This window comes from Corvus cornix, chromosome 13 (assembly GCF_000738735.6).
Source record: "Corvus cornix cornix isolate S_Up_H32 chromosome 13, ASM73873v5, whole genome shotgun sequence".
NCBI lineage: Eukaryota > Metazoa > Chordata > Aves > Passeriformes > Corvidae > Corvus > Corvus cornix.
This window is the reverse complement of record NC_046343.1, coordinates 1,195,794-1,312,341: the sequence shown is the minus strand read 5'-3', so window position 1 is coordinate 1,312,341 and position 116,548 is coordinate 1,195,794. Positions and strand designations below refer to the sequence as shown.

General features: G+C 54.3%; 1 protein-coding gene across 5 annotated transcripts; it reads left to right on the top strand.

The window, feature by feature from the left end:
• Nucleotides 1-13,204: 13,204 nt before the first annotated feature.
• On the top strand, nt 13,205-114,709 carry ARHGAP26 (Rho GTPase activating protein 26). 5 transcript variants are annotated; one of them, XM_039559388.1, is made up of 23 exons: nt 13,205-13,358; nt 30,862-30,957; nt 31,890-31,951; nt 32,262-32,333; nt 33,399-33,500; nt 35,126-35,236; nt 36,056-36,160; nt 36,728-36,857; nt 37,145-37,245; nt 39,839-39,933; nt 46,827-46,905; nt 61,568-61,604; nt 67,237-67,302; nt 68,018-68,092; nt 72,207-72,294; nt 73,358-73,416; nt 74,228-74,333; nt 86,410-86,569; nt 87,966-88,104; nt 92,360-92,513; nt 109,216-109,326; nt 111,225-111,316; nt 113,047-114,709. In XM_039559388.1, exons 1-23 carry the CDS (start codon nt 13,205-13,207, stop codon nt 113,133-113,135), a joined length of 2,283 nt encoding a protein of 760 aa, XP_039415322.1. In that variant the 3' UTR covers nt 113,136-114,709. The 5 variants fall into 5 exon arrangements, with proteins under 5 accessions (XP_039415322.1, XP_039415323.1, XP_039415324.1 ...); XM_039559389.1 differs by lacking the exon at nt 109,216-109,326; XM_039559390.1 differs by lacking the exons at nt 111,225-111,316; nt 113,047-114,709 and adding an exon at nt 109,620-110,531.
• The last annotated feature ends 1,839 nt before the right edge of the window (nt 114,710-116,548 follow it).

Genomic DNA, 116,548 nt, shown 5'->3' with positions numbered 1-116,548 from the left:
TCAGAGTCGAGAGGTGCCTCCCAAAGGGCTCTCCTGGATACGCTGACCCAACGAGGCCTCTGCTGTAATTACATTCCAGGGAAAACAGACATCTCCTGATTCATTTAATATGTGCCATGTTGTGTTTAGATACGTAACAGAAGCCCCATTACCTTAAAAGTCCTGCTGTTATCAAGTACTGACTTAATTACAGTTTTATCTAAAAATAGATCAAGTTAGCTTGACAGAACCCATTTGTCCTCCTTCCCTGCTTCCCAGCCATGTTTCCTCCCTGCAGTTCTTGCTCCATCCTGACCAGCATCAATCCACTGCCACAGCCTTTTTCCAAGAGATGCTGAGATCCCACGGGCATGTTTGCTATTCCCTCACCACAGCCTTCCAAAACTTACCAAATACAGAATCACAGACTCATGGAATGGTTTGGATTGAAAGAAACCTTAAAGCCCAACTTGTTCTACCCCCTGCCATGGGCAGGGATGCCTCCCACTGTTCCAGGTTGCTCCAAGCCCATCCAACCTGGCCTTGAACACTTCCAGGGATAGTGCAGCAACAGCTTCTCTGGGCACCCTGTGCCACTTATATAAATACAAATATATAAAAATAAATATACATGTATAAATACCTAAACAAGGAGAGCCCAGGAGGCTCCTCAGGCTCAGGTTATCCAGCTCTGGCTGCTTTTGACCTTCCTGACCTTGGGAGCTGCTGCCACGCAGGGAATTCCTCCGGGCAGGATGTGCTGCATCGCTCGCTGCTCCTTTGCCACAGCTGCTGTTTTTCCCAGCTCCCACCCAAGGTGAGGCCTGGAGCCAGTGTCTGCTCGTCAGCATCACTTTCCTCTTTCCTCTGATTGTTGTGTGGTTTTTTGTAGCTGCCCCACTTCCCTGGAAGCCAAGCCAAGGCAGCTTTCTTCCCACTTGGGAAGGAAAAGGCTCCGAGCGGTGTCTGTCAGCAGCAGTGGTGGCTCTGAAGGAAAGATGGCAAAGTCCTGTCTATGAACGGCCTCTCAGAGCTTTCCCAGCTGCTCCCTGGGCTGTGCTGGGCACTCTCTGGCTTTCATTTTATTTCTCATGTGCTTGACAGCAGACATGGACTTTCCTCTCCTTGTTTTGGCACAAGCAGGACGGGGCCATGCTCCGGCACTGCCGGGGCACTGCGGGTGCTGGTGCTGCAGGGCCACACCTGGCTGGGCCGAGGTCCCATGGATGGATGGACTTGCAGGATCCTGGCTCTCCTTGTGTGCCACTGGTGGATCTTTCTTTGCCTTGCTGCCTCAGAAGATTTTTGCTCCCTTGCTGGGTCAGGGAGGGCAGGGAGGGCAGCCCAGGACCCATCACCCAGGAATGTCAGCTCCGCTCATTGCAGCATTGGATTTTCTGATCTGAACCCATGAGGAAAACAGAACTGGGACTTCTGTGTCTGAAGGCTGCTCCAGGAGATACCTCACTGCCCAAAATCTCCAAGAATTCCTGATTTTGTCTTTGTCAGCTCGGCCGCTTGCGCGAACAGCGTCAGGCCAGGGCTGGGCACACAAAGCAAGGTCGGTTATAAGCTGTTCTCCTGGAACAGAGGCACTTGGAGCTGGCACAAAGGAATCTCTGTCTCTCCCCTGCACTGGCATCCTGGCAATTAACCCGGAAAATTGCAGCTTGGCCTTGTCCTGGGCGCTGAGTGTGGGGCTGTGCAGGGCAGGGGGCGGCTGGCCCGGCCAGGGTCTGGCTGTGCCGTGGCCTCGGCTGCACGAGGAGATGGAGCAGCCAGATGAACGGGAAACTCGCCTGCTTCCAGAAGAAGTGAGGGAAATCATTTGGGTTTCTACACTGGACTGGGTTTAAGGGATATATGTCCAGAAAAGAGCAGAATTAGGAGTCACCTGGATCAGAGCGCCATGGAAGAGCCTGAGCTGGAAGGGACCCACAAGCACCATCGAGTCCAGCCCCTGGCCCTGCACAGGACATCCTCACGAATCACACCATGGATCAAACGTGGGCAACCTGACAGAAACACTGAGCTGGTCCCATCCCCATGGAACAACGTGCCACCCTGCTGGGGACATGGCAGTGCCAGGCGGAAATCCAGCCCTGCCCTGCCAGGCTGCTGCTGGAAACAACAGCCATCAGAGCTAAACACGGCGCCCTGGGAAGTGCTGGTGAGGCAGATAATCTGCAGGCAGAGGCTGTGACAGCCTGCTCGAGTATGTCACAGCACTGTTACCATCTTTACAAACACGGTAATTGGGTGCCCAGGCTGGGCTCATGTACGTGCAGGGGAAGTACTCCTGAGTAATTAAGAAATATTCTGTGTTTGGTTTGCCATGGCACTTCCTACAGATGTGAGAGACAAAGCCAATTTCAAAGCAAATTTTAAAATTTTGGGGTTGTTATTTTGACTTGTTTTTGTTTAATTTTTTACTGTGTAAAGTCCCTGGCAAACCTCCCTGCAGCTGATAAAGGCACAAGGAACGGGGGAATGAAAGGTACAAAAGGGAGGCAATGAGGAAGAGCGTAAGTCATGCTAAAAGGGTATTGTAGAAACTCCAGTTCACCCAAGTCCAACCCACTAGGAAACAAATATTTAATTGTACAGTAAATAACATATTTTTATGGTTCCAAACCATATCTCAGAAGCCACATGAATATAAACAGGCGTGAGATCAGCTCAGGCCCTGGCCCTCCTGCATCTGCTATGGGATGGGGACAGCAAAGGGACAAGAACAGGAGGGGAGTGAATAGGGCCAGACCTGTTAACTGGAAATTGTGACTGGTGTTGGGGGACAGGTTTGTAGGGAAAGGGACCACCGCTCTGAGGAGCAGGATTGGAGAGGAGAGTGTTGTGAGGGGATGGGCATTTTGATGCTGACCCTGGGAAGCTGACACGCAGCTGGGCACAGGCAGAGTGGGCAGCGGTGCCCATGGGGATCCCCTGGGGCTGCTGTGGTGCTTGGGGCAGGCAGTGGACCCCTCGGGACCCCCTGGAACTGCTGCAGTGCCCGGCACAGGGGCAGTGCCCGTGGGACTCCCCGAGGCTCCACGGTGCCCAGCGTGCCCTTGCAGCAGGTATCAGATGCGCAGCTCTCCAGGCGCTGGATGTTTTTAACAGCACATGGAATTGCTCCCCATCATCAGTATCTTATCTGCACGTTTCAAGGGCACGTCCTCTGCCAGCAGCGCTGTGAAAGCAAACACGGAGCCGTGCCTGGGCTGGCTTTGCTCAGCGAGGTGAGTGCGAGGGGCGGCTCTGTGCCCGCCCCGGGGGCTGCGTGTGCGGGACGCAGGACACCTCACACCATAACCTTGAGCAGATGAAATGTGTCCCTGGACAATAATCGAGATGATGAGGATAATTTTGTTCCCCTGCTCCCACAGCTGCCACCTGACGTGCAGCTGCTGTCCCCTTGTCCCGGCACGGCGAGGCCACCGCGCTGGGCTGTGGGGACGGGCAGGTGTCCTGGCTGGGTGCTGCGCTGCGGGGCTGACACGGTGGAAGGGGGTTAGGGAAGGTGCCAGGATCTGGCCATGCCACCACAGCAGCATGGCTGGAGTGGCACCGTCCATCCTCATCCCCCTCGTTGGAGGGCTCTGCGCCATCGAGGGATGTCACACGGCCGAGCACTGCGATCTTCACACCCCCACAACCACCTTTACACCACCTGATGTTTACTGGGGCTGTGTCCCACCCCACGGCGCTCCTCGGGGGCTGCTGTACCCCACAGCCCCCTCGCTTTTCAGGCGAAGCCAGTCATGGGAGGGCGTTTGCATCCCCCCGTGCCTCAGCGAGGTCCCTGTGTCCCCCCCGAGGCTCTGCGGGACGTGGAGCGGGGAAGCCGAGCTCCGGTCTCTGATGATGCTTTCGGCTGGAAGGAGCCGCCTCCCTGGACAGGACAAAACCTCCTTGAATTCAAAGCTACAGCCGCACTTTGCCCGTGGTGTGGGCTGCCGGACACACGGACAGGCTGGCACAGGGACACACAGACAGGCTGGCACAGCGACACACGGACAGGCTGGCACAGGGACACACAGGCAGGCTGGCACAGCGACACACAGACAGGCTGGCACAGGGACACACAGACAGGCTGGCACAGCGACACACGGACAGGCTGGCACAGGGACACACAGACAGGCTGGCACAGCGACACACAGACAGGCTGGCACAGGGACACATGGACAGGCTGGCACAGGGACACACGGACAGGCTGGCACAGCGACACACGGACAGGCTGGCACAGCTCCCTGCAGGGCAGCTCCTCGTTTTCCTTCTTGTAATCATTAACTTAAAAATGCAAATCTGTTTTCTGGTTTTTCTTTCCATTTCTTGTAAGTCAGCCGGGCTGCAGCCTCTCCGTTCCTGCCCTTCCGGCTCCTCCAGGCCGGCTGGCTCAGCCCTCCAGGGGTTTCCCCACTGCACCCAGCCCTTGGGGACCCTCACGGTCACCCGCTCACTCTGCCACCGTTCCCTGTCTTCCCCTGAGAGCTCAGAGCAGGGGACAAACGATGTGCAGAGCCCAGGACAGGCAGAGGCCACACGGGCACAGAGTGTGGTGACACCCGGGGGTGCAGGGACACCGGGGGGGCAGTGACACCGGGGGCTGCAGGGTCAGGCAGGGACCGGCTCCTTGGACCCCAGCCCCAGGAACAAACCCTTTGTCTGGGCTTCCGGGCACGGCTGGGATAGTTAGTGGGGATTTCCACAGGAATTTCGAGAAGCTGTTTGAAGATATTTTTATGCAGGAAAGGCAGTGGCCTTGCTTAATTAGGAGAATTAAAATGATTTGCACTGAAGCTGGCAGTAGGGAGTTGCTGTGAAGCGGCCCATGTGTAGGGCTGGTCACCGAGTGCTGGGGAGAGGAAAATCTCCCTCCAGATTCCAGGAGCAGAGACAGAAAAAGAGGGAACACTGAGGGCTGGGACCACGGAGCAGCACCAGGAGGAAATTACTATTTACACAGGGAGAGGCAGCGCTCACATCCCTCGTACGGGTCGTACCAGGGCTAATGCACAGCAGACATCTCTGGAGCCCCTCCAAAAGGAAACTAGAGTTTGGTTTGGGAACTTCTGGTTCTAATTCCTGGAAACACAGCTTCGGCTCAATTTCACAGTGGCTTGTGACATTTTCCCGGTGGTTATACAAATTTTGGGAAAACATTCCTCTCCTTGGAATTGTCTTATGATAATATAACCCCACTTAAGTGGTTGGAGGTTTCATATGGCTTCACACCCCTGCAGAGGTGCCTGTGAGAAGCAGCCCCCATCTGCCTGGCACGGATCCTGCCCCCTTAGGTGCAGGAATCATGAGGGTGGGTTGCCCTTGAAACTTTTATGATGCAGATCGGGAGGCCCTGGCACAGGGTGCCCAGAGCAGCTGTGGCTGCCCCTGGATCTCTGGAAGTGTCCAAGGCCAGGAGCAGCCTGGGACAGTGGAAGGTGTCCCTGCCCATGGTGAGGGGTTGGAATGAGGTGTTCTTGGATCCCTTTTGTGTCTCTGGGCTTCCAGGGGCTCTCTGGGAAGGGGTCCCCCTCCACAGGTGCTGCTAGGAGAAGGAGGAGTTGCAGGGTGTCAGCGCTGATGGGATCCAGGGTGGAGTGAGCTATAAATGCCCTAAATGCTGCTGCTCTGGCCACCTCCAGCTTTTGGGGGAGCTTTGCAGAACTCCTGGCTGGGGCAGCTGTGCTGGTCACCCAGCCTGGGAGCACTGGTGCCTGTTGGAATTCTCCCTGGAGGCACTGGGACTTGCCCCCAGCTCCTGTGCGGCCGGAGGCAGGGGGTGGTGAGTACTGGAATGGGACATGCGGGTGTTTAATGCAGGTGGTGGCCAAACCTCTCCTGCCCTGGGTTTGGGCTCGGTGCAGGTTACACCTCTGGGTGCTGCTGTTCCATCTCCAAGGGACACATCTGGGATTTTCTGGAACAGGATGAGGCACTCTTACGCCCCCAGCTCCCTGGGGTCCTGCTCCTCTGCCTAGTGCCCCCTCTCCTCCCCACACCCCCCTGTGTCACCCCTGTGGAAGAGTTTCTCCATGGAGCATTACGGGACCAAAGCTCCCATGTAGAACATGGACAGAGGCTGATCTTTTATGTTTGGAGAGGAAATGAGTGGCAGCTGCTTGGCTGGGCCTTTGAGGGGTTTTAGTATTTCCCCAAAAATGAGACTAAGAATAGGCAGACTGTTTAACCTTTCCTGACAATGAAACTTTGTCATCTTTATAATTAACCCTGTTATTTAAATACTTCTTCCATGGATATCATTGAAGATTTCATAGCCCTTGGTTCCTTTACTTTTCCATTTCAGCTTCCTGCACTGCAGTGACTCCCAGGGGCGTGACTAATTTCACTTTTCCATTTAATTGAGAGCTTATTTCTGACTTTGTGTGTTTAACTGTAGCTTGGGCAGCTGCTTGATGCCTTGTTGCTGCCCAAAATGCACCTGTCAGGCCTTTTCTTTTCCTCCCAGGGAATTTAGAGGACATCTATGACCAGCTCTTTCTTCAAAAACATTTCCATCACAGTGATGTGCTGTGGGTTTTCTGTACTGTGTGCTGTGTGTCCACCTCCCCTCTCAAGGAATTCACCCAAAAAATCCTAAGCTTGAAACTCTTCTTACTTATGTATCACTTCTACTTTTCTGACAGTAAGGACTTTCCTGAGGGCCTGTAGTGATGTTTCCTTTGCCACTTCTCTGGCAGCTACAGGGAGTGCATTCCCTTCTTCTCCCCATTTGATAAATATCCACACCCTGCTCTGCAGAATCCCTGTGCAGGTGATGCCTGCATGAGAAAGGAACCCACGAAACTTTTGGACAGCACAGTGAAAGACCATGGATGAAGGGAATGATGATGCTGGAATCCACCCTCCTCTCAGGATGAGATGTAACCTGGACCATAAGCAAGGGGACAGCGATCTTCAGCACCACTGATGCTGTCTTTGCCTGGAAGGTAACTAAATATACTGATACACATGTGAAATCAGGGGGGTGGTGGCTGCCCCATCCCTGGAAGTGCTCAAGGCCAGGTTGGACCAGGCTTGGGGCAACCTGGGATGGTGAAAGGTGTCCATGCCCACGGTTGGAACTGGATGATTTAAAGGTCCCTTCCAACCCACACTGTGCTATGAAGTTCCTTTGCATTCTTCCTGCATCATGTTAAATGTGCTAAATGCCTCCAGACATCCCAGCTCCCTGACCCAGCAGTGTCCCACCCTCATCTTTGTGCCTGAGCAACCATCGCATCTCCAGAAGTTGTGACCTTGCAGCCGCTGCCTGCCTGATGCGTAGCACAGACGGACTGGTGCCGCCCCAGCGGGTGATAATGCAGAGCTTTGTTCTGTCCCACATGTGTGCACAGCCCTGGTAACATTTACAGTGGGAATGCTGCTCCCAAAGGACACAGAGAAGGGTCATTGTGGCTTCAGTCAAATGGGGATTTGTGCTGCCGGGAAACTGAGCCTCTGCAATCTCCCCACGGAGGCATTACTCTTTAAAATGATGTTTCTGGTTCGTAAGTTATTCTGTGTCCTGTTCCTGGCCAGGACAGGGTGAGCACAGACCCAAGCAGGGCAATTCTAAAAGCTGCTTCAACATAAGGCTCTCAGGGTGCCTTTGATCATTGGTCATCAATACCTCACTGAATTATGGGGACACAAAGCAGACACTGAGAGCAGAAGCCTGGCTCCAGCACCCTGAGGATCATCCTGGAAACAAAAGTCAAACTTGACACTGGGCTAGGAAAAGCCACAGGGGTTTATGAGTGTCCCCATGTTCTGAGGAGGATCCTGGCAGGGTTGGGGTCACACATTTGGACAGGAGGAGGGAGGTTTGCAGTTGGACAGGTGTTGGAGTAGAGTTTAAACCTTAATGAAGCAGTAAAAATGTGAGTAAGCTGCCCCTGAAATTGGGGAAGAGAAGCTGCGCTCTGGGGAATTGTGCCAAAAATCGACAGAGTTGGGCAAAGCACCACCCGTGCAGTGTGAGAGGACTGGCCCAGCAAAGATGAGGGCAGCTCAAGGGTCGGGGTGCACACGGCTGCTCAGCATCTCAGCTGAAGAGTACTGAGAAGTTTCCCTCTATTTTTAACAAGGAATCAAAGGAAACCTTCCTCACTGGCTAAAAGCACAAGCACCAGAAACCTCTCTCAAGCCTGAGGAGTGTCCCTGTGCTTCTGCTCTATCTGCTCTGACACCTGCCAGGGAGATGAAAGGGAACAGGGCCTCTTCTGGAGACAGCTCCCCTCGGCTGCACGGCCTGGGGGCTTTGTCCTGGAGATTCCTGCTCTCCATGGTGCTCCCAGGTCTCCGAGAGGCACGTGCCAGGCTTGGCAGAGGCGGCACTGTGAGGAGCTGGGCATGTCCAGGTGGGTGTGAGAGTGGCAGAGCACGAGCAGGAGGTGAAGCCAATTAGCTGAAATAGATGAGAGGCTCCTCAGCCACGGTTGCAGCAACGTGCTCTCTGTGGGGGAGAGGAACTCATGGCCCAAGGCACGAACTGGAAGGAGCTGGAGGTGGAGATCATTGTGGCACCACAGGCTGACTAACAGGAGATGGCATCGATATCTCCCTTCAAAGGGAAACCAGTTCCAAAACCAGTTACGAACCTGTGGTGTCTGGGGAGACCTGGCAGCACAAGTGGCTGATGATGAGTATTGCAAAAAATCATTGGAGGTTAACGAGTGTGAGCTGGGAGCTGAAGAGGGTTTGGGAGCAGAGACCCCAGCCCAGCTTGCTTTTCATTTCAGGGGCCTCTGTCCCCCTACAGAGGCTCGGCTGTGTCCCTGCTGTTCCCATCTTCTGTCTTGTCTCGCCCACCCCTGCAAAGCTGCCTGAGGGCCAGGAGGAGGGACTGCAAGGAGAAAAGTGAGCTGCAGAAGGGAAAAAAGGAATTGAGTAGGTGGAAATTCATGTGTGACTGTGAGAGGTGCGACTCAGTAAGGAAAAGTACTGTTCCACTCTGAAATATATATATATATATATATCTCTGAAATCATGTTGTATGGAAAGCTCATGAGTGCTCGGTGGAGGGAGCACTGTCATGGTGAAGGTGTCACTAAGGCTGTTTGCTGCAGTCACATGGAGAAGCATCAAACGAGAACACAGCCACAGCACACTTCCAGGATAACACGGGAGAAGGGGAAGCCCTTGGTGTCTACCCTAGAGCTGTATTCACAGACAATGAAAGGTCCAAGGTCAAGGATCAGATGCCTTGGAGGGTTGTCAGTGCAACAGGTCAATGCATGCCCTTTGGTTTACAACAGGGAATTCAAGGAGATTCATTATGATGGTCTAATGTATTATCTGGAAAAGGGTTGTTTTATTTTATACAATGCCTCGTCTGTGTCTAGCCTGGTAAAGAGTCCTGGGAGCAAGGAGGATGTGTGTGTGATACACAGGCACATAATAAGTAGACCTTGAACATTGCTGCCTGAGGGCAATTCCAAGAAACCTCTCGTGTAGCTCCTGGATTCTGGCAGTCAGGATGCCTGTTGTCTCCTGGGGTTTGATGAAATGCATTAGTGCCCCAGCCTCTGGTGCTGTGAGACCCGGATAGTGGGTGGTTTTCCGCCATCCCTCACCCTGCAACACAGGTTCTGATTTTCACAGCAGTGGGAATGCTGCTGGGACCAGGTCAGCTGCTGGGGGGAAGCTCCAAGATGCCCGAGGCAGGACAGGCACAGGATGAGGGGTTTAGCTCCCACAGCGAGGCCCGGGGTCCCTGTGTGGGTGCTGGGCTCAGCCCCAGCCTCCCTGCAGGGCTCTGTCGCTCTGAGCCGCCGAGACAGAGCCGTGAGGTGCCGAGAGCTGACACGGGGCCCAGAGCTGCCGTGTGGGGACAGGGCTGGCTCCTCACCTCCCGCTCCTGCTGTCACTCCGGCTTTCCCTAATTGGTAAACTTAACTGGCAGAAAGCCTTCCCAGGGGAGAAGGGGCTCCTTCCGCCGTGTTAGCAATGGATGTGTCATGGGCACCCGGTGACAACTGCAGCCGGTGTGAGGATGGGGCAGGAATGTGGAGGTGGGAAGATGCTGTGCTCAGATGAGGGAGCTGATGCAGCTGAAAGCTCACTCTGGAAAGAATTGCTGTTTTTCTAACAAACCGGTTTAATCCGGCTGGTTGTGTGACCCACCCAGAGATAACGCTGGTGGCAAGAGAGGGCTGGGAAGAGCAGCTGGGGCTGCTCTGAGCTGATGCTGCTGCAGTTTGTGGTTTGTGCTGGAAAGGGCCTTAAAGATCATCCAGTTCTAACCCCCTGCCATGGGCAGGGATACCTTCCACTGTCCCAGGCTGCTCCAAGCCCCATCCAACCTGGCCTTGGCACTGCCAGGGATCCAGGGGCAGCCACAGCTGCTCTGGGCACCCTGTGCCAGGGCCTGCCCACCCTCACAGGGAAGGATTTCTTCCCAATGTCCCATCTAACCCTGCCCTCTGGCAGTCTCCCTCTTCCTTCTGCTTGGCTGTGGCCCCCACCCCTGCACCAGCAGTTATTTGATCCCAGAGTCACCTAATCTGGGTAGAAACTGCTCTTTTCAAAATTTTTATTTTAATGCTAGATTAGTTTCCTGCTGATGTTCCCTGAGTGATTGAGCTGTGGGATGTGGGTTGGTGAGTGAAGGAGAATGTGCTAATGTGTGGTCAAGGACGGCTCAGGGGTGGGAGTGCGGGATTAGGGCAGCCACAGCTTTCATCTGTGGGAAGGATGTGTGAGCACAGCCCTGCAGAGGCTCAGAGGAGGGCTGGCTGTGGCCAGTGGGATGAGCTCTCAGTGGCCAGGGTTGTGTCCAGCTGACCTGGCTCACTTGGGGTGAGACAACCCAGCTGCTTAAAAAAATAAATCAAAGCAGGCAAATGTGGCAGGGATTACAGAGGGAGGCAAGCTGTTGTTATCCACAGGCAGGAGGATGTGGAAGTGTGGGGGGTTTGTTTGCTTATTTTTCCCTTCAGTGATACACGTTCTCAGGAATGTGGTGGGATTCTTGGGGTGTCCCTGTGCAGGGCCATGAGCTGGGCTCGATGATTGCTGTTGGTTCCTTCCAACTCAGGATATTCTGTGATATTCTTTTACAGTTTGGATGCACAGTCCTAGGAAAACAGGGCTGGAAGATGTCCAGGGCTGTTCCTCCCCAGTCCTGCTGCCCTGCTCTGCTCCCAAACTTGGAGCTCAAACACAACAAGTGTCTCCTGATGCATGAAGCCAGAAAAAGGAGAGAAGATTCCTCACTGCCTGCCAGAGGCCTCGATTCCAGTGGTATTGTACGGCCTCAAATCTGTCCTCATCAGAAAATGACAGCCTGAGCATCATCATTTTCTGTGGTTCTGGAAAAGTGCTGAAAAAAATTCAATTTCGAGCCCCAGATATTAGGATCCTCTAAGGCAGTGTCCTATAAATCTAGTTACAGGTTCTTCTCTATTAGCAGTAAGTGCTGGAACACTTTTAAACATGAACAATGATGATGGATAAAACCAAAATAGTGCTCCCGTGGCTTTGTGCAGGGTAGAATTAGGGAGCATAATCCAAATAATAACATCTCGTGCTTTTATGGGGCTGCGTGCATATGGCATAAATGACAGCTCATTAAACTTTATATCCTGCCTACAAGATAAGCGTGTAATTAGTATTACATCCTTTTTTTTTATAATTAGGAGGCCCCATCCAAAAAAATGTGGCTCGCAAACCACGTTTGAAGGCAGTGACTCAGCCTGAATTAGGCTGTGGTGTGAGGATGGAGAGAATCGTGCTTTAGAGGATAAAAAAAACCAGAGACAAAAGGTTGAGCTGGTGTCAGGTTCCTGTGCCCGCCCCCACCCGCTGGAAAACACAGGTGGATGAACTTTTTAACATCAGGCGTGGGCCGGAGCCCGTCCTGTGAGGGCTTTGTGCGGGACCAGCCCCTCCCGCAGCTGGGAGAGCGGTGCTGGCCCGGGCCCCGGTGGCGTTTCACGGCTGAGCTGACAGGAATGCCCGGTGCGGGATGGCTGAGCTGGGGCAAGCGGGGAATTCCAGCCACTCGGGGATTATCCGCAAATGTGTCTGCTTGTCACAGCCTGGGGGGAGAGGTCACCGCCGGCTCGTCCGTGCGCGTCTCTGCCGGGGGCGGCTTGGGGTGCTTCGTTCTTGACTTGGTGCCGGTGTTTGTGTTGGGGTTGGGTTTGCTCAGCTCCGTGGGGCTGGTGCTGATGGTCCCTCTCCCTTTCCTGGTGATCAGCTGCCACCATGCACCTTATGGCAGCCAGACGGAGCCACGAAGAGGAGCAGTGGTTTTGTGTGGCTGCAGTTTGCTCCTGGAAGCTCCCAGCTGAGGCAAGGAGGTGACGAGCCAGCTGCTGCGCCCGGGCCAAATTCCTGGCGTGTTCCTGAAGGAAGCGGGCTGTGGGGAGAAGACACCGGGTCTGCGTGTGCGGCGACAACCATCGTCTGGGGGGAGAAGTGACGACATCCCGCAGCTGTGGAGGGAAGTGGTGACAGCCATCGTCCGTGGGACGATGATCTTTTGGGGACACAGCGCTGGGACGGGGCTCCACAGCTTCTCGTTGGTGCCGGCGTCTCCCTCTGCCCCTCCACATCCAGCCCTTCCAGGAGATTACGGGTTTATTCTCTCAGATCACACCACTAAACCCGGGCAATAATCTCCTGCACAGATGTGCGATGGGAGGAGAAACGTGCGAGTCGCCACCGGGCCGGAGCGGCGCTCCCGCAGGCCGGGCGCGGGTTTGCCGGCAGCAAGGGTGGCGGGGGAAGCGGGGCAGGGCCGGGCAGGGTCGCGGAAGCGGGGCAAGGGTCGCGGGGCAGGCTCGCAGGGCCGGGCCCGGCGCCGCCGCTGCGGAGCCGCCTCTGCCCGGGGCGGGGCCGGCCCAGGTGCGGGAGCGGCGGGGAGGGCGCGGCCCCGCCCCGCCCCACCCCGCGGCTGATTGGCCGAGCGGGCGGAGGGGGCGGGGAGAGGAGGCGGCGGGGCGCTCCCATTGGCTGGCGGCGCGGGGGGGCGCGGCGGCGGCGGTGCGGGCGGGCGGCGCGGGCGGGCCCGGCCCGGGCGGCGGCCCAGAGCGGCGGCAGCTCCGCCCCCGGCGCGGCTCCTCTCCCCCGGCTCGGCTCGGCTCGGCTCGGCCTGGCCCGGCACCGCGCTCCCGCCGCCCGCCCGCACAGGCGGCTGCGCGCCGCGCCCTGAAAGCCCTTCCGCTTTTCGTTTTCTCAGGATTTTTGCGTGCTCTCCCCCGCCGTGCCGGGCAGCATGGGGCTGCCGGCGCTGGAGTTCAGCGAGTGCTGCCTGGACAGTCCGCAGTTCCGGGAGCGGCTGCGCTCCCACGAGGCCGAGCTGGACAAAACCAACAAGTTCATCAAGGAGCTCATCAAGGACGGGAAGTCGCTCGTCGCCGCCCTCAAGAGTAAGTGCGGGGGCTGGGGGCGGCCCTGCGGGACCCCGCGACCCCTGCCCGCCCCCGGCCCCGGCCCGCCCGCTGAGCCCCGCCCGCCCCGCGCCGCCCCCGGGCCGGGGGGCTCCTCCATCCGGGACCACCTGCGCCCACCCGTGTCCCCCCGGCGAGCTGTGGTGCGGCTGGGCCATGGGGACGTACCTGGTCCTGGTTCTGGTTCAGCAGGACGTGCGTGGTCCATCAGGATGTGCCTGGCCGTGGTCCATGGGGACACGTGCGGTCCCGGTTCTGGCCCATCGGCACATGCACGGGCCTTGCCCCAGTCCATCTAAACATGTGTGGTCCATTAGGGTGGATCCATCGGGATGTGCAGGGTTCCGGTCCATCAAGGATGTGTGTGGCCGTGTCCATTGGGACGTGTGGGATTCTGGTCCTGGTCCAGCAGGTCCCGGTCCGTGGCCCTCGGGGGTCGCGTCCTTCGGGAGTGGTTTTCTGGGGTCATGGGTTAGTGCCGTCCCCCCCCCCGTTGTCCTCTCTCCCCTCTCTGCTGAGGGTGGGCGATGCCCGGTGTCCCCGCTGTGGCTCTGCCCGAGCTGACCCCTCCAGTGCCGTCCTCTCCGCCTCAGTGGGGAAGTGGAGGTGGCGCAAAGCTGCAAAAACCAGTGTGGAGGGGTCTGGGTGGAAGGGGGATGCAGCGACGCGGGCTGCGGCTCCAGGGCTGGGGAGACCCTCACCTGTGGCTGGCAGCATCCCGGTCCCCCTTAATGCCCAGGCTGGGCTGGCTCCTGTCCCCACGGCTGGGGCTGGGGACACCTCAGCATGGCCACTCGCTGCCAGGGTTGGGGGGGCTGTGCCCTCGGGGTGCTGTGCTGGGTGGGCTGCTCCCTGAGCTGCGGCTCTGTTCCTGCTGTTCCTTTATGGGGTCATTTGAGTTTTTTCTGTTTTTAAGTTTCTTTGGCCCAAATCACAGGGCGCTTCCCCATCTAGGGGGGTTCCTGTACCCAGCACACCGGCAGCATGTGTGGTCACCGGTCTGTGCCCTGGGGTGACAGGCACGTCGTGAACACGGGTGCCATGGAGCCCCTGCAGCACCGCCTGTCATGAACCAGCCTGGCCAGGGTCATTGTGGGGGCTGTGGGACAGGAAGGTCACCCCAGGGTGCACAGGCAGGTGATGCTCCATCCATTCCCACCATCCTGTCCATTCCCAGAAGGGCTGATTCCTGCTCCCTCCCCTTCTGATCTCACACCGAGCCCCATGGGTGTAGTTCCTCTGTGTTGAAGTAGCAGCTGGTAACATCTGGCTTACAGGGACTCCCATTGTACCAATTCTTGGCATTTGGGGTTAAAAGAATCTCAAACCCGACAGCTGTGGGTGCGTTTATGGTTCTGCAGGTCTGAGCTGTGTTCTGCTGTGGAGCGTTTGCTGAAAGCAGCCAGTGCCTGGCCCTGCCTGGGGCATTCATTTTATCCCAGAACAAATCTGACAGCATTGTTCTTCACAGAAAATAAGAAAATACATTTTGGGAGTGAGCTGGTGGGTCCCGAGGTGTCTCTGGGCTTACTCAGTTAGCTCGTAGCAGTGCTGGCTGAGGTGACTGGCTGTGCCCTCGCCCCTGGGCACGCTGTGTGCAGGTATTTTGGGGTGTGCTGTGAGCCCCTGTGGGCTCGTGGCTGCCAGTGGGCTCCTGTCCCCCAGCCGTGGCTGTGCCGCACGGCCCCACGCCCCAGGCTGCTCTCACCGGGCAGGAAGAACGCTCTCTGGCCTCTGGAGATAAGGATGTTTTTATGGCTGAATTGTTTTGTAGCTTCTATTGAATGTGTTCCTGGATTAGTCCTTAATTCCTGCACAGGGCCGGGGGGGAGTTCCAGTGGTGCCCAGGCTGCAGGGACAGGAATAACGCTGATTCTGCCAGAGCATAAATCAGTGCCCAGGCGCCGCCACTGCCTGCCCTGCCGCCACCTCCCCTGCTCGTGTGGCACTGGGGTGGTCCCCAGGGTACTCTGGGGGAGCGTTTGGGGGTGTGTGGGGCAGGGAGGCTGGGAAGGGGTGTCCCCTCCCTGGCTGGGATGCTCAGCCCTCTGTGCATCCTTCTCCTGCTGTAGGAGTGGCTTCAGTGGCTGTGTGCCTGCTCCAAGCTGTGATCCCTCCGACTGATCCCGCAGAGCCCTGGTGCTGGATGGGATCTGGCCCAGCTCTTCCCATGTGTCACCCTCAGTGCGTGACGGGTCCAAGGTCTGATGTGTTGCATGAGCCCTTACAGACCATTCCAGTGTCCAGCAGCAGGGATGGAGATGCTCAGGGGTGAGGAGCTGCTGTGCTGCCTGTTGCTGGTTGTTGTACCTGTGTCACTGCTGCAGGGGCTGGGATGTCACCCCTGTGAGCCCGTGCAGGTGGTATCTGGGGGCCATTCCTGGCTGTGACTGGGCGCTTGCTTCTCTTAGCTGGCTTTTATTTTTTTCTGATGTTTCCAAGTGGTTTCAGTTTGTCTGCCCATGGCTGGGCATGGTGGCCTTATCTCACTGTCATTGTCTCCATGCTGCTCCTCAGCTGTTGTTGTGGCACGTGGCTGTGGAGCTGGGCAGGCCTGGGGGCAGCAGACCCCTGGCTCAGGACATGCTGCCCATGGAACGAGGGGTTCCGAGGGTGTCTGGGCCCTTGCACAGTGTGACAGCCTGCAGCCGGAGTTACGTGAGGTCTCGGCAATATCCTCTCTCATTTTCCTTCCTCTTGCCTTTTCTGCTGAATGTTTCACATCCTCTTTGTGTGAAGACAGGCGTGGGGGGAATGTGTAACTGTGTGTTGGTGAGGGGCCGCTTGGACGGGGCGGTGGAGGGGAGGAAGATGAAGAGAGAGGAAGAGCCCTCTGCAGAGCTGGGCAGGAGCAGCACCACTGGCATGCAGGCTTGGTGAGACTGGAGTGAGGACACGTAACAAAGTCTCTGCCAGGGTTTGGTGAAGGGGCTGCTCTGCCCTTCTTTTGCCCTCAGTGTAGGTACAGAGAGAAATAGGAATGATTCACAGCATTTTCTCATTCCCTTAGAAGAAAGAATAAATTCAGAAGGTTGAAAATGATCTCCATTTGCTGAAGGGCTGGTCTTGCTAAACATCCTCAGATGCCAGGGGCATCTCTGGAGTGTGTGTGTCTGTGTGTACATAAATGCTGTTGGATCTTTTTCCCCCAGTGAGTTTCTGTGCCCGTTTCCATTGTCTCCCTTCGCTGCTTGGCTGGTATTCAGTGACCTGGTTTTCAGCAAAACGTGTCCCTCTTCCTCCCTGATCCACCATCCATAAATTATTCAGAAAGTTTTGCAGATGCAGAGACTTCAAGTGTGACATAAATAATGAACTCAAAGCCTGGATGCCGTGAAGCTCATTCTCCAGCGCAGCAGCTGTGGTGACCATCAGGACCAGGGATGCTGAAGGATTTTGTCCCTTTGCGTGTCCCTGTGCCCGTGTGAGGGGCAGGCAGGGAGCCAGAGGCTCGTCCCTGTGCTGGCATCGCCTCCAGCCCCTGTGCTCCATGGAGGGGGAGCTGGAGCCCAGGCGCCCAGACTGTCCCACAACTTGCTTTGGGACACAAGCAGCACATGTAGGGATAGAGGATGTGGGGGTGCAGGGGCTGCCAGCCATCGCCTCCCCTGTGCTGTGGCACAGGGCTGAGCCTGGCACCCTCCTTCTCCTCCCTGTGCCCTTCTCCCTGTGCTGCCAGGCACTGTGTCCCGGTGGCTGTGGGGCTGTTGTCCCCTTCAGGCACTGACTGCAGCCCGGTGCCCTGCCACGTTTCTGCTGGGTTGTTTTCCTTCTTCCAACTCCCAGGCACTAATTTGAAGCCACCAAACCCGTCCACGCCCCGGCTGCTGCCGTGCTCCCACGGCACAGACTGCAATTTGTGTGCTGGGGCTGGGCTGGGGTGGCTCTGTGAACCCCCTCCCCACAAGGGGCACAGGGGCTGGGCCCCGTGGTGCTGTGCCTTGCCCCAGGCTCCCACGGGAAAGGCAGAGGTGCCCATGCCCCAAAAGGCACAGCTGGGCTGGTTTGGTGTTTTGGATCACTTTTCCTTTAGCTGTTTTTTTGGCCGGGTCACAGCAGAGCTGCGAGGAGAGACGGGACCGAAGGGGTGCTGCGGGGGTGGACCTGGATCCTGCAGTGCCTGGGAGCTCCTCTGGCCCCGCCGGATTCCCGGGGCGGATGCTGTGGCACTGTCCCACAGGTCTCATGCCAGCTGTGCCCCCCAGCAGCGTGTCCCATGCTGGCTGTGCTGAGCAGCTGGGGCTGCCCCTGCTCCCAGCTGAGGTTCCCAGCCGGTGCGTGCGGCTGTCAGAGAGGTTCGGTCTCTCTTCTGTCTGTGCCTGCAGGGTGTGATTTTAATGAGTTGCCCCCTGGGCTGACCCCAGTGTGCCTGCTGTGGCCTGTGCTGCCACCACAGGTAATGCCAGCAGGGCTTTGGCTGCAGCTGTGGGGTTTTTCCTGCGACACATCCTGCTCCAAAGCTGCTGTGCAGCTTAAAATGTGAACTGGAGTGGTGGAGTGGTTCCTGGTGGTGCTGCTGGTGTTCCAGACTCTGGGATGTGCTTGCACACAGGTTCTGTTCCACATCTCAGGAGCGTCTTGCAGAAACCGAGCCTTTATGAAATGTCCGTGCCCATGGCTGTGGGGCAGCAGTGCCAGTCCCAGATGGAGCTGGCACTGGACCTGCAACAGTCTGGAAGCGAAAGTGAAACTTTTGCCCAGTGTTTACTTATTTCCCTTTTTACACAAACAAGGCTTAGGCAGGTGATAAGGAAACGTGACAGCCAATGCTGCCAACTGCCCGCTTTGTCATTGCCTTTCCCTTCCTGCTCCCCATGACCCCTGGTTCGGCACATTCGGTCCCCCTGGGAGTGGGTCTGGGGGAGCCCTGCCTCGGGTGGGCAAGAGGCAGGTACATAATAGGGTGCTGTGCACTCCAAGTGCCCTTGTGTGCCTCTGCAGGGAGAATGCCCTTGGGTGTGTTGGAGCATGATCCCAGTCTGGGGCTGCTTTGTAACCTGGTGCCATCTGGGGTGACAGGTCCTTGTGTGTCCCAGGTGCCCCAGGTGTCTGCTGGTGCTGGGGAGGAGGAATCCAAAGCCCATCTCAGGTTATTTTCATCCTTTTTGTGCTTCTGGTCCCTGAAGAAAACAGTCACAGCGCAAACCTTCCCACCACCTTTGCACAGAGGAGAGGAGTGATCAAGGTTCAGAGGTTTAGGTCTGGCCTTTCCAGGAACAGTCTCTGCTTGTGCAGGTGCAAACCTGAGTGCTCAGAGCTGTGCTCCTGCCCAGGAGAGCTGGACTTTGCAGGCTCCTGTTTGGAGGGAAAGGAGCGTTGTGCTTTCTTGGAGGGTGCAAAAACAACAGTAACCACCTGGCTGGGTTGCTGTGACCGCTGGCACTCGGTTCTGTGGGGCTGTGCCATGAGAAATGGTGCATGGCCGCTGCCACCGAGCGCTGGGTGCCGGCTGCCCACGGCTGCGAGGGTGCGGGGCAGCCCAGGTGAGCCACCTGCAGCGCTGCACAGCCTGGCTGTGCCTTCCCAGCGCCGGGGAATCGCTGCCTTGCGGCTGGAGAGGATTTCCTGTGGCATCCATGCGTTGCCCAAGGAGGTCCCTCCGTGCTTGGAGGGGCGGGGGGTCCCTGCCTGCCCCCCCAGCAGCGCTGGGGCATGGCCAGGCCCCCCCGGGCTCTCTCTCTGCCTTGCAAACCACAGGGCTGGGCTGGGGAAAGCACGTGGGTTTGGGTTTGGCTGCTAAAATGATTTACTTTGATTTTTTCCGGCTTTGTTCACCCAGCCAAGGTGTAACATGGCTCTTCTGTGTCAGGGTGCATTTTTCCCCTCTTCATTCCTGTAGGAAACTTTTGGTGTAGGGAATACTTTGGGCTGTGGAGGAGGGACATGGTTATGGCTCAGCCAGTCCTGCACCAGCAGAGCCAGAGGCACCGAGGGCCTTCTTTGCATGACCTGTGTGGCTTGTGCAGCCACATCTTTAATAACTTGTCTGGGATTTTATTCAAATGAGGGGTAGGACAGGTGATAATACTGTGTTTCATTTCTAGCACAAGTTGATCCTCCTCTTCCTCCCCAGTGGAAATTAGCAAGAGGAGCGTATTCCTTCCTGGGAGATGCTCTTTGTGGTGGTGGGTCTGCACTGTGAGCCCTGGAGGGATCGTGGTGCCGGCAGGGCTGGCCCCAGAGGGCTGCACACTTATCCCACCTGTCTTTGCCTGGCTGTCAGAGGGAAACTTGCCGTGTGTGGATGCTGCAGCGGTTCCCCCGTGTGCGCTGCCGTTCTTGTGATCCATGCGGGAGGATCCTCACAACATCCCCAGGGAGCATTCGCCCGTCTCCCAGGGGGATCCCACCCCAGCCACGACCCCGCAGTGCTGGCAGGTTTGGGGACTGATGGTGGGAGCCAGGGAGAGCGGGGTGGGCTCCTCGGGTCCTGCAGCAGGCACTGAGCAAGTGCTGTGAGAGGTGGGGCTGGGCTGGAGCCGGGTCTGGCTGTCGGCAGCACTGGCAGGGAAGCTGGTGAGCACGAGGGTTTGGGTGTGCAGAGGAGTCTGTGTCCATGATTACATCTTTTACATTGTGCTGACAGAAGGCTCATGAACAGGGCTGGGAGATCTCAGTAACTGGGAGCGTGCCACAGAGCACCTCTGGGCACATGTCCTGATACGCTGGGGTGGGGACAGAGCCTGGAGGAGCTGCGGGGCCGCACTGAGCACGTGTCCTTTGCCAGGTTAAACCCACCCTTTTGGGATGGCAGGCGATGGACTGGGATAAAGAGCAGCTCTGAGAGGCAGGGGCTGGCACTGCTGGAGCTGGTGGAGACAAGAGTGCACACCTGTGTCCAGGGAGGGACTCTGAGCAGGGGGGGTGGACTGGGGAAGGGGATGCAAAGGGCCAGGTTGGATGTCCCAGTGTTCCTCCAGCACTGGGAGTCTACTACGTGCTGTGTCCTGTTCATGCTTCCAGCATGGAGCAGATTTGCCTGATTTGGGTCAGGAGGCTGTTTTCCCCGGGCTGCAGATGTGCTGGCACAGCTTGAGTCATCTGTCTCCGTTTGTTTCTGCAGTGCTGCCAGACCAAGAGGTGTGTGGCATCACCTGTGTGCCCTGGACATGAGCTGGGGGTGGTGGGCTCGTTTAGGTTTCCTTTTTTTCCTTTCCTTTGCTGGCAGCAGCTCGCAGTGACGTTGGGAATCCGTGTGAGGAGATGCCGTTCCCATGGTTGCTGAGGGGAGGGTGGGAGGCAGCGGCGGTGCCCGCGTGTCCCTGTGCTCTCTGCAGGTTGGCACACGTGGTGCCTCTCCGGCTGATTCAGTAGCAGGGGTGGGATGGGGTGAGTCGCTTCTGCCCTTGCTGTGCTGCCAGACCCCTCCCCGGCTGGCAGAGGGGGACCACCAACCCCTTTGTTTGCATCCTCTCCCCACAGGCACCCTAAAATCGTGGTGTGCTTCTCCCTGAACCCCAGGAGCAATGCCAAAGCCAGGGCAGCATCCCTGCACAACCCGGGCAGGGCTGCTCAGGGGCTGGCATTCCTGCACCCTGGCAGAGGGGCTTCAGTCCCCGCACCGTGTCCGAGGGGCAGCAGCGGTGCCAGTGTGCCCAAGCAAACCCTGCTCACGCTGTGGTTCTGGTTTGGGGCATTCTGGGGCCCTTCTGCAGCATCCAGGAGCAGTACAGCGGCAGGACGCGCTGTGGGGCGGCGGCAGGACGCACTGTGCCAGGGATCCATCGCTGGGCTCGGGTTACTTCATCCCTCACTTCCCAGGAGCGCTGGGATGAGTAGCTGTAGCGTGACCGTGGTGGGTGGGAGGGGAGGCAAAGCGAGGGGGAGCTTGTACGCGAACCTGCACAGTTTGTTCGCTCTGGTGTGAATCATCCCCCTCGTCCTCCCCCGGGCACGCGAGCGGCTTTCACCGCGCCGGCGGGGACAGCGATGTTTTCCCCGTTTTCCTGGTGTGCTCCCCGCACCAAAGGTGCTTCCACCCGGTGTCACCGCGCTGGTGGCCCTGGGCCCGTGGTCTCCTGACAGGGCGGGATCTTTAGGGCATCGCCCCAGCTGTTAATGGCAAGGATGGTCTCAAGTGTGGCGTGGAGGAACCGGGAATTGCGCTCCTCTGCCTCTGCTCCCAGCTGCTGGTGGGAGCTGGGGAGTCACGGCCCTCCTGGGGCGCAGGGGGTGCGCTGGGGATGCTCTGTGGCGTGGGCACCGTGGCGCCGAGGGGGAAGGGGATGTCTGTGCCGCGATGCCAGGCGGGTTTCTAGCTGGAGCTGTGGGAAGCACACCAGCCTCCGGACCATCTGGCTCTGGCACGTGGAGCGGCGGGCGCAGCCGTGCGCCGGAGCCGCCTGTGCCAGCGCGGGGGCGACGGGACAGCCAAGGGCTGGGTGCTGCTTCCTCACCCTTCCCTGCACTTTGGACCTCAGGCAGGGCTTGGAGCAGCTTGGGCTAGTGGAAGGTGTCCCTGCCTGTAGCAGGGGGTGGAATGAGATGAGCTTTAAGGTCCCTTCCGACCCAAACCAGTCTGGGATTCCATGATCCGCAATGAGGGAGGTGTGAAGGGTTCTCTGGGCCGAGTGACCTGTAAAAAGACTTGGCATGTGCCTTTTCCTGACACTGCCTGGTACAGCATCCCTTTGCTGGCTTTTTATTCTTTTTCTCACTGAAGCAGCGTCTGTCCAGAGCGATGCCCTCGTTGAGTGCTGGTTGCTAAGCAATGCTTTACAAAAAGATCCAACCATTGCAGAGCCGAGCATTGGGTGTCTCTCCCATGAATTCTGGGAGAAAGCCCAGGTTAAAGGCAGTGATTTCTTGTTGGAAAGGATGGTCAGACACTGTCACAGTCTGCCCAGGGCAGTGGTGGAGTCACCATCCCTGGAGGGGTTTTACACATGAGGACAATGCTCCGTGTTGGCTTTGGCAGTGCAGGGGGAGCAGTTGGACATGAGAATCTTAGAGGGCTTTTCCCACCTAAACTATTCCATGGTTCTGTGCTGCGCCCTGGGCTGTGCATCCCTGTTCTCACCCTGCGTGCCTCCCTAGGCTCCTCTGGAGATTTTAATTTATATTTCTCTTTTCCTGCTGAAGCAGGAAAAATTGACTCACTTCCACTGATGTTCCTGTGAGCGCAGTGGGATTTTTCCTGTTCTTACAGCTGAGGTGGAGGAGCACCGGCGACAAAAGGATTTCCGCAGCCTCCTTGGGAGGAGACGGAAGGAGGCTGTGCAGAACCTCTTCTGGAGGGGCGGGGAGCTGACCCCGCTTCCCTGCCCTGGCTGTGGGTGAGAGCTGCTGCCTCTGGGATGGGGATGAGAGAGGGGGGACAGGGGAGGCACTGCCCCATGCCATGGCCTGGCTGGGATGTGCCAGGAAGGCCTCCTGTCCTGCCCGCAGGGACAGGGCGCTGGTCCCCTCCCCACCTGGGGCACGGGGGTCTCTGGGCCCATCATCCCCTGGGGGCCCCGATGCTTTGGTGCCTGTCCCTTGAGAAATCAAGTGGGCTCCCTGTGGCCCACCTATTAACTGATGAGATTTAATAACAAACTAATCCAGAAGCGGGGCCAGTGCCTGAAGCAATCTGCTCCCCCCCAGTGGTGTCTGGTGGGGGCTCTACCACAGCCCCCCTGTGCAGGGACCCCCCTCCCTTCCAGACCCCCTTCTGCTCCACTAATGGGCATTGCCTGGGTCAGGAGCAAATTTCTTCTGGATTAGTGTCCTCTAAATCGATTAGCTGTCTCGGGCAGGGCATTCTGTCCTAATGAAATGTGATTCCAGGCTCCAGTCGATGAAATATTGTGGTAACAAGGGTAAAGTCATCTGCAGCCTTCCTGTGGGTCGTGCCAGGGTTTGGAGAGGAATCACAGAATTGCACAATGACTGAGGATGGAAATGACTGCCAAGATTATCAAGTCCAACTTGTGACCCATCACCATCTTGTCCCCAGCCCAGAGCACTGAGTGCCACCTCCAGCCCTTCCTTGGACACCTCCAGGGATGGGGACCCCAAACCTCCCTGGGCAGCTTCTTCCAATGCCTGAGCAGACTTTCCAGGAAGAAATTCCTGCTGATGCCCAACCTCCCCTGGCACTTGGAGGAAAAGGCTGGGCGGAGAAATTGCAATTATCGGAGCAGTGCTAGGCTAATAGGGGCTGACCTGCACTCCCCAGTGAGGCAACTGGGGGAAATGGGGAGCTGTGAGTAAAACATGGCATTTCCATCCTGCCCTTGGAGAATCTTTTCTCGCAGGTGTAAGGCTGGAGGCATTTACATGACCTGCCTGGAGCAGTGGCAGTGGGGCAGTGTGCAGGTGGAGGGGAAATGCGATGTTCAAAATCCTTGTTTTGGGAATAGCGGTCAGGGATTGGGGTTTGAAGGTCAGGCAGCTCCGTGCAGTGGGACAGCTGTGCTCAGCTGGTCTGACATCTCTCTCTCTCTGAGCCAGCACTATGCCCAAATCCCTGGCTTGGTTGGGACACAGGGATTTTCACTGCTGCATCCTCACATTGTTCGCTTGTGCAGTTGGCTGCCTGTGGAAGTGCCAGCCGGGGCAGTAATTTTCCATTTCATTACCATGTCCCTGATGTTTTCCAGGCACTTAAGCTGTTGCCTGTGTTTGCTGTTTGGATGCATCCCTCCTCTGTGCTGGAGTGGTGAATATTTACATTTGGTTTTACTCGGAGACCTTGCCTGCTCCCACCTGAGCTCCCGTTCTCCGACGCCTGGCTGCCTGCCCAGCAAACTCTGTGGCTGCAGGTTGGGACGGGCTGGGGGCTTCTGCCATAAAACAACACCAGGATGTGAACAAAAATAAGCACAGGGAGAAGTGCCAGACATGGGAGCTGGGTGGGGAAGTGGAGAAATCCCGTTTTATTTTGTTTTGCTGCTAAGTGCGTGAAACACTCTGTGTCCAGTGCAGGAGAGTGGGGATGGCATCCGGGGAATGCTGCCTCGTGCTGGGGGGCAGATGGGCTGTGCCCCACCAGGAGCTGTGGGCAGCGATGCTCTGGGGGCTGTGGGAGGACTGGGATGTTGCCATGTTCATGCAGAGCACCAGAAGCCCCCTGGGCAGGGGGCAGCAAGGGCTCTGCTCGGTGCTGCGGGGTTGTGCTGGTTCTCTACATGGTGATGGTCAGCCTGGAAGCTGCCTGCCAGGATGGTGGTACCTGGCTTCGGGCCCTTTATCTTCCAGGACCATCCTGGGGGTACGTAGTGGTGTCCAGCACTGCCAGGAGGGCTCTGGCAGGCCCGTGTTTCCCTGAGCCCCACTGCTCCTTGCTGGGAGTGAGGCCTCCCTGCAGCTGCAGACATCTGTGTCCTCAGCCTCTCCAGGAATGGGAAGCCTTTCCGGGGATCGTTTACATCATTCCTGGGTTTTGTTTCCTCCGTGTCCTGGCTGCAGGCAGGGCGGGCTCGGCTGCCCCGGCACCTGCGGCGGCACTCGCAGGCAGCGCGCGGAGCTCCGGTCACTCCATCTGCCATCGCTGCCCTTCGTCCCCACCCCGCATCATCAGCTCTGTCCACTCTCCCCACAGGTGGTCTGTGAGTCAAGAGCTGCTGCAGCTCATTAAAATAACCTGATTAATGCAGAGCTGGGGCAGGGCCAGGCTGTGCCAGGCACAAGACAGAGCACTTCACTTCCGAATGGTTCCTGCCGAAAAATCCTGTTTGGCCAAGTGGAGAACATCATCCAGGGTTTCCATGTGGGACAGGTGGGAGTCTCCAAAGTCTTCCTTTCCTGGTGGGATAGAGAGGTCATTGTTTAATTGTGCTGAAGTCCCTTCAGGTGGGACCCTTAGTGAGGGACACTTCATTAACTGCATTGTTAACCCATCCCTGCTGCCTGGACCAGTTTCTCTCCTGCCAGAGTCACAACCCTGGTGACACTGTGTGTGGGGAAAGGCAGAGCTCTTCACATGAGCTGGGCTTCTGCAGTGTCTCAGCCACTGTGAGATAAAGATCTGAGTCACAAAAGTGGCTTTATTGCAATATGATTTGATGGGCAAGTGCTAAGGAAAGCTGAACAGGAAGGATGAAGAGAGGCTGTGAGACCTTTGCCACTGTGGCAAAGCAGGCTCGGCGCTGGGCTCAGGGCTCCAGAGCCTGAGGAAGTCCAGGGCTGATGCAAGGTTGAGAAGTGGGGCAGAAGGGCAAGGGTTCCTTCCAATTGACCATCAACTTCTTCAAACCAGGGGAAAACAGGAGAGTGGCTGGAGCAGTGGGAGTCAAAGGAAGTGGCCTCTTGCCTTGGTGTTGCTGCAGGATGTCACACTGGACACGCCAGACTGGCAGCTTGGGCCCTGATGGTCCTTCTGGCTTCATTTCCCTTGGATCCCCAGTGCCTTCCATGGAATCTTGGGAAGCTTTGCAGGAGCGTCCTGGCCTGGCAAAGCTCCCAAGATACCTCCAAGCGTTATTGATTTGGGGGTGGCACGATGACGTGGCCGGGGTGCTGGGCTGGTGGGCAGCCGGGTATAATTTTAGCTGTGCAGCCAGGCAGCCCTTCCAAGGGATAACTTTGTTTTTCACGAAGCGCAGAACCTTTATCTCTTAAAATACCATGGAAATAATTCATGTCTTCAGCGTGTTGCTCCAGTCTGATCTGCTGCGTGAGCCTGGTCAATGGTGCCATTCAGCCCACAAAGGGTTCTCTGTCCCTGTGGCAAGCGCTGCCGTACGGAGCCACGCTGGTGTGTGAATCCAGGCAGGAGGGGATGCCTCGGCTGGCAGCAGTGCCCAGTGCTCCCCTGGCTGCAGGGCAAGGCTGAGCCGGAGCTGTGGCACCTCCTGGACCTGCAGTCTTGGGGCATCTTGGGGTTTTTTGTGCTTTAGCACATCTGAGCAGTTTTGAGTTTTTCGCTTGAAGCGTGGTTTGTAGGGAATGTGTGTTTGTAAACTTTCCATGGTAACAATGAAGTTTTGGGATTTGGTGAGGTGGGATGTGGCCTCCCTGGGTGTGCTGCCGAGACAAGGCTTGGCTGGAGGCTGTGTGTGTGTGGAAGAGGCACCAAAATGGGGTCTGGGATGCTCTCCCTGCCTTGGGGGTCCTGACTGGGGTGACTGCAGGGACTGTGCCCATGGCCCTTGGGGTCACCTCGCTGTCTTTGGCACCCTCTAACCTCCATCTCCAGTGTGTGCCAAGCCGTGGCAGCCTCTCCATGGCTTTTGTGTGGAACATGACGGCAGAAGCTGTGCTGGAGGTGGGGTGGGCTCTGCCCATCTGGTTTTGTGTATTTGCTCATGATGATTCAGAGGGGGAACCTGCCAGCAGCTGCTGTCCCATCCTCAATCACTGATTAACTCCAACCACCTGGTGGAGAAGTTGTTTAATAAACAAATCAGTGCTAATTCTGTATGGAAGTGTCTCTGGGACTGGGCCAGGCCCAGAGCACCGCAGTGCCTCACGGGAGCAGGGCTTTGCTGACCTTGCTGGGAAGCGCAGAGAGGGGATTTAAACCTTCTGGAGCAAATGAAGCGTTTCTTGATGCTTCCCTGACGCTTGATGCTGACCCCAGTGGTGCAAGGGCTGGGGCTGGGCAGGTAAAACTCCATCCTGGCAGCTGCAAACGCTGTTTTCAGGCAAGAGGTTCTTGCTGCTGGATTCCTGCACGAAGTGCGGGGCCAGGTTGGATGAGTGTCCCATGCAGAGTGCTCACATGCATCCATGGGCCAGGTCCAGCTGGCCATTCCCAAAACCTGTCCCAAACCCCCTTCCCGGGGCGTCCCTGAGCTGCAGGGATGTTGTGTGACCCCGCGAAGCGCTGTTGTGCTGCTGGCCGTGGGGACAGACACCATATTGCTGCTTTCTAAGCACCCTTGGCAGGCTGTAATCCGGCTGGTTTGGCCGCTGATTAGAGCGGCTGTTCCCTGGATTACCCATCCCGGCTGGCCCTGTGGGCGCTGGGGCTGTTCCCCGCTGGCTGCGTGGCTGGGGAGGTGCTGCCCGAGAGCTGTGTCCTGGTCCCTGCAGCCAAGTGAGGGCTGTGCAGGGGTGACCCCCCGGATCTGCCTTCTCGGGGCTGTGTCCCAGGGCAGCCCTGCTTGGGGCGCAGGGGCTGCTGGTGGGGACTGGCACTGCCCTCCTGTCCCTGTCCGGGGGCTTGCAGGGGACAGACAGCCCGAGCCTGCTGTTCTTTGCTGCGGGGGAAGGAAGGGGCAGGAGTCTCAGTTCCTGTTGTCCACTTGAACATTAAATACAGGCTGTTAAGCAGTTTTCTCTGCAGGAAGTGTAGAAATCCCGCTCCGTGTGAGCACAGCCTCTGGCAGAGCCCGGAGCTTGCTTTGCAGCAGCATCCTCTGCTCTCCCTTTGTAGCAGCATTAACCCTTCATGGCCAGACTCAGCAGCAGGTTGGTCTTTAACCTGAACCACCCATCCTGCTGCTTCTGCCCCTGCCCTGGGTCCAGCTGAGCCAGAGTGTTTTGCTTTTCCAGCTTATGTAGCAAACTGGCTGCAGAGTCAGCTCTGGGGAGAGCCCCCACCTCTGAGCCAGCAGTTTCCCTTTTCCATGGCTGACCTGACCTTCTGACATCTCACTTTGGTGTGTTGTGGTTCCCCTCAGTGTCCTACCCATTGTTTCTGGGGTGCTGACTGCGGACCTGGCTGGAACGGGGTCACCCCCATGGTGCCCGGGGTGCTGCACTCGTGGAGGAGGCTTGGGAAATCATGACACTTCCTTCTGTAAGTGGCCTTTTTCAGTAGTTCCAAATTCCTTTGGAAGAGGCTTTTTATGTGAAAAGCAACCACTTCCCAGAAAGACTGCACTCTCAGTAGTTGAGGAGGAGGAGGGACACAGGGAGGTGTTCCCTTGCTGCTGACCCTTTGCAGGATTCCTGGCGGCTGGAGAAGTGTCACTTCAGCCAGGTTTGGAGGAAGCCCTGGAGCTGGAGGTGTGTGGCTGGGGTGGAATTCAGCCAGCAGTTGCCTGGCTCCCTGGCTGCAGAGGGAGGAGGAAAGTGGGGTGACCCCTGGGCTGGGTGGGAGGGGTTATCCAGAGGGACTGGCAGAGGGGTTATCCAAGGCTGCTTCCAGGAAAGGCTGCTGCCCTCTGTCCTGCTGGGAGCCGTCTCCCTTCCTGCTGTTCCTGTGCTGGATGTTGAGGATGCAGTGGATGGGGAGGAGGCATCACTTTTAAAAGGGCATTTTATTTAGGTCCTTGGTTGCTGTAGCTGTGCAGGTGGACTTGTGCGTGCTGGTTTTCTGTCAAAGGGACTTTCCTGAAGGGATTGTCCCATCTCCACCAGCCCAGATGGGAATAGGGAGCCATGGGAGGTGATGATGAGGAGGAGGAGAACTGCAGCCTGAGCTGGTTGTGTTGCTCAGGCAGAAGGATTTTTCAGGCTTTTTGTGGTGGTTTTCCCTCATGCTGTGGTTGACTGATCAAGCCAGCAGAGAACTTGGGAGGAAAACTTGCAGGCCCTTGGTGCAGCCCTGGTGTGATTCATGTGCAGTGTCTGGGTGGTTTTGTTCGTGTGTGAGAGGAAGCAGCAGATTCTGTTGAGCCTTTGTAGGATTTTGTGTTTGCTTGTTCACAGCCCTGGGGCAGGAGAATCCTCAGAAGCTGAGCTGGCCCGTGGAGGGGCTGCCCTGCTGTCCCTGTGCCTTCCTGCTTCCACTGCAGGGGTATTGTCCCACAACGTAGTTCAGAGGTTCCAGCTTTTAGGAAAAGGGGATGCTGGGGTGTGGGTGGGTCTGACAGTGAACAGGGAGGACAGTGAGGCCCCACAGGGTGTCCCTCTCTCCTTTTCTGACTGAACCTGCTGCTAATTTTATCCTTTATTGCTGTCACTCCAGGAGTTATCTCCCTCTCCCTTGCCTATTTATAAGCACCGTGGGCCATTGCTGTCAGTGCTGCTGGCTCCAAAGGCTTCTTGGCTTTGCTCTGGCTTGTGCCTGGTCCCAGACCCGCTCCTCACTGGCAGCGGGAGGGATGGCCCTGGAGAGGGTGACCCTGCCCGGGCTGGGGAGCTCAGCTCCCCCCGTGTGTTCACCCCTGGGCTGCAGCAGCCTCCAGCTCTGTGGTGGGCACGAGGGGTGTCACATCAGGCCTGGTTCAGCTGGGGATGTGGCACATGGAATGTGGCCAAGGGCTTGGGGGGCTGGGGGTCAGCAGGGGCTGGGGGACAGGAAATGGCTCCTCATGTCATCAATGTCATCCTCGAGGTTGTTCCAGGGGAGGCAGGAGGGACTGGCTGAGAGTCCCTGAGCCCTGTGGCTGCTCCAGCAAGCTCTGCTGAGGGAAGGAGGCTGCTCCGCTGCTGACACCAGCACGGGCTCGTGGAAGGGAGCAGGGAGAGAGGTGCATGGGGCAGCCCTTCACTCAGCCCTGTGCTGAGCTGGAGCCAAGCCTCCCACCCTCCCGAGTCCATCCGCTCAACCCTGCCCAGGAGCACCTGGGAACTTTCCCCAAAAAACGTGTCTTGCTTCTGTAGGTGCCAGTGGAGACTTCTGGCAGCTCCAGGCAGGGGAAGCGTGTAAAAGCCATGCTCGTTCCATCCTCCAGGGAGCAAAGTGCAAATCCTGTTACATGTGAACCTTCTCCTTGAAGAAGCCCCCTCTGTACTTTTCCACTGGGAAAGCTCCCGGGGATCTGCCTCTCCCTGCCTGCCTTGGCTGGGTGATTTCCTGCTGCCTTAGGAGCAGTTGTGTGAAGGCAGCCGGGACTGAGCTGGGCAGGATTAACCCCAGGGCTGTCAGCAGCGATACTGGGAAAACAGCTTTAATGCTTGGAGAAAGTTGCCAACTCCCTTATCCCATGGGGAAAGCAAAACACTTGGACTCTGGTGTGGTTATCTCTTGGCTGTTGGTGTCTGAGAGGAGGAAATGGTCTTTGCGTGCACACACATTTTCCACCGGTGCTTGGAAAGGGAAAAAAACCATGGGATTTTGGGCTTTGAGTGAAGAAATGCACGGGGGAGTGAACACCGTGTGTTCCTCGCACCGGCAGTGCTGGCAGCCGCACGCTGCCTTCGGAGCCGGTGGCCTCGCGGTGCCCGCGACCCTCTGCATGTGCCAGGCTAACAGGGCTGGTTTGAAAAGCCAATCCTGGATCCCCTCAGGTCACTGTGAGTAAGAACTTAATAGGATCCAGATCTCGGAGAGAATCTGCAGCTTGGGAAGCAATAAACCTCTGTGCTACTGCCTTTCCTCAGCGGGACAGGAGCATGGCAGAGGTGCCACCTCTTGGGGGGGCAGTGTCACTGTGTGTCACCATTTGCTGCTGCCCCGTGGCTCTAGGTCTGAGTTCTGTGTGGCTCTTTTGGTATTTTGAGGTTTCATCTCCTGTAGGGTATCTTGGGGGGTGCACCCCACAGAGCCTTGTCCCTGGGGTGGATGCAGAAGGACAGTGCTCTGGGGCATCCCTGGTGCCAGGGGTCCCTTGCACAGACCCCTCTGTGGGTATTTCCTGGCTGGAATCATGTGTCTGCCTGCATCCTGCTGTTGGGATGTTTCCCACTCGTAACATCCCTGTTTTCCCTGCTCCTGCCCTCCCAGACCTGTCGGCTGCCAAGCGCAAGTTCGCGGATTCCCTCAATGAGTTTAAATTTCGCTGCATCGGTGACGCTGAGACGGATGATGAGATCTGCATAGGTGAGTCCTGGTGCTCCTGGAGCCACAGCCCAGAGCCCTGAGCAGGCCACGGTGGGGAAACACCACAGGGACACCAAGGGGCTCAGGAATGTGTCTGGGTGCTCTCTGGAAGCACCATCAGCAAAGCCTTCCCCAGGGAATCAGCTGTTGCTTCTCGGCCTAAGTCTGTCCTTGCCAGATAGGAAGGGAGAAGATTGCCTGTGTCTGAAAGCACCTCAGTTATCTGGATGTTTTGCACTGGAGAGGAGAATCTGCAGGTGGCTGTGGTTTTGGTACACAGCAAGGGGCTGTGCTCTGAAGCAGAGGAGCAGCAGCCTCGCTGCCAGAGCACAGGATCCTGTGCTAGAGGGAATCAGCAGTGCCGAGCCTGGCAACGCTCCCTGAGCTGAGCCTGGCTCTGCCGCAGAGCTTCTCCTGGCACAGGGCGGCAGCTTCAGCCTCTTCCCTCTCTCATCCTGCTCCTGCCCCAGCTGAACTTTTAGAGCTTATTGTGCACATCGTCTGGAGCCCGGAGAGCAAAGGAGCTTTAGCCCTGATTTAACTTTGCTTGTTTATTTGTGCCCAGTCTCTCAACAGAAATAGCTCCTCACCCAGGTCTCCCTGGTGCTGTGCCCGTGCTGGGGAGCTGCCCCTCGTGGGCTGGGCATAGCTGGAGGCCCGTGCTGCGCTGTGGGGCTGGTTGATGACTGGCTGCTGGGTGGGGCACGTTTGGGCTGAGAATGTTGCTCTCTGGAGGAGGAAGCCTGGTCCTGGGGATGGTCTGCTGCCAGCTGCTTCTGTAGGCAGCCGGAACCTTTCTAGGTAGAGAGCAAAGATAATAAAAAAACCCCAACCCAAACCCCCCCTACCCCAAAACACAGACAGACAAAACCCCTCTGTTCAGTTTCTTTCTTTAAAAATGGAATGTTAAATGCTGACTGCGTCCCTTCCAGCCAAGTCTCTGCAGGAGTTCGCCACGGTGCTGCGGAACCTGGAGGACGAGCGGATGCGCATGGTACGGCCCCATCTGTCCTGGGAGCAGGGGGTGGTGGCACCCCGGGCACCGTGGTGACAGTGGCTGCCAGCCCCAGTGCTCCTTCCCTCGCCTGCAGGGGAGGGCAGAGGGAGGAGAGGGTGGGCTTGGCGGGGAAACCCCTAACAAGCATCAGGAATGGAGTCTTGCTGCTGGAGAGTGGTTGGTGCTGGGGGGGTCACAGGTTTGCAGAGACAAGGGGTGAGGCCTGTGAGTGTCTGGGGGCTGTGGGAGGTTTCTGTGGAAAGGCTGTGCAGCAGCACAGGTGAGCTGTGCCTGTCGTTGCCCCCAGATCGAGAACGCCAGCGAGGTGCTGATCACGCCGCTGGAGAAGTTCCGCAAGGAGCAGATCGGGGCTGCCAAGGTAACCCAGCCACTGTCCCCCCGGAGCTGCCAGGACCTGGCACACTGCAGGATGGGCTCAGGCATGGGAGGAGGCAGTGTGCTGCTGTGGGATGGACATGGGGACGATCCAGCTCCTGGGAAGTGCCTCAGTGTTCTGAGTTCACACACAACCAAGTAACCAATGCCAAGGGCAAAAAACTGCATGCCTGCTGAAGTGAACTTTTTTCCTTGCTCCAAGGAAGAACTTGGATTTTCTTGGAGGGGTTCACGTTTTCCTGAGTCCCCCAGCATGTGCTCCCTACCCCAGAGTCTCGCTGGGGGCTGCACGGGAACTCTGATGCTTCTGCAGGATGGGGAACCGCCGGTGAGGCTGAAGGCGGCTGTGAGACAGCCTGGCCACCCCCCCCTTTCTTTCCTGCTTTTGTTCTGAAATGAAAACCACTGTTTGTGGCTCCCCTGTTGTTATAACAACCTGCTGCTGCCTGCAAGCAGCTCATGCCAGCGCCGGGGGCCGTGTTCGCATGGCAGCAGTGCCCAGCCCGGCAGAGAGGAGCCCTCCGGAACGGACCTGGGTATGAGCGGGTGCCAGCATGGATTTGGTCCTGGCATGTTGGGGTGGCCAGGCTGGGATGAGAGGTGCAAAGGAAAGTGAAGTTGACATCCTTAATGCTCCTGCCACAAACAGCCAAGTGTCTGTGTCATGGTCCTGTGTGACACGGAGGAGAAGCTCTCGCAAGGGGTGGCAGGAGTGGGATGTGGAGTTGTGACCATGTTCTGGTTAGAAAGCACTTTCCTCGCTCTGTTGTTTTTGGACCTGGATCTGGATGTTTTACCAAGCACTGGGCCCCAGGAACAGAGGAGGGGTTCCCTCATGCCTTGGGTTTTGGCAGCGTAAGCTGTTTTCCTGCAGCTGCCTGATGCTGGCAGATAAAAGCAGCCTCACCTGCTTCCAGCTGCTGCCCCAGGTCCTGTCTCATGTTAGCTCCCCCCTGGGACTGCCATCCTGCCCGGTGCCTTAGGGGTGCTGTCACAGCTGCTCTGGGGCCGTTGTGTTCGGTGTCACACTTTCTGTTCTCTTTTGTAGGATGCTAAAAAGAAATACGACAAGGAGACAGAGAAATACTGTGGTGTCCTAGAAAAGCACTTGAACTTGTCTTCCAAGAAGAAAGAATCCCAGCTTCAGGAGGTGAGAGCAACTTCTGAGTTTCCATGTCTGGCTGTGACTGTGGAGAGCTTTTTGAATGCCTCACACAGACTATAACAAAGGTTCTCCTGGTTGTAAACTCATTTTTTCCCTCGGTCTGGGTGCAGGTGCCGGGTTTTCCCCTTTTCCTTGTAGCGAAAGGAGACGGAGCTGTTTTGGAGAGTAAATCAGAGACATCCCAAAATGGATAGCAATCAAAAAGGAGAGAGGGTTTATAATTAAAGAGTGTAAGAGAAAGGAACTGGTTCTGCTGCAGGCTTCCCGTGTGGCAGCACAAATCATGGATGTCTGGTCTCCTCTGCAAGTGGCTGCTCTGCTTTGTGCTCCAGGGGGGGAGGGATCAGGCTTAGTGCCTTAAACTCTTTAAGAGCCATCAGTGACTCGGGGTGTGGTTAGCTGTGGTGACAAGTGCTCCTACTGGATGAGGATGCAGAGTTTTCAATCACTTCTTTCAAGTCTGGAATTCCCTGTGCTGGCCCAGAGCTGGGTTGGTCCTACAGGATGTGTGTCCTTGCCTTTGGGCATGGTGCTGGTGTGCTGCTGATCCCTTACTGGGGGCACTGGTGGGCACGGGGCTCCTGTACCCAGGTGGTGGGACCGTGCCCAGCAGAGATGGGGACTTGAGAGCAGAAATAGCTGTGGCACAGGTGATCATCTTCCAGCACATCAGTGCTGAGGAGCGCTCAGAATCCAGCCTGCAAGCCAGCCTTGTTTGTAAATGACTTCCTGTGTGGAAGCGTCCTGCTGTCCCGGGGGATGGTGGCTTTTCAATGACCCTCTGAGCCCTTGGTTTAGTCTGTGTTTGAGGTGCTGATGTGGGGCACGGGAGTGGAAGGAATTCTGAGTGCGGAGGGAAGGATCTGCTTGTGGCTGTTAGAGGGGTGATCCTGTGCCCCAGACAGAGCACGGCCCTGTGGGGCTGCCTGGAGGTGCCGTGTGGGATACAGGTGGGACGTGTTCGGGATGTGTGCGGGATTCCGTGCGGGATTCCGTGCAGGATTCCGTTCGGGATGTGCCGGGATGCTGATGCTGTGCGGGTGCGTTGGAGCAGCGCTGGCTGCTGGTGCCATCTGGTGGCATCTCCCACCCGGGCCCTGGCTCGGGCCGCTGCCGGCGGGCAGGAGGAGCCTGGAGCCCGCTGGAAGCAGCTCCCAGTTCAGGTGCCGGTTTCTGTTCCCACTGCCACTGGGAAGTGTCCGTGGTTTGTGTGGCTCAGACCCCACCGAGGGAGGGGGTGTCTTTGAAAGAGGATTCAGTGTGGAGCTGTGAATCAGGGTGGATGTGGCACCCCTGGCGAGGGGAGTGCTTTCCAGAGAGGGGAGAGTTGCCTTTTCTTGTCAAGTTCGTAGTGATTTCCATTTTTCTCGCCTCTACTGCATGTTTTCTACCCAGCTGTTGGGGAGGTGAGAACATGAGTCATCAAACCCATTTTTCCCAGCTGAAGGAAGAACGTGCTCATGTGGATCAGGTTTATGTTTATTGCTGTGCCATCTGTGCAGCTGGGGCTGGGGGCTGGAGCTGGGTTTGCTCTGGTGGGGGTGTTCCCATCAGAGCCAGGTGTTCTCTGGTCAGTCCTGAGCTCTGTTTCCTCTCCAACCCCCCTGCAGGCAGACAGCCAGGTGGACCTGGTTCGGCAGCACTTCTACGAGGTCTCCCTGGAATACGTCTTCAAGGTGCAGGAGGTCCAGGAGAGGAAGATGTTTGAGTTTGTGGAACCTGTAAGTGAGCTCTCAATCTGCCTCAGCCTGCACAAAACTGGGGGTGGGTGGTGAAACAGGGGGTCGTGGGGGGCACTGGCAGTGGAGGGGCTGGGGGGTCCAGCCTCACCCCACAGCCCCTCTCACAGAGGGGGTTTGAGAGGGGGAAGCTCTGTGGGAGCCACGGGGCACAGAGCCATTGGCTCAGCGACCCTGTGTGTGCTGGAAACCTTTCAACATGTGATTTTTTATTGTGGGGACTGTCTATCAGGGAGGGTGGGCTGAGGGGCCCGTGCAATTAAAAGAAAACTGCTCTTGATTGGGGGGAACCCCCCAAATTTTAACCAATGTTCACAAAGGAAAGAGAGTGCAGGAGTGACAGAAATAAGGAAAAAAGTTTTTAAGATGTGCCTTTGCTCAGGTGTTAAGTCATTTAAAGCTGTTCTGGGAAGTGCCAGACCTCCCAGCCCTTTGTAAAGGTGATTCCTGCTGAGCCAAGAATAACTCGGAGCTGGGAGAGGCACAGAGTGCTGCCTGCTCTGCCTGACACCTCCTGGCTCTGCTCCTGGTGACCCCGGGCCTGGGGAATGCAGGGAGGGGGACAGAGGTGTGGGGGGTCCTGGGGCTTGCCTTGGCTCCAGGGGAAGGAAACAGCCTTGACTTTGAGATCCATTCAGAGGAGGCTTGGCTGTGAAATGAGGAGCAGGGCATCTTCCCAGGGCCCACGAGGGAGCCCCTCCACCCCTGGGGGCTGCGGAGCCCCTTCCCCTCGGCAGTGGCGGCTCTGGGAGCAGCTCTGGGTCTCTTCTGACCATCTCCATTTGCTTTTTCCCAATGCAGCTGCTGGCCTTTCTGCAGGGGCTGTTCACATTCTACCACCACGGCTACGAGCTCGCTAAGGACTTCAGCGATTTCAAGACAGAGCTGACAATCAGCATCCAGAACGTGAGTGTGCCTGGGGTGTCCCCGTGCCCGAGGTGTCCCCATGCCTGGTGCCTGTCCATGTCAGTGTCTGGCAGAGCCAATTCACCTGGTGGTGTATTTTAATCACAGAAGCACAGTTTGGGTTGGAAGGGACCTTAAAGAGCATCTCATTCCACCCCGTGCCATGGGCAGGGACACCTTCCACTGTCCCAGGCTGATCCAAGCCCCTTCCAACCTGGCCTTGGGCACTGCCAGGGCATCCCCACCTTCACAGGGAAGAATTTCTTCCTAATAGCCAATCTAAATCTCTCCTCTTCTAGTTTAAATCCATTCTCCTTGTCCTATCACTATCTACTCGTGTAAAAAAATCACTCTCCCTCTTTTTGTAAGCCCTTTTAAAGTACTGGAAGGCATTTCCAGTCATTGTAATATTTTTCCTTTAGCTTAAATTCAGGCCCAGGAAGCAAAGGTGCCCTGTGGCTGCCCCTGGGCTCCCCAGCCCCATTTCCCACCCAGCCCCACCCCACGTGCTGCAGAGCCAGGCACAGGTCCCTGCACTGGAGAAGACATTCCTGTTTTAATTTGCAGACAAGAAACCGCTTTGAAGGAACGAGGTCAGAGGTTGAAGCTTTGATGAAGAAGATGAAGGAGAATCCTCACGAGCACAAGAACATCAGCCCTTACACGATGGAGGGGTATCTCTACGTGCAGGAGAAGCGTAGGTGTCGGGGTGGGGAATGCGGGGCGGGGAGCCTGGGGAAGGGCTTTGTCAGGACAGGGACACAAAGGCTGATTCAGCAGGTGCAGAATCCCTGGAAGACAGGGATGGGCCCAGTGAGTGGGGTATTGGGGGGGAATGTGGCAGCCAGGAGAATCACTGCCAGTGCCTCATAAAACTCTTTCAGGTACAGGAGTCTGGCATGTGAAGTGATGGTTACACATAGCGGGCTCTAATGTGAGGGCACTGGAACTGTTCTGGGCGTGAACCCTGTGTTTGCTCTGCAGGTCACTTTGGGACCTCCTGGGTGAAGCATTACTGCACCTACCAGCGGGAATCCAAGCGCATCACGATGGTGCCCTTTGACCAGAAGTCAGGAGGAAAAGGGGTGAGTGCTGGCAGGAGCAGCACTGTGTCCTGCCAGGGAGCACGTGGCACTGCTGGCTGCAGGCTCTCCCGGGGCTCAAACTGTGTCACCTTTTTGGCAAGGTGACACACATGCAGTGAAGTGGGTCACATTCATTCCAGGCTGAGTGGCTGCCACACGGGGAATGAACTTGGCACCTGCTTTGAGAAGAAAAAGACAGGAGACCCCCAGAGCCCGCAGATCTTTGCCAGCCACCTGCCCCCACCACGCTCCAAGTTCCATGGGTGCCTGCTCCCCAGTCCCTTGTTCCTGCTCCAAGGCATGGACAAGAGAACCTGTTCATTATTTTGCTCCTTCCCTAATGTCTGTGACTTGTCCAAGGCAAGGTTGGACAGGGCTTGGAGCAACCTGGTCGAGTGGAAGTGCCCTTGCCCATGGCAGGAGAGTGGAGTAAGACGAGCTCTAAGTGCCCTTTCCACCCAAACCATTCTGTGAGTCTCTGATGATCCTGTGACTTGGCCAATGAAGTTGTTTTGTTTTGGACAGAGCCACAGGAGAGCCTGGAGCTCCCCTTGGCCCTGGGGGGGTGTGAGGAGCCAGCATGGGCTGTGTCCCCAGTGCTCCCAGGGCTGTGTCCAGGGCTGGCTTTGCTCCTCTGTACAGCAGGAACAATAGACCCCTCCAGTGCTCCCAGCTGGGACAGTTTGCAAACACAATCCCCTTGCTGAGGAGTGCCTGGGGCAGCTGGACAGGCTCCCACACGGCTTCCTGCTGGCACAGGGAGCCAGCTGTGGGCAGGGAAGCTTCTAAAATTAATTTCCTCTTGCCTTGGAGCATCTTCATTATAGCTCAGCATTAACATACCCCAGCCCTGTAATCATCAGCAGCTGTGCTGGGTTTCATCTGGTCCCTTCCCATTTCAGGGCTCTCTCCGCATCCAGGAGGGTGGGAGCTGCTGGCAGCATCCTGAGCCCCTCTCCAGGGCTGTGCTTGCACCTGTGGCTTGCACCACCCTGGCATGAAACGCTGCCTGTGCTGGGGCAGCTCTGGCCAGGGTTGGTCAGTGGTGACTGCCATGGACATCTCAGCGTGGAGCAGCCTGGGGGCTTGGGGCTGCACTGCTGGGAATTTTGGGGTCTGGCTGGAGCAGGTGCCAAGGTGCTGCACGAGGAGACCCATCACTTGTGGTGGTATCAGCCCCTCGTGGCCTTGGGCTGTGGCCAGAGCTGGGTATTGGTGGGTTCGGAGCAGGGGCATTCCCTGAATTCTGGACAGGGAGCTGGGCAGAGTGGGAGCAGCCTTGTGCCAGCAGCGGGCCAGGCTGGGGAGCACCAGGGGCAGGTGGCCACTGCCAAACCCTGGGGAGAAACTCTGCAGGGAGCTCTCAGGTCTGTCTTGCTGGGTCTGTGCTGGGCCCCTTGTCTGGGACACGAGGGTTATTGGTGAGTTAGAAACCATGGAAGCACACGAGAACAGTCAGGTAGGAATTGGGGCTTCTCCCCCAAAATGTGGCAGGCTCAGAGACCCAACAGGAGAGCATTTACAGCAGTGCCTGCGATACGGGCAACAAGCAGGAGGGGCTGGAAGCCACCGTGCAGCAGGAAAAACACTGCCATCATGGGGACATGGTGGGATGACCAGGACTGTGTGTTAGGGAGTGCTTTGGTTGTCTGGAGCTGAATGATGGTGGCAGAGGGGAGGAGTTTATGGCTGAGAACCAGTAAATTTAGAATTTACACCTCCCTGTAGGGGTTTAATGGACATGTGGTTGTGGCACGTGAGGACATGGATTAGTGGTGGGCTTGGCTGTTCTGGGGAACTTTTGGACTCTGTGATCTTAGAGGTCTTTTCCAATCTAAGTGATTCTAAATATGTTTCCTGGAAAAATGGTGATGTCAGGGAACAGGGTGGTCAGCCAGGGTGTCATCAGGAACAGCACAGAGAGCCCAGAAAAGCGTCTGTCTCCAGGAACTCCTTCAGAATTCATTTTCTCTTAAGTCATCAGTGGAATTTCACAGTTGCAGGAGAAGTGTCTGTGCTGGCAGGGGCTGAGGCAGGATTTCCTCCAGCAGAGGACAGCAATGCTCACAGATCCTGCTGGATTGCTGCTCAGCCCTGTGGAAATCCAGTACAACTTGGATGCAGAGAGGCATTCTCTGGATGGGAGAACGGTTTTGTCGTTGCTTTGTTATCTAATAAACATTTTAAGACATGTTTGCTCCTGTTAAGAGTCCTTGTGTGCACAGTGCTGCCAAAAACGCAGCGTGGAGTGCAAAGTGCCAGCAGGTCTATGGAGTGTTGTTCAGCAATGGAAAACAAAGCTAACTTTGCCCAAAAGTTGTGGTCCAGCACTCCCTGCCCACATGAAGAATGGGTTGTGTGGTGCTTAATGCACAGATTGAATCATGGGCATCCTGAAGGGAAGGCTCCTCCTCGAAGGTTTTGGCCTAAACAAGGGTGAAAAGACAAGTCCTCATGTCAGAGGTATAAACAGATGTTTTTAGCAGGGTGATGTTGCCAGATCCCCCCAGGTTTGAACCCGCTCATTGCCAGCAGTGGGTGCTGGGGGCAGGTCTCTGTTCTTGGCCTCAGCTGTGATTTTGTCTCTCCTCAGGGGGAAGATGAAGCTGTCACCCTGAAATCCTGCACACGGCGGAAGACAGACTCCATTGAGAAGAGGTTCTGCTTTGATGTGGAGGCTGTGGATCGGTGAGTGCTGACAGGAAGCTCCTGGGGCTGTGGTGACTGTGTTTGGGGAAGGGCTGTGCTCCTGCACTGGCTTTGGGACAGTTCCTGTGCAGTTTCCGTGTTCCTCTCCTTTACTCACACGCTCTGTGAGTGGAAAGCATTAGTCCATGGAATCACACCTCTCCCAGCCAGGTGCTCTCTGCGTACTGAGCTGGTACTTTGGTTTACAAGTCTCTGACTCAAGTTTCTCTGACTTTAAGGGTTCTTTAGCACTTCTGCAGCCTCTGGCCACACAAGGTGAGCAGTCACCAGCCTGGGAAAGGTGCTCTGTGGGTGTTTGGCAGGGATGTGCTGCCTCTTTCCAGCACTGGGTATCTGTTGGAATAGTGTCAGCTTTTCTGCTGGACTGGCAGTTGCTGGTTCACCGTGGATGGGTGATAATGGACCTCTGGCTCGTGCCTCCAGGCGCTTTCACTCATTTTTCCTGCAGAAGTAAAACACTTCTGCTGTGACTTACCACACAGCAGCTGGACCAGAGGTACATGTGGATTCAATCTGTGGCACCCAGGAGTGAGAGCTGTTACCACATCAGTCAGCATCATGCATGGCACACACACATAAACAGGAAAACCAGGCTGGCGTTGCTATTCCAAGAGGAATTAGTCACTGCCTCGGATCTCCCTCGCTGCGGGAAGTTCACATGGTTCAAAAAGCCTGCTCCAAAGGCACTCAGTGTGTTCTCCCAGTTGTGTGCCTGTCCATGGTCCAGCTGTCCTCTCCTCTGCAGGAATTCCCAGGAGGTCTCAGAAGAACCCCAGTCCATTAAAATCTGGGTGTTGAACAATGCTGGAATGACCCGTGGTGCCTCTCCCTGTCCAGCCTGTGCTTCGGCAGCGTTTCAGTGCCAGCCCATGGCAGGGAGGGGTTGGGGTGATGGAACTCTGCCTGTGTTGGCTGAGGGATGAGATAACCTGGGGCTGCCTCCCACTCTCTGGAGCTGTGCTTTTCTCCAGAAAGCTGCAGTATTTCTGCTGACACGGGAATTTTTTTTTGCTGTGCCCTGAGGATATTTTTTTATAATGTGAAAATCAAACTAAGAGTGGGAGAAGGAGAATGGAGCCACAATAATTTTCTTCAGTGTGTTCAGAGGTAGCTGAAGCTTCCCTTGATGTTTGGAGCCTGCCAGGCATGGGATCAAGAGCTGCTCCAGAAATCTGCGTGCTCCATGTAAATCATGGCAGGGGAGTAGCACAGGAAGGGGAAACCTGAGGAATTTCTCCTTTCATGGGCATGTTCCTGCTGCAGGGATTTGCCTCTGTCCAAGAGGGCAGGAGAGCAGGACACACCTGAAGGAAAAGGCTGTTTTCTCCCAATATACAGGCAGCTCTGCATTCTCTTGGTATCAGAATTTGTCATTAGATGTCTAAAATACTGGGTATTCTGAAGATAAACTTAAGAGGAAGAGAAAACAGCAGCTTTTGCCACAGCTGAAAGAGACTGTGATGTGCCCAGCCTGTCTCCCTCTTCCTGGGGAGGATCTGGGCACCGTCAGGGCATCAGGTCCCGCTGTCAGTACTGGCCAGGGTGTGCTGGACATCCCCTTCGCCTTGCCCGGCTCTCAGGGCTTGGGCTGTTCCACAGCTCCCGGGACAGCCTGGAGGTGGCAGCCTCGGCCGGTGCTTCCCAGCGCTGCCATCGCTCAGAAATGGGCTTTTGTCAGCGTTGCGTTTTGGGGGCTCAGACAGCACAGGGTGCAGGGCGGGAGCTCAGCAATAACACCCTAAATAGTGCCAGCTAAGAGCTGTTCCTTCTTAGGTGGGAAAAAAAGTGGGTTTTTCTCCTGTAAGGATGATTCAGAACAACCGAGCTGAAAATCTGGAGCCTGATCTGTTATTACAGCATTGCTTCCTTGTCACAGGATCCCAGAATAGTTTCTGTTGGACCCTAAAGCTCATCTCATTCCGGGCAGGGACACCTTCCACTAGACCAGGTTGCTCTGAGCCCTGTCTAACCTGGCCTTGGCATTTGAAAATAGTTCTGATGTTCAATGTAGCAAGTTAGAACTATTGTATTGCTTTGTTACAGCAAAATTAACCCCAGAATGGTGTTCTAGGGTCTGGCTGAAAATACACCCCAGTGGGATGGATACTGTGTTTTACTGTTAATGCTCTTTTATCATTAGCTAAACTTGTTTGTCGTCTCTGCACGTTAAGTCAGGTTGATAAACAAGGTGAACAGGGATGACAGCCAGTGTCTTACCAAATGAGCCAGAGGAGGAGTATCTCATTTGGCTGATGACAAAGGCTGTGTCATTTAGGACGATGTAGGTCATTGCTCTGGGCCAGAAGCGAAGTGCTGCTAAGTGCCAGCTGGCTTTTAGGGGAGTAGGGGGTTTTCAAATGCAGGGTTCAGCCTCTCGGTGGGTCATGAGGGCAGTGAACTCTGCAGGTACCACCACTGCCCTGGATTCTGCCTGGCTGCCCCCAGGATGACTGGCACACACCTGGTGCACAGTGGGATTGTAGAACCAGAATCCCAGGGGCACTGAGGTGAAAAAAGACCCCCAACACCATCGAGTCCAAGCTGTGCCCCATCTCCACCTTGTCCCCAGCCCGGAGCACTGAGTGCCACCTCCAGCCCTTCCTTGGGCACCTCCAGGGATGGGCACTCCAAACCTCCCTGGGCAGCCCCTTCAATGCCTGAGCACCCTTTCTGTGAAGGAATTCTTCCTGGAAGAGTTGGCACAGTGGCTGGGTGGTCGGCGTGGGGGAGCTGCCAGGCACCTGCCGAGCGCTGCCGTGAGCTGATGGCTTTCCCTAGGAAGGCTGTTGGCCTTGCTCTGGGAATGCTCTTGACAGACCCAGGGCTCTGACTGGGGCAGGACCTGCTCCCCTGTGCCAGGTGACCCCACCTCTGCCCGGCAGCGCCTCTCAGTGCAGTTCAACCTGTACCCGTTCCTCTGCCGGTGTCGCCTTTCCAGCGACCTTTAAAACAAAGCCTCGGGGGTTGTCACAGGGGGGCGAGGGATGGGTTGTCACAGGCAGGGATGAGGAGCCCTGCAGGACATGCTGGTGGCTGTGCTGGTGGTGCTCTGAGCTCTAAGGGGATACCGAGACTTTCTGAGTTCAGGGTCAGTGTCCCCCTTAATTCCATCTTTGCTCATCGACATCTTGGGGCCACATCTGGCTGCTGGTGCCTGGCCCATGGCTGTGGGGTCCTGTCTGGGCTGCACTGCTCTGCTCAGGTTGGGATTGGGAACACCTCTGTGCACTCAGCCCCTGTTATTAACACACTCTGGTTGTTTGCATCAGCAGTTTAGATTGTCTCGCTGTGATAAGCTGCTACAGCAGTTGGAAGTTCTTATCTGTTTCTATTGCTTTCCTTATTTGTTTGTTTTCCTGGAAGAAGGAAAAGCTATTGCAGTTTCTCATTTTCTCAGTGTGCTTAGTCACAGCTCCTTAAGGCCAGGCCATTTGTCACAAAAGCTGAGATATTGAGAAAATTCAAATTTCCTGTGTGGTCTCATATGGAAAAATCTTCCATTTTTAGATTGTAGCACATTGAAAATATTCTTTCTTATTAAGTGTTTGCCATGTTCTGCTCTGATCTCAGCCTCCTACACTCACTCCATTTAGAAATGGATTTCTTCTGATCCCAAAATGTCCCTTTCCCCTCCTTATGTCCCAGAAAAAGGCAAAAGGATTTGGTGCCTGCAGGTGGAAATGTGGGATGCAGCACCCAGGATTGAATCAGCAGGTCCTTGGTCTTGTTTGCCACAGGTTTATGCATCCTGGATGGCAGATCCAGGAGGGTGTCCTGCTGTCCCAATGTCACGGCCGTGGCTGGCTGGGGTGCACTGGTTCCACATGGGTCCAGGTGCATCCCACATTGGGAGGAGGTGGGAGCTGCCCCACAGCCAAATCTGTATTTACTGTACATTGTAAATAATTATCTGTATAAATGACCCCCAGTGTTCGGGGTCATTTGTTGGGTGAGGGGACAAGGACAGATCTGTTTGGTTTATCTTTTGGGAAAGGACGTCAGAGCAGGGTCTTTGCCGGGGCTGGATAATGGAGATAACCCCAGTAAGGAGCACGCTGTGGAAGGGGGTGATCCTGGAGGAGGCTCGGGGGATGGTGCTGTTTGCAGGCAGTGTTTCCAGCAGAGCTGGTGCTGGCAGCGTTGGCAGGAGGCTGTTCCAGTGCCAGCCATCCGACCCGGCTGTGAGCACAGGAGCCCCGTGGGCATCGGCCACATCCATAATGAATGAGGCGTAATGTGTGGGTGCATTTTAAATTTATCACAGCCAGGAAGATGGTTCTGCTCAGGAAAGTGATGCAATGGGTGCCCTGGCAAATAAACACTGGGGGAGGAAACGCAGAGCTATTTGCAATGGAAATTGGGTTTGATTCAGTTTTGCAGCCCCTCCCATCATGCTGTTAAAGAAGTTTGACTTTGAAGTGAAGCCCGAGGAGTTGTTATCTGCCCAGAGGCAGAACAAACATTTGCTGTTATCACCTCTTTGCCCTGTGCTGAGGGAACCTGGCACTCCAGATACCAGCCCTGCCACTCTGGGACCGTGCTTTGCTGGGAGTCCAGTGTTCAACATACCATGAATGGAGGGTTTGAATTTCTCTGTTCTAATGTCTTGGCTAAAGAGACAGAAACCCCAGTATTTCCTTTCCTGTGTGTCCCTAGCTGAGCTAGAGCCCTTCCAGGGCTTTCTGACCGGGCTGTCAGTGCCTTCAGCAGCAGCTTGGCTTAAACTCAGACCTAAGCCCCTGGCTTAAGCAGCCACTGCAGCTCCCCAGGTACCAGGGACTGCTCTCAAGTCACTTTGTACCTGCACAACAAGGAGCTTTGTGCAGTGTTTTGGACATATTTGCTGTTGGATGTGGAGCGTTTTCCCTCTCAGATGGGACGATGGTTAAGTGGTTTCCTCTTCCCTCCTAAGTGAGTAAACTTCCAAACCACTAAGCTGGTGAGTATTGACTGACTCACCAATGGGATTAGCAGAGATCAAGCTCATTATGTCTGGTTTTTGGACCTGGGCACGGCTTCCACTGGTGGGATGGTGCTGAGCTGCTGTGCGTGTGCTGAAAGCTGGGCTGGTTGGATGGGGAGTGGAGTTAGGGAGAAGGGTTAATCCTCAGTTCCTGGCCTGTGCGTGCCACAAAGCAGCAGAAGATGGGCCAAACCCACCTCTTGAGAGCCCCTGCTGAAGTTTACTTTTCTTACAGGCTCTTATCAAGGACCAAAGGGTATCTGCAGTGTTGGTGCAGCTCACGTTTTCCTGCTGAACCACCCTTGGGAAGTTCAAGTTAGAAGTCACCCCTCTCCCAGGCTTTATCAGGTTTTGAGGACCGAGTACCGAGCAGAGCCTACGTGCTCTGTGGAGCACTCTGCGGGCGGTTGGCAGCTCCCGAGGTTTAACCCCCTTCCCACCGCGTGTCCCGGCAGCCCGGTGCTCGGAGCAGTGTTCCTGACTCCTGTGCCGTTCCAGAGCCCTGCGCTGCTGGGCGTGGGAAGAGCAGCATCAGAGGTTCTGTGCTGTCACAGTTCCCGTGTGTGAAACCCCACGGGCAGAGAGCACCAGCAGCCCCCCTGTGTCTCCCGGTTGCCAGGGAATGTGCTGGCCGTGCTCCGGCGGGAATCGCCGCTGTGCTCCGCCGATGAGTCTGGAAACAGCTGGGAGGGAGCAGCAGCACCAGAGCAGACACACGGACAGGTCTCGCTGTCTGACAGCCCGGGGGCTCTGCCTGGCTCCAGGAGCAGCGGTGGGAGGGGATGTGGCCACCCCCTGGGAGCTGCAGAGCCAGCCCAAAGGCACAGGGCTGTGGAGGTGCAGGGTTAGCCAGCTATGTGTGTCGGGATCCAGGCTGCAGGGTGAACCGGGATGTGGAGATGGAAATCGTGGTGCAGTGAGATGCCAGCCCCTGGTGTGGGATCACAGCTCCCACCCGCTGTGTCCCCCCGCACCTGAGGCTGTGCAAACACTCTGTCTTGTCAAATCCATCCTCACCTCGCTGGTCATGCTTAACAGAGCAGGTAATTGAGGTTTGACTCCTTGCATGGCAAGGGTGGTCCAGGAGCGCACGTAGCGTCCACTGAGGAGCACGGAGATGGCGTTGGCCCTTGGGCGAGGGCGGTGCCAGTGCTGTCCCCTGGCTCCTGTGCTGTGTGTGCAGCACCTGGGCCTGTCCTTTCCCCTTCTCATTACAGTAAATTAGCAGTCACAGGGCTGTTGTTGGAGGCTGGATTGACAGGGAGCTCAGGGCTGTTGTGTGTGTGACAGTGCTGGGGGCAGGACCAGCCCCCCGGGACCCTGTGAGGTTGCTGGAGAGGGACACGGACCAGCATCGTGTTACTGCCACTGCTGTTCTTACAGCAGGGCATGGACAGGGCCAGGGGACTCGCACAGCCATGAGGGCACAGACACCTCAGGGATGAACTGCTTCGCACAGCAGAAGGTCTCCTCCATGAGCCAGTGCTTGGGGTAGTGGTGAGACATGGGGGGCTGGGATGTGTGGGGCTCCTGCTTCCTTGGCTACCTTCCTTGGCTACCTTCCTTGGCTACCTTCCTTGGCTACCTTCCTTGCCTTCCCCTGCCGTTGCAGGGACGTGCTTAGCCCAGTGCAGGTGAGCTGGCTGGCTGAGGGCCAGAAGAGGAATTTGGCACCCAGCTCTTGCACAAAACCACCAGAAAGGTGGGGGATTGTTGGAGATGTCCTCTGCTCGCTTGCTGATCCTGGTCAGGACCTGCAGGGATGTCCATGGAGGGGTCAGGCTGGGCTCAGTCCCTTGTGCTGGGGCTTGGCTAGGAAGGAGCTTGTCCTCCTTCCCTCTTCCTCTCATGGAAGATTAATCTTTGCCACCTTTGCAGTTCATTTACGGCGTCCCCTTTCTCTCGGCAGGCCCGGCGTCATCACCATGCAGGCGCTTTCGGAGGAGGACCGGAGGCTGTGGATGGAGGCGATGGACGGCCGGGAGCCGGTGAGCAGGAATATTGGCCAAAAAGCAGAGGAACTCGTGGCGAGCTCTGGTAGCCCCGGGCAGATTGCTGATTGCTCGCTGCGGAGCCACTGTCACGAAGCGCCTGCCAGCCGGCGTGGGAGCTGTATCCGTGGGGCAGCTCCTGCCTCCTGCCAGGAGAATCCTTTAATCCCTTGGTTAAATATTTGAGGTAATACTGTATCTCCTGTGCTTGGATTGCTCGGAGGTGCGGTGGAGAGGAGGAGGGTAGGCTTGGCCAGCACAAACATGCTGCTGTGCTGTGCTGAAAGGAAAACATGGCAAAAAGAGCAGTGGAAGAAAATACGTTGTAGATTTCCAGGGCTGTTGGAGTCCTGCGACTCCTTGGCAGCCACTCCTGGGTCTGGTAGAGAATTGCACGTTTCGTGTGAGCGGAGGAGTGTGGCCCCTGTTCCCCGTGTTTGCTCCTGCTGTGCCAAAGGCTTCCTCACCTCTGGAAGGGATTCTGAGGGTTTGCAGAAAACTCATTGTTGTTAGTTTTTATTTTGGAATGCGCTTGCAAACCTTGCTGCCAGCTTGACGAGAGTTGGCTGGTTCTGAGCAGGTCCCTCGGGGGGTGCTGGGGTCGCAGTGTGGCCCATCCCAGCTCAGCCTGGTGACTCTCCCGTGGCACTCACGGCACCACCAAACAGCCAAGATCAGTCTGTGGCTTCCATGCCTGCACATGGCCAGCAGCGTTTTGGGATATGGAAAGAAGCCATGTGGAGAGGCAGAGCAGCCCAGGCTGTTCCGTGACAGCCCATGTGGTTTTGGAGTGGGTGTCTGCGTGCCGGGGTTAAGCTGGGCCCTGGCAGAGCAGAGTCCGTGCAGGGAGCAGAGTGTCCCATCCCAGCACAGCCTGCTGCCACAGACTGGTCCTGGTTTGAGCAGATCCCCCCAAATCCGTGGAAAGGTGTCTTGTTTGTCAGGAGAGGTGTTCATTGAGGCCAGGTGAGGCGTGGACACACGAGGCTGTTCCGTGAGCGCTGCAAAGCACGTTCTGGACTTGGTCAAGCGCTTGCTTTTGGAGCGTGCAGCAGCTCGGAGATCCAGAGGCTGCGTGTGGGAGGTGCTGCCCTGCATTTCAGGGAAAGGATTGTGTGGTGGATTGCAGCCAGGTCCCAGCCTGGAGTCATAGATCCATCAGGTAATTCAGGTAGGACGGGAGCTCAGGAGGTTTCTGGTCCAACCTCCTGCTCAAAGCAGGTTTCTCAGGGTGTTACTGGTCGGGAGCTGAGAGCGTTGGAGGGAGGAGAGGGCACAGCCTGCCTGGGCTCCAGCCCAGCTGCTTTTCCGGCCTCCTGACCCCAAGGTCGAACCCCTCTTGTTTCAATTTACACCCGCCCAGAGAAACTGTTGCTGCCCCATCCCTGGTCCAGATCCAGGTTGGACGGGGCTTGGAGCAACCTGGTTTAATGGAAGGTGTCCCTGCCTATGGCAGGGGGTGGGACGGGATGAGCTTTAAGATCCCTTCCAATTTAAACCATTCCATGATTCTCTGGTTCTGTGACAGCCTCTGCTCCCTTTTTCTGTCATCTGTTGGAAAGGGGCCCTTATTTGGGAGAACCAGCCTGCTCCTCCACCCTTGGCTCTTGACCCCTGGGGCAGCTGTAGTGGCACAACCCCCTCCAGCTCCAGGTGCCAGCTGTCTTGATCCCACCTAAACGAACCCCTGCCTTGGTTCTGGTGGCACCTGGAGACAGGATAATATTTTCTATTTCTTCAGAAACAAGATGTGCATTGTTGCTCCTAATCTGAGTGGAGTCTTGTGTTCCTCCAGGCTGCTCACCTGCCTCCCACTGCACACCTCTGCTGGGAGCTGCTGTGGCAGGGGTGGCAAAATCAGTCAGCTGCAAAGGGAGCTGCAGGAAGGCAGTCACTCAGTTGTGTGCTGAGCTGCTGATGTTACCAGGAGCAGAGCCAGTCTACAGAGGTGCAGACAGGGATTTTGGGCGCTTGCAAAGCGCTGTGCATGCGAAAGGTGCTGTGGAGCAACCAGGACAGGACTGCCTGGATTATCCTGTTCCAGAATCTGGTTATGAGAACTCCTTCAAAACCACACAGGTCGTGGTGCTGCCTGCGTGCCGCTGTTCTCCCCTATCGTGCCCATCAGCTGAGGTGAGGGCAACTGGCTCATCCAACACGTCAGGGGCTGTGGCTGTGCATTAATGCAATACCTCGTGGCACTTAATTGCTAATGGCTTACACTGCCCTTCCAGGTGTGGAGTGGGAGCGATGGGAATGCAGCCTGCGTGGAAACAGATCCAAGAGGCACTTTGCTGCTGAACGTGGTGTGTGTTGACACATGAGGCAGCTCCTTGTCCTCAGTTATCCTTCTCCATCTATCAGAAATGGAGCTGTGGGCTGTTTTGTTGGGGTTCTTACCTTGTAACGCCAGGGTGCAGCATGTTACCTTCTCCACAGGGATTTCCTTGTGCAAGAGATGAGGATTTAACCTTTGGACTCCTAGAAATATCCATCCTATGCTTTGACTGTGTTTCTGTAACCAAAGAGCCCTACTGGAAAGAATGTCTGGTTTTCCTTTGATTTGACTGTAGAGTGTGGGGAAGGATTGGCACGGTGGGGACGGTAATTCCATGTGCAAATTCAGGCTGTGGAGAGATTAACGCGGACTGGAGCTTGTTTCTTAATTATAATGAAAAAAGTAAACCCAAATGTCAAATTACATCTTAGTGAGATTTAAACATAGAATGTGGCTGCATTAGCCAAGACATTTGTCACAACTCGAGAAGATTTACGCTGTGTCTCACAGTCAGAGCAGCCTCCAGACAGCTCTCATCACGCTGTTAACTCTTACCACTTGTTATTCATTTGGATAAAGCCCCCGTGTTGACTTTGGGTTTTCTTCCATGTTACAGAGGCTGGAAACAGGAGAAACTGCTAACTCCATGACGGAGCAGTGGTGTTTGGTTTTGTTAAGATACTCAGGATCAGTTTCTTATGGATTTTCTCCTCTGCTGGTGCAGTTTGCAAATGTAGATGGTGGAGGCCAGAGCAATTCTGAAACTTCTTTGGAACCTGAGTCAGGAATAAAAGCTGTGTTGGCTGCTGGTGGCTGTGCTGGGCTGTGGGTTTAGGAGAGGCACAAATTAGGCTGTGTCTTGTGGGAAAGAACAAGGTAAGCATTTAGGTAAGGTTGTGGTGAGTGAGTGTAGAGCAAAGGAGGCTAAGGGGGGACCTTGTGGCTCTGCACAAGTCCCTGACAGGAGGGGGCAGCCGGGGGGGTCGGGCTCTGCTGCCAGGGAACAGGGACAGGAGGAGAGGGAACGGCCTCAGGCTGGGCCAGGGCAGGCTCAGGGTGGACAGCAGCAGGAATTTCCCCATGGAAAGGGTGCTCAGGCCTTGGTAGGGGCTGCGCAGGGAGGTTTGGAGTGCCCATCCCTGGAGGTGCCCAAGGAAGGGCTGGAGGTGGCACTCAGTGCTCCGGGCTGGGGACAAGGTGGGAATGGGGCACACTGGACTCGGTGGTGTTGGAGGTCTTTTCCCACCTCAGCGATGGGAGCCGCGGGTGCCCTGTGGCCGCTCCCCACTAGATGGCAGCTGAGACCGGCCACTCACGGCACTTGTGCCCCGCGGGGCTGGCACAGGACCCCCCCCGTCCCCGGGCTCTGCGGGGCCCCCGGGGCTGCCCCCCTGCCCTGGCTCTGGCGGGGCGATGTGAGCCCCGAGCCGCCCCCGCGGCTGTCGGCGCTGCTCGGAGCGGGGACAGCGCTCCCGTCCCGGCTGGTCCCAAACTCGGCGCATCCCCAAATTGGAGCCGCTTCCCTCCCCTGTCTGCATGGCTGCTGCAGCCCTCCGGCCGTGCTCCGAGCCCGCCTGCGATGGCTGGGATGGTGCCTCCGGAGCGCCCTGTGCCGTGGTCCTGTCCCAGTGCTCCTGGTGGGACACCTGGTCAGCGGTCCTGGAGCTCCTTCAGCCCTGCTGCCCGGAGATGCGGCCGCTGTTCGAGTGGCAGTGACAGCAGAGCCCAGCCCCACATTCCTGTCCAGCACGCCTCCCGCCTCCTCCTCAGATACTGCTTCTGGGAATTCTTTCTGAAATTGTTTTTCTTTTTCCTTGTTTAATTATACAAAATGGTGAGAGATTTATTGCCCAGTGGAAACGTTGTCTTTTGAACTCACTCCAGTGCTTTCAACCTCGGCATTCCTGTTATCTTGGCTCATTCAAAAAGTAAATTCACTTGAAGGACTTCAGTCCCAGCGTGGCTGCGGAGGGATGGACAGGCACCCACTGCACCCCTTCCCAACCCCTCACACTGTGTTGGAACTCACTGGAGCTGCAGAGCTGCTTTATCACTTGAATTCGTTCCATCTCAGGTATCAGAGATGGGAGAAAAATCCTCAGCCAGAGCATCTTTGAGTACAGACGGTGTCTGTGGTCTGCTTCTCTCTGCACGGGGAGCCTGTGGGCGAGTGCTGGAGCGATCGCTGTGTTCTCTGCTCTGCTCTCCCCAGGGTCTGCTCTGTGTCTGTCTCTTCAGTGCCTTTCCTCACAGCCTTTTTCATGCTGAGCTTTGATAATGCTCTCAATCCCACAGACGTGTTTTTGTCAGCTTTCTGGAAAAGATGTTTGTTTTGTGTACTCTGTCTTGCAGGTTTTCATGGCCTTCAGCCTGCCTGGGTTTGTTTGCTTGTAGCAGATTGGTTTTTTTTTTGTTGCTCTCTATGACCTGAGTCATTCCTGTTGCTGCTTCTTCATCTCCCTGTCTCTCTCTTTAGTGAACAGAACATTTTTTCCCCACTCTTAATGTCTAAGTTTCTATTGTTTGCTGCTTCTTTTTGCCTCTAATGTGTTCCCCAACCCAGACAACCCAGTGAACTTTCCCTGAACTGGAACTCAGTCTCTCCATGCTCTGGGACCATCCGTGCCACCTCCCAGTGCGGGGAGCCATGGTGGTGGTGAGTCCCAGTGGGCCCCAAACTGGCCCAGGGGAGCTTCTGCTTGGCTTTTTTTTGCATCCCCCAGTTCAGGATTATTGCCCAAAGAAATTCTCTGCCCTTTTTGGGGACAAGGTGGTGGTAGAGGATCCTCAGAGAATCATGTTCCATGTTAGTTCTTGTATCACGTGCTCTTGCTGCTGCTCCCTCCTTCTCCCTCCCTTGTTTGGTAACCCATTTAAGCCTGTAATAGCAGTAACTTTACATGGAGTTTGTAAGCTTTTATTTTGCTTCTAAAGCACTTAAGCCAGTGAGGTCTTAAGCCTTGACTTCAGGCTTTTATTCCTGGTTCCAGCAACTGCCGCTTCAGTGGCTGACGGCTCACCCAGCTGGAGTCACTGCGGCTGCTGGGGTTTGTCCTCTGCTTGAGAAGCTGTTTGAGAGAAAAATACTTAGAGAAGCATTGTAGATAATTTTTAAAAGAGAAAAGAGCTCTCTGGATTGCTTTTACACACCTAGAAGTGCTGTCCCACCCAGTTTTGGCAAGTTTGTGACCTCTCGTTCCAGCTGTGTTGTTGGGGATGTGCAGGAGCAGAGCAGGGGCTCCTGTCTCTGGTGTGAATACCTCACTGTTTCTGTAATGCATTCCTGGCTCTTCCTTGGGGCCTGTGCTGCAGAAGTTGTCTACAAAAGTTTGGCTTTGCCTGGACACTGGCGTGGTTGGTCCCAGGACACCCAGGTAGGTTTTGCTCTCCCTTTGGGAGATGTTGCCTCTGCTGGGGGCCCGGTGGCAGCCCCTTTTCTCCTTCTGTGTTATGTCACTGCTGATACCCCCGAGGGGGACTCACAGGGGGTGAGGGCTGGGGATGCGAGTGTGGGTCCTGATCCACAGGACATGGCACAGGACATGTCTGCTGTGTGGGACACCCAGCAGCTCTGCTGCAGGTGTGTTCTTGGGTTTTGGGTTCAGGCCGGAGGTGAGGTGGTGCTGAGAGGTGGGTGGGGTCTGTGGGGTGCCTGGGGAACGGGGATAATCGAACCTGGATTGCACAGATGTGGAACAGGATGGAGCAGCTGCTTGCAGCAACTTGTTTGTGAGCCTGGGCCCAGAGAGGTGATCCAGCCCCAGGGGAGGGTGCAGGGTGCTTGCATCCAGTGATTTCGTGTCATGGTTTGGTGGGAACTTGCTGTCCACCCTTCAGCCGTGCTGGCAGCCTCGGCAGGGAGGCACAGAGCCTCAGCTGGAGTGACAGACCAAAGAGAGTGTACTCACTTTCCTTTCCTCTCTTTATCACCTCTGCTAAGAGTTATTTGATCAGGCAAAACGTAGAAATTCAGGGAATAGCTCCATGTTGGGAGAACAAATTTCCCTGCCAATTTAAATAGACTATTAGAGTATTGTTTCCTACTTTAAATTAAAAATTAAAGTAAATGGTTCATGCTACAATGACTCGCAACACTAGCCTCTTCCATTATTTCCTCCTTTATTGGGTCTCAGATTTGGTTTTAAGCAGTGATTTACTGTCCTGCTGCTGCCCCCCCACCATCCCTCACCCAGGGGTTTTTCTTCTCCCAGCTGCAGCCCCAGAAGAAGGTCTTCAGACTCTGTTGTTTTGATAATTTGATTTCTGTATTCACCCTCGGTTTGTCACTCGTGGCAGATCTGTGTGTGGAGCTGGGCTGTGGCAGGATCAGGAGCAGGACTGGGGTCAGGAGCAGGCAGGCTGCAGGCTCAGGCCGTGGCAGGGTGCAGTGGACGTGTCCCACGTGGACTCTGAACCAGTGTTTGTTGGGTGGTGGAAATGGTGCTGGTGAGTGCTGGCAGCCCCTGGGGTGGGTACAGGCAGGGCTGAGGGTTTCCCAGGGAGGTTATGAGTGTTGCAGAATTTCAGGTCCTGTCTGGAAAGGGATAAACGTGGTGCTGCAGTTTTGGAGAGGAACACCAGGAACCTTTAAATCTCCATCAGCCTGGCTCCCAGCTCCAGGGAAGAACCTTGTGCTGCATTCCAGGACTGGTCCAGGAAACCTCTGCAGCCACCCTGGGCTTACAGAAGTGTCTCTGGGAGAGGAGGGATGGGACTGTGTCCCCTTTCTGCTGCCTTCCCTGGACCCTCAGGTTCTGTGCTGCCCCACACCTGTCCCCAGGTGTGCAAACTGGGGATTGAAAGTGGTCTCCCCTCAGGGATATCCCAGTCTTTAAAGCACCAGGCAGTGGTGATTGAGCCAGTCCTGGCACTAAGCCACCACTGTTGTTCGGAACACCCGGGCAGTGTCAAAGCTCTTCCACAGAGGAGGAGCGCCAGGCACGGCTGTGTTGCAGTTATTTTAAAAATAAAGATGACACTGTCATTTAAAATTAGGCTGGGTTTGATGTGCTGAGAGCCCGTGTTCGTCAGCAGACGTTGGGAGGAGGAAGGGCGTGTGTGCTGGCTGGGGCTGGCCGGGCTCCAGGCAGAGCTGCCGCAGGAGGATGTGCAAGCTGTTGCTCAAGCATCCTAGAAAACTTGGGGGAAGCTTAGACCAGTAGAAGTTTTCACTCTAATCAGTGATTTGAGTGATCCCAGCATGTCTGCTTCGCTGGGCTCGCTTAAAAATGCTGCTCTGGGAAACTTTAAGCGCTTTAGTTATTCCGAAAATGTATTTTGTTGGAGCAGTTGACCTTTAGCTGCGTTATTCCGAGGCTGCCGCGTATCTGACACGCTCTGCTCCCCTCGCTCCCACACAACCCCAGAGTGGCTGCTGCTGCATTCCCTGTTCAGAGTGAGCCATGGGAAGTTGACAGTTTGACCCAGGTAATTTTTTGCCTTGTTCTGGCCCAGGTGATTGTTTCCTTGGGTGACAAACATGGTTATATAACTGCGCTGAGCTAAGCAGCCCAGCTGGCTGGCGGGGAGCCCGGCCAGCCTCGGCTCCGAGGCCCTTGGGAATGCCTGCACTTGTAATAAAATGTGGGCTTGTTTTTAATTAGAACCATCCTTTAGTTCAGCTCCGAGAGACAGAAGAGCAAGACCCATGTAGAGGATTCAAGCCCCCCAGATGCTTCATTTATGATAGATTTTTCTGTTCTGTCTTTTAATCAGGCGCAGGGTATAAGTTTGAAGCTGAAATTTATGTTGGAAGGAAGGAGGAGAGGAGAGAAAGGGGGACACGAGGTGGGAGATGGCTCCAACTGTGATGAACAGTAGGTTGGGAGGGAAGGAAGGAAGGAAGGAAGGAAGGAAGGAGCTGCCAGGGTCCCTGGCCACCCTCTTCCAAACGAACAGCTTCGTCTGCATGACATAAACCAGCATTTCACAGTGGGTTTCTGCTGCCCTGCCAAGTTCTCCACTTGGGAAGCAAGGCAAAATTTTTCCCTCCCCTCCTGCTGCAGAGAGGTTTGCAGGGATGTAGCCTGGGAGAGAGATCATACTCCTGTCTAAATCCTTCTGGCTCCCAGAGCAAGGAAGGTTATTTCTAACCACAACACAGTGTAGTCTAGCTATGAAAATCCTGCTTGTAGTATGAAAACCTGGCTCTAGGACAAAAATAGAACAGGGTTGATAAGGCAGAGCCAGAAACAAGGGCTGATTTCATCAAGGTTGCCAGATGTCCTGCTTTTAACAAGGAAATAGGATTCTTGTACATGAGCTTTGCTGGGATCCTGCTCTGGGGCTGTGTCCCAGCGGAGCAGCTCCGCAGTGCCGAGCTCAGGGGCAGGTCCAGAGGGTCCTGCCTGTGTGGCTCATGCCTGTGATTCCTCCTCTCCTCTTCCTTCCTTCCATTCTTCCTCTGACCCCTTTCCTGTTGCTGCAGGGACAGGATACAGGGTGCCCCCCTGCCCCAGGCCTGTGCCACCTCTGAGGGATCCCTGGGTGCTGGAGCTCCAGCCCCGCTCTGGGCATCGCTGTGCCCATGGAGGGCCCTGCAGGACACACTGGGGACTGGGGGGACACAATCAGGCACATCCCTGGTGTCCGAGTGAGGAAGACATTAGGAGGAAAGGCTTGTTCCTTCTGTTGCAGGGCAGTTAAGGTGTGGAGAAGGGATGTGTAGGATTCCCAGCTCTCCCGCTGCCGGGCTGAGCGAGGCTGGGGCAGGGCTCTCTGTGAGCTCCGGGGTGCTCGGGGTGCTGCAGACTCCCAGCAGCAGCTGAGTCAGTCGGGGTGGCCAGACTCCAGCTGGAACTCTGGTCTGCAGCCCGTTGTCCCTTATAAAATGGTTGCAAAACACCCATGTGGAATGTCTGTGCTCCTCCTGCCCATGGCTTCCCAGACCGTCCCAGCGTGGCTGGGAAGCCACTTGGGCTCCCAGTTGTGAAGGAATATCACATCTATTTATACCCTTTGGGCTGGGGCATCTTTTGAGCTGAAAGTTGAAAGACTCGTTCCTGGCTGTTTTGAGGATTTCTGAATATGAATCACAAGGAAATTGCATAACACTGCAGCATTTCCTCCCATTGCTCTGGACCTTGCAAACACCACGCTCCCCCAGGGAGACCAGGGAATTCTGGCAGGACTGGCCCATTCTGACAGTCCACATGGAAAGTCTGGCTTGAAGGGAAGGTCCTGGCACCAGTGAAAGGAGCGTGAGGTGGAATCTTCCACGCCAGGGCATGGAGTTGAAATCCTTTTCTGATGGAGATCCCCCTCTCTGCAAACCAGGGCTGCTGGCCTCTTGGTCTCCAGTGCTTTCCTTAAACCCCTCTTCCCTCTGAGCAGCTGGACAATCCTGTCCTCTAGATTTTAGCTGTTGGGCAGAATTTCATGCCCATGTTGGAGTTTGAAGGATTTAGGGAACCATGCTAAAAACTGCAGCCTCCAAGGGGTGCAGCTTAGGTTGGGCCGTTTTGGATTTTGAACTTTAAACGAAAATCTGCTTTTTGTCTGTGTGTTCATGGAAATGTGTGTTTGTGGCACACGTAGGGAAGCACAGCCCCTGTCTTGTGGAGGTTAATGAGCACCATGGGCAACAGCGTGACCGCTGAAATGAGGAAATAGAAATGAAATTACTCAACATCATCTTTTTGTAGTTCCCCTTCCAACTCCCAACTCCTTCCTTTTCTTTTCCCACAATCCAGTGTCAACCCAAACCACTCACATACCCATTTGTTCTTTGCATGTCATGGGTGCAGTTTGTTTAGGATCAGGTTGGAAAACTGATGGGTTGAATTCTTCTTGATTTATCTGTGCACAAGCAGAAAGTGGCATCAGATGATGAATAGTGGCTGTAGGACTACTGTCGGGTCTGGATGGTGGCCATCGGTGGCTGTAGGACTATTTTAGGCTCTGGATGGTGTCTGAGGGGTCTTTCAGGCTCTGGATGGTGACTCTTGGTGGCTGTAGGAGTGCTTTAGGCTCTCAGTGGTGGCCAACAGTAGTTGTAGAGGTGTTTAGGCTCCAGATGGCAGCTGTCAGTGGCTGTAGGAATGTTTTAGGCTCCAGATGGTGTCTTTCAGAGGATTTCTGATTATGAAAATCCACAGCTGATGTTTCCATGATCCACATCTCTGGTGTTGGGATGTGTGGCAATAGCAGGACTGAATTTGGAGGGAGCAGGAGCAGGTGCAGCACCTGCATTGCTGCTTCTGCCCAGGCTTTGGTCCATGTGAGGCTGGGGACGTGAATCCAGGAACAAACACTGGGCTGTGAGTGACCCCAGCTCATCCCTCCAGCTCCAGGGGAGCGGGGAGCTGCCTCCTGGGCTGTGTGTTCCTCTACCACACCCTCGAACATCACAGACCTCTTAATCATCCCTATAAAACCATTTCCTCTGCAAAGCACAGCATGTATTTGGTGAAATGTCTCACCAAAGGGGATAACTGGTTCTTTGATGAATTATCTTAAATATCAAGTTCATAACTGAGCATAGTACAAGTGTCAAAGTAGTCACAAGTTGTAACTGCTCTTATAAAATTTATCTTTCTGGATTACTTACAGATGCATCTTGGAATTTTTCAATAATAGCTCGTAGTAAAAGCCTTCTTTAAGCTTCCAAACAGCAATTATCCTGCAGGAATGAAGCAGCAGTAGCTTCTGCTAAAAAAAAAGATACAGTCTGGTTTTGTTGAGGATATTTGACCACCTACAGTAGGAGTTCGGAAAACTAAATACAAGACACCAAGGTCTGTACATTTTATCCTATGTTAATATTTTTTTTTTTTTCTATACACATCACTTCTGAAACTGCCTGGTAAGGATATTTTGGCTCTGGAGATACAGTCAAATGGGAATAATTAGTGAGAGCGAGATGCTAAAGCATCACAGTGCTGCAGGGCAGGGATCTGTCTCCACGTTAGTCACTAGTCCCAATTCTGGAAGTTTTATAACCCAGCCTGTTCCCACACGTGTCCGTGGGCCAGAGGCCCTTCACCTCCCAGCAATGTTTCTTCTCTCAGATTTCCCACCCTTTGTCAGTGACTAATACTGGAAAGTGAAAGAAGCTTTTTATTTCACAAGAAGCTCTCTGGGTTTAGGGCTGTTTTCTCCAGAGTGTGTTACAACAGGAAAAACAGCGTGTGAGCATAAAAATACACTCATTTAATGGTGTTTTATTGTCTGGCATGGTGCTGGGCAATGTGTGTGTCTGCAGAGCTCCTGCCCAGGCCCTGTCCTCGGCAGAGCTCCCACGAGCTGTGTGTTGGATGCTCTCACCCTGTGAGGTGTCACCGCACTGTCCCTTCGTGTTCCCCTGGCACAGGCGTCGGAGCCCCTGTCCCAGAGCTGTGTCTGGTGTGAGGCAGCCACAGCCAGCCTGGGCATGGGAATGGTGCAAAGACGTGTGAGGGTGAGCGTGGGGGGAAAATCAAATCCAGCACCTGGCAGTTGTTTGGAAGAGGGTTCAGAAGAGCCTTTCTGAGGTTCTCCCAGCCCGTCTCTCCCGGGACAGAGGTGCTGCAGTCCCGGGCTCGGTGCCGTGTGTGTGGTGTGGGGAATAGCAAGAACCTCTTTAAAATTCTGCACCCTTTCACAGGGGGAGGTTGGTCCATGAACTGCCTTGTGTGTGAGGCTTCATCTTCAAATGCATCCTTCTGCTTTAAGTCCTGCCTGTTATCAGAGCTGTTTTGGAAAGAGCGGAATATCAACGTCCCTAGGGCCAGGCTGGGCAGGAGCGACCTTTGCCGAGGCAGGAGCCTGAGGGGTTTGCCAGCAGAGCAAAGGTGACCCTGGGGGCACTGGAGGAGCCTCACTCTTGGACCTCTTACACAGCAGCCCTTTCCTCAAACTTGGAAACTTTCTCTTATCCTGAAAAACCTCTCTCTAAAAGATTTGAGGCAGTATAGGAAAAGCATTTCTTGGAAAAGGAAAGGGGTATTACAGACTTGGGGCTTGGTTAAAACGCTGCTGGTGTAGAGTGGTGTTAGTGGAGTAACAGAGACAATGGATAAAAGGTTTGTCCTCGATCAGATGGGTGTAGAGTGGCAGTGTCTCTGTGTTTTATGGTTGCTGTTGACCTCTGTGTGAAACTTCCCTCTCATTGTGTGCATGCTTTGCAATTAATGGCATAAGCGTATTGTGTTTCCCTTGTCTGCCCTTTTCCCTTGTTTTAAGAGCAGTCTCTGGTGATTAACAGCCTCTGTTGTTTCATGGATCCAAACTGGAAGAGCAAATGTGCAGGCAGAGGATCTCCCTGGAGCTGCTGTGCTGTGCACCAGGACTCAGAGCGGTTTGTGTTGGAAGGGCCTTAAAGCTCCTGTCATTCCACCCACCATTCCACCATCCCACTATCCCGGGTTGCTCCAAGCCTGATCCTTTGCTGTATTTGGTGTTCCCTGTGTGTGTGGGGTGAGCCAGGGCACGAAGTCTGTGTGTGATCCCAAGGAAGGGCCGTGTGTCTCCCAGCCTTTGAGTAACAGGCTCCCTTCAGTGCTCCCTCAGCAGAGGCACTGCAGTTGGAGGGAAGAACTTCCTTAGGGAAGGCTGACTCCATGGTGGGGCTGCAGGGCAGCAGCGCTGTTGGGGGAGCTGCTTCCTTCCCTCTTTCCACTCATTGTCCTGATATAAACACTGTTCCTAGAGGAAAACTCACTTGCTGACTGCAGCTGGTTTTGCTGCTGAATCATCCCCCGCTCGCCAGATGTGGCTGATGGATTTTCTCCTGCAAACAATCACCTCTGCTTGGTCTTGTGTTACATAGCCAGGTGTCCTGGGAGGGGGAGCGGGAAGGTGCTCCTTGGCGGGATCAGTCCCTGCCCAAACCCCAGTTTTGAGCTGCTCCCTCAGATTTGTGCTTCCCCGAGCGTGCCCTGGCTGGTGGAGCTGGTCCAAGGTGTCCTGCCGTGCTCCGGCTGGTGCCCGAGCAGGAGAGCGCAGGAATGGCCCGTGTTTGGGTGACGTCCAGGGAAGGAATCCGTTTATGTGCCCTGCTGGTGACATGCCCTGGGACACACAGCCCCGCTGGGGTGTTTTTGACCGTGGGGGTTGCTGGGGCACCCCCGGTGAGCAGCAAGGTGAGCTCTCCTGTGCCGGCAGCGTCCGAGCCTGGCTGCTGCTGGCTCTGATCCTCTGAGAACATCACAGGCAGCTTCCCAGCCTCGTCCTTCTGCTGGAGCTCCTGGGGGAGATCCCCACGGCAGGGACCCCGTGGGAAGCACAGACCCTCCCTGTTAATGTCAGGGACTGGGATCCCGTGGAGGCAGAGCCCTGCCTGCAGCCCGGAGCCTCTCCCGTCCGGTTGCTGCCTGAGTGTTGCTATCAACATGGCCTTTGGAAGCTTGCCTTGCCCGCTGGCTATTTCGGGAGGCAGCATGTGATGCAGGCAGCTCCCTGCTCCCTTTGGAAGGGGGCTCCCAGCCCTGTTCCCAACAGCTTCACCAGCCTTTTGTCCTGTTCAGTGGACAGTGCCCACTCGGCCACATCCAGGATGCTGCTGGAGTGCTGGGATGTGTGTGTGTGTTCCTGGTGGGACTCTGAGCACTGGAGGATTATTTTAAACCACTTTAACTCTGTTGAGCTGGAGAAATACAACCTGTCTGAGGGCTGATCTTCTTACAGCTGCTGTTGGCATTATCCTGGGCTTTTAAACTGCCCTCACATCGTGGTTAAAACCTTCTGCCAGTGTTTTCCCCTGTTACTGTATCCACTGAAATGTCACTTTAATCTCCCGCAGCCAAGCTGTGGTGGTGATCGCGGTGGGAGGAGGAGCATCAATATTTGAAGGCTGGAGAGGCTTGGGATGGAGTCCTGGTGGCGGCTCTGCTGTGAGCAGTGCTGGATGCATTCGGTGCCTCATCCTGCTGCGCTTCTTGTCCTCTCTACATTAATGACATTCCTTTTCCTCTCCTGCTTGTTTGCTCAGGCTGTACCTGAGGAGGGTGGTACCTGCTCTCTGCCAGGATCGGACCCGCCAGAGGTTCCTGTAATGCCCATAAGGGAACTGCCTGCTTTGCTCTAAGTTTATATCCTTTATGTGTGTCTTTCAGGAGAGGAGTCTCAGAATCATGGAATAGTTTGGGTTGGAAGGGACCTTTAGAGGTCATCTAGTCCAGCCCCGCCTTCACTTGGTTTAGAAACCTCTGTAATTTCTGGTTTTACCTGGTCCATCCCATTTGCATTCTTTCATTTTAAGAGCTGTCCTAGTCAGTATTTTAACATAACTCCAGAGCTGGGGCAGCCCAACATTTGTGTGCAGAAGGTCACGGTGGTGTTTGGGGACCTGGCTGCTGGGGGAGGTCCTGGCAGCAGACACACTGGGGTGACACCAGCCATGCCAGCAGTTCCAGCCCAGCTGGAGCCAGGGTCTTCATAAGACTTTCTGCTTGTGTTTTTCAGGTGTACAACTCGAACAAGGACAGCCAGAGCGAAGGCAGTGAGTATTTCTTCTCAAGCCTGACCCCTGAGAGGTGGCTGAGCTGTGGGAGGGGTCAGCAGGGCATGCTGGTGACACTGGGCTGTGCTGGGCTCCCCGGGGCTGGGGGTGACAGAGCTCAGTGTGGGGACCCCAGGGTGGCTCCAGGGAGAGCTGAGTGTGACACCCAGCAGGGACAAGGGGCAGAAACCTGCTGGTGGGACCTGGGGCCATGGAGAGCAGTGCCAGGCACTTCCCTGCACCCCTCAGGGTGTGTCCCTTCCTACCCCACACCGTGTCCCCATCCCAGTGGCACTGCAGGGGTCTGGTGGCCTCAGGATCTGCTCCTGAAGCTCAGCAAGAGGGTTCAGGTGATGCCTGGGACCAACCAGTTCTCCTCTCTGGGCCAGAATGTGCAGGGTGAATGTGTCTTTCCAAAGGGGAGTTGGAGCAGAAATACAGGAGTAAGGAGGTCCTGCCTTGTCAAGATTGTTAACAAGAACCCTTAAAAATAAAAAAGCAGTTTTTATTGTAGTTCAGGCAATCAAAGCCTTGAGTCAAGAAAGCACTTATTTTTCTTCCTAGAGCAGCAGTTGCACCTGGTCCTGCCTCTTATGTCCTGTGTTTTAAAACCCCTAATTGAGCCATTTCCCAGTAGGTTAGATTTGCCATAATTGCAATACTCCAGCCCCTGATCCCTTCCCTCCTTCCCTCAAAGCCACTGGTCAGGTGGGGCCCAGCCTGGGCTGATGCTCAGTACTTGGTTCATTTTGGTGCTGCCTCAGACACCGCATTTTCATCTGGAGCTGAAGCATTTTTCTCTCAATAATTGGTGTAATTTGCAGCTAATTTTCCTCACATCCATTTCAGCCCTTGCACAGAGCTGTCTCTTCCCCCTCTCTGCTCTCTCCTCTGTGCTTTCTCCTTCCCTTTGGTCATCCCTGCACATCCATCTTGTCCTGCATGTATCACCTGGCTCTGTCCCTCCCGGGTGATCCTCACAGAGCTCAGTGCTGTGCCTCACACTGGGAAGGGCAGCATGGCCAGTGCCCCTGGGGTGGGAACTCTGCCACAACAGCTCCTCTTGTCTCTTTTTTTCCAGAGGGGCAAAAGGAGTCTGTGAGGTGCCGAGAGCAGGAGCGGCTCAGCTCCGTCCTGCCCGGCTGTGAGCTGTCACCGCTCCGTGTTCCCTGCACACAGCCCTGCCTCTGCCAGCTCCGTACCTGCTGGTTTGGCTCAAGACACCATTTTGGTGGTCTCTCTTAAAAATGAGACTGGTTCTCCTTGTCTGCTCCTTGTCTGTCCTTCCTGGTTCTGGGGGCGGGTTGGGACCCCTGGCTGAAGGTGCTTCAGAACCCTCTGCTTGGGGTGGGGCTGCCACTGCTGTGGGCAGAGGTCTGACTGCTTCAGCCTCATTAAATCCCAGTTTTAGAGCTCTGCCTGCCTCACCAGCCACTCTAAAATTGATTCAGCAACTGGCTTTCTGCCAGCAGCCCTTGATACAGGAGCTTCCTATAAGGACTTGAAATGAGTGTGGTGATTGAGTGGGTCCGGATGCAATTCCTGACCCCGGGAGCCTCTATGCCTCTGCTTCCTGCCTGCACTTATGGAGGCTGAAAGTCCCTCACAGTGCTGTGGTGGCACTTTTGGGACACTGTAATTTTGCAGAGCTTCTGAGCTTTCTGTCCTGCTGTGTGGCCAGGTGGCCGTGGGCCTGTGGGCGATTTGTCTTGATCTGCTGTGGAGGGGGAGGAAGCCGAGCAGAGGGGCTGAGTGGTGTCACTGAACCATGAGAGCCAGGGGAATTTAGCTGCTCTAGTTTGCCAACCAGAAGGACTTGCCCTGCTCTGTGGAAACAAATCCTCCAGGCCATTCGTGCTTATTGCATGGAACAGCACAAAATTCCTCCTTTCCCTTCCCTCCCACCATTTCTCTCTCTGTCTCCCACATCCACCTGGTTCCCCATTAGTAGGACTCCACTGAAAGCAGTCTTTCACAAGCTCTTCACAGACCTTGAGTCCCTTGGCTGCCCTGTCTGCTGTGCCCTTGTCTGGGTGCCCTGGCCCTTCCCAGCAATCACAGTCATGGAATCCCAGAATATTTTGGTTGGAAGGACTTTAAAGCTCCTCTTTTCCCCTCCGTGCCATGGGCAGCGACACCTTCCACTATCCCAGGCTGCTCCAAGCCCCAATGTCCAGCCTGGCCTTGGGCACTGCCAGGGATCCAGGGGCAGCCCCAGCTGCTCTGGGCACCCTGTGCCAGGGCCTGCCCACCCTCATTGTATAAAACTTCTTGCATTTCTCTAACCTAATCTGACCCTCAACCTTCCTTTCCCGATCTTGGCACTCACTGGTAGGTAGAGCCCTGAAAACTCATTTCTGGTAAGACTTGAAAGCTCATTCCTCTGGTCTCTGCTTCACGATTTCCCCCCTCCTCTGTGGCTCTTATTTCCAAAATGTCTTTGAAAGAATTCAAACCAGTGATGGTTTCATGGCACAGAAATGTGTGGTGGGGAGGCAGAGGAGCTGCTTTGACCTTGCACTGCCCTGACACACAGCTGGAGGCAGCCAGGCTGACAGAGCTGATTCAGCCCTCCTGCCCCCTTCCCGATGCTCTGATATGTCACATCAGCATAAAGGAAAGGAATTAATGGATTATATAGAAATAATCTGCCAGGCAAAAATAGAACGAGATGAGCCCAATTCAGTAGCACTTGGAATGTGATGCTACTTGAAGGTCAGATGAGTGTGGGCGTGTGTGGGCAGCAGCTGCTGTACAGGTGATGTGTATCACCTTTGCTGACGTAAAATGCTTCTGGGATGGGTTACAGCCTGGGCAGGGCATCTCCTTGGGCACTGAATGCTGCTGCTGGAGGGAAGAGCCTGTGACACGTGTGGTGGTCTGGAGCTGAGCCTCATACCCTTCCCTGAGGAAGGAGAGCCTCAAGGGAGGGAGGCTCTTCCACTTGTCCTCAGAGAGGCAGGCAAGGACAGTTTAGATTGGAAGTCAGGGAAAATTTATTCCCTGAAAGGGCTGTCCTGCCCTGGCACAGCTGCCCAGGTCAGGGGTGGGGTCCCCATCCCTGGAGGGGTTTTATGGACGTGTGGCTCTTGGGGACATGGGTCAGTGGTGGCCTTGGCAGTGCTGGGGAAGTGCTTGGATTTGATGCCCTTAGGGGAATTTTCAAACCCAGATGATCCCATGGACCTGTGATCTGGACAGCAGCAGATCTAGATCTGCTTTTGATCTGACGTTGCTGGACCAAATCATTTGGTAAAGGACTGAGATAAAGAGCAGATGCTCTGAGAGAGGGGAAATCAAGCTTTTACAATGCTCATTAAAAGTTAAATTTAAGGATGAGTAAAGGCACTTTGGATATTTAATCAGATATTATTTCTGGACATAACTACTGCAAATAAATCCCTGACCTTTCCTGATCCAGAGCTTGTCAGTGAGTGGAAGAGCTTATTCATCTGCTTAGGGGGATTATGCCAGGTCACTTCCTTCCAGAGGCACTGCTGGGTTTCCTCCTCCTGCGATTGCTGCAGGGAGGTGGGATCCCAGCCCTGCCTGGCTGCGGGGTGGTGGGCTCTGCAGGGTTATGGAGTCAGGGAATGGGTTGGGCTGAAAAGGACCTTAAAGATCATCCGGTTCCACCTCTGCTGTGAGCAGGGACACCTTCCACTACTGCAGGTTGCTCCAAGCCCTGCTCAGCCTGGCCTTGGGGATCCAAACATGCAAGGGACTAAAGGATAACTGCTGGACTGTGAATGGGTTGGCACCTCCAGTGCATGGCAGAGAGCCTGAAGCACTGACCCAGACTGACAGCACCATGCAGGGATACCCACAGGTCAGGGTCACACCAGTGCCAAGGCAGGGCTGATCAGACCCGCTGAACTGGGTTTGCTGGAGCAAGAGAGTTTCCATACCACGCTTTTGAGCTTCTCAGGTACCCCTGTGTTTATCGGTGGCCTGGGAATGGCAGCTGTTCCCTGCTGGTGGATGGCACGTTGGGTTTATGCTGCATCCATGCTGGGTGCCCAGCAAAGGGCCCTGCAGCTTCTGGATTATCCTCACGTCCTGTGGCACAGGCATCCTGCAGCTCGTGTGCTTGTGTTGGCTCGGCGCTTCAGCCTGCTTGCCCAGAAAAATATAATAGAGCTGTTTTACTTTGCACTGTTTTGGGTCCTTGTGCCATTCAGCAGACAAAACCCGTCCCCAGCAGAGGACTCAAAACAAGGGATTAGGAGGGGGCTGCTCCATGCAAGCGTGAGCTGGCAGCTGCTCATGGAGCCGCCGTGGATCGTGCGGGAATGAGCGGCGTGAGCAGGGGAATGCAGAGGAGGGAAGCTGCACGTGCCTTGCTGGGAGGCACTGCCAGCCCTGGGCTCTGCTCCCTTCCTGCCCTGCTCTGCACAGAGCAGAGAGAAGAGCTGTGCCTCTCTCCGAGCTGTGCCTCTCTCCGAGCTGTGTCTCTCACATCACTGCATTCCCTGGGGTCTGGAGCTGATCGTGACTTTGCCCACCCTTCTTCCTGCCCTGTGGAAGGTTTTCCAAACCTTTCTGTAGGGGGGAACTAATTTTCCACCACAAATAGCTGTCTGTGGGCAGTGTTTTCCAGCAGTGGTGGAAAGCTGTCTGTGGGATGCATTCTTCCAGCAGGTGTTTGGATCCCTGTATTAGTAATTCCTTGAACTTAGAAGTGAAAACCTGCATTGGCACGAGTGAATTGAGTTGTACATCCCATTAACCCTCATGTTTTAGCTCTCACTCTTGGGCAGAGGCAGCTGCCTTTGGGATATCCTCATTTGCACCAAAAGAATATTTCATTGGTGCTAATAAAATAACTTGATCTGTGCTGGGTGAGGCTGAGTGTGGGGCTCACCAGACAATGTTGTTCAGCTGGACTTTGTCTTGCTGGGGGCAGGAGTGGCTGCCTGGGGGTGCAGGCAGGGCAGGGGGCCGGGGTCAACCCTGACAGGCTCCCCAGGGACAGGTCCCCTCCCACGGAGCACAGGAGGTACTTTGGACAGAGATTTGACCCCAAATTCATTCCCGTCTCCCAGCCCCTGTTGCTCTTCCACTGCCATAAGCTGTCAGGTCTCTCCTTTTCAGGTGATGTTTTTACCTCCATACTTTCATAGAATCACTGAGCAGTTTGGTTTGGATGCTCTCCAGCCCATGGATGGCTTGGTTAGCTGGGTGCAGGATTTATAGGATCTCCCTGGAACTCATCAAGCAAGACATGAAAATGTGCCATTTTCAAGGATTTGTTGTGTCAAAATGTATGATTTCATTTCTTTCCAAGCAACCTGTTGTCAACTTTCCAGACAAGTTTGGGTTATCTCACCTTGATCCTAAATTAATTTTTGGCCATCTGCACGGGTAGATGCCTGGCAGAGGCCAGGGCAGGTGTGGAGGGCCTGGTTCAGAGGGCTGTGGAGGCTGGAATGATGATCAGTGTCTGTGCTTGCCCGGGTTACAGCTGGTACAAACTGCTGTACTTGTGTTTTTCTACCCCCATTTGTCTCCTGCTCGTCCGGGCAGTGGTGCAGCATTGCTGGGATGGCAGGGATTCAGGAGGAGCCTGGTGCTCCCTGCGGGGCCGTGCCCTGCCAGCTGTTCACCACTGCTCTCCTCCCTTCCCCTGCAGCTGCCCAGCTGGACAGCATCGGCTTCAGCATCATCAAGAAGTGCATCCACGCTGTGGAAACAAGAGGTGGGGCAGCTCTCGGGCTGGGCTTGCTCTGGGGCAGCTCTTGGCAGTGGAGCAGTTGTTTTCCTGCCCTTCTCATGGACAGAATGATTCATGAACCCTCGGACCCACATCAGATGAACCCATAACGTGCTTTGGCCAGTGCTGAGAAGCGTTTGCCCCACAGCTGGGCCAGCAGGGACTCTCAAACATGGGGCAGAGTTAGCAAAGGACACACTGGGTGTGCAAAAGGGGGGACAGGACCAAAGGGTGGGGGTTCACTTCAGCATCCTTCCTGCAGGAATGCTGCCAAGCACATCCTCTCACATGGGATTCCTTCCCCAAAACTTCCTGTGAATCTGCTTGTGTACAGGTGGGATTGTCCCAGCCCCGCAGGGAGAAGTCAGGTGCAGCAGGCTCAGACCTCAACCTGAAGGACTTGACACAGTAAAATTTTCCCAAATTGTCCTTGTTAAGTGCAGATCCTGCATGGGGCTGCCATGGCTGTGGGAAGGAGGAAAAGTGTTCTTAGATCCTTATTCCTGAGCTAACTGGGGGTAACATTTCTAGTGGATACATGAAAACCTTGATATCAGCCCCAAATTTTGCCGTCTTCTATAGCTTTGTATTTAATTGGTGAGAAGGTTTCATTGGCTTTGCTATTTGAGAAGCCAAAGAAGTGAAAGAAATCTTCGCAGCTCTTGTGACCTTCTCCTGATAAGCTCCTTGTTTTTCCTAGGGATCAATGAGCAGGGGCTCTACCGGATTGTCGGGGTGAACTCCAGAGTTCAAAAGCTGCTGAGTATATTAATGGGTGAGTATCTGGAATTTTGGTGAAGGCAAGTAGGATGTGCTGCTTTGAAGTCTTGCCAAGCAGGAGCAGAGGCTCTTGTCGGGGTCTCTAATGGTGGTGCTGTGCCCTTAGGACCATGCTGGTCGAGGCCAGGAGGTCCCGGGCACCGCGGGCAGGTCTGAAGGTAGGACTCGTGTAGGACCTGGCTTCACCAGGTCCTGCTGCAGTCACTGGTGTCCTGCTCACACACGCTCCCAGTTCTGGCAGCCTTCCCAAATGCAAACCAAAATCTTCAAAGCTTTCAGCTATTTCTTTGGCTTTTCATCTCCTACCTGCCCCCTTGTTCCCAGCACCCTTTGAAGTGATTTTCTCCTGGATGTTGCATGCTGCCTGTGGCTGTTCTTGCTTTCTCCACGGACTTTCTTGTGCCTGTTTATCTCAGTCTTGCCCAGAGTTTTCCAGCACGTGTTTCCCTCGTGATTCTGGCATTGACTGAGGCATTGGATCCTGCAGTTCTGGATGCTCCATAGGGACAAGCTGCTGGGTCTTGCCACAGCAGAGCTTGGCTCTGGCTGTGTGGGACAGACCCATTTCAGCCCTGACCTCACAGGCAGCATTTCCATCCCACAGCTGCAGCCCTGGACCAGTCTGTCCATCTGTCCAGACACGCCTGAGACAACAGTGGAAGAGAGAACAGAACTGGGCTGGAGCAGGGCAGCTGCCCTTGGTCAGTCCTGTGTGATGCTGCTCAGACTTGGCAAAACCACGGATGAAATAGCTGTAGGAATAGGGAAACAGATGCTTACTAATTTGTTAGTGCCCTCTTGAATGTGTCTGTTACTCCTTGGGGAAAATGAATGACATTTCTGGTCATCTTCTTTCCCTTCACATATTTTCTTTCCTTTGTTACACGATTTCCTTTTCCTTGTCCTTGCAAAACTTCAGTGTTCCTTTCTCTGCATATTTCATCTTGCAGAGGGTTTTCATCTGTTGTGTTTGAACATCTTTTCCTTCTCCTTTTCCAATCCCTCCTTCTTTTTCCACCATTAAGGTGTTTGCTGAGCAAAGCCCATGGTGGCTGTTACAGCTGGCAGTGTTAACCTATGGAAAATTGGTAATCCAGGAGACTGGAGCAGAAGAGCACAGCTCTAAATCCGGGTGCAGGGGACCTCTTTGCTCTGGCATTTGGAAAGTTCACTGCAGTCATGAGAGCTGGTGGCTGATGCTGTTACTAGAGAAGTTTGGCACAGGCTGGGGACATGTGAAGGTGCCCTGTGGTCCCAGGGCTGTGGGAGCCAGCGCTGGCCCATGGCACTCACGGTGGGCACGGGGAGAGCATCGATTGAAGAGCACTGCTGATAAAAACAGGCTGGGGTTGGTGCCCTGGGGCAGGTCCTGGCAGGTCCACAGCCAGGTCCTCTGGGATGCTCATCACCTCATCCATCGTGACAGGGCCTTGGACCCTGTTCTGTCACAAAGGTGTCAGTCCTGGTGTCAGTCCTGGGGCTGTGGCAGGTGGCAGAACTTGCCTGGGTGAAGAGCTCTGTGGAGCTGGGAGGGATTCAGTTTTGGACACCATCCAGCATCCATTATCTCCTCAGCCACTGAAGCCACTCAGCTGCCGCCCTCGTGTCTCATAAGGCGGTGATGGATCGCTGGTGCTTTTCCTTTGTCCCAGCGTGTCCTTGCTGGTTGTTGATGCTGGAAGCCCCTTTGGAGGTGAGTCAGGGCTGGAAGTGGGACAGACTCCTGTTGGGAATCCCCCATGGTGTTGACCATTGGGATGCTTTGCAAACCCATGACTCCATAATTCCTCCAAATTGTGGGGGATTAAATCTTCATCAGGCCCGGTGTTCGGGCTGTCTGTGAAGTCAGTGTCACACGGAAACGTGTCCCTTGTCAAACCCCATCTGTTCTCGCTGCCCTCAGGGCTCCTTGTGAATGGAGGAGCCAAATTGTGCTTGCACTGTCAGGTTTCCCTTATATTTAGAAATGAATGTGGGCAGTGTTACTGCTTCACATACAGTTTAAATGGCAAAAAGATTGAGTTTCCCTGAGCTGGTGTCAGTGACACTGCTGGGAAGGGCTTTGGCACGAGGTGTCCCTGCAGGAGGTTGGCGTGGTGGCCGCAAGGCACTGGCTCCCCGTGGGCAGCAGCTGGGTCAGGGGCAGCCTCAGCCCATGGGTTGGGTTTCAGGGCAGATCTTGTCGGGGTCTGGACTGGGGTGAAGCAGTGGGGGGTGCTCCCAGGGCTGGTGGGGCGCAGATCATCTCCTCAGCATTCACTGGCACCGTGTGCCATCACAATGAGGACAAAATCCAACAAATAACTGAACTTTCATCAGTGGGAGCTCCCATGAAAGGGTTCATTGTGGCACTGTGGGGGCCCCAGCAGGGCTGAACTCTGCAGAAGGTGAGTTACAGCATCTGATCTGCTCTTGCTCCTTTGCCACATGGGCCATAAGGGCTGGGAGTGGGGCTCCTGCCAGCCCCTCACTGCCGGGGTGTATCATCCCTGAGGCTGTTTTGGAAGTCTCTGGATGATAATCACATTGGGGTGATGAGGTGGTTCCCCAGGTTGTTCCACTCACCCTGGAGAAATTTGTGAGAGACATCAGATCAGCAGCAAAAAAGCAGCTCCAGGGTTAATGCTGACTGGGCTGTGGGTGCTTTTCCAGCCCCTGGTTCCCCACTGGCCCCAGCTGGTGTGGAAGTGTGGCCTTGTGGGAGGCAGGGCTGGTGTGGCGCTGGCCGCAGTGTCGCTGCCCAGGGAGGCAGATGCTGCAGCTGGAGCCCAAGGCAGGAACTTTTTGCAGACTCATAAATTTGAAGGTCAAGGGAAGCTGATTAACTGCTCTGAGCCTTTTCATGGGACCAACTGTGGAATTTCACGTCATGTTCCTTGATCCTGCCTAGGAACTGCTGGGTGAGCTTTTGCACAGACACAGTTTGGAGTTGTTTGTTCTACTTTGGTTAAAAAGTTGGGGTTTTTTTAAAAGATGGAACTTCTGAGGGGCTTTGTTGGATTTTTTACTATGCCAAACTTAACCTTGACTCCATTAAAATTCTCTCCTTGTAAAGGCACTGCCATAGGAAGTTCCTTGGGCATTGACTCAGGAGGATGGAGGTCGTTTGTGTGGTTGCTGAGACACACATGATCTCAGTGTGAATATGCATTTCTTATGTGTTTATTTTTCCAAGTGCACCTCTTGATGTTTTTTTTTTAATTAAAATTAACTCTTTGCCCCAAGGGAAAGCTGAACTCTATTCAGGGCATTCTTTTAAGTAGGTTGAAAATTACCCAATGGTTACATGGGGCTTTAAAATTCAAAAGTGCATTATTTGTGTCTGTGAAAAGGCAAAAACCCCTGAGCTGAGCCTGTGGGAGCAGATGGTGTGAGCAGCTGTGGCTGTGGCACCCTGGGCCTTGGGGACACTGAGAGCCTGCGCTGCTCCCCAGGGACACTTGGCACTGGTGGGACCCGAGGCCAGGGACCCCCACAGGGGCTTCCCTGGGATTCTGGTGGGAGCAGGATCCTGGCTGAGTTTCCAGGATGGAGTTAGCAGAGAGTGTTGGTGGAGCAGCATCCAGGCAGGAGGGATCAGCACTCGGGGCACTTCTGTGCCCGGCTTTTCCGTGGCCCCGGCTTGGTGCTCCTGGCCCCGGCTCGGAGCCATCACTGTCTGGGACTCAGTGCTGTGCCTGAGCCCACTTCCTGCTGGCCTGGTGGTGGCTGTGCAGGTGGCTGTGGCTGTAATGGCCAGCTGAGAGCTGGCTGGGGAGGTGGCTGCAGGATGATGATGCTGGACATTGTCAGGAAGAGGGTCCCTGTCTGTGCCTGGCTGTCACCGCTGTCACTGAGCACCACGGGCTGCTGTGCCCCGTGTCCTGGCACACTGCAAGCCACTCTGCTCCTGTCCTTGCTCAGGATGGAGGATTCCCTTTTCTTTCTCTCGTCCCATGCTGTGAGTTTGGCCCATCCTGGGTGATGAACCCCATGCCCCTGCAGATGTGTCCTGAGCTGGGAACAGCAAATAGAATGGGATGTGGTGGTCTCCCCACACAGCTGAGCAGGCACGAGCTGGAATTGTCTTCAGTTTCTTTCACTTACTGCCTTTTCATCTTTTTCCACAGATCCCAAAACAGCCACAGAGGGAGACACAGAGATCTGTGCAGAGTGGGAGATCAAGACCATTACTAGTGCACTGAAAACGTACCTGAGGTAAGGAGAAAAGCCTCACCTGGCTTCAGGAAGGGTTTGGTGGGGGTCTGGGGTTTTACTGCCCATTATTGCAGACCCTTAACAACAGCACTTTGATAGAAACAGAGCAGAAACTGCTCTTAGGGAATTTATTCTGGCTTTTCCCTGACTTTCCAGCATGTTTGAATAGGATCTGGGGAACACACTCAGATCTGAGAGATGCACACGTTATACAGACACGATTTTAAAAGCTCATTCTTGCATCCCCTGCCTTGATTTAAGCTTTTCCTGGTGGACTTCCACCTTCTGAGCATGTGGCAGAAGGGGCAGGCAGTGCAGTGTAAGGGCAGGGGCTGTAGAGCTTTTCCAGACCCGGTGCTGAGCTTTATTGTAGTCAGGATTTCTGTGTGTCAGATGAGCCAGTATCATCCTGGGGATCTTCCCAACAGGATTGGGTGTTGGCAGCCAGCAGCATCTCATTATCCACAACGTGCTTCTACCTGTTGTGACCACAGCTCCTTGCTCTCAGTGACTGTTGTGTGCTGGGTTGGGCTTGAGAGAGCAAGGGAGCACAAGAGAGAGCCTAAATCCAATTAGGGTGATAAGCGTAATTAGCCTGGTGGATCTCAGCCTAGAAAATCACAGAATTTTGCATGATTGGCAACCTTTGCTCTGGAATCTGAACTGCTGGCAAAGCAAAGAGGAATGTGGGCAGCACCAGTGTGTCCCTCTGAAGGGATGCAGCAGTGAGAGGGGACAGTGGGAATGGGGATTGGGAAAGTTTTACAATTAGGCTTTGTTTATCTTTTTAATTTATTTTCAAGCTTACTTGAAAATCATGGGCTCAGTAATACACTGAAGCTCTGTTACTGAAGGAATGCTAAAATTAAAGATTAATTTAGTGGTGAATAAATCAAAGGTCCTTGCATAGATCTTATTCCTTCTGATGAGGGGAATTAGAGTTGGTGTTGCTTAATTCTGCACTTTCCAAAATAGAGCTGAGTTTATTGTAGGGGCAAAGCTTTCTTTGTGTGGATTGTGTTCCTCAGATGTGTTTTGTGCCTGTTTCCTTTTTATCTTCCAGAATGCTCCCAGGGCCCCTCATGATGTACCAGTTTCAAAGGAGCTTCATCAAAGCAGCGAGTGAGTTTGTTGATGTTTATGGCCCCGCTCCTGAGGAGGAGCCTCATTTGCCAGTGGCTGCGATCCCCCCTGCCCTGCTGCCTCCCCACCACCCTCCCAGGCTGCTGTCCTGGCAAGCAGAGCAGGGCTGGAGCCAGGGCAGGCTGTTGCTGGGAGGTGACCAGAGGTGGAAGAAGCGCAGATGGTGCCGGGAGCGTGGGGCTGGCAGCGGCTCCCGTGGCTGTGACCACTGGCTGTTGTTAAACAGCACCCACGGTGTTTGAGGGGCTCTCTGCTGGTTCAGATGTCTGTGCTGCCTTCCTTTCACTGCCATGGGGAGGGGGCTTTGCAGGGAGCAGGGCATTTTCCATTGGCAGCTGTGCAGCCCGTGGATGGGGGAGCGGGATGTCAGGAGAGCCCCATGGTCCATGGCCATGGCAGTGCTGGCCTCCTCCAGCAGCTCCCACTTAGTGCCATGGACCCAACCAGCCTGTGGAGCACCAGAGGCTCCAGCCTGGCCTGCCCTGGGCACACTGACCATGGGAATGTGCCCGTATTCCCTTTGCTGGAGTCGCTCTGGTTACAGCCAGCCTGCCCTGCTCACCATGCTGTTCACATGGCCTCTGCTCCCAGCTCACCGTTTCAGCCCATCCAGTGTCTCCCTTTGGAAACAGCTGCCTGGAGGTAGTAGGCAGGAGCAGCACCGTGGGGAGTATCTGCCATGCCTGGGTGTGGGATGGAGCAGCTCCCTGGGATGTCTGTCAGGGACAGTGTTAGGCCTCTTCCCATAGCAACCCCCTGTGGAGATAAATCCTCTTCTATCCCCATGCAGAACTGGAGAATCAGGAGTCCAGGGTGTCAGAGATCCACAGCCTCGTCCATCGGCTCCCGGAGAAAAACAGGCAGATGCTGCACTTGCTCATGAACCATTTGGCAAAGTACGTTTATGACTGATGTGTTTTTCTCTCCTTTTTCCACTTCCTCTGAAAGTTAATAGTGGTGGAAAAGTTTCCTTGTGTGTGGTGTTGAGTCATATCTGGTTGGCAACTGGAAACCTGCGTGTGAGTGAACCGAGGGCCGAGAGACCGAGGGGGGGATGAGGGGTGGGAGCTTCCCAGCCAGCCCCCAGCCCCAGGGCATGGAGCCCATTAGCTCCTGGGAATCTCGTGTTGCTTTTAACAGCCTGCAATGGGTTTGGCTGCCCACGATGTCCAGGAGGCAGAGCGGAGGTGAAGCTCCTCGCGTGGTTTCGGAGCAAACCTGCCATTAAAGAACTAAAAGTGATTTCTTTGCTCAACAAACGACTACTCTGGGGCGTATTTTCTGCCTTTCTGCACCCTGATGAATCAATATTTTTGTGTTACCTTGAAACTTTGTGAGGGTGAAGGAATGGGATAATTTTTTTTCTTTCAGTGGTAGAGCTGACCTGTAATTTCTCATCTTCTTCCTGCCCCTGCAGGTTCCCATGGAAACCTTTGATTAGTGTTTTAGAAGTGAAAGCATCATCAGGTGTTTGTGCAGCCTCAAGGCTGTGGGGTTGGACCTGCCCTTGCTGTTCATAGCAGTGCTGCAGGAACAGCAGGGATGAGGCAGGACTGGGAAACCTGGGGAATGACTTAATCGGGATAACTGCTTAGGAGGAGATCTGGAAGAACCCAAGTTATCTGTTTAGAAGAAAAAATAACAAATGACATTTGAAATAGGCCTAAACACAACTCCAGATGCTTTCTTGTGGCCTGGGTTTGTGTCTGCTCTGTGGGGTCCCTGGCAAGGCTGTTAAAAACCAAATTGCTGCTTTAGGTGTTGGTTTCAAACCTTCTGCATTTACAGCCTGAAGCCAAGGCCAAGTGGTTCCAGGTGCTCCCATCACCCAGAGGGGATTGCCCAGGGAAGCTGTGGCTGCCCCACCCCTGGCAGTGCCCAAGGCCAGGCTGGAGAGGGCTTGGAGCAGCCTGGGACAGTGGAAGGTGTCCCTGCCCAGCGAAGAGTGGAACTGGACGAGCTTTAAAGTCCCTTCCCACCCAAACCATTCTGGGATTCTGTGATTTTGTATGTGCAGGGAATCTGTAATTGCTTAAGTGTTTTCCACCTAAAGGAAAAACCTGGTGATAGAGTAGAGATGTGGAGTCAGGTTTACAGTGGGGTTTGTGCTGCTTTAGTGGAGAAGGAATTCAAACAAAACAAACAGTGTGTGTGGTGCTGTGTGCTATTTTAGGAAGAGAAACAGCTCATAGTGTTATTTAATAGGAAAAAAATTAGAGCAAGGCAGGAGGCTGAGGGGAGAGAGCCTGCTGAGCTCTGCAGCCCTGGGGGGATCCTGGGCTGTGGGGACAGAGGCACAGCCAGCCCCAGGCATGGGCTCACAGCATCCCTCTGGGGTTGGTCCTGCAGCCCCTGCTCCGGGAGCAGCACCCTGATCCAGGAGCATCGCCCTGCTCCAGGAGCACCCACAGGGCAGCCGGGGCCAGGGCTCATTGCCATAACTCTTCTAAATGAGCTGGTTGAGGCTGCAGAGCCATTGAGCCGGATTAAAGACAAGAATGGAGAGAAATCTTCACATCTGCAGCAGATGTTTGGTGGGAGGGGCCATGCTGCAGAAGGGACGGGGCCTGGCTACCCCGGGGGGACGCTCCGGACGGGTGGGACCGGCCGAGGTCTGGGTGCTGCTGAGAGCAGGGCACCCACAGCCAACATGGGCAAAGCCAAGGGCCTCGGGCTGGCCCTGCCAAGCTGGGCTGCACTGCTTGGAGGGGATTATTGTCTCATCTGTTTCTGACTGGGTTTTTTATTTTAAGTAATGTATGAATAATCAAGATTTGCATGTTTATCAGATGAGCTAAAAAAAATATTTCTCAGTCTTGCTGTGGAGATTTCTGACACTAAAACCAGAACTTGGGCTGAGTCGGTCAAGTAAAGAAAGCATGTCCTGGGTGGTTTCTGACTTCTGTGTTTTTGGGGTGTACGTGCTCTGCTGCACTGACAAGGGACGTGGGGCTCCTTATGTGATGAAGCTGCAGTTTTTATCAACAGTAATACAGCTGGTAAGAAAGCTGAAATGTTCAAAAAAGGCAGTTATTAACCCCAGTATTAGACAGGGTAAGTGCCTGGGAGGTGGTTCAGCAGTGCCCTTCCTCCTGTGCAGCAGAGGAGTGTGGTGGGTCCCATGGCAGCTGGAGGCCACAGAACTGGGGTGCAGTGAGAGGGGCCTACAGAGGAGGGAGAGGACAAATCTCAGGAACAAGCACAGACAGGGTGGACAGAGAGGAGCATTTTGATAGAAAATGAACTTGATTTCTGCCTCTTACTGCGTCTCCAAGCCCATTTGTGCTGCCTCCTGCCTCATGTCCATATGTCCAGGCAGTTGTTCACTATGCCACAGAGAGCAGGAGCAGTCCCTATCCCTGCTCCTTCCAGCCTGAACCAGTCTGGGATTCTGTGATTAAACCAATTTTTTTAAATGCCAGGTAAGTTGAAGTGAAACGAGGGGCCTGTGGTGCTGCCGGGCTGGTGATGGCTGTGCCAGGGGTGCTGCTGGAGTGGAGCTGGTTGCAGAAAATTGCCATTTTTGTTAGTGGAGCTGCAGTATCGTCCCTGTCTCTTTCTTCTTTTGTAATGTACTTTCTCACCCAGGAGTCAGTGCTGTGGAGGTGCAGAGCAGGGGGATTTCACTCTGATTATATTTCAAGCATTTAGGGAATTATTTTTCATGTGTGGCCATATTTTGACACCTGAGCTTTGCTTTGTTCTCGTGGTAGTGAGTCCAGGTTCTCCAGCACAGATGGTGCCAGGCTCATGCCCCTTCTGTGGGGCTCCCAGCCCCTCCTGTGGTTGGCATCACTGCCACTGCCCCACACAGCCCCTGATCCACGCACCCACTCCTCTGCTGCCAAGGTCAGGACCATGAGGAGGCTGCAGCCGAGCTGTGTGTACGTGTATTTAGCAGAATTAATTATCTCTAATCGCTCCCAGCTGGGACCTGGCCAACACCAACTGGTTCCCTTTGGTTTTGCTGTGGTGGTGTTTTCTAGTTTACGTGTTTTAACCAAGATGACAGTGATTGTTATCTCCTGCACAAATTGCTTGTTGTTTATCAGGGTGGTGGTTTCCATGGGCTCTGCAGGGCAGCTGCTAATGGGGACCCACCAAAACCCACAACGGGGCAGGGGCCGGACACGGAGCCCAGAGCGTTCTGCAGGGCTCGCTGCTCGACCAGGGCTTGCTGGCAAAGCAGAAGAAGAAAAAGTTCCTCCAGGTCTTCTGCCTAAAAATACAACCAGGCCTTGTTTTGCTCGGCGTGGAGCAGCCACGGCCTTGGCAGCCCCGCGCCGCGCTGGGGCCGCGCTGCCCCGCAGAGCCCCCGGAGCTGCTCCCTCTGTGCCCCGCGGCTCCAGGACCCCACCAGGGCACCTGTGTGGGGCCAGGGGGGGCAGCTCCCCCAGGAATGTGCTTTTCCTTGGATTGTTTTGCCGGTTTCCCCCGAAGGTGCAGCCGGCGAGGAGGCTGACGCCTCTTGGCACAGCAGGTCTGATTTCATCCCCGTGGCAGCTGTTTATGCTGCTGTCTGGTAACTATTCATTTGCTTGATTTATGTATTGCTTCCAGTAAGTCATTCTTGTCCAGGACGTTCTGGAAATTTCCACTGGCCACTGAGGCCTCTGAGATGCTCCCATCTCGTGCTGCTCACCTCGTTTGGCTGCCAGAAGCAAACAGGGAGCTGCCTTTGGCCCGGTGGGCTGGGCCAGGCAGTGATCCTCCTTGCTGCCTTTGGGAATGCCATTTTTATGCCCAGTACCTGTTTCTGCTCCTTTTGGATCATGGCAGTGCTGGATCCAGGCAAAGCCCCAGAGTTCAAGTGACCCAAAGGATCTGGGTGCTCTTATGGGTAGCAAAAGGGAGGTGACATGGAAGGAGACTCCCTGTAGGCACGTGCTGCCTTGCAGGAGCTGGGAGAATCCTGCCTGGGGCTTGGCCTGGGTCAGGTTCAGGCTGTGCTCTTTTTTACACCTTTTCCTTTTTTCCTAGTTGGAATGAGTTGGGTTTTGAGGTCCCTTCCAACCCAGCCCATTCTGTGGTTCCATGATTCTGTGATTTGTGCTCTGGAGATGGAGGTGCCAGAGCCTTGTGGGGAGCAGCAGCACCTTTGGCTTCCCCCTTGCTCTCCTTTCCCTCACATGTTTTGGTGGAGGAGCCGGCGATGCTTCCGCAGAGGCGAGACAGCCCTGCAGTGCTCTGTGCCTGCCCTTGCCAGCTTTGCCTCCCTCTTACTCCTCTGCTTTTGTTTTTAATATGAGATTCTGCAGAATTAAAAACCACCACAAAAAGCCCTGTAGGTGTTCGCTGGGTTTTTTAGGCTTGGCTTCCTGTAATGTGTAAATTAGCAAAAGGTTTTGTTCTGCTTCTGCAAATGAACTTTTAACCCCCTCTGTCTGGGTGCTCCCTGGAGCAGCTGTGTGGGTGCTGGTAGCTTTTCCTTCCATGCTTCTCTAAAAGCTCCTTATGTTTCATGCAGGCTCTCCAGTTTCTAGCTGGAGGGAAATGTGCTCCAGAGCCTGCAGTGTCCCTCATTAGGTTCTTTTGTACCCACATCCTGCACAAGACTCGAGTCTGGAGATAGGATAATGAGGGCCTTGGACTAAAGCTGGCATCACCACCCTGGCATGATGATTTAGCTTGTAACAAAGCAGCTGCTGGGTTTGCTGTGGAGTTTCTGTGGTTGAACATCTCTGCTGAGCTCCTGCTGGATCTCTGGGAGCAGCACCAGGCATTTTGCATTCCTCAAGTGTGAATTCTTGTGGGCTTGTGTCTCAACCTGGTGTTGTTGGGTAGAAGTTGTTGATAGCACATAATTATCTGGATTCTTTTTAATTGTTTATCACAGTGAAACTGAAACTGAGTATGAAAAGAGATTGAATCGAGAGTGAGCGAAAGATTTCCAATAGCTGGCTGGAGTCTCCCTGGTGGTGTCTGCACCATCCCCGCAGACAGAGTGGGATGGAGATGTCTTTGTGGGCACATCCCTCTGTATGAACAGACCCAGCACTGAACCAAACTCAGAGAGATTTTAGTCAGCTTTTCAGCAGAAGAAAGCAGGCTGGAAATCACCACAGCTGAGATATCTTGGAGCTGCAGTTTTTGCCAGGATGCTTGTGTGATCCCTAGGCTGCAGAATCACAGACAGGTTGGGATTGGGAGGGATATTTAAAGGCCATCTCGTTCCAACCCACATGTGTGTGGCAGGGGGCACAGAAGTGGGGGAGTGAGGGGTGTTTCCAATCACTGGGCAAAACCTTGTCCTGCTGGTGAAGGTGAGACAGGCATTTTTCCTGCTGTTGTTCTCATCATTAATTCTGAAAGCTGGTTATTCCTATATTCCCTTTCTTCCACCACTGTCTTTTAGGAATTCAGTATTTTGGAGGGATGAGCTCTAATCTTGCATTTGTGAAGTGAATGAGGTCCAAAATATCTCTAAGGGGAAAAAAAGGTGAACCCCCCTCTGTTGCTCTTCCCCATGGCCGCTGCACTCATGTGAAGGTGCAGGTGTGCACCAGGCACCTCCTGCACGTGGCCCTGTGACCTGGCTCCCTGGGGAGACGTGGGAGCTGTGCTTGCTCAGCCCAGTGCTGCTGCTGCTGCTGGGAGGCTCTCTGGGAGCCTGTTGACTTTGGCTGTTTTCCATGCAGCAGGTTGTAGACTCCGGCGCGGCGCTTGCCGTGGCGGCAGATCTTTCAAAGGATTCCTTGTTAAGCCAGACCTGCTCCTTGGGGCTTTCCTTGCCCTGCTGGCCATGTGGGTTTGTTATTGCAGTGTGACAGCACCAGGGAGGTCTGGTTCTGGAGAAAAACCTGCCCATGCAGCAGGGCTTTGCCGAGGTGCCAGGGCAGTGGCACAGGGGTGGCAGTGGCACAGTTTGCAGCCGTGGCAGGCCCCGTTCCAGCCCCATCCCCAGGGGTGTTTGAGGTGAGGCCTCTTTGCTGGCTGTGTTTGTGCAGGTGGAAGCCATGGTGACTTTTAACATCAGCTCTGGCCGTGCCTGCGGTTTTCACCAGGGTGTCAGGGGAAACCTGCAGTGCTGCCATGCCGGGCACAGGGAATGTGCCAGCCCGGTGCCACTCAGCCCTGGGCTGAGGGTTGGTGAGCAGGGCTGGGATCCCTCTGAGAGCCCCCAGCAAACTCAGCTTGCCCAAAGCCTGAGAGGATGGAGAGGATGGCTTTGGAAGCCCCGCTGGCTCGGTCTGGGAAGCCTGAGCCGGAGCAGTGCTGAGCTCCCTGTGTGTTTCCCTACAAGTCACAGCACGTTTGGCATTCGCATCTGATCGGGCTCACCGATACTGAACCTCACATTTGGCCTCGGTGTCTTCTCAGTGCAACATGAGCCCCTTTTTTTTTCCCTGGGAGTGAACCCAAGCATCCAGCTGTGGCCAGATCCACCCGGGAGAAAAAGCGAGTCTTGTTGGAGCAAGTCAGAGCGCCCGGAATCAGTGCAGGCACAGGTTTGGTCCCAGCTGAACAGGCAGCCCAAGAGCAGCAAGGGTTTTGCATTCAGCGAGTTTCCCCTTGACTTCACTGGGAGGTTTTGTCATTCCCTGGTGATCTGTCCTCCTTCTGGATCCGCTGGCCTCCACGTGAATTCCTCAGGCTTGGCTCTCCTCACCGGCGCGGCGGGGCTGGGGAGCTGTGAGCCCACGCCCTGGCTGCAGGCAGCGGGGTTTGTCCGTATTCCCGATGTTCCCAGTTCCCACAGTGTGGCTGAGTGAGCCCAGTTTGCTCCTGCTGCTCTGGACTCCTCTGGCCCTTGCAGAGCTCTCTGTGTCCAGAGCAGCCTGAGGAGTGCAGGCATGTCTGGAGCCTCAATAAACAGGCAGGATAAAGGGATGGTTGTGCAATGTGGAAGTGTGGCGTTTCCGTGCATCTGCGCTCCGGCTTGGGAATCATGGAATCTTTAAAGTTGGAAAAACCCACTAAGATCATCATCTCTAGCCATTCCCTCAGCACTGCCAAGGCCACCACTAGCCCATGTCCCCAGGTACCACATCCACGTGCCTTTTGAACACAGGATGAAGCAGAGCTGGTTGTGCTCCCTTCTTCTCCACGGCTGTCCGCCAGCAGCCACTGCAGACCAGTGTCCCTGTCACCTCCTCCAACGCACGTGTGCCTTTTAGGAACAATTTAGGAATGTGTGATTGACTGATTTAGCTGCCTGGGACACCAGTGGGTGTTGCTGCAGCTGGAATTGCATCACTGGTTTCACCAGCTCTGTGCCGGGAGCCAGTCACAACATTCCTGCAATAAACACCTGCTTCATTCCAGCCATCAGACACATTCCCGAGGCTGGGAAACCCACCACGGGTTTGAGTGAGAAGTGAGTCATCCCCAGGGAGCTGCAGGGCCACCATCTCTGGGGACACAGCTCCACCAGCCCCTTGGAGAGGGGAGAAGCTGAGTTGGGTCCAGCCCAGCCCCTCTTCCCTCTCCTGCTCTTCGCTCATCAGCCGCAGCCCAATTAAACTCAATAATGTGCAGAGACGAGTTAAATGCACCCAGGAACATTTCCCAGAACTCATTAGATAAATGCCCCCAATTGTGAGTGCTCGAAGCCTCCGTGCCTGTCCGTCTGTTCAGGTGAGGCCCAGGTTAACGGGAGTGGGGGCTGCAGGGGCAGGGAGCTGCACAAACCCCAGCCTTGGCACAGGCTGCCCAGGGAAGTGGTGGAGTCACCATTCCTGAAGGGATTTAAAACTGTGTAGGTGGGGCACCTGAGGATATTGTTTAGTGGTGGCCTTGGCCGTGCTGGGGGAATGGTTGGGCTCGGTGATCTTGGAGGGCTTTTCCCACCTAAATGATTCCATGATTCTTTGCCCGTAGTTTGTGGGAACAAGGCTGGTGGCCCTGGTGCCACAGATGCCTCTCCACCCAATGTGCTGCCTCTACTCCCTCTGCTTTTTACCTTCCATGTATGTCCAGAGTCAGAGGTGAGTGTTTAATTTCATTGAAACTACCCAGAGCAGCCTAAATAATTTTGGGGATTGCTGGCCTCTGCATGATTGGCTTTTCACGTTAAACAGAAGCTCTGCTGGTGGTGGCAGATGGGATGGATTTTTCCCTGTAGCAAGAAGAACGAGCTGCATTATTTTCCATCCTATGAGGACTTGCTAGTCCAGCCACAACAAGCACTTTGATTTCAAAGGTTTGTCCCAGGCATGGAAATAGAAACACTCCAGACTTGCCTTTTGTTCCCTTCAGATGGCTGTTTGCTCAGAGATTTTGTTCTGAATCAGGGAAGATATTTGAACTAATAATGGCACTTCTGGCTGAGATTCAGATACATGCATTCTATAAATAAAATATGTATTTATATATAAAATACACACACAACAGTGTATACACATATATAAATACATACATAAAATACATGCAGGAAGTAGTTCCAGGCACGGGAAGCAGCAGTTCTGTGGGAGCAGAGCCAGGAGCCCTTGTGGCACCCACTGGAGCTCCGACCACACTGGAATATTTACTGTTCCCTGCTTCCCCTGCACTGAACCTTGGCTACCAATTACCCCGTATTAAATTGTGTTTGGTCATGGCAGTGACTATACAGTATCCAGGCAACCCGGGCATAATCTAATTTAACACCCAACATGGATTTACTCCACTCCTGTTCTCCTTTGTTTTGCTGAAAGGGAGTGAGAAATGAGCGGCGTCCAGGGACACCCCGGGAATGACCTGGGGGACAGTGCTCCCTGGGCTCCCGGCCCGGGCTGTCCCCGTGGGATGGCAGGGCTCGGTCCCAGTGGCACGGCTGGGTGCTGGCAGTGTCCAACACGGCTGCTGGGTCAGCACCAAGTGGGTCAGGACTTCGTGGAGCTGCTCGTTGGTGGGGCACTGCTGAGCACAGACACTCCCCTGGCTGAGGGGCTCTGCCTGTCCCACACCACCAGGCTGAGCTCCCGCTGATCCCCGAGGGAGGCACATGGGAACTGTCGTGTGCTGCAAGGAGAAGGAGCAGCCCAGAGTCCAGACAGCCTGGCCCACTGTGAGCCCCGAGCAGGAGTGAAGAGGTTCCGCACATTCCTCCATTGGTTGTTGCTGTCTCCTGTGCTGGAAGTAACTTCTGTGAAGTGGGGAGCAGAAAAAGGACCCATAGAAATTAATGACAGTGCAGTTCTCTCAGAGTGCATCAAGGGCCGGAAGGAAACAGCAGGTTAAAAGGAAAATACAGTGAATGCTTGGAAAACTTCTAAAGAGCAGCTCAGGAATGGCACTGACAGTCCCTGCCGAACAGCCCTGGCATTAAGCCCACTTTGGGCTGAGAACACTCATCTTTAGAAACTGCAGCGTTATTTCCTAGTACAAAGGATGATGAAGAGGTATAATTTAGAGTAAATTATCCTGTGGGTAATGGATGGGGAATTAGAAGGATGTGAAAGGTGAATCATGTTTTGGAGCACGGCTGTGCTGACCCGGTACAGGGATGGCTACTGCTGGAAAAGTACCCGGGATGCAGAGCAGGAGTTCATGTGCCACTGAGGTTTATTCCAGAAAGGAGCCAGATTCCACAGCTGCAGAACAGCTCCCACACTTCCAGAGGCAAAATAAAGCACAGTGAGGAGGGGTGTGGTGCTGGAGGCAAGGGCCAGCACCCTATGGGTGAGTGGGCAGTGCCTGGGCAGGTCTGTGGCTGGGGCTGTGGGACCATGTCCTGCCTGGGAAGCCATTAATAGCCCAGTCTGAAATAATTACCAGGACCACGCTCAGCTGCCTCACTGTAATGAGCTGGTGACAGTGCAATTTATTAGTGATGTAGGACATGGTAACGGTAATGAGAAATGGAGGCACCTAATTTTGTGCGACTTAGATCAGTTCAGTTGTTTTTTTATAAATGAACGTTGTTTTACTAACCACAGAAGATCATTAAAATTATTATTTTATTAGTGCTTTTCAAAGCCATTTGAACTGCAGCTGCGTTTTTCCATATCCAGTTAGGAGTATGTGAACGTGTGTCTGAAATGCAGTTTTGCAATGCAAAAATGTCATTGGGATTTGTGAGTGACGTGGATGGGAGTGGGGGGAAGGTTTGAATCCCCATATAAGTATTTTATAGTATATAATGGTTCTTATTGGACTTCTTCTGCCTTTCTTGCTGCTCCCTGAGGTTGTGACTTCCTAAGGAGAGTTTGTTTCCCCTCCCAGCTCGGAAGTGCTGGCGTGGCCATGAGCAGCTTGGCAAGCTCTTGGCTGTGGTGAGGATGAGGATGGGGGATGGTGATGGGAAGAGGCTCCGTGCCTGCCCAGGGATGGGGATGGGGATGGCCAGCCTGGCCAGGTGGCAGTGTGGGCAGCACGTCACCTCTGGCAGGGCTGTGCTGGAGCCCGTCTCCCCTAGCCGTTTACTGACACCGGAGATTTCCCGCAGGCTGGTGATCAAATATTCAGAGCTTCCTGGCAGTGGGGGGAGTTACGGGTAAGAGGGAGGTCCCACCAGCTCCCGAGGGCTTTGGCCAGGACCTCCCCACTCTGAGGTTGGATCCCAAGCGCAGACTCGGTGGAGGGGACAGCTCTGCCTGTTCCCCAGGGATGTAACATGCACCAGGATGTGGCTTCTTGCTTGGCAGTGAGTAGGGCTGAAGTTGCTGTTGGGGGAGCTAAGCCAGCAGCCCTGAGTCCCTGAGCACCCCTTGTGATGAGGCTCCTGTCTGCTGCCTTAGGAGCTGATAGAGGGATGAGCTCTTTGCTGGTTCAGGTGAGATTTGGATGGAAAAGGATGGAAAGCATCTTTTCTTTTAAACCAGCCTGGGCTTACAGTGTGCTGAAATATGCTGAGCTTGCACACGACTGTTTTGGCCCCAGAATCAATAGCAGAAACTCACAGCAATAAATTTTAGGGTCAGTCCAGCAAGTGAGTGTGAGCCTTACTCTGTGCTGGCCTGCTGCATTTGTCCAGAGAAACAGTAGAGAACGTGAAGGAAAAGACACTAAAACCACCTCAGGCTACAGCAGTGTGACCACACGGCCTGAAGCCACCACATTTCCTGGTTGAAGAAGTCAGGAGCAAACCACAAGAAAAACTCCGGAGCTGGGGCCGCAGGGCTGCACCGCAGGGCCCGGCCACACACGTGTCCCCGTGTGACTCAGCAGCAGCATCCAGGGCAAGCTCCGTGCCGGCCCCAGCCCGGCGTTTGCCTGGAGCAGCTGGGCACCTGCAGCCGACGTGGCCGAGGGGTGCCTGGCTGTGTCCCTGTTGCAGTGTCCCCGTGGAGTGAGGCAGAGCAGAGGGCACGTCCCATTAGGGCTGCTGGGGCTTTGCATCTCTAAGACCAGGTGCCAGCTGGAGCTGCTCCAGGGTAACCCCTCAAATGCTATAACCAGGGTGCCACATGCTCAGTGTGAGCTGCTTCACTTTGCTGAGCTGGTCTTTGCCACCTTGAGAACAAGAAGAGATGGAGGGGACAAGGAGGAAGGCTCAGATGTCCCTGTGTCCCTGGGTCCCCATCTTGGGGGGTTCACTGTGCCACAGAGAAGGGAACATGTGGGGCACAGGGATCTGGGGACAAAGCCCCATCTTGGCCTCCCAGCCAGCCTGGCTGGGCTGGATGGGACTGACCTCTGGTGCTGGAATGGCTGGGAAGGAATTGGCCTTTGGAACATATGAGGTCACTCATTGAGTTGGAGAGCAGCGTGTGTCAGAGGTCCAACAATTTGTTTTCAGAAGGGTTTTAAGCATTAATGATTCAAGATGTTTTCCTGGGAGTGGTTTGCAGCATGAAGCCCAGTGGCTGGCGTGGGGTTGAGGTTTTATGGGATTAGTCAATTCACGGAGGCTGAAAGGTCTCCAGGAACACAACAGTTAAATTTGTACTTTTCCACACGGCTGAGCCTTCAAGGAGCTCACCAGGAGCGTGAAAAATATAAATGGTGTTGTAATCCTTGTGCCAGCCACAAGGCAGGGAGGGCAGGGAGGGGGTTCCCTGTGGATTAGTTCCATCACCTACTTCATTTTCTTTCTCTTTTTTTTCCCAGAGTTGCAGATAATCACAAGCAGAACCTGATGACTGTTGCTAATCTGGGTGTGGTGTTTGGGCCAACACTGCTTCGACCTCAAGAGGAAACAGTCGCTGCCATTATGGACATCAAATTCCAGAACATTGTGATTGAAATTTTAATAGAAAACCATGAGAAGGTAATGGCTTCCCTTGCTTCTTTCATGCCAGTAGTTTATGGAAAGGAATTGGTCTCTCTTTGCCCATGGCAGCCCCCTCTCCCAGGCTTCACTCTCTCCCCATGGCCAGTGGCACCACGGTGGGGCTGTGCCAGGGAGGGGGCAGCTGGCATCTCGTTCTTGGGCTGTAGTTGTGTAACCAGTGCTGCTGGTAGCCAGCCTTGTTTATGGTCATCCCAGTGTGAGTCAGCATGGCTGTGTCTCCATCACAGAAATTCCTTTTCTACCCCCTTCCCACTGTTAAATGGGAATTTGTCCTTGGTTTCAAGAGAGATGAGCACTAAACAAAACCAGTGTGAGATGCACACCTCAGCTGGCTCCTGCTTGGCTGATTAAATCTGGGTTTATCCAAGTACTGGCTTTATCCACAACGTTGATCTGAATCCTGATGCATTTGTATTTGTTGGCCATGGATGTTGTGGTCTGTCAGTGGAGCAGTGGTGGCCTGGTGGGGCCATGGTCCTGGCTGTCCCTCCCTGGCTGTATGTGCTAAAAAATACCATTTTCTTCTAAATTCAGCCAGTTCCCTGATTAGGATCTTTTGTTAGTCTGGATTTGGTTGGAAAGGAGTAATGAATTTGTGCGTTTGGGCAGTGAAGGCAGAAGTAGAAACCATCTTGCCCTGACTTGCCCTGACTGGGGTGGCATCACGGCTCTAAGTCCACATCCAGTTATTTCTTCAGCAGAGAGCTGTGCCAACATGTGCTTTTCCTATTGGGAAAGCCTGGCCATGCCAATTGTCTGTCTGGCAGGGGCAGGTAGAGCAGGAAAGACACTGAGGGTTGGGTTTAGTGGACTCTAGCAATGGAGGGAGACCTTGAGAGAGCTGGTCTGGAGGGATCACTGCCCTTGTCTGAGCCCGGGGGTCCAGAAGAGGAACAATACATAACCAAATATCAGCAACCAACAAGGCTGCTGCTCTTTGGGTTTGTGTGGTTTTAAAATTTCATCCTCTTGAGAAAAATGTGGTTACTCAGTTTTCTGACAGCTGTGGCTGGAAGTTGCAAAGACTTTCCCAAGCTGGTCTGCAGCCATGGGAGCGCGGGCGCCGGGGTCACAGGGGGGGCACTGGTTGGTCCATCTGGGCTGCTCATCATCACCTGCACCCCCAAAAGTCAGCAGAGTGCTAGAGTGACAGGGTTCTTCACAGCTCGCAGTGTGCATCTTGGGTGAAAAATAGAGGAGTGCAGACAGAGTGGGAATGTGGAATTTAGGAATCTGTACCCAAAACGTTGCCCTGTTGAGTGCATGTCTTCCTCAGAGGCTGTGCTGTGCAGCGGTGCAGCCCAGGCAGGTGGGCAGCTGTCCTGTTCCACGGGGTGATGCCAAAGAACGACTTGTTTATTATTTTTAACAGATATTTAACACGGTGCCGGAGGCTCCAGCGTCGAACTCGCAGCTGCTGTTATCCCGCAAGAAGAGCACGGAGTCGAAGCCTCCCTCGTGCAGCGAGCGGCCGCTGACGCTATTCCACACGGCCCAGCCCAACGAGAAGCGTGAGTGCCCTCCCAGCCCTCCAGCTTTGCCCTAATCATGCCTAACAGACTGTCATTTCCATGCCATTCCCATGCAGTTTTCCTGCTGTCAGTGGAAGGGGTGATTCCATAACAGGGTCAGGCTTCGGTTTCCTCCGCTGTTGTGTTGGTGGGGAGTGGAATCTCTCCTGGCATCCAGGCCCTTAACCAGGGCTCTACATGAGGCTGCCTCAGCAGGGGTTAAAGTGTTGCTTTCCCCTCCCCACCTGATGGGCCCCTGCGTGTCCCCTTCTCTGTCCCCTTCTCATGTTCCGGGAGCCGTCATCGCTGCCATCAGCTGCTGGGCCAGGGTGCCACACCTGTGGCAAGGGAGGCCACCCGCCGGCGTCCCCTCAGGGTGGCCCTTTCAGGATGCCCTCAGGCACTTTGCCTTTTACAGACAGGAAAACTCGGCCAGGAGGTTCGGCATTTTCCTGAGGATTATGTACCATGGCAGTTTAAAAATGTTGGAGCTCATCTTTCCATTTCTGTCACTAATTGATGCTCCAGATATTTGGGTGAAGGAGCCAAGGCCCCAGCCCTGCTCATGGGGTGGCAGAAATGTGTCTGCGCAGGCTGTTGTTTCATGTTACAGAGTAAAGCCAGTTCCCAGCTCTCTGGTTCTTCCTGCCCCTGTGCTCCTGGAGCCAGCCAGCTGCACGCAGGGAGCTCTCCCAGTTTGGTAGAAAAGCAGGAGTCTCCTGGTGAGCAGGACAAGCACAAGTGGAGCAGGGGAGGTTGGGGATAGCCAGCTCCCCAGACAGAGTGGACAGAGTGGTCGCTGTGGACTTTGCTGACTCCCAAAACATGTGGGTTTGTCTGATTAAGTTACTGTTAATTACCAGGCACTCTCCTTTCAGAGGGTGTACGAGAGATCTGCGTGGGTTTGAGGAAGCAGTGATGGCCCCAGAGCATGCTCTGGAAATGGTGTGGGATGACTCTCAGTGAAGCCTCAAATATCAAATGCTGCTTTTGAAAACTTTCAGCCCCAGTAATTTATTTGCTGCTAACTACTCAGTGGCTTGTCAGCCTCCAGGCTCGCCGGGCTGCTGGAGCCTCCGTGTGCCATCCTCCCCGTGCCTGAGAGAGGAGCTGAGCTCATTTCTTTATTTCTGCATTTATTTATTCCCATGTGAAGCAACATTTTCTAAGTTTTCCTGCTGACAGTCTATAACCTCCTGTGTCTTTGGGAAGCCACCACTGTTTTATTCAGTGTTTGCCTTCCCTGCTGCACATCACTTGAGAAATATGTGAGGTTTCCTCTCTTCTTCTTTTCTTCTTCCTTTGCTTTCCTTTCTTACCGGTCTGGAGACAGACCAAGGCTCTAGGTCAGGGTGAAGCACAAGGGCTTAGGCAGCAGCTCAAGCCCAGTTGTGAAATTGAAAGTTGAAATTGAAGCTAGAAATGTTCAAAATGGGAGCAGGGTGCACATTTTTTAAGACTGGGAGCAGTTTGACATAAAAAGGAATGACAGTGGATTTTCCATCACTTGAAATCTGTTCATCAAAGTCCAATACCTTTCTGATACTTTAGCTAGCATTCATCACACCAAGCTGTGTGTAAGTCAAAAATTGTTGTGTTCAACCGACAGGGAGCAGATTAGATAATTGTGATTAATCTATGATTATAGTGATTATTTTGTTGTTAAACATTTACATTTTCATCCACATCTGACCCAGGGAGTGGCTGTTGTGACACAAGTGGCACCAACACAGCAAACACCATTTTGTTCCTTATCAGTTCTTTTGTCATCCCCTCTCTGGTCCCTGGGGTCACTGTCACCGAAGCGCCCTGGATCAGTTATCAGGCAGGGCCCTACCCCAGCACGGTGTGGCTTTCCTGGAGAGAAGGGTGCTGCTGAGGCTCCAGTGGCTCTGCCTGCCTGACTTCCCACTAAAGATACAGAGTTTGGGTAAGGGGTGAAAGGCTCTTCTGCCCTTTGCATGCCGGAAATGCTCTTGAGCTGATGGGCAGCTCTGCTCTTGGAGCTGTCAGACCAAATTAAATCTTCCAGCAAAGAATCCTTCACATAAGCTTTCAAAAGCATGAAGCAAAGTACAGTTCCAGCCTTTTAAAAAGGAGGAAATAAAGTAAAAAAAAAAATAATAAAAAGGAGGAAATAAGACTTTCAGATTCTGCCATTCATCTCCCTTCCCCTTCAGCTGAGGCACTTCCCGGTCTGTGGCTGTTGGCGGGTGGCTGCTGTGGATATTACAGGGACAATCCACACTGATCTGCCCAGCTTATGGAGCTTATTCCCACCCTTCAGCCTTGGGCAGAAGATGTTTGCAAATAATAAGCTGGTGTCAGTCCACACTCCGGGGGCTCAGGTCAGCTCCTCAGGGCCGGCCGGGCTCAGCACAGGCAGTCCCTGGGCTTGGCCAGCTGGGTATAGGTGGTCTGTCATGGGCTGCCTAAAACCTGCTCTGGCAGACACAAAACCAGAGAGATTTGGGGCTTTTAGGTCCTTAGCTTAATTTCTCTCTTATTTCATCTGCTGGCTCCCACATCTGCCTGTCAGTGTTTGTGGAGGTCAGCGCTCTGCTTTTCTTCACTTCTTCCTCTTTGTCTTTGGCACGGATCATCTTTTTCATCACAAGGTGCTGGTGCCCTCTGAGCCCAGAGGGTTCAACTTTTGCAGAGTGGGGACAGAGAAGTGTCTGTGTTGCTTGTTCCCATGGTGGCTTATTGCAGATCAAGATTAATGAAATCCAATTTCAGGAACACGTTGATGTGTATCAACATCACACATCCCTGGCTTTGGCTCATCTCTGGAAGATAAGCTCAGCCTGAGCTAAACCAAGCTCTGTCCTGCTGCCCTGTAAGTGCTGATGCTGTCCAGGTACCTGGGAAATGCAGCAGCTCCAGAGAAGGAGCAGGACAAGGAGCGGTGGACTCTGCTCTGGGCATCCACAATCCTTTGGCTACTGTGGCTTTTCCCTTTGGCGTGGTGGCAGAGCTGCCCCTACACCCCAAGACAGCCCTCCTGCTAGGCTGTTTTACAGGCAGTTCCTTTCTGCTGCGTGCTCAGGATTAACCTTTCACACAACCCAGCAGTTCCTCTTGCACTCTTTTACCCCCCCTTTAAACGTGCACAGGTTACAAATTAATATCGTGCATTCACCTCACTCAAAAAGAGGTGGAATTTAAAGGGATTGAGAGGAAGGACTCTACCACTACATGCTTTGGGGTTGTAGTTTGACCATGTTATTGTGCACTGGAAAAATAATTTTGGAAAGATCTATCATTGAAGTAGGACTCTGTGTTTTCCAGCTGGTGCCTGTCTTTCAGGAAAGCCACATCCCAGAAGCAGCCACTCTCTGCCTGGGGCTGCTCTCGTGCCATCAGTGTTGTTAATTGCTTCTCACAACTGCAATTACTGCTCCCGTGGCAAAGGCATCTCCTGGAAATGAGTTAATGGGGTTGTGGGTTACCCGAGCAGAGCTGAGGAGGGGGCCCGTGCTGTGGTGGCTCTTTGAGATGCACAACATTGTCAGTGCTCGCTGCTGAAGTTATACGAACAATGGGGAAATCTCTCAACACACGTGCTGGAGGGAAACAGGGATCTCTGAGAAGCTCTGGCTGTCAGCAGAGCAATGGCAGCACTTCCCCAGCACTGGGGGATGCCCAGCACATCCCATTCTGCATCAGATCCAAAGGAAAACTTCTGCTCCACTGCTGCTCCGCATTTCGGAAGAGCTGAGCCAAAATGGAGCAGAGACCCATTTTCCTTCCCCTTTAGACCTGGCCAGGAAAGAGAGACAGTAGTTGGTGTCAAATACAAGGCTGAAACACCTTTAACTGGGTGATCTTCCCTGTTCCTGACCTAAGGTGTTGTCCTGCTCTGTCACCCAAACACTTGGTCCCTTCGGAGCTGATTTCAGTCACACAAATCCATTCCCATATGTAGTTTACATTTCAATTTCTTTCAGGTTGTGGCATTTTGGATGCCTTTGGGGATGTAAAATATTAATACCTTGAGAAAAGTGTGTTTTTTGCTGCTAAAAATGGTGTTCATTTAAATGTAGTTGCATCTTAAACCCAAAAGAGCCAAAGAGTACCTGGTATTTCTTGTGGTGTAATGTATAATGTGTCTGTAACTAACTGAGCTCTGGGGAGATGTCCCTGTTTGCACTGGGACAGGATTTCCTGGGAATGCTCGATGCCTTCGTAGCCATTTGCTCTTCACTTTGTCTGCAGTGGCAGCTGATGATTCTTGGGTTTTGGTGTTTTCTAGAGGAGAACAGGAACAGCATCATCAACTCCAGCCTGGAATCTGTCATCTCTTCAAACGTAAACAGCTTCCTCAACTCCAACAGTGCTCCCCAGCCCAGCCTGAACTCGAGTGATCTTGAACTAGAAGTAATTAAGCCCAACAGGCCAAATTCCCTGTAAGTACAGTGATAATTAGTGTTTTATAGACTCTCCATCCTTAATCTTTAATCAGAGTTGTCTCTTATTCTCAATCTCAGCAGTTTGCTGAAGAATACAATTTAACATTTTAATTTTTAATGGGCACCAAACACAAACGTGTGCCCTGCATTTTTAACTTGGCCTAAGCAGTGCAGTTAGTTATTGTGGGTTACATCTGCCATCGGTTCCAGCTCTCATGGTTTTGCCCATGTGCAATATTTTTGAGCAGAACTCCCCAGTGCTGCCCGGCCCATCTGGTGATAACTCCAACACACACAAAGGACTTTTCTTCTGAGTTCAATCCTGTGACTGTTGTCAGTACAGTTGATCTGCAGCCAAATCTGTGCTGTTGCTTCTGCTATTGCTTCCTTCATCTGGAAAGTTCAAGGGAAAAAATAGTGACCTTAGCAATGCCTCCCTGGGGACGGCCCAGTTATTTATGAAGTCCCTGAACTTGCCACGGCGGAGCCCTCGTGCGATGGTGGCTCCGCTGGGGGAATTTCCTTCCTGCCAGGCCCTGCAGCATTTTCCCACAGAACCTCCCCTCCCGGCCATGTGAAGATCTGCTCAGATCTCCAGGAGGTGAAGCCCGTTCCCCCGGCGCTGCTGGGCACGCCCTGCGCATCCCTGCGGATGGGCAGCAGGAGCTCTGCTCCCCTCACGGCACCGCTGGCTGCGCGGCCCTCCCAGCGCAGGGACCCCGTCCTTCCACCCCTCTGGTCCTCCCATGGCCCGACACTTCCAGTTCCCACTCACCCGAAGCACCCCCATGCCCTGAGGGCAGCTAGGGCCATTCCTGGTGTAGCTGGGTGCCCCTGGGGGCTCAGCATGGCCAGGCCGAGGTGCCAGGGCAGGTGCTGTGGACATGGTGACACTGTTGCTGCTGCCTTGGCTGGGTTGGGTTTGGGGTCTGGGGTGCAGCTCTCACTGCAGAGTGTGGGACGGCTCCAGGCCCTGCCAGGCTCTCGCAGGCAGGAAGGTAAGTGTGGAACAGACACAGGCTTCATCCAGCTTCACCATCTGCTCTGCTTCCATCATCATCCTTCTGCCACCAACCCTGAGCTGCACCAGCACCACAGTGGCTTCTCCAGCATGCCCAGGAGCAGGGTTGGGAGGCCCAGCCCCTGCCAGGAGTGCCGTGGGGGCAGGACAGACCACCCAAAGGTAGGACACCTCCAAATCAAGGCTGTGCTTTACATATGGTACATACAGAGTAAAGATGCCTCTCTCTCATGCCTGGTTGAAGCTCTGGAGTCAGGCACATCCCATTCCCCCAACAGGATGGCTTTAATTTATCATTCAAGGGGGAAAAAATGGTGTGGCTTATCACAGAATGAGGTTTGTAAGCCTGGATCTTGCTGGGACCTTACAGGGATTGATTGCCAAATTCACAGCTTTTCAGATTCCGAGAGTTACCTCTTCCTAATGATTTCTTTCTTAACAGAAGTTATAAAGAAATTCAGCAGAATAACTCAGTTCAAGCTGTGTGAGGCTCTGGGGAGCGGAGGCACCATGCTGTTCCTGAGGGATTAGGTGAGCAGGCTGGCACTGAACCAGGTGCTTGTGCCAGTTCAGGAGCCTTTAGTTCTGTGACGTGAAACAGGGCTGAGCAGGCCAGCACTGGCAGCTCGTGGCTCTGACAGTGCTGGTGGCATTTGGTGCTTTTCCGCAAGTCCAGGGATTCTGGGGTAATTTCTGCACATGCAGGAACATACATTTGGTCTGTGTTGAGCTAAAGGTTGAAATATGGATCCTAAGGGGGCTAATACCACAGGGCAAATATTCTCTGTGACCCCAAGTATTTAAATCAATTGTCTTTAATGCAATCTTCCACTCAGAAATGAAGCATCTGACTTGATTTTATTCTGACTAAGTGTGTATGGATGTCACTCCCTCTGCTAGCCCAGGAGCAGGGGCTGTGCCAGTGATTTTGAGAGCTCCATGGGGTTCTGCCCTCGGTGGGAATGGGGTTTGCAGTGGTGAGGGTGAGGAGGGCTGCCAGGAGCGGGTCTGTCCCCAGCCGTGCCCTGTGGCTGCGGGCTGGGTCGGGGCAGGGTGTCTGAATGGTGCCAGTGTCCGGCGGCTCCGTCCCGGCCGCTCCGCAGGGCTGCCCGAATCGTGTCTCCATAAAGGCACTTCTGTTTGTTCAGGCAGCTGAGCAGTGTGGGCTTTGCAGGCAGCCTCGGGCAGCCACGCACTCTGCCCCGGGCTGGGGCATCTGGTGCTGCCGTGCCAGGGGTTCTGGTGCTCCCCTGGAATTACCGGGCCCACAATTAGGATCTGTGGCCATGGGGAGGGTCTGGAGGTGCCTTGGGGTTTTCACTCCTTCAAATCCTCTGCTGGTCAGGACTTTGGAGTTTTTTCTTGTGCTCTTCACAATTTCCTGCAATTTTTAGCTGTGGACCAGGGCCGTGGTTCTGGGGAGCTGTTCAGGAGGAGCTGACTCTCCTGGCAGCCTCCATGAGCACAATGGCTGCTGAGCTGGGAGCCTGTACTCACCCAAACTGGGAAGCTGCAGGGAAAGGAGTTGGGTCATTCTGACCTTCTTCATTCCTACTAAAGAGTCCTACTGATATTCCTGTGGAAATTACTCCTGGGGATGTCAGCAGGAGGCTCCTTGGAGTGCCAATGTTGAGGCCTGCAGGCCTGGGGCATTTCTTGTGTCCCGTTTGCAGCCGTGAGCACCGATGTGTCCAAGGTGGCCTTTAAATGTGCCAGCTGTAAATTGTGAGCACCATCTGTGAAATGAGAGATGTTTGTTTGAGCTTCTGTTTACAAAAGCCCTTGGCTCCCTGCTAAATGCTCGTGTATCCCCCAGGTCTGCTCTGCTGGGAGCTGCGCCAATTCCTAAATCCCCCTCGTGAGCGAGCGTCGCTTCTTCCCAGCCTCTGTTACAGCAGTGGCTGTGCTGGGGCTCAGGTCCTTCCACCTCAGTGCTGGTCCCCCTGTCCCCCTCCCCAGGGAAATGGGCTCCTTCTGACGTGCTTTCTCTGGAGCACAGTCCAGAGTCTCCAATCCAGAGGGAAATTGTTTTGCTGCAAGGCTCAGGCTCTTCCTTCCCAGCCACCAATCGGGCTTTTACGATGGGAATGCATTTATTTATTAGGGCTGGGTTTATTTTTATGGAAAAACTGCTCTGGGCAGGAGTTGTACTGGGTGAGTCAGCAGGACTGCTGTCCCGTGCCAGGAGCTGTCACTGCGGCTGCAGCCGCCCGGGGACTGGGACCACCAAACTGTGGGCAGGGATTTGTGTCCAAAGCAGTGTTAGATTTCTGTGTCCCACTGGTTTCTGTATCCTGTTGAGTGTCTTTATCCTGCCCTTGTGGAAAGCATCTTCCTTAGAAAACGTGGCCAAGCACGAAGCAGAAAGCAGTGTGTTTCCAGCAGAGATGTGTACTTCAGCTGAGGTAGGGGAAGGACAAGGGAATGGTTTCATACTGATAGGGGAGGGTTAGATGGAATATTGGGAAGGAATTGCTCTCTGTGAGGGTGGGCAGGCCCTGGCACAGGGTGCCCAGAGCAGCTGTGGCTGCCCCTGGATCCCTGGCAGTGCCCAAGGCCAGGCTGGACATTGGGGCTTGGAGCAGCCTGGGACAGTGGAAGGTGTCCCTGCCATGGCAGGGGTGGCACTGGGTGGTTCCAGCCAAGGAGATAAACCGGTTTAACACCCTTCCCATGTCCATCCGTGCCTCCAGGCCTGTCAGTGTTCCCAGTGCTGGTGCCCATCCTCACCCTCAAGCTCAGGGTACTGGTGGTATGGGGGCCATGGGCCAGGCTGAGCCCCCACACTGCCAGCCCTGGCCCAGGCTGATGCTGCTCCTCCTTCACCCTGGGGACTTGGCATTTAGGGAAATAATAACCTTGGGAAACTTGTATTTAGTCAGTACATGTCTATTTGCATTTAATTTCATTTTCTCACTGACCAAGTATGGCTATTTCTTGCCCTCTGTGGGTATGGAAAGAAATGAGGAGCAGATCTAAGGTCTAGTGGTCATGAAAAAATAACCCAGTTACTCCAAGGAAGAGTGGTTATTTCCACATGCTTTTGATTTGCAGGACTGGAATAAATCTTCATTAGACATCCCAGTTAAAACTGAACATTCCTCTTTCCATGCCTGAAAATGAGAGAAATTTCAAATATTACTGAATTTGCAAAACAGTCTCCATCAGGGACTTCTCCGAGTGACTGGGAGGGAGCTGTGGGGCAGAGGGGCAGGGGACAGCACACCAGAGCCGTGGGACTGGGGTGATGCTGCACCTTCCTCCCATTGCTCCATCCCTGTGCTCTGCTCTGAAAGCCCTCACCATCCCAAATCCAAGTGCAGCATCCCAGAATCACGGAACCACTGACTGCTTTGGTTTGGAATGACCTTAAAGCTCCTCCATCCCATGGGCAGGGACACCTTCCACTAGCCCAGGCTGCTTCAAGCCCCATCCATCCTGGCTGTGGACACTTCCAGGGATGAGGCAATGGTTCAAACAGGAGAGGGTAGGATGTTTTTGGAAAAATGGTCTCTTAAAAATGCAGAGAGCTTCGACAGTTATCAGCTGGGACTCATGAAAGCAAAAGCACGTGAGGTGAAGCAAGCAGACCTTTAAATGCTGCTGGTTCCTGTCCAGGGGAGCTGGACAGAGCTGCAGGACAGACCAGGCTGTGCCTGCTGTACTGTGCCTGCCCATCTCTCCTCATCCAGAGGGGCTGTGGTGAGCCAGAAATGAGTCCTTAACCTGCCTGACCTCCAGTTCCTCTCCCTGTGCTCCCAGACCCTGGTTCTGCTGAGCTTTCATGGCTCTGTGCTCGGTGGCTCCTGTTGTTTATATTCCTGAAGAATAATGGCAATTAGAGGTGCAGGAGCGGGTCCCACCCTCATCCTGCCTTCCCGGCAGCCACCTTGGGAATGTCCCTTTGAAATGGCATCTCTGGGACTTCTGTTTAAGACATCTGCTCATAAATCAAGTGCTCCTGTCCCTGTGGAACCTGGATTCTCACCCACTCTCCTCACACCCTGATATTCAGCCCCACTTTAATTTGGAAAAAGGCCAGGAAAATGCACTGGTGTTTTGTTTTGCTGTGTGTCACTACAAGAGCAGTGACTTGTTCTCAGAGGAGTCCAAATCAGGAGGAATTTCTTCCTGGAAAGGGTGGTCAGGCATGGGAAGGGGCTGCCCAGGGAGGTTTGGAGTCCCCATCCCTGGAGGTGTCAAAGGAGGGCCAAGATGTGGCACTCAGTGCTCTGGGCTGGGGACAAGATGGGGATCGGGCACAGCTTGGACTTGATAATCTTGGAGGTCATTTCCAGCCTAAATGACTCCAGGATTCCATGTGTTCCTCCTGGGTGGCAGAACTGGTGCCCAGGAGGAGGTCCCAGGGGATGGTGCTGGCAGGGATGGGGCTGCCAGCCTGCTCCAGAGGCTCCATGTTGCACTGGACTCCCAGTGCCCTGAGTGGTTCTCACTGTAGCAAAGACGTTTCTATTTCACTTTAATTTCATTTTCTGTTTCTCTGTTCACATGAAATTCCAGAGCAAACCCTGTGCTCGGCGCGGGGACTCGGCCATGGCTGGGAGCTGCCTGGCGCATTTGGGGTGGGGAACGTGGAACTGCGAGGAAATAGGAACTTGATTAATTGCGAGGCTTTGGGCAAAACAAAGCTGTTTCTTCTTCCTTCCACTGCATTGTGGCCGCCTGGCCGGGAGCCACCGCGGCTCCAGAGCAAGCCAAGAGCTGGGAGAGGCGTGTTGGGGCCAGCAGAGCAGGGCTGGGGCTCCCTGGGGACCCTCCTCTGCTGCTGTGTCCCCTGCTGCCCTTCCTTGGGGGCATTGAACCCTGAGCACCCCGTGTGTGCTGGGCACCCTTAGGTTACCGCAGGGAACCCCAGCTGGAAACTGGAGCTGGGGGGAAGCATCTCCCTCCATCCTGCTCCCTGCAGCCACTCAAAGCTCAGCCCAGACCCCAAAACTCTGGTCTTCTGCCTAATCTGGGTTTGGATTGCCAAGGCCAGCCCCGAGGGGCGGATCTATGGGCTGCCAAACAATAAATGGCATTTTTGGGGGATTAAGTAAAATCTTGTAATCAGAGCAGCTCCAGAACAGCCTTATCTAAATTGCTCTTTAAGAGGAGCAGACCTATTCCCAGCTGTGATCCTAGGCTGGGACAGGGGGCTTTACACCCAGAATCTGTGGTCCCTGCGGGGTGGGATGGCCGGAGCTGTGTAAGAGGTGCCCTGGGTGGCCCCCAACCCTGGGTCCCCAACACGTGCTTTTGCTGCTTGAAGTGTTGCCTTCCAGGCAGGGTCAGGATGCGTGATTATTTCATCTGCCCTCGATACCTCCTTGTGTGGCTGCTCAGGGTTTGCATCTTCCGTGTCTCAGATGGAGGTTGGTTCGTGCTCAGGAGGAGCAGAGATCGCTGCCAGGTTAGAACAGAACCCGCCTATCTCCCAGCCCTCTTACTTGAGAAAAGCTCCTAAAATTTCCAGTCTGCTGCTTGGCTGATTCCAGATGACATAACATTCAAACTATCCTATGACTTACTTATTTTTTTTTTGGTGCAGACTGTTGTGAGGGTGTCTGTGTGTTTGTTTCTTTTAGAGCAGTTTTAGCTTGGGAGTCCTAGATCATGCCTGTGGTGAGAAAGCTCTGTAAACCAGAGTGATTCAGGGCTCTGGCAAACATCCTTAAACCTGGCTCTTGGAAAACAGAAGCAGCAAACTCAGTAGACTCCACAGATAAATACACTTGAGGCTTAGTTGCTGATAGCCATATGCTCTTAAAAGTTATATATATATATACACACATGTATATGTACAGATTTCATATAGAAGGTTGAACTTGATGATCTTGGGGGTCTTTTCCAACCTTAGTGATTCTATGAATTCCTTCCCTTGTTGTGTTTAAATAATCCAGGATTTATTTTCTAAGCATCTGTATCCTTCCATGAGGTATTTTAAGATGTGTGGAAAAGAACGATGCTTGTGGGCCACAGGAGCAGGGGTTGGTTTGGGGAGGGCAGAGGGAAGTGACAAATTTCCATTTGAGGTGGGATATTTCAGGCTGTTTGGGTCAGAGAAGGCCCCAGCAGTGGGATCCTGCCTGGCCCAGCATCTCGGGCTCGCAGGAGGCAGAGGTGGGATCTGTTTTCCTGCTGTGTGGGCTCTCCACGGGCCCTGGAGTTTGGCACAACAACTGTGCAAAGCTTTAGCTCCTTCACTTTTCGGTCGGCTCTTGGTCTAGAAACTTTCCACAAATTGAGCTTGAAAATGAAGCCAAATATTCCCATAAAGCAAGTCTCCAGCCCTGTGGCCAACCCCATGTGACCCAGTGGTCATATATCAAAATATTTTCTCCCAGCTCATCCATTAAAACAAAGGTAATTTTTCAGGCTGGGAGCCCTCTGCTAACGGGAGCAGGCGCCCGTCGCTCCTTCCCCAGCAGAGTTGGGGGTGGCTTTGAATCCTCTGCTGTGCCCTGGCCATGGCTGTGCTGCTCTGGGGGCTGGTGTCACTGGGGGCGTGTGGGTGGCTGCAGATGGACGGACAGATGGACAGACAGATGGACAGATGAATGGCCTCTTCAGAGGCTCCACACTCCAGGCCACCCCGCAGCTCCTGCAGCCTGACTCCCACCAGCCACAGCTTTTCCCAGTGCTGCCCCTCAGGAGACTTCTTAGATGTTTCTGCCTTTGAAGAGCTCTGTTCTATTTGGGTGATGCTCTGGGAACAGCTAAGGGTGCTTCTCGCAAGCTGAATTAAATTAGATTTCCCTGCAAGAGTTCTAAAAAAGCACCCTAAACTTCAGCAGCACATGATGCTTTAGAGGCAGCTTTCTGGAAAGCCTTGGAAAAAAAAAGAGATCTTGCACTCCATTGCTTTCCTAATTCCTGTAATTAGTGTGGAGATCGCTGCACAGCAGCATCTTCCTCAAAGAAACTGCCTCAGACAAATATTGGCTAATGGAAATTGTACTTTCAAATAGAGCAGGATTTGAAATCCATCCCAGTCACTGTGGGGGGATGGATGCAGGAATCAAAGATGCTCCACCAAAGCCTTTCCCGGGGCGGTCACAGGCACTCTGTGTGTGCTGAGTGGGTGTGTGGAGCTCAGGATCATCATCCTGCTGGCCAGGCTTCTCTTCTTACCTTTTTCCTCCCCTGCCTGCCTTCCCCCGTTGGATTTTGGGGTCCTGGGCTGTTCTGCTCGCCCCAGCCTGCTCAGCCCCCACGTCCAGCTCCGCTCCCAGCACCTCTGCTCAGTCGCTGTCCGAGTTTCCTTTGGGCAGAGTCTCAAGCGTGAGCCCAGCCAAAACTTTTATTGAGCCCGCTGAAAGCAAAATGATGGTACATTAGGTCTTCCTGCCACCTATAAATGTCACCTCAGATGAAATATAGCAGAGAAACGGCTGAGTGCATTCTTTGGTTCCTCTTTCTGCAGGGAGATCAAATTCAAAACCAGGGATGTAGCCCAGACTCTCCCTTGTAAAAGTCTTCTGACAGCTCTGGGAGTGTTTCTGAGGTAGTGCCGGGCTCCAGCCGCACCACACAGGCACTGGGAGTGCTGAAAGCATCCCAAAGCTCCCCCGTGGCCTGGCAGCTCCAGCTGCCAGTGCTGGAAGGAGCTGGGGCGGCAGAGGGGACGTGAGCAGGGTTCAGATGGGGACCACCCCAGGGGCCACCCCCTCCCGCACGATCCGATTTCCCAGCAGAAGGCTGACAATTCCCCCTGAAGAGGCCGAGGAGAACAGGGCTGCTGGCTCACAAAGACATCGTGTCTCCTCTGAAAGGAGATCCTCGTGCCTAATTAATCTCCTAAATTAGCTGGAGCTGTCAGGCCCCTGCTTTCCCCTCACCTGGGGGTAACCCAATCCCGAGGCCGCTGTGCAGACACTGGTGGCAGGGCAGTGCTAAGCTGGGACATTGTCAGCAGCACAGGAGCTGGCACCAGCCCCCCGCCTGCCCCCCGCGCTGGCACCGCGCCGGGCCTGGGAGCGAGGGATCCGCGGGCTCCTGCAGGGAAGGTGTCCTGGCTGGGCAGTGGGAAGGGAACCGGTGGGAGAATGGAGCACTGATCCATCTTTTGGTGTTGTCTGCACCAGCACGTGGGAAAACACGAGTGCCAGCGGCTGTGTCACCTGTGGAGCTGAGGAAAACCCCTCTGGCTTCAGACCCTGCCGAGCTGAGGGCGGGAGTGGGGAGAGGGAAGGGAGATCAGGCATGGAAATGGCTCCCTGCTCCAAACAACGCCCAGGGCTCACGCTGGAGACCCTGGGGGAACCCTGAGGAGCAGGGAAAGTTTATCCCTTCCTTTTGCCACAAACACGCTCTGAGGGCTGGAGCCCCTCTGCTCTGGAGCCAGGCTGGGAGAGCTGGGGTGGTTCACCTGGAGAGGAGAAGGCTCCAGGGAGAGCTCAGAGCCCTTCCCAGGGCCTGAAGGAGAGCTGGAGAGGGACTGGGGACAAGGGTCTGGAGTGGAAATGGCTTCCCACTGCCAGAGGGCAGGGTTAGATGGGATGTTGGGCAGGAATTGTTCCCTGTGAGGGTGGGCAGGCCCTGGCACAGGGTGCCCAGAGCAGCTGGGGGCTGCCCCTGGATCCCTGGCAGTGCCCAAGGCCAGGCTGGACACTGGGGCTTGGAGCAGCCTGGGACAGTGGGAGGTGTCCCCTGCCCATGGCAGGGGTGGCACTGGATGGGCTTTAAGGCCTGTTACCTCCTGCTTGAGCAGGAGGTTGGGTTGGAAGTGCTGGGTGGACAGCACAGCAGTGGGGGCAGCACAGGGAGATTTGGGAAAGCACAAGGAATAAGAAGTGGAAAAATACCCAACCAGAAAAAAGTGAATTGAATGTATTAATCTTTGCTGTATTTGATTACTGGGAAGAGTTCTCCAAGGCTACATGTCCAGCTTGATGGCAGGGAGAGAAATTGAGGCTGGGCCAGTAAACTGGGAGGGTTGTTGTGCTCACACCTCCCAGCTGGGCTGCACTGGGAGGGGCTGTGCGACTGCCGGAGGAGAGTTTTGGGGGTTAGAGCTGCTGAGGCAAAAATGTTATTGCAAAGTCTGGTGGTTTGAAGTGAAAAAAAAGATGAAAAAAGAAAGAACAGAGCAAACATTGCGTTTCTTTTGATATATATGATCAAGTTGGATTGTTTCAGTGTTGTGGTCTTCGGGGTTTGCAGTGAAATGCTCTGATCAGCTCTCGTAAATGATGTTTGCAGAATGCTGCAGAGCAAAGCAGCACGAGGCCAGATGGATAAAACTAAATCAGGGAAACCAAGAAAATGCAGAAAATTATTATGCAGTGGCTTTACTCATCCATTATTCTTAAATCACCTTCTCAGGCCCAAATAATCCCCATTGTTTCCCCCACCTGCATGTGCCCTCTGTGGGCAGTGTTGGCTCCTCATGCTGCAGGGAGGAGATTTACCTGCTAAAAAATGAGGCTTTGAGCCCGTGGTGCTGATGAGGTTCAAAGAAACTGTCTTAGTTTTCTGTTAGGATCTGAGCCTGGAAGTGGCCTCCTATCAAGTTATGTGGGGAATATTCCTTAGCCAGGAATGAATTTTTTACGGTGGGGAGAGCTGTTCTGCTCGTTTCAAGACACTGCTTAAAAAATGACGGGAACTTCTCTCCCTTTGGAGAGCTGGCAGTACCAGCTCCTGTGGGGAGGTTGCTGCTGCCATCCCAAAATCTGTGCCCTCCTTGGGTGTTGGCAGAGCCCTGTTTTTCCCCTGTGGGACCCTGGGAGCACGTGGGGCAGAGCAGGCGCATCCCCCATCGCCTTCCTTGCACCATCCGGGCGTCCCTCCCGGCTCCCTGCAGCAGAACAGCTCTGCCAGCCAGAGGAGGGCTTGCTCTGAGGGAATAAGGACCAAATGCCCTCCCTTTGCACCCAAAGCCAGGCTTCCAGGGCAGTGGGTGCTGCAGGGCTGGTCCCCCTGGAGCCTTGGGCAGGGGTCAGGGCTGTCCTTCCCTGGAGCAGGTGATGGTGGCTGGCAGCAAGGACAGTGTCCTTCCATATCCCTCAGCTTCCCTGCAGCTCCGAGTTCCCAAAACGAGGTCACCCTCAGCCACATAGCTCAGGTTTAGCTGCTTGTGGCTGGCAGAGCCAGCTCGGCAGCGCCGCGGGGCCGCCTGGGGCACAGGATGTGTTTAGCTCAAATATTTGAGCCTCCTAAACCCCCCACAGCTGAGCTGGGAGCTGTGATCCCACAGGGACTTTAATTTCCTTCATTTTCCAAGGATCCCATATGGTTGTTGGGGTGGCAGATGGGAGAGTTTTCTTTTCTGGGGGATGTAAGATAGCAGTGCATTGAATGCCAGAGAGGAGTGAGAGATTTCTGGAGGGCTGTTGAGTTCTGCTTAATTGCAAACACAATTTGTTGGTGACTAATGCACCCAGCCTTACAGCATTACCCCATGTTCGAAGCTGTGGCACGATGGAGAAGCCATGACTAAGATGCTGGCTCCTGATTTACCAACACTTCCCTCCTAAACTGCCAGTTTGGCTCCCTGCTGCCACATTACAACTTTTCTATTAATAATTAAGAGCTTTAACACAGTTTGAAAGCAGTCAATTCAACATAAAACCTTCCAGTCTGATTTTGAGTCTGCTGAGAGCCTTTTGGGCAGAGAGAAAGAGGGAGGGGGGTATTGATGGAGCAGAAAATGCAGCTGCTGAGCAAATGGTGGATTGGATTTTGGGGAGAAAATCACACCTGTGAGGGTGGGCAGGCCCTGGCACAGGGTGCCCAGAGCAGCTGTGGCTGCCCCTGGATCCCTGGCAGTGCCCAAGGCCGGGTTGGACGGGGCTGGGAGCAGCCTGGGATAGTGGAAAGTGTCCCTGGCCATGGCAGGGGTGGCACTGGATGAGCTTCAAGGTCCCTTCCAGCCCCAGGAACTGTGTCCTGTGACTCTGTGACTCTGTGACTCTGTGTCCCATCCAGGCTGGTTCGTGTGGACGCATCGCTGCCTCCATTTCCCTGTCTGTCCCAGTGTGAGAGCAGTCACTGGTGGGTCTGTACCTTGCTGGTGACACTGGTAATTCCATTACAAACAAGGTGTGCAGCTGTTACTGAAATGCTGTTCCCTGGTAAGGCGTCACGGTGCTCCCATCACCTGGAGCTCAGCTGGTGGGGAACACACCTGTGCTGGCACCAGGCTGGTCCTGCAGCTTCCTTCCCTCAGTGCCTGCAGCGCTTGCTCATGCTGAGAACTCATCTATTGCTGACTCTCTGCTTACCACCTCACTGTCTCCAGCATTAACAGCAGGCTCTGAGCTCCGTGCCAGGATTCTGTAGCACACCGGCCCTGTCATCTCCTCCCTCTGCACCATCGAGCATCATCCGTCTGCGCTTGGAAATGGGAATGTGGGACAACAGCTCCAGCTCTCCTCCCCAGAGTCAGAACTCATATCCTGGTCTCTCTCTTACTCAAGTGGAAAAGCTTTTAGATGGTTTATGAAATGACTAAAGCAGGGAAATATTCCCACACATGGGAAATCAGCCAAGCAGCAAAGTGACAAGACAAACCCATGTGCTGGGTGCCATCAGGATTACAGAGGGACACGTCCGTGTTGTTGGAAAGAAGATCCTGAAATCTGTGCTGATGGAGATGGGGAACTGGTAAATGGAGATGTGGGAAAGATCTGTGCTGAAGAATTTGAGATTTTTTTGGACCGGTTTGGTCAAGTGATGCTGACCACAGGCCATTTTAGCTGCTTATTTCCCTAAATGTGTAATTTTTTCCACCCAAATGACCATGCAGCAACATTATTCCTGAGAGAGTAACACTGCAGAGAGTTTAACAGCATTTTTCTTGCATTAAAGTACCAAGCAGAGGAAGAACCCTGCCAGACTGGAGCCCTGAGAGCTGGTGGTCTGCTCTGGGGTGGTGCTGCCCGGGAGTTGCTTCCTCGAGCCCATCCATTGCTCCAGGCTTTGCTAGGACCTGCAGCACTGCTTGAGCTCCATGAGCTTCCCAAACCAAGGCTGCCTCCCATTTCATTTAGGCAACAGAGCCCGTCTGCTGGTGAGCTGCAGTCTTGTCCTTTTTTCAGCAGAGCTGAAGTGCTCTGGCATTACATAAAGCTGTAATTTTCTTTTTTCTTGTTACCTTTGAGAAGAACCTTATGTTCTGCAGCTTTGTTTTATAGGAACAGATCAGGGAGCAAAGGGCTGGATGGCCCTTGATGTATTTTGCTGCAGTCAGGTACTGATCACGTCAGAATGGGAATATTGTTGTTTATTCTTAAGGTGATTTCATGAAAGGGCTGGAATCCATCAGTGGGCTCTGCCTATCCATAGCTGAGAGATGTTCTGTGGCAGAAATAGCCCCAAGTTCCACAAAAATAAACAAGTTGTAAACATGTTTGAAGTGGAACTGATGTCCTCCCAGCCAGGAGAACAAAGCACAGAAGTTGTCTGGAGACCTGCTGAGAAGGGCTCTGAGAGCTGCACATGCCTTGGGGGCCTGAGCCAGGTGAGGAGCACCAGAGGCAGCCTGGGTGGAGCAAGAGGAATGAAAGAAGCAGGTTAAGAGAAGGGATCACAAAAGAGATTTTTTAGCTCCAGCAGAGTCTTGAAATAAGAGTTACTGCTTTTTTTCACATGTTTGGGCAGCAAACTAAACATCTGCACGGGAAGGGCAGCATGTACAGCCAGCACGGGAAGCAGGGAGGAGGATTTAGCTCCTAAATTCATTTCCAAATACTCTGTTTGCTGGAAGAGTGGGATTGCCGGAGGGACGCATGGAGTGGAAGGTGCAGGTGCCCCTGCAGGTGCTCTGGCACAGTGCCCTCCTCGCCCTGCCCAGCAGTGCTCCCTCCCTGCGGGATCACAGCCGCCGCTTCCGAGGTGCAGTTGGACCAGCGGGAAAGGCAAGAGCCTCAGGATGCCTTGGGCTATGGACTCATGGAGTTCCCCCAGCTGCTTCTGCTGAGGAAAGGTCCACTCTCACCTTGGAAGACTCTAATTTGAGCCATTTCTTTGTTTCCTGCTTCTGATGGTTTTGGTTCTTAGCAATTTTCTCTGTTTTGTTTCCACTGTGCACCCAACAGGAAGCGCCCCTCGCAAAGCCCTCCTGAGTAAGAAGAAGGAAAAAAACCATCCAGCTGACATTTGCTGCCTGCAGGCAGCAATGAGAACTTCCCCCAGCCTCTCACCACCTCTGCTCTTTTTGTGAGAAACAAAGGAAATTGGATCCTACAAGAAAACTGTTTTCCAAAACACCAGAGACCTTGGGATAGCCCGTTCCCTCACGTGCACTGACATCTCCAGCGAGGCAGGACTCGGGTCTGGCAGTCACATAAGCTCAGGAAGGTGATACTCAAGCAGCAGCTTGAAAATAAATCCCTGTATTTCATGGAAGGGAGGTGAACCCTTCATACCCATCATACCCCAGGGTCTGCTGGTGCTGGGGGGAAGTTCAGGTGGGTCCTGAGCTATCCATGGGTTCTTCTTGAGGAGATGTTCTGGAAGGACTTGCAGAGCAGCTCAGTCACCGTAGGACCATGTTCATCCCCTCTGTGAGCACCAGCTGGGCACAGGGTGCTCTGCACACCCCACTGCACACGCTGGCACTAGTGAACTGTTCTCTCCGTGGATCTGCTGGGCATGGGGTGTGTTTTCTTTGACACCAAGGATCCTAAAACACCAAAATCCTGCTCCAAATCAGTGAAAACTTCTTAGGCAGAGGCTGGCCCAAGTGCTGGTTCTTTCTCTCAGGCTTTTTTCCCTGATAACTTCGAGAATCCTGCTGGTTGCATTCTCCACTGCCACTAACGGAGCGGGTGCGCAGTTGTGGAGCAATGACAGAGTGACTTGAGGAGAAATGAGAGCTGCATTCTTTTGCCATGATTTCATCTCAAAAAGTGCAGTAGCAATTTCTAGTCCCAGAGCCCTGTGCCATTGGATTTTCCTTCCTTCGTGCTGTGAAGAGGACCAGGATTGGTGGCAGAGATGGTGGCAGTCCCAACACTGGCACAGACAAATGCAGATCCATGTCACAGTGGCTGTCCCATCACTGGCACACCCAGTGCCATGTCCTCTTGCACCTCGAGCCTGCTGCCCACAGGCACGGTGGGAGCAGTGGTGGGAGGGCTGGTGGGTGTTGGTGGCCACTCTTCAGCAGGACAGGCTCAGCCACATTTTGGTCACCAGCTCATCGCCCCTCCAAGTCCCACCTTGGAGAGAGGAATTGCTCTTTGAAAGAACTGGTGCTTAAAGGGTTAATTTTGGCAGTTTGGGATGACTTGGTGGCCTTGGTAGCACCTCCCATTTGGAGGTGGGGATAGATGGAGTATCTGGTAAGTACCAGTGGCAGTCAGGTTTGTTAAAGACTAAGGAAAACTCATTTTTCAAAAGATGGACAATTTTGATGATAGAAATGCAAAAGGACTGTTTTTAGATAGTGATGATTATTAGCAGAACATTTTGAGGATGTCATTGATAGCCTGCCTGACAGCATTCCCTGTTTCCCAGCCTCTGGAGAAGTCATGCTGCACTGCTGTATCCCATTTCTCCATGTGTGTAATCTCTGACATAATAAAGGTGTTGCCTGTAATTTCAGAGGGAATCAATCCACATCTGTTGAATCCAGTGACACGGCTTCTGCAAGGAGTCAAGCCAAGAGTTTGGCCTTAAGCAGAGATGGTCCAATTTCCGAGGGGAAAGCGTCTGTGTCGTAAATATCCCCCCGTGGTGGCAGCCAGAGGACACTGTGGAAGGTTAAACGTTGGTCTGAACTCCTGCAGGGCTGAGGTTCTCCCACGTGTTCTGGAGCCACCATTCCCTGAATCCCTTCCCTCTACCTCAGGAGGCCCCAGCTGAGGGATAAGGACATCCCAGGGGTTGTGCCCTGTCCCCACCTCATCAGGGGCCTGTGTGATCAGAGGTACCGTCCCTCTCTCAAGGAAAGAATATAAGTCCTGATGCTTTTACAAAACTTCTGTTTTTACAAAGGCATTTGCAGTGTGGAGAGGGATTTCTGGCGTTTTATCAGGGATGGAATTTCTAATCTGAATTGGACAGGGAATACCAATGAATGCTAAGCAGAGAAGCAGTAAATGAATCAGAGTCAAACTGGTATTTTAATACAATAATTGCTTTCTGGTGAGCCTGAGAATGACCTGAATCAAACAGTTTGGAAGGACCCAAAAACTTCTGTGTGCAATTACCAGTTCAGTAACTCGATTCAGCTTCAGTTGACAGCTGTGGCTTCAGGAATCAGCACGAGGGGAAAAAGGGATGGAAAACATGGAAAACAAAATCAGTGACATTTTTATACACTGAGTGTATGAGCACCACAAGTGACAGACAGAGGGGGTGGAGGCTGCTTGCAGGCATCATTAACGTCCAGAAATACCAGCAGCTATTTCTGGGAGCACTGGGGGAAGCACGAGGCAGGTAAGTGGCCGTGCTGCCAGCACAGACCCCTGGCACGCGGGGTGCCGGGCACGATGGACGGGGCAATGGAGCAGGGGTTAATTGGAAGATCCAGCTCTTGTTGTCCAGACAAATGCAGATCCAGCCTTGAAACACTTCCCAAGGCCTTGGCACTTCATTTCGTAGCTGTGTCTCATGCTCGGAATATTCCCAAGGCACTCGCTATCGTCGGCTGTCGTCTCTCTGTCTCTGGGTTGCTCTTTGTTGCTGTGGTTGCATGTTGATAAGGTCTCTGGTTATGTCTTGCAGCCCTCAGAATCCAAGCCCAACGTCACCCCTCTCACCGTCCTGGCCCATGTTCTCTGCGCCATCAAGCCCTATGCCCACCTCCTCTACGTCCAGCGACTCATCCCCCATCAGGTCTGTTGCACAATTCGCTTGGCTTTTTGTTGCTTTTGCTATTTCTGTTCAATTTCCCTGGTTTCCCCCACTTCACTTCCCTTTCCCTTGGCATCCTGCTCGAACCCTCCCAACACAGCTGTCTGCACTCAGCAAGAGGAGAGCTTTCAAACCCTCCTGCCCCAGGAGAGCCCCTGGAACACCCCGAGCCTGCAGCCCCCCGGGGCAGGGGAGCAGAGCTGTGCCTGTGGTGCTCGGTGTCACTGCTAGGCTCAGCTCAGCTCCTGCGTTGGCTTTGCTCTGCTCTGCAACAGGTAAGAAGTGTCCTGCAAGGAGTAAAGAACCTTTGGAAAGCACTGCCATCCCTGGTGTTCTGGCCACAGCCTCGTCTGGGATCCCAGGAGGGTAATGGACACAGGGCAGCACAGGCTGCTCGGTGCCCAGGCCGCAGGGCTTGGGCATCGCTGGAGCAAATCATTCCTGGGAGCTGCAGGTGAACCAGCACAGGATTCCCAGCCACTCCTGAGCAGCGGGTCAGGCTGAGCTGTGCCAGCCCCGTGGGGTCCCCCTGTGCCCTGGGGTGCCTGGCACCAGAGCAGGCACTGCCCAGGGGTCCTGTGCCCTTGGCACTGGGGATGCCATCGTGCCATGAGTGCACCGTGAGCCTGAAAACACCTTTTGTTTTTCATCTGATGGTCTCAAGTGCTCCGCTTGAGCGGTGCCTCCCTTGCAGTGAAGGACCCTCTGGAGTGGGAGGATTGTTTGCCTATCCTGGTCTTTAAGTGTTTGGGAGCTGCTCGTGTCAGGCAGCTGGAATTTGGAGAGGAGAGACCTCCATTTTGGGGCTCTCTTCACAGCAAAGCCAAAACATTCGCAGCTCCCAAGTTTGGAGTTTGGTGTGAAGGGGAACTGCTCTTGCCATGAAGTGTTGTGGCTTCCCTGGGCTCTTCTGAGGAACTCAGGGGAGCTTCAAGTCCTCGGAAAGATAAAAATCGGTAAAATCACTGATCTGAGAATGGTGACACCTTGTTTCCCATGCCAGCAGCTTCTGGGGGCACTTCATCACTTCCCTTGGCAGTGCCACAGCTGAGCAGCAGTGCAGGATGTGGCCTGCTGCTCGAGTGGCCCAGAGCCTGGCTAGGTTGGCACTGTCACTGTCACCACAGCCTGGCATTGTCCCAGCTTTCCACCAGCCCTGCTCCAGCCTAAAGCTGGGAAGGATGGGGCAGCTCTGTGTGCCTGTGCTGTGCCTGAGGAGCCCTGAGGTCCCTCATTTTCCCCTCTCTGTTGGCAGTTTGCACCATTCCTGGCTCTCCCTGCTCCGATTCCCTCCCCTGCAGCGTGGGCACACTGACACTTCAGCAAAATCCAATGGCTGTTAAATCTTTGTTACCTTCAGGTACAGGCTATGAAGAAGTGCAGCAAATTCTTCACGGACCTGCTTGATTTTCTGTTTTGAAATAACCTTTCTCAAGTGCTAATTCTTCCTTGTGAAGTTCTTCTTGTGGTTGCAGCTGCACTTGGATGGGTTTGGCAGAGCGGGGCAGGTGGCAGTGGGTCACTGCCAGCACCTGCTGCCACCTTTACTCTGTGCCAACCTCTGGTCAGGGATGGCCCCTCAGATACAGAACATTCCAGCTCCAGCCTAGAGCCTGGAGCTGTCCTGGGGACCCCTGGCTTGGGCTGGTGCTGTTCGGGCACCAGTGTGGGCTCCAGTCCAGGTGGTGCCAGCTGGGCTCAGAGTGGGATTTGCATTGTGGTGAAACGTGGCTCATCCCCGAGAGCCTTCAGCCTCTGCCGGTGTCTCCCTCCCTCTCCCTGAGCAGCGTAGCTGCAGACCCCAGCAGAGCAGCAGCCCCCATCAGCCCGGGGCAGGGGTGTGTGGGTGGCTCTGTGCCCACACGTGGCCTCTCTTCCAGCTCCCCGCTGCGCAAGGCCCGCGCGCTCTACGCCTGCAAAGCCGAGCACGACTCCGAGCTCTCCTTCACGGCCGGCACCGTGTTCGACAACGGTGAGTGCTGGGGCTGGGGGCTCTTCTCAGGGCACAGCTCAGGCTGTGCTTCCAGCGTGCCCCACGGTGGGAGCTGCAGGGTGGTGGGACCGGGCAGACCCCGTGGGCTCCACGGACCCCTCCTCTAAGTTGAAGGGAGACCCTGGTGAGCTGTGCCTGCCCCGGTGTTTACCATACACAGAGCCATTCCCAGAGGGCTTCTGCGAAGGGGAGATTAGATTCCAGGTATCAGCACTAGAAATACTCTCTGTAGTTGCTGTAAAGTTTTGTGCAGGAGATGGGAAAGCAACGTGTGCTTTTTCCCTCTGGATGTGAGTGCTGGAGCAGGGGGGCTTTGCTCAGTCAGAGACCACGTTAATGAACACAGATTTGGTGCTTCCTGCGCCCCGTGAAACTGAGCAGCTCTGACTTAGTTATAAGCCCAGTGTCAAGAAAAGACTTTTTCTACTTTCCAAGTCATTCTTGGCTTTTAAATGTTAAGCATTGTCATTTGGGAAGCTGCTACCACAGGCATTGGTTTTGCCCTGGGATATAGAGGCGAAGGCAGCAGAAAGGGGAGGAGAATGAATACATGTGAATTAAAGACAATCCTTCTCCGAAACAGCTCCATAGTCATAAATAAACATGGTCTCCCCTCTGAGGGCCCGTGGGAATCAGAGCAGCTAGGAGAGGAACAAGTTTGAATTAAATACATTACGTTTGCTGATAAAAATCAATGGATTATTCAAGGGAAAAAGTACACAGCGTGTTCCAGTCACTCAGCAGCACAGCCAGGGCTCACGTTGGCTGGAGGACGTGAGGTAGAACCAGGCTGGCTTGCTGGGAGCCTTGCTGTGATCAAGGGGCTTCGCAAACCCCAGCGAAGGCAAAGGGATCTTGGCAATGCTTGGAAACAGGTTCTAGTTTGAGCTTCTGTGAGGCTGCATGTGGCAGCTTGATCCAGCTGGGATTTGGGGATGCTGCTGCCCGCAGGGAGCAACACCCACATAGCAATAGTGGCACTTGGAGAGCTCCAGTTCAGCTGGCGCCTCGTGCAGCTGATCCAGACACGGAGTGAGGGAGTGAGTGCCAGACCTGCAGGGTCACGGGAGCCCGGGGAGCTCCGGGAGCTCTGAACACTGACTTCCCACCATTATTGTGGGAGGGGGGATATTCCTCTGCCTGCAGGCGTAGCCGTGACCTGGCTCCTGCAAAATCAGCAAATTTTTGGGAGTTGATTGAATAAAGAAAGGCTTTTGAGGACTGATCAGGTTTCTGGTTGCACACAATCAGGTTGCAGGGTTTGCTTTCCTACCGGGATTGTTCCCTAATGCAGTTCCCCTCCCGGCCTGGGCCCAGGCCAAGCTGGGATGTGCGGGGTTACTGTGTGATGGAGTGAACCACGTTCTCTCCAACTTCCAAGAGATCTTAGCCCAAATCTGGAGGAAGTTTTGAGCCCCTGTTTTTATCCCAAATACTTCACTTCCCTCAGCCCAGCAGCCCCAGGGAGCATTTGGAGCCTGCAGCTCACTTGGTCCTGCAGTGGGATTCACTTGGGGAAGCAAAGGCCAAGGAGTCCCATGGGGAGCAGGCAGGGACAGAGCACTTCAGCTGAACCTCTGGGCGTGTTCAGAATCATGGAACGGTTGGGTCAGAAGGGACCTTGAGGACCATCTTTAACTCTGTTTGTTTCCTTTCTTTAAAATCGACGCAACTTAAAGGTCTCACCTGCCCTTCCCTTCTCTCTGCAGTTCACCCATCCCAGGAGCCTGGCTGGCTGGAGGGGACCCTCAACGGCAAGACAGGACTGATCCCTGAGAACTACGTGGAGTTCCTATAACTGTGGGTGTGCACAGTGCCACTGCTGAGCATTCCATGGTATCCATGGGGAGTCCTGCAGGCCCCTGTGCCCTTTGCCACTGTGTGATGCGGGGTGAGGACGCCCCTGTGCCCGCTACTGGATGTTCGTGTGGATCAGATGTCACCTCTCCTCCCGTCCTTCGGTGCTGCTGGGCTGAGGGGGAGCGGTCCTGGGGACATGGAGAGACTCCCCCAGCCCCGAGGTGGGGGTGCTTCAAGCCCACATCCCAGCGATGGAAAACCAGCCAAGCGACGGCCAAGTGCTCCGAGCGGCTGAGCTGAGACTGGGAATGGCACCCCCGGGCCGGCTGTTCCTGCACGGGGCCACTCACGGGCTGTGCGGGCCATCAGTGAGCCCAGGGTCCCACCGAGGAGGAGCCGAGCCCTGCGCTCCCAGAGCCTTCCCTGTGCTTCCTGCCTGCCCCAGGCAGAGCTCTGGGTGCTGCTGGGGAGCACACTGAGCTCCGGGGGCAGCAGAAGGGCTGAGCTCCGGGGCGGCCCCGGGAGGTGACCGCTCCTTGTGCCGCCGGCTCTTGCAGGCGAGAGCGGGCCCCGAGTGGCTCCGCGGGGCTGGCAGGGCTCGGCAGGCACCTGCTCGGCGCAGAGAGGGTGTTTTGGACCAAGCCGCCCAAACTCTTCTTTTTTATTTTAAAGGTTTTGGTTTTGTGGGGTAAGCCTCGGTCTGTGCGAGGTGAGCAGCCCACGCTGCTTTCCTGCTGCAGCCCCACACAAACCCTGCTCCTGTTGTTTGGCTCTTTGGTACCTTCCCTTCCCAAATCCCACTGTACAGACACATCTGCCAGCGCCCAGGCCGCTGATGCCCCGTGCTGGAGCTGCCTCTGCCTCTCTCCAGCGTTGTTTTCCAGGCCTCCCCTTGCTTGCAGCCTCGTCCGTGCCAAGTCTGTGCAGTGCTGGTTGTGCCAGGTGAATTATTTCCATCCTCGCGGGGCATTTGCTGTTGCTGTGGCCAAGGTGGGGCTGTGCAGAGCCAAGGACGAGCCCTTCAGCTCCACCAGGCCGGCTCCTGCCTCCATGGACACGCCAGGAGGGCTCGGCAGGGCGAGTGTGCAAATCCCTCCTCGTTCCAGGTCATTTTGAAGGGGCAGGGTGGGAGAAGGAGCCCTGTTTGCAGAGCTGGGATTTTGAGAGCTGGAATCATATTTTATAAAAGAAAGTCTCAAAAGAGCCCCCAGCCAGCGGCGCTGGGGATGGATGTCGTGGCTTTTTGTAACAGTTTTAAAGACTCTGAGTGACTGAATTGCTCTATGTGTCACTTTTTATTTTTGAAAGAATTAATGTATAAATAGAGTATCTTAAAATATTATGAGGAAAAGATCTATATTTGATATTTTTAGAAGAGCCGTAATGAGAGAAGCAAAGGACATTTGAAGCCCGTCACCGAGAGGCTCCAAACCCCCCGACCCCGGCCTGGAGCTGCTGCTTCCTTCACTCCGTGGTATCACTTAGAGAGAGGGGAGCTGAAATTTCAGCCCTCATCACGTTTCGTCCACAGTAATTAAACTTCCTGAGCTTTTGTCTTGGGGAAAAAAGGAGGAAAAAGGTGATCATTTTTCTCCTGCTTTCCAGGGTGGGTGGCACAGCTCATTCCCATGGGATCACACCATCTCCATAACACTCTTACTCCTTGGGGAGCACTCTGGGCCCTTCCCTGGCTGGTGTGGTTTGGGCAGGGGTGAAGTCCCCAGACAGCCCGTGGTCTCTGCTCTGAGGTGTTGGTGAGAGGTTTGTAAGGATGGAATCTGGTGTTTCCCTAGCACATTGCTGGTTCATTACCGTCCTTGGATTTAATAGCCAACATTTGTGCTATTTCTTGGCTTTCCTGAAGCCAAGGATGAGGCCAGGCTTTATCCAGCCCTGGCATCAAATGGGGCTGGGCTGTATCCAGCCTTGGCTTAGGATGAGGCCAGGCTTTATCCAGCCCCAGCCTCGCTCCATGCCTGTGGCTGGTGCTGGGACCTTGGGGCTGGTGCTGCCTGGGGCGGGCGTGTGAGGGCCCCTCCCTGGGGTGGGAGAGGGATGGGGAGGACTAATGGAAAGGGTTTTTAAAAAACCCTTAGTATTTCATCTGTCAGCACTATTTGTTTGTGGCTGGGACTGTCCTGAGCCACTCCCTGCTGCCTTCACGGGATGCTGCCGGGGCAGAGTGCTGGGGATGAATGGGAATTGCAAACCTGCCAAAAGCCCTCCCAAAAGGCATTGTGTGGGGACATGGCATTTAGCATTTAGGGGCCTGCTTAGCAATGCTGTGTGAGCACCAGCACCACGCTGCTCCCGCCGTGTCCCCACAAAACCTTTCCGTGCAGGGTCCCCCTTTGGCTCCTTGGATACTCCAGTAACTCTGAGACTGGAGTAAATTCCTTTTCAGAGGCACTTAGGAGCTTTTGGATGTGCTACCTAGAGAGTTTCTGGGAACAAAAGTCCCACGCAGATGTATTTACGAGATGCCTCCTGGAGGAAAGGAAATCAAACTGAGGCAGGAGTTATTGCTCTTACAGGAGAGCCAGTGGAATATTTTTTTTTAATTAAAACTTTCCAAAAAGAAAAACTTGTCTGGAACGCTTACTAAATGTTCCCATTTTGGGCCAGCTTTAATACTGTAGTAAAACATTGGTTTATTCCAAGGGAAATTAAAGATAGGAAATACTTTTTTAAACCAGCTTGACACAGCATTTGATGCTTAATATTAAATCATCATCAAAATGAAAGGAAAGCTGGGTGGTGACGCTGCTGATGGGCAGAGCCTCTCCCACAGGCCCTGGCTGGTCACTGTGGGCATTAAACCAAAAAAAAGAGATGGTGCAGTGCTGTCTGTTGGAACCGACATCAGAGAGCCTCCTCGGGCAGCGCTGCTGTTTCACATCGATGGCTGATGCTCCACAAGTGCGCCGTGAGTCTGGGTTGGGTTTGGTGGCGGTTGGATTAGTTGGGTTGGGCTGGGTTTGGTGTTGGGTTGTGGCTGGATTTGGGATTGGGCTGGGTTGTGGTTGGATTAGTTGGGTTGGATTGGGTTGGATTTGGTTTGCAGTTGGATTGGGGTTGGCTTGGATGCTTGAGGCCATTTCTTCCTGTCCTGTCACCAGGTGCTTGGAGAAGAGGCAAAGCCCTGGTTCATGGACACCAGCTGAGCACAGGGATGGGTCAGGGGTAGCCCAGGGCAGAAGTCACCTGCACAGAGCCCGAGGATGCAGGGATGTGTTAGCAAGTGCGTGGTGGCTTAATTATTCTAACGAACCAGAAACCTCAAAGCAATTATAGTTTGTACATTTGGGCTAATTCAGATTTTTAGCTTTTGGGAAATAAAGATTAAAAGCAAAGGTTTTTAAAGAAATAGCCATTTTAAGCTCTATTCTCTGGATGAGGAGCTGATTGTTT

Coding starts and splice junctions, on each gene's coding strand:
- ARHGAP26 (XM_039559388.1), top strand. CDS start 13,205: ATGGGGCTGCCGGCGCTGGAGTTCAGCGAGTGCTGCCTGGACAGTCCG. Junction 32,334..33,398: donor AGCAGATCGGGGCTGCCAAG/GTAACCCAGCCA, acceptor TCTCTTTTGTAG/GATGCTAAAAAGAAATACGA. Junction 74,334..86,409: donor CTCATGAACCATTTGGCAAA/GTACGTTTATGA, acceptor TTTTTTTCCCAG/AGTTGCAGATAATCACAAGC.